This window comes from Ranitomeya imitator, chromosome 2, assembly GCF_032444005.1.
Source record: "Ranitomeya imitator isolate aRanImi1 chromosome 2, aRanImi1.pri, whole genome shotgun sequence".
Classification (NCBI taxonomy): domain Eukaryota; kingdom Metazoa; phylum Chordata; class Amphibia; order Anura; family Dendrobatidae; genus Ranitomeya; species Ranitomeya imitator.
In genome coordinates this window covers 305,420,958-305,565,136 of record NC_091283.1, presented here as the reverse complement: position 1 = coordinate 305,565,136, position 144,179 = coordinate 305,420,958, and the positions used below count along the sequence as shown (strand labels likewise).

General features: G+C 46.5%; 2 protein-coding genes across 2 annotated transcripts in view; one reads left to right on the top strand and one right to left on the bottom strand.

Annotated features, from left to right (window-relative positions):
• LOC138666965 (zinc finger protein OZF-like) overlaps positions 1–15,091 on the bottom strand; it is a 22,949-nt gene extending 7,858 nt beyond the window's left edge. Inside the window, exons 1-5 of the mRNA XM_069755172.1 lie at positions 13,586–15,091; positions 13,277–13,456; positions 13,070–13,193; positions 12,891–12,988; positions 11,989–12,079 (exon numbers count right to left, since the gene is read on the bottom strand). Of these exons, the coding sequence (XP_069611273.1) occupies positions 11,989–12,079; positions 12,891–12,988; positions 13,070–13,193; positions 13,277–13,456; positions 13,586–13,663 (571 nt within the window). The 5' untranslated portion in view covers positions 13,664–15,091. The remainder of the gene's footprint in view (positions 1–11,988; positions 12,080–12,890; positions 12,989–13,069; positions 13,194–13,276; positions 13,457–13,585) is intronic.
• A 23,637-nt stretch (positions 15,092–38,728) lies between these two features.
• LOC138666961 (oocyte zinc finger protein XlCOF22-like) lies at positions 38,729–78,336 on the top strand. The gene is made up of 7 exons (XM_069755168.1): positions 38,729–38,823; positions 65,896–66,012; positions 66,142–66,321; positions 66,404–66,527; positions 66,610–66,698; positions 66,878–66,965; positions 72,603–78,336. The coding sequence occupies exons 1-7, from the start codon at positions 38,797–38,799 to the stop codon at positions 73,700–73,702; spliced, it is 1,725 nt and encodes a 574-aa protein (XP_069611269.1). The 5' UTR covers positions 38,729–38,796; the 3' UTR covers positions 73,703–78,336.
• The last annotated feature ends 65,843 nt before the right edge of the window (positions 78,337–144,179 follow it).

The window sequence follows — 144,179 nt, the reverse complement described above, 5'->3', positions numbered from 1 at the left end:
GGGATCTGTCAAGTCCAAACCTCAGGTTCCAGGAAGATCTGCAGATATAGATACTGAATTCTCGTACTTGAACTCAGTTATTTAAGAGCCTGAGGATCGTATTAATGCAGCAGTTTTTCAAGTTTCCGCAGCAGTGTCCCAGTTGAAGAAAAAGCTGTAAGAAAAACAACTCTCATTGCTCCCTCTCCATTAAGTTCTGGGTTGACACAGTATGGGCGTCTAGCTCTGCCATGATTGACTCAGGGGCCAGCGGCAATTTTATGGACATCTCCTTTGACCAGAAACATGGGGTACGTCCAGAGAACAAGGCTACTCCTGTACAGATGGAGACTGTGGATGGCTCACTATTAAACTCTGGACCAGTGGATCAGGAGACGGAGCCCTTGAATGTCGTCCTCATGGGTAAATATCAAGAAAGACTGTCTTTTATGCTTATCGCTTCTCCCCATTTCCCAGTCATTTTAGGGCTGCCATGGCTGCAGGCTCAGAACCCTACAATTAAATGGGAGACCAAGGAGCTGCTCTTCCCGGAGAAACAGACAGGTCCAGAAGTTGCAGCTTGTCCTGTTCCTGAGGGACCCACAACGGTCTCAGAGCTACCAGCTATGTACTATGAGCATGCTGATGTATGTGACAAATGGAATGCTGATCAGCTTTCCCCTCACTATCCATACGATTGTCCAATTGAAGTCTTGTAGGTATACCCTTTGGTAAGATCTATACTTTGGCAAGGCCCGAGCTACAGGCTTTGAAGGACTATATCGATGAAAATCTATCCAAGAGCTTCATATGCGACTCTTCATTTTCTGCAGGCGCACCCATCTTCTTTGTGACGAAGACAGATCTTTTTGACCCTGCATAGATTAATCGGGAGCTCAATAAGGTTACTATTAGAAACCGCTATCCATTGCCATTGATCACTGAGTTATTGCAGAAAGTATGGCATGCCAAGATTTTTTTCTAAACTGGATCTAAATGGGGCCTATAATTTAGTCCTCATTAGACCCAAGGATAAATGGAAAACCGCATTCAGGTCACGCTACGGACATTTCGAATATTTAGTCATGTATTTAGGAAAGTATAACGCCCCAGCAACTTTCCAACATTTAGTGAATAACATTTTCAGGGATCTCTTGGATACTTTTATCATGATTTATTAAGATGATATTTTTATTTTTTTTCTAACTCCACAGAGGAACATCAGGGACACGTGACGATGGTCTTAGAACACCTACAACAGAATCATCTTTAGATCAAATTTGAAAAAAAAAATGCAAATTCCATCAGACCGAGATTCAATTTTTGGGGTATGTAATGTCTTCAAAAGGAATTTGTATGGATGAAAGTAAGCCCCAAGCTATCAAGAACTGGCTAGTTCATAAAAATGTGAAGGAAGTACAGCGATTCATCGGGTTTGCTAACTTCTACAGGCATTTTATTAGGAATTTTCTGAGGTAGTGTCTAGTGATGAGCGAACATGCTCGCCACTACTCGATACTCACCCGAGTATCACTGTACTCGGCGAGCACCAAGCATTTCCGGGATTATTCGGTGGGAGCTCGGGCCTCCACCTTCAAATTTTGGTGCTTTTTAGAGCGCCAATGAACATGCAGGGATGGTCTGCCAAGCACTGTAATACTGTAGCCATCTTTGTTGTGGTATTACAGTGATTGGCTGGCCGCACAGCGTCATCAGGCCTATAAGAGACCGGACGCCGCCCTGCTCGGCGCATTCTGCTCCAGACTCAGCTAGCATAGGGAGAGCTGCTGTTGAGATAGGGTCAGATTTGTTCTTTTATTAGTTATTGTGGTTCTACTATTGTTCAATCCACAATTCCTGATAAACCAACAGTCCTTTTTAGGGCTAATTCGGGGTACATAGATTGCAGCACTAGGTAGGCAGGGGAGTCTATGTGCACATATCCACATCAGTGCAAGGCATGCAGGCACTATATGTGAGCATATAGATCTCACTGCATACATCAAAAGGCTCCATTACTGTCTGCTGCTATGTATTTTATATATACCTAGCTGCAGGTATCTGTGGCTAGGAATTTTTTTTTTTGGCACCTTATACCTGCTAATTTTATTACAAAGCAATCCATAGCCCCCTTTTTTTCCACATTTATTTGCTTGGTCACACTGCAGAGTACAGCCAGGTCATTTTAACACAGGAGCGTGAAAATCTAACAATTTAAAATGTTTTTTTTTTGTCCCAGGCAACAGATGTGAGTGCACAGAATATTCTGGCCTTTTTTTTTGTACTATAGTATTTTTTGGAACGTGTTACAAAATTTTTGGACACCATTTTGCTGACCAAAAAATCTTTAACTGGTCCAAAAATATGTTACAGTTCTTATATTTATCACTGTGATTTGTATGACACATGTATCGCATATCAGTGCACTAAATATTTTACAATTTTAGTACTCCTATTTTTTGTGTGTCATAGCCTACTTATTGACACGATTTTGTTGGGCCCCCAAGAAATCAAGGCAACATTTTGATCAGTCGGTTATCTCCGTCAGACGCCCGGTCTATCTGTGGTCTACAAATACCGTACTTGCTTTTCAGGCATACATTCCACTATTTTGTCCTGCTACCCCTGGTCTATACAGTATTTTGGGGTAAAAAATTTTTTAAAAACTCCAGGCCACATATTGAAACAGTCTGTTATCTCAGTCAGATGCCCTCTCTATCTGTGCTCTACAAAAACTTGCTTTTCAGGCATACATTCCACTTTTTTGGCATTGTGTTAGCCTACTTCGTGACAGTAATTTTCTTTAAAAAAAAAAAAAAGGCCACATATTGAACATTGTAGTTTCTCTGTCAGATGCCGCCTCTATCTGTGGGTTAAAATTTGTTGCATTTGAGTGCTCCTTTGAACTGGTTTCTGTGTGTCTTACTCTAGTTATTAATACAATTTGTCAAAGAAAATAAAAAAACTACCAATATTCCATTGACTTAAAAGTGTGTTTTTTTTCGGCACAATGATCACAAGTTTTCTCAAAATTAATCCATTTGTATTGAACTTTTTAAATATTTCAGTAGCCCATTTATAATGGGCAACACAAGGGGCAAGGGACGGGGAAGTGGACGTGATGCTGATGGTGCATGCAAAGGACGAGGCCATGGCCAAGCTGAAAGTGGGCCACAATAAAGACCCACAACTTCTCGCTCGACTTTCCTGTTAAAGCCAGTGAAAGCGGTGTGAAACAGTTATTGGTTGGATAGCGGATAATGCTTCCATTTACTTTGCCACCACCACCACCACATCTTCCACACGGTCAAGTCTGAGTAGCCATGAGTCTGGAACACATATTACTCACTCTGATCCTCCTTCCTCCCACCATGCCGAGTGCCCTGAAACAACTGATCCCACACTTGGACACTCAGAAGAGCTGTTCACTTTTCCCTTTAAAGATTTCGGACTCTCGATCTGTCAACTTGAAGCGGGGCAAGATGATATCGCATGTAGCGATGCCCAAAGATTTGAGCACTCACAGTCACACAAAGGCGATAGTGTGAAAGTGTCACAAGAGCTGAACGATGATGAGACACAATTGCCAGAAAGTCAGGCGGAGGAGCAGGGTGTGGATGTGGAAGACGAGGTGGTGGATGACTATGTGACAGACCCAACCTGGCAGGAGGACATGCAGAGCGAGGACAGCAGCACACATGGGGAAGGAGGCATAGCACCCCAATAGGCAGGAAGATACAGTGTGGTGGCCGCAGACAGAAAGTGTGCATCCATTCCCTGTAACACCAACATGACGGAAGTTGCCATTCCAACTGTTAGATCTTCCCGAGTCTGGTTATTTTTTAAAAACTGTGACAATAACCCCAAACAGGTCATTTGCAGCACCTGCCATGCCCGCATCAGCAGGGGTAGCAAAACTACCAGCCTGACCACCACCAGCATGATCAGGCACATGGCAGCAAAGCACCCGACTTTGTGGGCCGAACCTCAGGCTCCAGGAACACTGTCTGCAGGTGACACCACTGTTTCTTCCACTGTTTTCCATACAAGCCAATCCCGAGTCCACGGTGCATGCGAAGATGCCTTGTGCCCTGCACCTGTTGTTGCCCACAGTCAACTAGCACCATCATCAAGCCTGTCCACGTCCTTGTCCCAGTGCAGCATTCAGTTGTCTATACCCCAGTCATTGGAATGCAAGCGGAAATACGCAGCCAATGCCTCACAGGCCACAGTAATAAATTCTCAGACAACTCATAAGGTCCTATGGCTTCCAGTACTATCTATATGCAGATGACACTCAGATCTACCTCTCTGGCCCAGATGTCACCTCTCTGCTCTCTAGAATCCCAGAGCGTCTATCAGTTATATCCTCCTCCTCTCGCTTCCTCAAGCTCAATGTGGACAAATCTGAACTAACTATCTTTCCTCCATCTCGCACATCTTCCCTACCTGATCTATCAAAATAAATGAAATCACACTTTCCCCTGTCCCCAAAATCCGCTGCCTCGGAGTAACCCTTGACTCTCTCCTTCAGACCGCACATCCAAGCTCTGGCCACCTCCTCTCGTCTCCAGCTCAAAAATATTTCCAGAATCCGTCCTTTCCTCAACCCTCACTCTACCAAAATGCTTGTGCATGCCCTAATCATCTCCCGCCTCGACTACTGCAACATCCTCCTTGGTGGCCTACCTTCTAACACTCTCTCAACCCTCTAGTCTATCCTTAACTCTGCTGCCCGACTAATTAATCTCTCTCCTCGCTACACTCCTGGTTCCCTCTTTGCAAATCCTTTCACTGGCTCCCAATTTCCCAGCGTATCCAGTTTAAACTACTAACACTGTCCTACAAAGCCATCCATAACCTTTCTCCTCCGTATATTTCTGAACTAATCTCTCAATATCTTCCCTCACGTAATCTCCGGTCCTCCCAAGACCACCTTCTATCCTCCACGCTTATTCGCTCCTCACCCAATCGCCTCGAAGACTTCTCCCGAATATCCCCCATCCTCTGGAATTCTGTGCCCCAACACATCCGGTTATCCACCACATTTGGATCCTTCAAAAGAAACATAAAAACCCACCTCTTCAAGAAATCTTACAACCTGTAATGACCACATGGCCACCTCAACACCATCAGAGCTGCTGCAACCCTCGACCTACTGTCTCCTTCCCCATAATCCTGTAGAATGTAAGCCCGCAAGGGCAGGGTCCTCTTCCTTCTGTATCAGTCTGTCAATGAAAGTTTGTTTACTGTAAGTGACATTTGTATTTCGATGTAACCCCTTCTCATGTACAGCATCATGTAATTAATGGTGCTATATCAATAAATAATAAAATAATAAATCAGCTATAATATATGATTAAGTGGCAGGGCTACTCAGCTGAAGACAATTCATGGAAACCGGTTAATAACATTAACGCTCCTTGCTTATTTCACCAGTTCCATCACAGGTACCCAGACAAGCCTGATCTGGGGTCATCCGGAGGCTGTCCCTAAGGTGGGAGTAATGTAAGGTTTTCTCTAGTCACCTTCCACGATGGCATACAGAGATTGCCTCTTTTCCCTAATGGGGAACAGGAAATACGGAGAGGTTAAAAGGCCCTCCCACCTCCCCCTCACCAGTGTCTTTCCTGTTCCCCATGGGACAGGAGAGGTTTCCTTTGTGTGCTGTGGTGGCCGGTAATTACTGCACCTACTAAGGCTCTGCCTATATTAAACCGGGCAGCATGGGGTCGTATCTTACCTCCCCCCTTGTGCTGCTCGCTCCCGTCGCACCACGCTGCGGTGTCCTCGGGACCATTTCCTGGCCTTCCCGCGCCCCCGTGAGGGCAAAGCAGGCCAGCGATCCCGACCGGAGTCCTCCTTGAGCTCTCCGGTCTCCTCTCCTCTGCATGCTGCTGGCGACTCGGAAGTGATCGCGCGCGTCACTTCCGGTCTTTTCTGCACTCTCTGGAGGCACTTCCGCCGGCGGCGCCTCGTGCAGGACGCCGTTCCTCCACCCGGGACCATGGAGGGGAGGAGGATTTTCGCAACCGCTGGGGGCAGGGACATGCTGCGGAGCATAAAACCTGCCAGAAAACATTGCAGGTAAGACTGTCCTGTCATGGAGAGCAGTACCTGCCCTGCGCCTGCAGAGCCCAGCGCTGCCCCTGCCACAGTAAGTGCTGCAGGGACAGGGGTCCTTAGCTAGTGATTTAGGGGTATTATTAGTCATGACTCTCTCTCCCCTCTCGTTACAGGGAGAAAAGTCTGCCCCTAAAACTACTACTAAAAAGAAGTGTGCCATCTGTAACATTAAGCTGCCACCATTATGGGAGAAAAAACTCTGCAGGACCTGTATTGACAAGATTGTCAGGGAAGAGCAACCTTCTTTATTAGAAGAAATCCGCTCCTTGGTCAAGCAAGAGGTGCAATCTTCCCTAGCGGCCTTTACCCCTCCACCCTCACCGCCACTTTCTCCAGCTAAGAAAAGAAAAATCCAGGATGAGGATTCTGAATCTGAATTGGACCTCTCCTATGCCTCATCCTCGGGTCGACGGGAGGAACCTACGTCCCCTATATCCTCTGAAGCTAGGAAATATCTTTTTTCTTCAGAATGGGTTGAGGATTTAGTATCTGCCGTGCGCAGTACTATGGGGCTGGAGGAAGAGTCAGAACCACAGTCCATATAGGACCAGATGTTTGGTGGTATAACTAAGGGTAAACGGGTGGGTTTCCCAATTCATTCTAATTTATCTGATATGATTGATCAAGAGTGGGAACTACCTGAAAAACGTCTCAGTAGCCCATCCGAGATGAAGCATAGATTCCCCTTAGAAGGGGATTCGGCCAAATGGGATGTCCCCAAGGTCGATTCCCAAGTGGCAAGAGTGGCCAAGAGAACGGCTCTTCCGTTCGAAGACTCATCACAATTAAAAGATCCAATGGACAGGAAAATAGAAAGTCTGTTGAAAAAATCATGGGAGACCTCCACGGTAGCTCTCAAAGCCAATATTGCATCAACATGTGTGGCTAGAGCACTTTTCCGCTGGTTAGGAGAACTGGAATCCCACATATCCCAGGGCACTTCTAGAGCTGAATTGTTAGACTCTATACCCAGTTTTCTTAGAGCCATGGGTTTCCTAGCGGATGCCTCTATGGAAACTATCAGAATTGCGGCTAGATCATTAGTGCAGACTAATTCAGCTAGAAGGGCGCTTTGGCTAAAAATGTGGTCTGGTGATATCACCTCCAAGGCCAAATTGTGCGCCATACCGTTTAAGGGTAACTATGTCTTCGGGCCTTCCGTAGATGACATCTTGGAAAAGGCAACCGATAAGAAGAAGGCCCTCCCAGAACAAAAAACTCCCAAAAAGAAATGTTTTCATCCCTTTCAGGCCCAAACCTCTCAGAGAGGAAAAGGCAAGTCCGGGAGATGGAGTTATCCAAAGGGAGGGGGGAGAAATATCCTTATCCCTCAACAACAGCAGCAGCAGTCTCAGCAGGAGAAGCGGTGACTTCAACCCGGTGGGGGGGAGACTCTCAAATTTTGTACTCCAGTGGCAAAACATCACCAATTGCCCCTGGGTCCTCAACGTCATCAGAGAGGGTCTTCTAATAGAATTCATTTCCTCCTCCCCACGGGTTCTAAAGATTACCTCCCTTCCCTCCTTAAAAGACCAGTCCATATTAGAGTCGGGTATCAGGACCCTAAAGATGTCAAATGCGATATCTCAGGTTCCGGAATCAGAGAGAGATCGGGGGCATTACTCCCGTCTATTTCTGGTACCTAAACCGTTGGGCGAGTCCCGTATTATTATAAATCTAAAAGGCCTCAACCGGCATGTAAAATACCGAAGATTCAAGATGGAATCAGTGAAGAATGCCATTCCCTTGATAAGCCCGCACTCCTTCATGGCTACTATCGATCTGAAAGATGCATACTTTCACATCCCCATTCACCAGAGACATCGACAGTATCTCAAATTTGCAGTACAGAGGGGACATCTGATAGAGCACTATCAGTTCAACGTCCTTCCGTTTGGGATCTCCTCTGCTCCAAGAGTATTTTCCAAAATAATGGGGGAAGTAGTCTCCTTTATCCGGAGGCAAGGCGTCTGTATAGTGCCGTATCTAGACGACCTTTTGTTAATGGCTCCCACCAAACAAACCTTGTAGTCTCATGTGTCAAAGACTCTCAATATCCTGACATCTCTTGGATGGGTTCTGAATCTGGGAAAAAAAAAATCACACCTACGACCCTCCAAATGCAGGAAATTCCTGGGAGTTCTTCTTTTAGGATCCATGACAGCCTCCATTCAATCGGTACCATGGGCCAAAGCCCATTCCAGAATTCTTCAGGCACATATCCTGCAGAATTGGAACGGTCATCCCAGTTCTTTGAACAAAAGGTTGTACACACTGGGTCGTGTCAAGGCCTCCCTGGCGTGGTGGATAACCCCAAAAAACTTACAAAAGGGAGTCAGTTGGACACAAGTCCCACTGACTACAGTTACAACAGATGCCAGCAAAAGAGGCTGGGGGGCCATGATAAATCACACCCCTTTCCAAGGTCTCTGGGACCAGTCAACAAGCAGGAAGTCATCGAACTACAGAGAACTAAAAGCTGTAGAGGAAGCTCTGCTAGTAGGGGGTCATATTATCAAGGGACATCACGTTCGAGTATATTCGGACAATATGACTGCGGTGGCTCACATCAGACATCAGGGCAGTTCAAAGAACAACAACCTGAAGAACATATCTACCCGACTATGTTCCTGGGCAGAAAGACATCTATTATCCCTGACGGCAGTTCACCTGAAAGGCTCCTCCAACACTCAAGCAGACTATATAAGTCGCCAGGACATACATCCGGGGGAATGGTGTTTGAGCAACCGAAGTTTTGAGATGCTGGTGAACAAATGGGGTCTTCCAGAAATCGACCTCTTTGTATCCCGCCAAAACGCGAAGGTCGAAACCTTCTTCTCCCTAAACCCCAGGGACGGTTCCAGAGGAGTGGATGCACTGGCCCAGAAATGGAATTTTCAGCTGGCCTATGCGTTTCCACCAATTCCGATATCACACCAACTATATTGGTAGCCCCATTGTGGCCAAAGAGGAGCTGGTACAACCTGATAATGGATTTACAGGTGGATGGCCCATTGCAGTTTCCGATGGAAGAAGATCTCCTTTCTCAAGGACCAATCCATCTCCTAGATGTCCACAAATGGAATCTGGCGGCATGGCTACTGAAGCCCAGGTGTTGAGAGCCAAAGGACTATCAGAACCAGTGGTTTCCACACTTCAAAAATCAAGGAAACCAGTAACCAATGCTATATACAATAAGGTCTAGAAGAAATTCTCATCATTTTGTCTTCCTGAAGTACCAGATCCCTTCAATCCGAATTTATCACAAATTTTAGTCTTTCTGCAAAAAGGCTTAGAAATAGGCCTCAGGCCTAGCACCCTAAAAGTCCAAGTTTCCGCCCTAAGTTCAATATTTGATCAGGATCTGGCAAATCATCGCTGGATTAAGAGGTTCATGATATCAGGTTCTAGGATGAATCCTAAAAAACGAATAACAGTACCATTATGGGACCTCAATCTGGTATTACAAGGGCTTACAGGTCCACCCTTTGAACCATTATCCTCCTGCTCTCAGAAAAATCTGATCTATAAAACAATTTTTCTAGTAGCCATTACCTCAGCAAGGAGGGTGGGAGTGTTACAGGACCTCTCAATGAGAGAACCATATTTGTCCATTAGAGATGACTCTATAATACTGCGCCTCGACCCTTCCTTCCTTCCAAAGGTCGTATCAAATTTCCACCGCTCCCAGGAAATTGTTCTACCTTCTTTTTGCCAAAATCCAACAAATACAAAAGAAGAGAGATTTCATACGCTGGATGTCAGACGCATTGTATTATTTTACCTAGAGAAAACCAGCTCTTACAGACTTGATCAAAATCTATTTGTCCATCCATCAGGACAAAATAAAGGAAAGAAAGTAGCAAAAAGTACTATTGCTAACTGGATCAAGAAAGCGATAGCAGAAGCATATCTTGCTCAAGATAAAATCCCTCCAGTGGGAATCAAGGCTCATTCGACTAGATCCACTCCAGTCTCCTGGGCAGAAAGAGCAGGTGCATCAGCAGAACAAATCTGCAGGGCAGCTACATGGTCTTCGTTGCATACTTTCTCCAGACATTACAGATTGGACGTAATGCCCAACAAGGATTTAGCCTTCAGCCGGAAAGTACTCCAGGCCGTTGTCCCTCCCTAGCGCCAAATTAGTTGGTATTCCTCCGTATGCCGTCGTGGAAGGTGACTAGAAAAAATAGAATTATTCTTACCATTAATTCGGTTTCTAGGAACCTTCCACGACGGCACTAGTTCCTTCCCTATACTCCTGGATTTAAATCTGGGATTCAAGGTAAACTGGTGCTATGGTTTTCAGTTATAAGTCACTGGTGAGGGGGAGGTGGGAGGGCCTTTTAACCTCTCCGTATTTCCTGTTCCCCATTAGGGCAAAGAGGCAACCTCCGTATGCCGTCATGGAAGGTTCCTAGAAACCGAATTAATGGTAAGAATAATTCTATTTTTAGACTCTTTGCCATATCTGCTGTTATTTTTAATTGAACCTAATTATCCCTGTTGGCCATTTTTCTTTCTGTCCTACTGCAACTACTTTGCCCTTAACCAGTATGAAGTTTTCAGTTTCTATGTTTCCGCCCTGTTCTCTGCCACTTGCCCCTTTAAGCAGCATCAGTTGTTTAATCAGTGCTTCAGAATCAAGTCTGCAGTTTACCTGTGACCTGCTCCTGGAAGTCTTGGACTTATTATACCAACCACCTTCTACTTCCGATTCTTGGACACGTGTAGACTCGGGAATCCCTCAGCTTACCATCAACATTTGCAAGGGAAGTAAGAGAGAGAGACTACTTGAACCTATATCTGCGACTTTGCTGGACTTAAGGTTTATTCCTGCCTGTCTTGTCTCCTGCCTTTGTACCTGCACCTGTGTTAACACTTACTTATGTGAAGTAATACAAGAACTACTTAAAGGGACACTGTCACCTGAATTTGGAGGGAACAATCTTCAGCCATGGAGGCGGGGTTTTTGGGTGTTTGATTCACCCTTTCCTTACCCGCTGGCTGCATGCTGGCTGCAATATTGGATTGAAGTTCATTCTCTGTCCTCCATAGTACACGCCTGCGCAAGGCAAGATTGCCATGTGCAGGCATGTACTACGGAGGACAGAGAATGAACTTCAATCCAATATTGCAGCCAGCATGCAGCCAGCGGGTAAGGATAGGGTGAATCGAACACCCAAAAACCCCGCTTCCATGGCTGAAGATTGTTCCCTCCAAATTCAGGTGACAGTGTCCCTTTAAACAAGCCTCTGTCTTTGGTGTTTCCTCGCACCCAAGCACAAGACTCTATACAGATTGTATTCTGTAATTGACAGGAAACTCTGTTGTTATTGTACAGATATTCACACTTGACCCTCACTGCACATTTAATGCTGTTGATTATAAAAGTGAAGTTTGACCAGAAAGACTGGACCTGGTCTTGTAGGGACCATATGAGCACATTCAGCAGCACAGAAGGGAGAGAAGGTAGATTCATCCAATAAGATATCAGGGTTCTAGGAAGCCAACAGCATCATTACCCTCCGCTTTCTCTTACAGACCCATCATAATGCTTTCGTCAAGTGATTTTCTAACTTGTCAGCACATTCTACGTACACTGTCATTTGGCTTTGTAGTTTACAGATCTGGACAGGTAAGACTTAGCGTCTTCTAATCTCAGGGGGTAGGTGGATCCTCCAGGTTGTAAGTTCTATAGAAAAGGACTTTCATTGCCCAAAGTCATTTGAACAGTTTTGGATAGAGGAGAATGTTGTGACCCAGAGGCAAAATGGTGAACACACGATTGTGATATGGCCGGACTACACCACCGATGAAGCAGCCATAGTCGGTGACTGAGAAGAATCTGTGACTTCTCCGCATTTAGTAGTTTCTACTCACCTGGGTAGTCATATGTAGGAATCTCCTCTTTATACCGCTCATCCCCCCTCACATATGTCTCTGTAGTATTAATATGGGTCAGATCTTCACCCTGAAACAAATATTGTAAAAGTCACAGACAGATGGAAAAGTCACATCTATGATCAGCTCTAATCCTGCCATCTCCACCGTTCTCATTACACAAGTATAAAACATATAATACTGGTGGATAAAACAAGACTGAGCACAAGACCTTCACAGCCGTCTACACATCATGGGGGAGATCTCATGACATTGTTAATTCTGTCACAATAGGGTGCGACCCATCTTAATTGTCTGCTGCCAATTTGGATGTGAAGTTTAACGGCTGGAGAAATCAGGACACAAATGCAAGCAATTGTCTCTCGATAGATTTCTGATCTTTATTGGTCGAACCGCTCTTTTTATAAGAGAAATCAGGCGGTCTCAGCACATTACATCATAGGTCTTTCCAACTTAATAATTATCACAAGTCACTTTGATCTTACATGTTCTATGTTACTATCTTTATTACTGTAGGACCATTATTCAAATAATTATTGCTTTTAGTCTATTTCTGTACTGTTATCGCCCTAATGGCCTGACATCTGTCTATGCACGTATTTTACTTATCTTTGGTTTATGGGGGATCAATTCACCCACGTGCAGGTACATTTACTCTCGATAAGAACAGGGGAATTACACAGCCTTTTTAAAGTCCATCTGGACATTAGGTGTATCTTGTTACATTCTGGTACAGAGTAATAAACAGAATTAAGTCTACTGACAGAAACCTTTAAAGCTACATGATTCTAATATTCAGCAAAGCGTCCATATAAGTTTGATTTCAGTATATCTTCATATGCCATACATTCTCCCCTTAACAACACCTTCTCTCCATCTACCTGATGATCTTGAGGAACATTGAGATCTTCTTGTTTACAGTCCTGTGGAAGAAGAGGACGGGAACATCTCTCTGGTGTTGTCCTCTTATGGGATAGAACTAGAGGAAACACATACAGGGACTGAATTCATTCTTTACATACAGATAATTATAGGCCGTGAGTATTTAGCTGTCTATTACCTGGTGATGTGAGGGGCTGGGGAACCTCCATCATAACATCCTCGTACAGATCTTTGTGTCTTTCTAAATACTCCCATTCCTCCATGGAGAAATAGATGGAGACATCCTGACACCTTATAGGAACCTGACACATACAATGATACTAATCATCCCCCGATCCCTTCATAGCGTTACTGTATAATGTCCCAGCATTCCCAGCAGTGTCACCTCTCCAGTCAGCAGCTCAATCATCTTGTAGGTGAGTTCTAGGATCTTCTGGTTATTGATGTCCTCATGTATCAGGGGGCGAGGTGGAGGCTCCGTGATTGGGCTCAGGGGTCTTCCCCATCCCTCAGACACAGGGTCCTGACAGCGTTCACTAGAGGTCTTCTTCACTACTGTGTATTCCTGGTTATGGAGAGACGCATTAATAAATCTCACTACAGACATTTCCAGAGTCCTCACCTCTCCAGTTCTGTCCATCTGTTATTCCCATAGATAAGAATGATGTAATGTGACATCATCAGAATCTCTCACCTCTCCAGTAAGCCGGAAGAGGATCTCTAGGGTGAGGTGTAATTTCCTCTCCGCCATCTTGTCTCTGTCCATATCCATCCTTGGCGGGTAAATCAGGAAAATTCTTTTCTTCAGAATATTTTCACTGAGAGGATCCGATATTGTAGAGACCTGAATGAGAAGAAGATGAGCCAATGTAACATCTTAAAATCCTTTGTAATAATACAATTACTGGAGATAATAAGGGAAACATATGAGGAGACAGAACAAAATGTTATATTTTCTAGTCTTGTAAGGACAACAACATAAGTTGAATTGCTGACTAAGACATCTCCTCCATGCTCCCAATCACTGGATATGTTACTGCTTCTGCAACTGATTAGCTGTAGGAATCACAAGCTCGTTGGGACTGATCAGGAAACACAAGACACGAGGAGACCCAAGCAGCAATGGTATTATTATTATTTTACAACATTCTGCTTTCTTCCGACTTCTACAAAAAAAACCATATATATTTTCGGCCACAGACAACAGTTTCCTTCTCAGAGTTGGCAGCTGAATACGTTTCTCATAGACTCATCTTCCATAACGAATTCTCATCTTATTTACCGACACTGGAGTCGGCATTAGCAATACTGCAGGAGATATTCATTACACGTGACAGGAGAAATAACTACTTCATGATGAGGACGACATCTTCATCTTCTACTATGGCTCTAGAAACGCATTTGTCCAGAGTCCATCACTGACTCCATCACCACCGGCCTCTATATGAAGGTTTCCCGACAATACTGTGTGTGGGCCCGGTACTATGAGAGTAATACAGGTTTCCTTGGTTCCCGTCTTTCATAGTTGGGTCGTTTGTATCTATCAGCGGAAAAGGAACAAAACCATTGTGATTCTTATAAAGAGACAACACAAACCCCCTAAATATAACATTTTATAACAACCCCACAATCTGTGACCCTTCAGGGTAAATCGCTCTCTCACCATTGGATTAGAGCTGATATTATGAAGCTAAAGGGACTAAACAGACTTTCTGTCACCTCCATAAAGGGGCACTTTACTGTGTTTGTCAGAACTGTCCGAGGATTATTAGAGGTGATAGTTTCCCCCCAATTAGAAGGGACACCTGTGGATATTGGGGTCTTTACCTGCTACAGTTCTGGGGGGATTTACTCGGTAAAGTGCTGGAATCACTATCTCCTAAAGGGTTAAATGGCGTCTGTAACTTCAATGTCTTTCTATGAAGCTTCTTCTCTGAACTTTCTTCCTCTGTTTTCTGCCGTATTTCTATTACTCTCCGGAATCAGGAATGTATTAAGTCCTATAGAAACTGCGGAGAAAGAATCATTTCTAATTTTACGTTTCCAGGATCCTTCTTGTGGGAACTGGCTGCGATATCCCCTGTGCAATATATTTCTAATATTAATGTGCCAGTAATGGGGAATCTCCACATCCCTCCACCTGCAGAGCCGCACTCCACATATATGGGTAAACCCACAGATATGGCTGCTCTGTGCGCACAGGACCTGTGATGAGGTCACAGGAGGGGAGGAGTCAGGGGTCACATGATCAGGGGCCTCAGTGTATGCAGGACTCTGCTGTGCTGGTTGTCAAGGTGCTGGATGAGCGGAAGTTTATGTGTGGGATCTGGAGGAGTTTACAGTGTGGATGTAGCAGAGCCGTGTGTATGAGGTGTACGGAGCGGAGTCCCATGTGTACGAGGTGGAATTGTTTGTGTGCGAGGTGTACGGAACAGAGCTGATCGTGTATGGAATGGATGTCATGTGTTTACAGGGTGAACAGAGCAGAAATACGCATGTATGGAGCAGAGCTGCGTGTGTACGGGGTGTACAGAGTGGAGTCGTGTGTGCAATGGAAGACCAATCATTTCTGGTAGCGGTAATTATCTGGAGAACACAAGTAAATTCACTGATGCCAAACTACGGCCTCTAGCTGGATGTTTACCATCTTTTATTTGTGATACTGGTGACTCACTCAAAAAAAATTGATGAACTTCACATTGATGCGAACACACTCCTAGTGATGTGTGATGGGGAGTTACTGTGTACTAATATCAGACATATTGATGGCATCAGAGCCACCAAATTCTTTTTACAATCATTCAACATGAGTCCTGAAATGATTGAATTTACATCTCAATTATTAGATTTTAGTTTGACACATAATTTCTTTGTTTTCAAGGGGTCCTTCTACCTGCATCTCTTATACACGACTATGGCAGCGGCCTATGCACCCTCATATGCCAATTTGTTTTTTGGGCTGTGGGAGAGTCCCTCTTCCTGTCAGATCAGTGTGTATGGATGGACCATGTCATTTGTTAGGAGCGATACATTGACGACATCCTCCTGATCTGGCAAGTTTCATTCGTAGAGTTACGCAGCTTTATGTCATTTCATAGCAACAATTGCATAAACATACATACAGTCCTTTGTCAGGGGGACTGTAATCCGAAACGCGCATGGAGGAGTGTGCCGCACTCCCAATCACTATTCAACAGGTAAATAATTATTTCCGATATACCTTTGTGAGCCCCCGCTGTGACTCTGCTGCAGTGTAATATGGATTGATTGTAGTATGATATCTCATATCAGAGCCAGCATTTACAATACTATAGATATTTAGTCCACCTATATATGTATACTAGCTAAAGAGCCCGGCATTGCCTGGGCATAGTAAATATCTGTGGTTAGTTATAGCACCTCACTTCTCTTATTTTCCCATCACGCCTCTCATTTTCCCCCTCACATCTCTCATTTTCTCCCTCACTCCTCTTATTTTCCCCCTCACTCCTCTCATTCCCCCCTAACACTTGTCATTTCGACCTCACATCTGTCATTTTCCGATCACTCCACTATTTTCCCTCACTCCTCTCTTTTTGCATTCACACCTTTTCATTTTCACCTCACACCCCTCAATTTCACCTCACACCTCTCATTTTCCCCTCAGTATATACATGTTTGTCATCTCCCCTATATATAGTATACACCTGTATGTCATCTCCTGTATATAGTATATACCTGTATGTCATCTACTGTTATGACCTGGTGGTTAAGAGGCCACACTGAAATGACCTGGTGGCTAAAACGCAACATGGAACGAGCTCTGAGAAGGTGGTATCTCTACTGACCGCAGTCCCTAATCCTAACAACACAACTAGAAATAGCCGTGGGATGTTCCTGACACTCCCTAGACACCTCGTCACAGCCTCAGATATAACTACCCCTAAAGAAGGAAATAGAAAGCTATCTTGCCTCAGAGAAACCCCCAAAAGGAAAGACAGCCCCCCACAAATATTGACTGTGAAAGGAGAGGGAAATGACGAACACAGAAATGAAATTAGATTTCAGCAAAGGGAGGCCAAAACTAAACTAGATAGACAGATAGCAAAGGATACTGTGCGGTCAGTATAAAAAACTACAAAATCCACGCAGAGTTTACAAAAATGAACTCCACACCGACTCACGGTGTGGAGGGGCAAATCTGCTTTCCCAGAGCTTCCAGCTAGCCTGAATAAGACATAGTGACAAGCTGGACAAAAGAGACAAAATGCAAAGCAATAGAGTCCAAACAAATGGACAAACAAAACTAGCAAACTTATCTTTTGCAGACAAGGACTGGCCATATGAGAAATCCAAGGGAAGAATCAAATCCAACCAAGAACATTGACAGCAGGCAAGGACTAAAGCCCAGAGCAGGTTTAAATAACAAACCCAGGCAAGGTGATTAGTGAAGGCAGCTGCTACAACTACCTAACGGAGCAGCAGTTCCACTTGAAACCACCAGAGGGAGCCCAAGGGCAGAACTCGCAAAAATACCATTAGCAACCACAGGAGGGAGCTCCAGAACGGAACTCACAACAATCTCCCCTGTAAATAGTATATACCTGCTGTATGTCATCTCCTCCTGTATATTGTATATACCTATGTGTCATCTCCTCCTGTATATAGTATATACCTGTATGTCATCTCTTCTGTATATACTATATACCTATGTGTCATCTCCACCTATATATAGTATATACCTGAATGTCATCTCTGTATATAGTATATACCTGTATGTCATCTCTTCTGTATATACTATATACCTATGTGTCATCTCCACCTATATATAGTATATACCTGAATGTCATCTCTGTATATAGTATATACCTGTATGTCATCTCCCTGTATATAGTATATACCTGCTGTATATCATCTCCTCTATATACCTATGTGTCATCTCCTCTTTTATATAGTATATACCTGTATGTCATCTCCTCCTGTATATAGTATATACGTGTGTCATCTCTTCCTGTATATTGTATATACCTATGTGTCATCTCCTCCTGTATATAGTATATACCTGTATGTCATCTTTTCTGTATATACACTGTATACCTGTATGTCATCTCCTCCTATATATAGTATATACCTGTATGTCATCTCATGTATAGTATATACCTGTATGTCATCTCCCCTGTATATACCTGCTGTATGTCATCTCCTCCTCTATATACCTATGTGTCATCTCCTCTTTTATATAGTATATACCTGTATGTCATCTCCTCCTGTATATAGTATATACGTGTGTCATCTCCTCCTGCATATAGTATATACCTGTGTGTCATCTGCTCCTGTATATATAGTGTATACCTGTGTGTCATCTCCTCCTGTATATAGTATGTACCTGTATGTCATCTCCTCCTGTATATAGTATATACCTGTGTGTCATCTGCTCCTGTATATATAGTGTATACCTGTGTGTCATCTCCTCCTGTATATAGTATATACCTGTATGTCATCTCCTCCTGTATATAGTATATACCTGTGTGTCATCTCCTCCTGTATATAGTATATACATGTGTCATCTCCCCTGTATATAGTATATACCTGTGTGTCATCTCCTCCTGTATATAGTATATACCTGTGTGTCATCTCCTCCTGTATATAGTATGTACCTGTATGTCATCTCCTCCTGTATATAGTATATACCTGTGTGTCATCTCCCCTGTATATAGTATGTACCTGTGTGTCATCTCCCCTGTATATAGTATAGACCTGTGTGTCATCTCCTCCTGTATATAGTATATACCTGTGTGTCATCTTGTCCTGTATATAGTATATACCTGCGTATCATCTCCCCTGTATATAGTATATACCTGAGTATCATCTTCTCTGTATATAGTATATACCTGTGTGTCATCTCCCTTGTATATAGTATGTACCTGTATGTCATCTCCCCTGTATATAGTATATACCAGTGTGTCATCTCCTCCTGCATATAGTATATACCTGTATGTCATCTCCTCCTGTATATAGTATATACCTGTGTGTCATCTCCCCTGTATATAGTATATATGTGTGTGTCATCTCCTCCTGTATATAGTATATACCTGTGTGTCATATCCTCCTGTATATAGTATATACCTGTGTGTCATCTCTCCTGTATATAGTATATATCTGTGTGTCATCTTCCCTGTATATAGTATATATCTGTATGTCCTCTCCTCCTGTATTAGACCGCGTTCACACTTTATTTGGTCAGTATTTTTACCTCAGTATTTGTACTACAGTAAGCGCTGTCCCCTGCTTTGGGTGCTGAATCCAGAATTCATTCCTTCTTCCCAGCCTCGTTCGCTGGAGAGAAGGAATGAAAAATCATTGTTTTTTTTATTTTTTTTGTTGTTAAAATAAAGTCCTTGGTCAGCTCCCGCCTCCCTCCCCCTGTGCGCCCACCCGCTGTAAATAAAATAATAACCCAGCTCTCTCGATGCTTCCTCTCAGCGTTGCAGCTTGTCCTGTATGAGCGGTCATGTGGTGCCACTCATTACAGTGATGAATATGCGGCTCCACCCCTATGGGAGGTGGAGCCGCGTATTCACAAAATGTTTATTAATCCATAAAAACAGACACAGTCTAAAAAAGTACAAAAACAGGATGGAAAAGTAGGAGACCCGTGTAGGCAGCGGGCAAAATTGCAACCATGCACAACCTTGGCATGCAGACCAGAAGACATCACATTTCAATTTATTTCTATAGTGTTATTATACAACTTCACAGTGAAGGAAAGACCTATATATCGGTAAATAACCATATCTCATAATACCGCTATCATGAGCCTGACTTATATATAAGGATACTGTCCATGAGACAAAGAATAACTCGGAGAAAAAAAATCTATTTGACTTAAAACAGCCACTAGAGCTAGAAATATGTAGAGGCACTACCAATGTATTACGATATCGTGCGCTGGAAATTCCAGCTGCAGGCAAAGGAATTCATCCTAAAATTACAATGGTACCACAGCCTAATTATGTGCCCATGTGGTTGTCACACATGACAGAAAGTCCCCATAAGGCGTCTCTGATAAAGGTTATTGGCATCCCTCACGTGCCCCAGGCCAAAGATGGTGGTTGCTGCTGTACATGATACCTTATTGGATGGCACTGGCGCAAATGTGACTCCTCGGTCTGCACGTCTGCTCGACGCGCGTCTAGGAGACTGGCTCCTTCGTCAGGGGGCGTGTCGGATGGATGGAATGCCAGTTTTAATACCGCCCTGCCGGAAGTAGCGGTGACATTTACAGTTAGTATTTATTAGGGTGTGTTTGCACGGTCAGGAAACGCTGTGTGTTTGACGCTGCTTAGAGCCGCAGAGTCAAACACGCATCGTCCAGATGTTACAGCATAGTGGAGGGGGTTTCCGAAATCCCGTCTCCACTATGCGTTAAGACACCCAGGCGGCAGACCCGCGTAAACGGACATGCGGAGCGTCTTTTCAGAACGCAGCATGTCTGTAAACAATGTGGCGACGCTCCGTCGCCGCACCATAAATTTCCCATAGATAATCATTAGATGTGATAAAATCGCATCTCATGATTAGTCACATGCGTAGTAAGTGCATAAAGGCAGCTTACTACGCATGCCTCCTAATTTACATACCGACTCACCTGTCCCACATATTGCGCTTAAGGCTGGGATCACTCTTGCGAGAAACTCACATGAGTCTCTCGTCTCAATACCTGGCACTGCTGCCGCCATTCGAGACCAGAGCGTTCAGCTGCATAGAAATACATGCAGCCGCACACTCCAGTCCCGAGCGACAGTGCCGGATACTGAGGTAAGAGACTCGTGTGAGTTTCTCGCAAGTGTGATCCCGGCCTAACGCAGATTTCGTCTGTGTGTGTCTTTATTTAAGGCCGGTATCACACATGCGAGAAACTCGGACGAGTCTCGCATCATAACACCCGGCACTGCCGTAGGAACTCGGGAGCGGAGCGTGCGCCTGCAAAGAAATACATGCAGCTGCACGCTCCGCTCCCGAGTGCCAATTATTAAGATGTGAGACTCGTCCGAGTTTCTCGCATGTGTGATCCCGGCCTAACACTTTATTACCATTTTATTAGATTTATTACTAAACATCTGGCTTGGTATTATCTATCTATATATCTATTATCTACCCATTATCTATCATCTATCTATATATCTATCTATTCTCTATATATCTATCTATTATCTATCTATCTATCTATCTATCTATCTATCTATCTATCTATCTATTATTATTATTATTATTATTATTATTATTTATTTATATAGCACCATTGATTCCATGGTGCTGTACATGAGAAGGGGTTACATACAAGTTACAAATATCACATACAGTAAACAAACTAACAATGACGGACTGATACAGAGGGGCGAGGACCCTGCCCTTGCGGGCTTACATTCTACAGGATTATGGGGAAGGAGACAGTAGCTTGAGGGTTGCAGGAGCTCCGGTGTTGGTGAGGCGGTAGCTCCGGTGTTGGTGAGGCGGTAGCTCCGATGTTGGTGAGGCGGTAGCTCCGGTGTTGGTGAGGCGGTAGCAGCGGTGTCAGTGCAGGCTGTAGGCTTTCCTGAAGAGATGAGTTTTCAGGTTCCGTCTGAAGGATCCGACTGTGGTTGATAGTCGGACGTGTTGGGGCAGAGAGTTCCAGAGGATGGGGGATATTCGGGAGAAGTCTTGGAAGCGATTGGATGAGGAGAGAATAAGTGTGGAGGAGAGAAGGAGGTCTTGGGAGGACCGGAGGTCACGTGAGGGAAGATATCGAGAGATTAGTTCAGAGATATATGGAGGAGACAGGTTGTGGATGGCTTTGTAGGTCAGTATTAGCAATTTGAACTGGATACGCTGAGGGAATGGGAGCCAGTGAAGAGATTTGCAGAGGGGGGAAGCGGAGGAGTAGCGAGGAGAAAGATGGATTAGTCGGGCAGCAGAGTTAAGGATGGACTGGAGAGGTGCAAGGGTGTTAGCAGGGAGGCCACAGAAAAGGATGTTGCAGTAGTCAAGGCGGGAAATGATGAGGGCGTGCACAAGCATTTTAGTAGATTGGGGGTTGAGGAAAGGACGGATCCTATCTATCTATCGTATCTATCTATTATCTATCTATTATGTATCTATCATCGATCTATTATCTATCATATTTATTATCTATCTATTATCTGTCATCTATCTATCTATTATCTATCTCTCATCTATCTATTATCTATCTGTGTGTGTAAACATTATTCTTCAATGGAGTATGTAAATGAAGAGGTTGGACAAGAAATGACATCACAATTCTTTTTTTGGACATCTTTATTTAGCTTACAAAAACACACACAAATCCGCATGAAAAAAATCTAATGAAAAACGCATCAAAAACCGCATGAAAAACGCATCAAAAATGCAGATGACCTGCCAGTGACCTCAGGTGCAGATTTTACCTGCGTCAAATCCTGAACAAATCCTGACCGTGGAAACATACCCTAAGGGTTTAGATAGTTGATAGATACGAAAGATAATAGATACGATAGTTGATAGAAATGATAGAAGAAATGATAGATAATATCAACTCCTATGTTTAGTAATAAACATAATTAAAATGATTATAAAGAGTTAGACCGGGATCACACATGTGAGAAACTCGAACGAGCCTCGCATCTTAATACCCAGCTGTTAGGGGTCGAGTGCCCACTTCTGCAAAGGTAGAATCTCGAGCCATCTCCTGTGTGGTCTCCCATTCCTCTCCAGTCGCAGTGGAGCCTGCTCAGCGGAGACGTCAGTCCCAGTGTCTGGCTCAGCCTGATACTGTGCGGATGGTTGGTGCTGCTTTCCCAGGCTCAGCCATTTTAGCCAGTACTGGTCAGCGGCGAGCAGACGTCTCTGGGACTAAGTCCTGCTTTTTCCCTTCTGAGCATGCCCAAGGTATGACCTCTCATTGGAGGTCAGGGGACACATGCTCAGGTACTGCTGAAGCTCCCATTGGTCCTCTAGGAAGGTCCTGAACTTGCTCTTGTGGCACCCCTAGGGGTATTTGCCACAAAAATAGTTACTGACAGTAAGTACAAATACTAAAATAGCAAGACTGCACTACCACCTCCGGCCAGAAGGGGGAGCTCCAGAGACTCCCCTTGATCCATTCTGGTCTGAGAGAAGAAATGGCAGTTGGGCTAAGGAGCTGATAGTGAGAGGTCATACAGTTGAATCTCTAACAGCCCTGTGACTGTTACCAGGCCTAAATCACCGGCCTGAGGAGAAGAGGGATAGAGAAAAAGGACATTGTGAGAACCGGGTAGCATTAATCACTACCCAGAACAGGCGCAAAGACGGATACCGGATCCGTGGCTGTATTCATTATATATAATACAGCAACCGGAAAAACGTGAGGTGATATCAGCTTCACTAGGGCCGGACGCAGCAACAGACACAGAGTTCAGCGGTACTCCCGGAGGGGGTAAGCCGATAAAAGGACTCGGGTTGCCTGTCGAACCAGGACCCGGAGGGGACAGATTGGGCCGGCAGCCAGTTCACATACAGCAGCAGGGCCACACAGAAATTGCGCACAATAAGAGGCGAAGACCCCGGCAGGGTCAAAGTAACTCAGAGTTCCCATACAGACTCCGGTGACAGGACTGGTTGTAAATCCTTTTATGTTAAAGTAAACTGGTTAAACGTTTCAGTGCCTCAGTCTTTCATTTGGACAATAGCCATCTATCCAGGATCGGGATCGTCACCGCTGGGAGAATCTGCTGCTGATCAAGTAAGTGCCTGTCCCCTCATGATACCCCTTACACTGTGCATTGCCTGAGGCCACAGCACCGGGTCAAGCCACCCGTGACATCCCCCTCAAGAGACAGACTCCATTGGTCCGGTGCTGGGTATCCCGGTCTCCTGGGCGTCACAATCTGGTATTGTAGCAGCTTCCATTGGTCCTCTAGGAAGGTCCTGAAGCTGCTGCAGCTATAAAAGGTTTGCATGGCCGCACAGCCATGCACTAGTATCACTTCTTGTTATGAGCTTGCTATTTGTGGTTGCGCCTTTATGATTGTATTCAGGGACCCGGCTGAAATAAGCCCCTAGAATACCGCCACTTCCATGAGGAGTTTGTATGATTGTATTAAGGGACCCAGCTGAAATAAGCCCCAGAATACCGGCACCTCCGGTGAGGAGCTTTTATGTGCTTCTCTGTGTGCGTGACCACTGACTGCCATCAGCTCAGCTGTTAGCTGTGTTCTCCTGTAACGCTAACAGGGCACAGCGTGTTCTTTTCTGTGTGACTCAGTGAAGTAACTGAGTTCACTTATACCGCTATATAGTGCCGTCATTTTCTAGCAGCAGGTTGTCTCCTGCACGGTGGACCCCAGGCTGCGAACGCACCAATTATAACATCCATATTAACTCGGTGCGTTCCGCCAGCCCTCACACCGGCACTGCCGCCGAGCGTGCCGTTGCATGTATTTCTATGTAGCCGCACGCCCCACTCCCAAGTGCCTACTGCAGTGCTGGGTATTAAGATGTGAGACTAGTTCGAGTTTCTTGCATGTGTGATCCCTTAAATAAAGACACACACATGAAATCTGCGTTAGGCCAGGGTCACACTTGCAAGAAACTCGCACGAGTCTCGCACCTCAATACCCGGTACTGCCGCCGGCACGCAGGAGCGAAGTGTGCGGCTGCATGTATTTCTATGTAGCTGAACGCTCTGGTCCGAGTGACGGCAGCAGTGCTGGGTATTGAGGCGAGAGACTCGGCCTTAAGTGCAATATGTTTAATTTTTTTAAAAATGTGAAAAAAAAAATGGCGTGGCTCCCGCACAATTTTCTGCGCCAGAGAGGGAAAGCCAGCAACTGGGGAACCGATGTTTGTAGCCTGGGAAGGGGTTAATACCCCAATACTCATTTGTTCAGACTGGCCTACCGCCTCAATGCATTAACCTAACGATCCCTGTGTGGCCTATTTATAAAAACAAAACAAAAAAAAACAATCAGGTTCCTCGCATCATGTTCTCATTCACTTTATGCAGTTAATAGCCCTCTGTGTCTGTACTCCTACATACTTAGGCAGTTAATCTGGTTCATGCAGCTTTACATGAACACCCGAGCCTTACACTATGGCCGGTCCGAATAACTAAAGCAATTGTTACCATCCACCTCTCGTGTCTCCCCTTTTCCTCATAGTTTGTAAGCTTGCGAGCAGGGCCCTCATTCCTCCTGGTATCTGTTTTGAACTGTATTTCTGTTATGCTGTAATGTCTATTGTCTGTACAAGTCCCCTCTATAATTTGTAAAGCGCTGCGGAATATGTTGGCGCTATATAAATAAAAATTATTATTATTATTATTATTATTAATACCCACGGACCTTCCCAGGCTATGAATATCAGCCTACAGCTGTATATTTAGCCTTTACTGGCTATTAAAATAGTAGGACCCCCCAAAAAATGACATGGGGTCCCCCTATAATTTATAGCCAGAAAGGCTACGGAGACAGCTACAGGCTGATATTCATAGCCTAGGAAGGGACCATGGATATTGCCCCCTCTGGCTACAAATACCAGCCCTCAGCCACCCTAGAAATGGCGCATCTGTAAGATTCGCCAATTCTGGCACTTAGCCTCTCTCTTCCCGCTCCCGAGTAGCTGTGGGATATGGGGTAATAAGGGGTTAATGTCACCTTTGTAAGGTGACATTAAGCCGACTTAGTAATGGAGAGGCGTCAATAAAATACCTACCATTACTAATCCTATACTTGTGAAAGGGTTAATAAAACACACATATGCAGAATAAAGTTTTTTAATGAAACAAAACACCACACAGTTTTGACCATATTTTTATGGTATGCTCAATCCATGCGATGCCCTCGTCTCCTGGGAAAAAAGAAAAATAATAAACCAACAGTATACTCCCTGAGTCCGACGTAGTCCTTAATAACGAGTGTCCTACGACGAGTCCAGCTCTGCTACATCTGGATGCCTGACATCCAGACATAGCAGAGCCTGTAGATGACCGCAGGAGATAACTCTCCAGCGATCACCTACACTGCAGCATTCTCACAATCAGCTGACTGTGAGAACCAGCCTAGTGTGACCGGAGATAACCCCTGGTCACGTGCACTGGCAGTTCTCGCGGTAAGCTAAGTTATCGCGAGAACTGCAGTGGACACGGACTTCCGGTGGTGGGACAGGTAAGAGATTATTTAACCCCTTAGCGACCGCCGATACGCCTTTTAACGGCGGCCGCTAAGGGTACTTAAACCACAGCGCCGTTAATTAACGGCGCTGTGGAAAAAGTCCATAGCGCCCACCAGAGGCCGATTTTCTCCGGGGTCTCGGCTGCCGAGGGTAGCCGAGACCCCAGAGAACATGATTCAGGGGGTTTTTAACCCACCCCGCATTTGCGATCGCCGGTAATTAACCGTTTACCGGCGATCGCAAAAAAAAAAAAAAAAGCGATCTCTTTTTAATTTCTCTGTCCTCCGATGTGATCGCACATCGGAGGACAGAGAAAAGGGGTCCCAGGAGGCCCCCCAATACTCACCTAGCTCCCCCGATGCTCCTCGTGTCTCCCGGTGGGCGCCGCCATCTTCAAAATGGCGGGCGCATGCGCAGTGCGCCCGCCGGCCGGCACCGGGAGAATCTTTGGGGTCTCGGCTGCCGGGGGTAGCCGAGACCCCAATGAGCACGATCGGGGTCGGTATTACCGACCCCTGTTTTGCGATCGCCGGTAATTAACTGTTTACCGGCGACCGCAAAAAAAAAAAAAAAAGTAAAGTGTAATTCTCTGTCCTCTGATGTGATCGCACATCAGAGGACAGAGAAATAGGGGGATTCGGGGACCCTAGCATACTCACCTAGGTCCCTGGATCCTCTTGCTGCTCCTCCTGGCCGCCGGCAGCAGAACATGGCAGACACATGCCCAGTGCGCCCGCCATCTGTCTCCATCTGCCGGCCGGCAGGAGAACAGCAGTTGGGGCTAAAATTAGGGGTAGGGGTAGGGTTAGGGTTAGGGGTAGGGTTAGGTTAGGGTTAGGTTAGGGGTAGGGTTAGGTTAGGGTTAGGGGTAGAGTTAGGTTAGGGTTAGGGGTAGGGTTAAGGTTAGGGGTAGGGTTAGGGTTAGGTTAGGGGTAGGGTTAGGGGTAGGGTTAGGTTAGGGGTAGGGTTAGGGGTAGGGTTAGGTTAGGGTTAGGGGTAGGGTTAGGGGTAGGGTTAGGGTTAGGTTAGGGTTAGGGTTAGGTTAGGGGTAGGGTTAGGGGTAGGGTTAGGTTAGGGTTAGGGGTAGGGTTAGGGTTAGGGGTAGGGTTAGGGGTAGGGTTAGGTTAGGGTTAGGTTAGGGGTAGGGTTAGGGGTAGGGTTAGGGGTAGGGTTAGGTTAGGGGTAGGGTTAGGTTAGGGGTAGGGCTAGGGTTGGGGCTAAATTTAGGGTTAGGGTTGGGGCTAAATTTAGGGTTAGGGTTGGGGCTAAACTTAGGGTTAGGCTTCTTTCACACTTACGTCGGTACGGGGCCGTCGCAATGCGTCGGCCCGACATACCGACGCACGTTGTGAAAATTGTGCACAACGTGGGCAGCAGCTGTAGTTTTTCAACACATCCGCTGCCCAATCTATGTCCTGGGGAGGAGGGGGCGGAGTTACGGCCACGCATGCGCGGTCAGAAATGGCGGATGCGACGTACAAAAAAACGTTTCATTGAACGTTTTTTTGTGCCGACGCTCCGCCAAAACACAACTGATCCAGTGCACGACGGACGCGACGTGTGGCCATCCGTCACGATCCGTCGGCAATACAAGTCTATGGGCAAAAAACGCATCCTGCGGGCACATTTGCAGGATCCGTTTCTTGTCCAAAACGACGGATTGCGACGGAATGCCAAACGACGCAAGTGTGAAAGTAGCCCTAGGGCTAGGGTTAGGGTTGGGGCTAAAGTTAGTGCTAGGGTTGGGGCTAAAGTTAGGGTTAGAGCTGGGGTTAGGGTTTGGATTAGGGTTCGTATTAGGGTTAGGGTTGGCATTAGGGTTACGCTTGGGATTAGGGTTAGGTTTGGGATTAGGGTTAAGGTTAGGGTTGTGATTAGGGGTGTATTGGGATTAGGGTTAGGTTTGAAGTTAGGGTTGAGATTAGGATTAGGGGTGTGTTGGATTTAGGGTTTTGATTAGGGTTATGGTTAGGGTTGACATTAGGGTTGTTTTGGGGTAAGGGTTGTGATTATGGTTAGGGTTAGTGATTAGGATTATGGATGAGGTTGGGATTAGGGTTAGGGGTGTGTTGGGGTTAGGGTTGGAGCTAGAATTGGGGGGTTTCCACTGTTTAGGTACATCAGGGGGTCTCCAAACACGACAGCCAATTTTGCGCTCAAAAAGTCAAATGGTGCTCCCTCCCTTCTGAGCTCTGCCGTGCGCCCAAACAGTGGGTTACCCCCACATATGGGGCATCAGCGTACTCGGGATAAATTGGACAACAACTTCTGGGGTCCAATTTCTCTTGTTACCCTTGTGAAAATAAAAACTTGGGGGCTACAATATCTTTTTTGTGGAAAAAAAAATATTTTTTATTTTCACGACTCTGCATTCTAAACTTCTGTGAAGCACTTGGGCATTCAAAGTTCTCACCACACATCTAGATAAGTTCCTTGGGGGGTCTAGTTTCCAAAATGGGGTCACTTGTGGAGGGTTTCTACTGGTTAGGTACATCAGGGGCTCTGCAAACGCAACATAATACCCGCAGACCATTCTATCAAAGTCTGCATTCCAAAACGGCGCTCCTTCCTTCCGAGCTCTGCCGTGCGCCCAAACAGTGGTTTACCCCCACATATGGGGTACCGGCATACTCAGGACAAATTGGACAACAACTTTTGGGGTCCAGTTTCTCTTGTTACCCTTGTGAAAATAAAAATTTGGTGGCTAAAATATCTTTTTTGTGGAAAAAAAAAATATTTTTTATTTTCACGGCTCTGCATTCTAAACTTCTGTGAAGCACTTGGGCATTCAAGGTTCTCACCACACATCTAGATAAGTTCCATGGGGGGTCTAGTTTCCAAAATGGGGTCACTTGTGGGGGATTTCTACTGTTTAGGCACATCAGGGGCTCTCCAAACGCGACATGGCGTCCGATCTCAATTCCAGCCAATTCTACATTGAAAAAGTAAAACGGCACTCTTTCTCTTCCAAGCTCTGCGGTGCGCCCAAACAGTGGTTTACCCCTACATATTGGGTATCGACGTACTCAGGAGAAATTGCACAACAACTTTTGTGGTCTAATTTCTCCTGTTACCCTTGTGAAAATAAAAATTTGTGGGCAAAAAGATCATTTTTGTAGAAAAAATGCAATTTTTTTTTTTCACGGCTCTACATTATAAACTTCTGTGAAGCACATGGGGGTTCAAAGTGCTCGCCACACATCTAGATAAGTTCCTTAAGGGGTCTAGTTTCCAAAATGGTGTCACTTGTGGGGGGTTTCCACTGTTTAGGCACATCAGGGGCTCTCCAAACGCGACATGGCGTCCAATCTCAATTCCAGCCAATTCTACATTGAAAAAGTAAAACGGCACTCCTTCTCTTCCAAGCTCTGCGGTGCGCCCTAACAGTTGTTTACCCCCACATATTGGGTATCAGCGTACTCAGGAGAAATTGCACAACAACTTTTGTGGTCTAATTTCTCCTGTTACCCTTGTGAAAATAAGAATTTGTGGGCAAAAAGATCATTTTTGTGTAAACAAAAGCGATTTTTTATTTTCACGGCTCTACGTTATAAACTTCTGTGAAGCACTTGGGGGTTCAAAGTGCTCACCACACATCTAGATAAGTTCCTTAAGGGGTCTAGTTTCCAAAATGGTGTCACTTGTGGGGAGTTTCCACTGTTTAGGTACATCAGGGGCTCTCTAAATGTGACATGGTGTCCGATCTCAATTCCAGCCAATTCTGCATTGAAAAAGTCAAACGGCGCTCCTTCACTTCTAAGTTCTGCGGTGCGCCCTAACAGTGGTTTACCCCCACATATGGGGTATTGGCGTATTCAGGAGAAATTGCATAACAAAATTTATGGTTACATTTCTGTTTTTACACTTGTGAAAATAAAAAAAATGGTTCTGAATTAAGATGTTTGCAAAAAAAAGTTAAATGTTCATTTTTTCCTTCCACATTGTTTCAGTTCCTGTGAAGCACGTAAAGGGTTAATAAACTTCTTGAATGTGGTTTTGAGAACCTTGAGGGGTGTAGTTTTTAGAATGGTGTCACACTTCATTATTTTCTATCATATAGACCCCTCAAAATGACTTCAAATGTGATGTGGTCCCTAAAAAAAAATGGTGTTGTAAAAATGAGAAATTGCTGGTCAACTTTTAACCCTTATAACTCCCTAACAAAAAAAAATGTTGTTTCCAAAATTGTGCTGATGTAAAGTAGACATGTGGGAAATGTTATTTATTAACTATTTTTTATGACATATCTCTCTGATTTAAGGGCATAAAAATACAAAGTTTGAAAATTGCAAAATTTTAAAAATTTTCGCCATATTTCCGTTTTTTTCATAAATAATCGCAAGTAATATCGAAGAAATGTTACCACTAACATGAAGTACAATATGTCACGAAAAAACAATCTCAGAATCAGCGGGATCCGTTGAAGCGTTCCAGAGTTATAACCTCATAAAGTGACAGTGGTCAGAATTGCAAAAATTGGCCTGGTCATTAAGTACCAAATTGGCTCTGTCACTAAGGGGTTAAATTAGGAGACATGCGTAGTAAGCTGCTTTTACGCAGTTATTACGCATGTGACTAATCATTAGATGCGATTTTACCGCATCTAATGATTATGGGAAATTTATCTATTTAAATTTACATCTCGACACTGCATGTTTGAGTGCGGCTCTATGCAGCGTCAAACATGCAGCATTTCCTGACCATGGGAACACAGCCTTATACTTACCCTGTGTACATACGGTGTTCTTACTGAACACCTGTACTCCTTCTCCATGGGCAGAACACTAGTCAGACAACACAGGGTGAAAGTACCACACTGCGGTAAGACTTTATTGGGCCACCAACAGTTAACAGCATACATTGCATTCCCAGCAAGGACACAAGTGACAGAGTCTCACCCTTTCGCTGACTCGCCGGAGATTAGAACCTCCACGTCTTCGCATCAACTATCCCAACCAGCATCACCCCGCTTTTGGCTGGCACCCACAGACAGAAGGTAGCAGCTTACTTAGGAGGCTGACGGAGTAAAGCAAGGTGTGTGGCCAGATGACCAAAGTGTCCCAAATTGGGTTATCCAAACCAATTAGTGGACTTAGTGTCTGGGCTCATTCCCCCTTGCCATGCAATTGGACGAGTGCAATCTGATAAAAAAAATATGATTGCACTCTTCAAATGTTTCTCTATGGTGCAGCTCACATCTGCAATTATTTTCTCATGCCGATTCAGCATGCAAAAACAGTCACAGCATGCTGCAATTGCACTGAGAGTCGGATCACACACACCCATATGTCTATGGGTTCATTTGGGCAGTTTCTTACAGTTCGGTCACAGACGTTGACTCCAGTTTCCTCCCATTCGTTCTGTTTTGCATTTCCTGTTTTGGAGACTTATTGCTTTGTTTCCTGTCTTAACGCTTTGATGTCTTCCTTGGTCTACCAGTATGTTTGCCTCTAACAACCTTCTCATTTTGTTTGTATTTGGTCCAGATTTGAGACACAGCTGACTGTAAACATCCAACATCTTTTAGAACATTGCGGGATGATTTACCCTCTTTTAAGAGTTTGATAATCCTCTCCTTTGTTTCAATTGACATCTCTCGTGTTGGAGCCATGATTCATGTCAGTCCACTTGGTGCAACAGCTCTCCAAAGTGTGATCACTCCTTTTTAGATGCAGAATAACTTGCAGATGTAATTTGATGCAGGTGGTTGTATTTTTGGGAATTGAAATTTAGATAGTGATTCCATAATTTTTTCCCACATAATTGAGTGAGTCCATAATTTTTTCTATCTGCTTGTTCTAAAAAAAGTAACCATTACTGACTACCACATTTTTTGTTCTTGATTTCTTTTAGTGTTTCTTAACCCCTTTCTGACATTAGACGTACTATACTGTCGAGGTGGGGTGGGCCCCTATGACCACCGACGGGATAGTACGTCATACGCGATCGGCCACGCTCACGGGGGGAGCGCGGCCGATCGCGGCCAGGTGTCAGCTGCCTATCGCAGCTGACATCCGGCACTATGTGCCAGGAGCGGTCACGGACTGCTCCCGGCACATTAACCCCAGCACACCGCGATCAAACATGATCGCGATGTGCCGGAGGTACAGGGAAGCATCGCGCAGGGAGGGGGCTCCCTGCGGGCTTCCCTGAGCCCCCCGCAGCAAGGCGATGTGATCACGTTGCTGCGAGGGTCTCACTACCTCCCTCCCTGCTCCAGGCCCGGATCCAAGATGGCCGCGGCATCCATGTCCTGCAGGGAGGGAGGTGGCTCCACAGAGCCTGCTCAGAGCAGGCACTGTGAAGCCTGCAGCACTTTAAGTCAGATCGGTGATCTGACAGAGTGCTGTGCAAACTGTCAGATCATTGATCTGTGATGTCCCCCCCTGGGGCAAAGTAAAAAAGTAAAAAAAAAAAAAAAAATATATATATATATATATATATATATATATATATATATATATATATATATATATATATATATATATATATATATACCTAAATAATGAAAAAAAAATATTATTCCCATAAATACATTTCTTTATCTAAATAAAAAAAAAAACAATAAAAGTACACATATTTAGTATCACCGCGTCTGTAACGGCCCGACCTATAAAACTGGGCCACTAGTTAACCCCTTCAGTAAACACCGTAAGAAAAAAAAAAGAGGCAAAAAACAACGCTTTATTATCATACTGCCGAACAAAAAGTGGAATAACACGCGATAAAAAAGACAGATATAAATAACCATGGTACTGCTAAAAGCGTCATCTTGTCGCGCAAAAAACGAGCCACCATACAGCATCATCAGCAAAAAAATAAAAAAGTTATAGTCCTGAGAATAAAGCGATGCAAAAATAATTATTTTTTCTATAAAATAGTTTTTATCGTATAAAAGCGCCAAAACATAAAAAAATTATATAAATGAGGTATCGCTGTAATCGTACTGACCCGAAGAATAAAACTGCTTCATCGATTTTACCAAACGCGGAACGGTATAAACGCCTCCCCCAAAAGAAATTCATGAATAGCTGGTTTTCGGTCATTCTGCCTCACAAAAATCGGAATAAAAAGCGATCAAAAAATGTCACGTGCCCGAAAATGTTACTAATAAAAACGTCAACTCGTCCCGCAAAAAACAAGACCTTACATGACTCTGTGGACCAAAATATGGAAAAATTATAGCTCTCAAAATGTGATAACGCAAAAAATATTTTTTGCAATAAAAAGCGTCTTTCAGTGTGTGACGGCTGCCAATCATAAAAATCTGCAAAAAAAATGCTATAAAAGTAAATCAAACCCCCCTTCATCACCCCCTTAGTTAGGGAAAAATGAAAAAATATATTTATTTCCATTTTCCCATTAGGGCTAGGGTTAGGGCTAGGGTTAGGGCTAGGGTTAGGGCTAGGGTTAGGACTAGGGTTAGGGTTAAGGCTACAGTTAGGGTTGGGGCTAAAGTTAGGGTTAGGGTTGGGGCTAAAGTTACGGTTAGGGTTTAGATTACATTTACAGTTGGGAATAGGGTTGGGATTAGGGTTAGGGGTGTGTCAGGGTTAGAGGTGTGGTTAGGGTTACTGTTGGGATTAGGGTTAGGGGTGTGTTTGGATTAGGGTTTCAGTTATAATTGGGGGGGTTCCACTGTTTAGGCATATCAGGGGCTCTCCAAACGCGACATGGCGTCCGATCTCAATTCCAGCCAATTCTGCGTTGAAAAAGTAAAACAGTGCTTCTTCCCTTCTGAGCTCTCCCGTGTGCCCAAACAGGGGTTTACCCCAACATATGCAGTATCAGCGTACTCAGGACAAATAGGACAACAACTTTTGGGGTCCAATTTCTCCTGTTACCCTTGGGAAAATACAAAACTGGGGGCTAAAAAATAATTTTTGTGGAAAAAAAAAAAGATTTTTATTTTCACGGCTCTGCGTTATAAACTGTAGTGAAACACTTGGGGGTTCAAAGTTCTCACAACACATCTAGATAAGTTCCCTGGGGGGGTCTAGTTTCCAATATGGGGTCACTTGTGAGGGGTTTCTACTGTTTAGGTACATTAGGGGCTCTGCAAACGCAATGTGATGCCTGCAGACCATTCCATCTAAGTCTGCATTCCAAGCCCTACCATGCGCCCAAACGGTGGTTCCCTCCCACATATGGGGTATCAGCGTACTCAGGACAAATTGGACAACAACTTTTGGGGTCTAATTTCTCATCTTACCCTTGGGAAAATACAAAACTGGGGGCTAAAAAATAATTTTTGGGGGAAAGTTTTTTTTTAAAATTTTCACGGCTCTGCATTACAAACTGTAATGATGAGTTCCTTAGGGGTCTAGTTTCCAAAATGGTGTCACTTGTGGGGTGTTTCTACTGTTTAGGTACATTAGGGGCTCTGCAAACGCAATGTGACACCTGCAGACCATTCCATCTAAGTCTGCATTCCAAATGGAGCTCCTTCCCTTCCGAGCCCTCCCATGCGCCCAAACAGTGGTTCCCCCCCACATATGTGGTATCAGCGCACTCAGGACAAATTGGACAACAAATTTGGGGGTCCAATTTCTCCTGTTACCCTCGGGAAAATACAAAACTGGGGGCTAAAAAATTATTTTTGTGGGAAAAAATGTTTGTTTTATTTTTACGGCTCTGCGTTATAAACTTCTGTGAAGCCCTTGGTGGGTTAAAGCGCTCACCACACATCTAGATAAGTTCCTTAGGGGGTCTACTTTCCAAAATGGTGTCACTTGTGGGGGGTTTCTACTGTTTAGGTACATTAGGGGCTCTGCAAACGCAGTGTGACACCTGCAGACCATTGCATCTAAGTCTGCATTTCAAATGGCGCTCCTTCCCTTCTGAGCTCTCCCATGCGCCCAAACAGTGGTTTACCCCCACATATGGGGTATCAGCGTACTCAGGACAAATTGTACAACAACTTTTGGGGTCCAATTTCTTCTCTTACCCTTGGGAAAATAAAAAATTGGGGGTGAAAAGATAATTTTTGTGAAAAAAAGTTAAATGTTCATTTTTATTTAAACATTCCAAAAATTCCTGTGAAGCACCAGAAGGGTTAATAAACTTCTTGAATATGGTTTTGAGCACCTTGAAGGGTGCAGTTTTTAGAATGGTGTCACACTTGGGTATTTTCTATCATATAGACCCCTCAAAATGACTTCAAATGAGATGTGGTCCCTAAAAAAAAAATGGTGTTGTAAAAATGAGAAATTGCTGGTCAAATTTTAACCCTTATAACTCCCTAACAAAAAAAAATTTTGATTCCAAAATTGTGCTGATATAAAGTAGACATGTGGGAAATGTTACTTATTAAGTATTTTGTGTGACATATCTCTGTGATTTAATTGCATAAAAATTCAAAGTTGGAAAATTGCAAAATTTTCATAATTTTTGCCAAATTTCAGTTTTTTTCACAAATAAACGCAGGTACTATCAAAGAATTTTTACCACTATCAAGAAGTACAATATGTCACGAGAAAACAATGTCAGAATCACTGGGATCCGTTAAAGCGTTCCAGAGTTATAACCTCATAAAGGGACGGTGGTCAGAATTGTAAAAATTGGCCCGGTCATTAACGTGCAAACCACCCTTGGGGGTAAAGGGGTTAAAGCCAGAAAGTTGCCATTTGAAATGACTTTAGTTTTGTGCCATGTCTGTGATCTGCTTTTTTTTCAAAATTAAACAACTGAATGAACATCTTCCAAGGCCAGTGATTCCATAATTTTGCAAGGGGTTGCAAATGAGGGGCTTTGACTAGTTGATGGGGCGTTAGTGTCCCCAAACTAGTAGGCCCACTTAGATGTTATCACACCCCTGTGGGCGCAATGATGTAACTTTCAAGCACCGGCAGCAATGCTAAAGCTATACTGCTTCTTTCCCTCACTGCATTCATCTTCTGAAGTTGTGTGTAGGTGTGCCAGCCTCAGAGAGGCGCACTGCACATGATCAGGAGTCTTCTGCACCTATGTTAGACAGCCAATAAACATTCCGGGATTGCCTGCCATACACAGTAATGTTATAGCTATGTTGGCTACTGGCATTACTGTGACTGGCAGCCCCATCACGTCATCGGATTTTATACTTGATCGAGTAACCTGTGTACCTGAGAATGCTGATGCTGGAGGATCATCTAACATTTATACTTTATGGACAAATATTGCATCTCTTGCCCCCAAAACAAAACCCAAAATGTCCTCCTGTCTCTTTTCCTAATTCCCAATCCCAGAATAGACAAGCACAGACAAAATGGGGGAAAACAAAACACTTATCAGTTATTTTTTATTACAGTTTTATGAAGGGAAATTACAATAAAATGTCCCCAAACAGACAGTCTCATGAATTCAGGCAGTTTCTACTTTACTCCAACCCTCTTTATATGACCGAGATCAGAGTCTGATTATACCAAGTAGCTTCAGGGACAAAGACCCCATCTGGTCCTAACATGCTGGGGACCCGGAGTATCCTTCCACGGGGGCCTGGATTCTCTGATTTGTGGCCCCAGTGTTTTTTGCAGAATAAATCCCTTTCTCATACAGTCCTGTAGTAATGACTTTGTTTTCACGTTTTGTAGGAGGGTTCGTCTGACTCCATCTTATGTTATCAGTGTATGCGTGAGAGATGAGAGGCCGATGTCTGCAGTCTGCCGAAGCTGGGGGCATACAGGTCTATACAGCGTACACATGGGGTCTGTGACCGAAGGTGGTGGTATACAGCATACACAGAGGGGTCTGCGACCAAAGCTGGGGGTATACGGGTGTATACAGTGCACACAGAGAGGTCTGCGAACGAAGCTGGGGGTATATGGGTGTATACAGCGTACACAGAGGGGTCTGTGACCGAAGCTGGGGGTATATGGGTGTATACAGTGTACACAGAGGGGTGTGCGGCTGAAGCTGGGGGTATACGGGTGTATACAGTGTACACAGAGGGGTGTGCGGCCAAAGCTGGGGGTATATGGGTGTATACAGTGTACACAGAGGGGTGTGCGGCCAAAGCTGGGGGTATATGGGTGTATACAGTGTACACAGAGGGGTGTGCGGCTGAAGCTGCGGGTATTCGGGTGAATACAGTGTACACAGAGGGGTGTGCGGCCAAAGCTGGGGGTATATGGGTGTATACAGTGTACACAGAGGGGTGGGCGGCTGAAGCTGGGGTATACGGGTGTATACAGTGTACACAGAGGGGTGTGCGGCGGAAGCTGAGGGTATACGGGTGCTTACAGTGTACACAGAGGGGTCTGCGACCGAAGGTGAGGGTATATGGGTGTATACAGCATACACAGAGGGGTCTGTGGCCGAAGCTGGGGGTATACAGTGTATACAGCTTACAGAGAGAGGGTCTGTGACAGAAGCAGGGGGTATATGGGTTGTGGTGCAGTTGGAGGCATAGTTGTGACGAGACAAAGTCCGGCAGAATTGTAGATGACCAGTATGTGTGTCGCAGAGGAGGACACTCTGCGCTGTCAGTCTAAAGTTATGTTGTGGTCTAATGGGAGATTGGCAGGGCTAGTTATGAGAGAAGGGTGGGACAAACTAGCCACACACACCCACACTCCCACCTAGGGGAGTGGTTACAGGTATGTAATGTGACCAGGGTGTGGGTCACAGGGTTCCTGTGTTTGGATCTGAATGGTCCAAGTGCAAGGTCCTGAAAGCCTGTGTTGAAATTCTGGGAATTCCTGAATAGCACATGGTTGGGCTTTGGCACTGAGTGCCTGTGTGCTGTAGGACCTGGAAGCACCTAGAGACTGTAGACCTGGACAGTCTGTGTTGAGGACCTGGGACTGACGTGAAGTCAGCGTGAGGAGTGGAACTCCTGAAAGGTAACCCCGGACAAGGGGACTATAATATACGGCAGAGAAGCCTGTCTGCTACATGAACTGACTGATGTCCTATAACGTTTCGTGGCTGTAATGAAACGGACTGTACCCTATCTGGTTTATGCGGAGTTTAGATAAACCATATGGGCTGATTTGTGTGAGGTACCGTGCCTGAGTGCTTGAATCCTATGCCAAGCGAGTGTCTCCCAAGACACGTAGTGGGTGAAACGCTACAGGGTGTATACAGCGTACACAGAGGGGTGTGTGACCGAAGCTGGGGGTATACAGGTGTATACAGCATACACAGAGGGGTCTGTGACTGAAGCTGGTGGTATACGGGTGTACACAGCATACACAGAGGGGTCTGTGACTGAAGCTGATGGTATACGGGTGTATACAGTGTACGCAGAGGGGTCTGTGACTGAAGCTGGGGGTATACGGGTGTACACAGCGTACACAGAGGGGTCTGTGACTGAAGCTGGGGGTATACGGGTGTACACAGAGGGGTGTGTGACCGAAGCTGGGGGTATACAGGTGTATACAGCGTACACAGAGGGGTCTGTGACTGAAGCTGGGGGTATATGGGTGTATACACAGGGGTCAGCATGCACACGGCTCGTAAACACATAGGTCTGCTCCGTACACCTCGCACACACACGGCTCCGCTCCGTACACCTCGCACACACGTGGCTCTGCTACATCCACACTATAAACTCTTCCTGAACCCACACATAAACTTCCCCTCATCCAGCACCATGACAACCAGCACAGCAGAGTCCTGCATACACTGAGGCCCCTGATCATGTGACCCCTGACTCCTCCCCTCCTGTGACCTCATCACAGGTCCTGTGCGCACAGAGCAGCCATATATGTGGCGTGCGGGTGGAGGTCGGTGCTGGAGGCTCCATTATTCTCTATGTGGAGTGCGGCTCTGTGGGTGGAGGTAGGTGCTGGAGGCTCCATTATTCTCTATGTAACGGAGTCTACCAAGCTGGGGTACCTCGTTCAGTACCACCCCGTGTTTCAGGAGGTCTGTTGTGAATTCTGTTGTCGAACTCCCTCCTGTGGTCGTGAATGGTACTTCGGCGAGTTCTGTCTATGGGCTCCCTCTGGTGGCTTTGAGTGAAGCTGCTGCTTCTGAGGTTCCTTACACAGGTGACGTGGTTTATCCTTTGGTTGGCTTCTCTATTTAACTCCACTAAGATCGTTACTCCAGGCCAGCTGTCTTATGTTTTAGCATTGGTTCAGTTTGCTCCTGGATCTGCCTGGTGACCTGTCTTCTCCTGCAGAAGCTAAGTTCCTTATTGTTATTTTTGCTCATTGTTTCTTTGTCCAGCTGGTTATCCTGATTTTGTCTTGCTAGCTGGAAGCTCTGGGATGCAGAGTGCCCCCCCCCCCCCCCCGCACCGTGAGTCGGTGCGGAGGTCTTTTTTGCACACTCTGCGTGGTCTTTTGTAGGTTTTTGTGCTGACCGCAAAGATTCCTTTCCTATCCTCTGTCTATTTAGTAAGCCTGGCCTCTCTTTGCTGAAACCTATTTCATTTCTGCGTTTGTGACTTTCATCTTTTCTCACAGTCATTATATGTGGGGGGCTGCCTATTCCTTTGGGGAATTTCTCTGAGGCAAGGTAGGCTTTATTTTCTATCTCTAGGGCTAGCTAACTCTGAGGCTGTGACGAGGCGCCTAGGGAGCGTCAGGAGCGCTCCACGGCTATTTTTAGCGTGTGTGATAGGATTAGGGCTTGCGGTCAGCAGAGCTCTCACATCCCAGAGCTCGTCCTGTATGAGTTTAACTATCAGGTTGGGTGCTCCTAACCACCAGGTCATAACAGAGGTCCACTCTGCTTTGGCTGGAGTCTGAATGAAGGACGCTGGCTGGAATTGCTTGGTTACATGGGCGCATATAAAAGATTACTGCTTCTCCACGTATTTCCAGTCTGACAACACTTTACTCACAGGACACAGAATATATCACACAGATACAGAGGGCAGGCCAATAGAAAAGCGGCAGGCCAGACATACATTACAATAGCCGCAGGTGGCCGGAGCCTGCCGATATTTACTGTGGGAATTACAAAGGTGGGGGGCGGACAAAAGGGGATTATCATGTCCCCTCTGCCCAGGGGCGCAGGCTGTGGGCTGATGCATTAGGGACATGCATCTCACATGGAACCTATTATACATACAGTGCCTACAAGTAGTATTCAACCTCCTGCAGATTTAGCAGGTTTACTCATTTGGAATTATCTTGGCATTGTGACATTTGGACTGTAGATCAGCCTGGAAGTGTGAAATGCACTGCAGCAAAAAAGAATGTTATTTCTTTGTTTATTTTTTTTTTTTAAATTGTGAAAAGTCTTTTCAGAGGGTCATTTATTATTCAACCCCTCAACCCACCAGAAATCTGTTTGGTTCCCCTAAAGTATTAAGAAGTAGTTCAGGCACAAAGAACAATGAGCTTCACATGTTTGGATTAATTATCTCTTTTTCCAGCCTTTTCGGACTATTTAAGACCCTCCCCAAACTTGTGAACAGCACTCATACATGGTCAACATGGGAAAGACAAAGGAGCATTCCAAGGCCATCAGAGACAAGATCGTGGAGGGTCACAAGGCTGGCAAGGGGTACAAAACCCTTTCCAAGGAGTTGGGCCGACCTGTCGCCACTGTTGGGAGCATCATCCGGAAGTGGAAGGCTTATGGAACTACTGTTAGCCTTCCATGGCCTGGACAGCCTTTGAAAGTTTCCTCCTGTGCCGAGGCCAGGCTTGTCCGAAGAGTCAAGGCTAACCCAAGGACAACAAGGAAGGAGCTCCAGGAAGATGTCATGGCAGTGGGGACATTGGTTTCAGTCAATACCATAAGTAACGTACTCCACCGCAATGGTCTCCGTTCCAGACGAGCCCGTAAGGTACCTTTACTTTCAAAGCGTCATGTCAAGGCTCGTCTACAGTTTGCTCATGATCACTTGGAGGACTCTGAGACTGACTGGTTCAAGGTTCTCTGGTCTGATGAGACCAAGATCGAGATCTTTGGTGCCAACCACACACGTGACGTTTGGAGACTGGATGGCACTGCATACGACCCCAAGAATACCATCCCTACAGTCAAGCATGGTGGTGGCAGCATCATGCTGTGGGGCTGTTTCTCAGCCAAGGGGCCTGGCCATCTGGTCCGCATCCATTGGAAGATGGATAGCACGGCCTACCAGGAGATTTTGGCCAAGAACCTCCGCTCCTCCATCAAGGATCTTAAGATGGGTCGTCATTTCATCTTCCAACAAGACAACGACCCAAAGCACACAGCCAAGAAAACCAAGGCCTGGTTCAAGAGGCAAAAAATCAAGGTGTTGCGGTGGCCTAGTCAGTCTCCTGACCTTAACCCAATTGAAAACTTGTGGAAGAAGCTCAAGATTAAAGTCCACATGAGACACCCAAAGAACGTAGATAACTTGGAGAAGATCTGCATGGAGGAGTGGGCCAAGATAACTCCAGAGACCTGTGCCGGCCTGATCAGGTCTTATAAAAGACGATTATTAGCTGTAATTGCAAACAAAGGTTATTCCACAAAATATTAAACCTAGGAGTTGAATAATAATTGACCCACACTTTTATGTTTAAAATTTATAAAAATTTAACTGAGCAAGAAAACTTTTTGGTTTGTAAGATTTATGCATCTGTTAATAAATCCTGCTCTTGTTTGAAGGCTCTAACTTATTTGCATCTTATTAAACCTGCTAAATCTGCAGGGGGTTGAATACTACTTGTAGGCATTGTACATATAACTGCACAACATATTCTGGGTGCTGAGTGGTTCCGTAACACGGCTCCCCTTTTCAGCGACGCGATCGGCATACACAGTCTGATACTTAACGGATCGGTTTGGGGATGACTGAAGTTTATAGGGTTGGTACAAGTTCCGTTTGTCGACTTAGTCCATCGGGGTTACCGTTTTGTTTGCCGGGTCTGTAGTGGATGGTGTAGTCCAGAGGTTGTAGGGCTAAACTCCACCGCAGCAATCTGGCGTTGTCTCCGGAGACCCGACTAAGCCAGACTAGGGGATTATGGTCCGTTAGGAGGGAAAACTGTCGTCCATACAAATATGGTTGCAACTTTTTGAGTGCCCATACTACCGCCACGTACTCCTTCTCGATGGCTGCATAGCTTACTTCACGGGGCAGTAGTTTCCGACTCAGGTAAGCTACCGGGTGTTCTTGGCCGTCCGGCCCGACTTGGCTCAGTACTGCCCCCAATCCAAACATAGAAGCGTCTGTGTCAACAAGGAAACGTTTGGATCGGGTGCGACCAATACAGGGGTATTGGTGAGGGCGTCCTTTAGTTGGCAGAAGGCTTCCTCACACTCTGGGGTTCAGGTTACCTGGCGGGGTTGGTTCTTACGGGTCAGATCAGTGAGGGGCTTGGCTACGCTGCTGTAATTGGGAACAAATTTCCTGTAATACCCCGCTGTCCCTAGAAACACCATGACCTGGGTTTTAGTGCGTGGGGTGGGCCATTGTGGATTCTGTCCAATACTGTCTCTAGGTGATTTGGATGCTCTTCCCATGTCGCACTGTAGATGGCGATGTCGTCCAGGTAGGCACAAGCCTAGTCCTGGAGACCATCCAGAAGCCGGTCAGCCAGCCTCTGGAAGGTCACCAGGGCATTCTTCAACCCGAATGGCATAACTCGAAACTGGAATAAGCCGAACGGGGTGACAAATGCCGACTTGGGAATAGCGTCAGGACTAAGGGGAATCTGCCTGTAGCCTTTGCAAAGATCGATGGTGGTCAAATACTTTGCCCCCGCCCGCCGGTCTAACAACTCATCCACACGCGGCATGGGATATGCATCCGTCACTGTTTTCTCATTGAGCTTACGATAGTCTACACAAAACCGTGTAGTCCCATCCTTCTTGGGGACTAACACTACGGGAGATGCCCAGGGACTATCTGACTCTTCAATGACCCCTAAACGCAACATCTCTTGTATCTCTTGTCGCATCCCCTCTCGTACAGACTCAGGGACGCGGAAGGGTTTTTCTCGCAGGGGGGTCTGATCCTGGGTCTCAACCTTGTGTTGTGCCAGGTAAGTGTACCCTGGTCTCCCCGAAAACATCCTCTGTCGCTGCCTCAACAACCCCTCCGCCTGCTGTCTCTCCCGGGGGCCTAGGTCTTCACCCACGTGTACCTGGTCCCATGTTTTAGTCCTTTCCGCTAAGACATCCGGCAAGGGAAGTCCGGCTAAATCCTCTGCTTCAGGTGCACAGATGGCCACTACCGCTTCAGGGAGCTCCCGTTAGTGCTTCAGCATATTCACGTGGAACATACGGATAACCCTGGGGTGTCACAATCGGCAACATTATAGATTGTGGCGGCTATTTTCCCCACTACCTGGTTGGGCCCCTGCCATGCAGCTTGGAACTTGTTCTGCCTAGTGGGCTCTAACACCAGGACATTCTGTCCTATTTCCAAGGTGCGCTCTCTGGCCCTCTGATCGTACCATACACGCTGGCGCCGCTGGGTCGCCTGCATGTTCTCACGTACAGCCTGGGTCAGCTCCTGTAGGCGGTCCCAGAATTCCAGCACATAGGGTACCCCTTCTATGAGGCCCCCCCCTTCCCAGTGTTCTAGCACTAAGTCTAGTGGTCCCCTTACCCGTCTCCCGTATACCAGCTTGAATGGGGAGAACCCCGTGGATTTTTGGGGCACCTCCCGATAGGCAAACAGGAGGTGTGGCAAGAATTTCTCCCAGTCCCTGTAGGTCCTGGTAAAAGTCCCAATGAGTTGTTTTATCATCCCGTTAAAGCGTTCACACAACCCATTGGTTTGCGGGTGGTACGGGGCGCTTCTAATGGACTTTACGCCGCACAGCTTCCACAGTTGGTTGGTCACCTCTGCTGTAAACTGGGTACCCTGGTCCGAGATAATCTCCCGGGGAAATCCAACCCGTGAGAAAACCTGGAGCAGGGCGGCCGCCACCGTCTCTGCCAGTATGTTAGGTAACGCAACCGCCTCTGGATACCGTGTGGCATAATCTACCACTGTCAATATATATCTTTTCCCTGACGGACTGGGTTTGGCTAACGGCCCTATCAGATCGACCGCTACTCGGCTAAATGGTTCCTCCACAATGGGGAGGGGGCGTAATTTGGCCTTGCATCGATCTCCCCTCTTGCCAATGCACTGGTAACTGTCACAGGTCTGGCAGTACTGATGAACACCATAGGTTATCCCCGGACAAAGAAGTTTTGTGTCAGATGATGCCTGGTGCGACTGACGCCGAAGTGCCTGGCCAAGGGTATGTCATGAGTAGGGTTGAGCGAAATGGATCGGTCATTTTCATAAGTCGCCGACTTTTGGCAAAGTCGGGTTTCATGAAACCCGATCCGATCCCTGTGTGGGGTCGGCCATGCGGTACGTGACTCTCGCGCCAAAGTCGCGTTTCAATGATGCAAAAAGCGCCATTTCTCAGCCAATGAAGGTGGACGCAGAGTGTGGGCAGCGTGATGACATAGGTCTCAGTCCCCACCATCTTAGAGAAGGGCATTACAGTGATTGGCTTGCTTTCTGTGGCGTCACAGGGGCTATAAAGGGGTGTTCCCGCCGACCGCCATCTTACTGCTGCTGATCTGAGCACAGGGAGAGGTTGCTGCCGCTTCGTCAGAAGCAGGGATAGCGTTAGACAGGGTACATTAACCCCCAAACCGCTTGTGCTGTAGTGATTTCTACTGTCCAACACCACCTTTTGTTTGCAGGGACAGTGGAGGCTACATTTTTTTTTCCTCAGCGCTGTAGCTCATTGGGCTGCCCTAGAAGGCTCCCTGATAGCTGCATTGCTGTTTGTACGCCGCTTTGCAAACCAACTGCTTTTTTTCAAAGCACAAATCCTGTTGCTCCTTCCTTTCTGCACAGCTATCTTGTTTGTTTGTCCACACTTTTGACTTTTTTGTGCAGCAGTCCACTCCTTGTTATTGCTGCCTGCCATACTTTGCTGAAATTACTGCAGGGAGATAGTAATTGTAGGACAGTCCCTTTTCTTTTTTTTTTTTCGTTATATCTCTTCAAGCCACTTTCTGCCACAGAAAATATACTCTAATACAGTGGCCCAGATTTATTCACTAGTCTCCCTGAAGAAAAAAAAAAAAAGGTGCAGATTAAAATTGGCAAATCTGCATCAGTGGCAGTCCTGTGTGTGGCATCTGTGTCTCATTTTCTGGCACAGAAAACATACAGTCTAACAGTGGGCCTGATTTCTTGCCAATTCTCCCATAAATAAACAAAAAATAGTGGGAGATTAAGATTGGCAATTCTGCCTCAGTGCCAGTTGTGTGTGTGGCATCTGTCTTTAATTTTGTGCCACAGAAAACCTAGTGTGTAATACTGGGCCAGATTTTTTTGACAATTCTCCCATATATAAAAAAAAAAATAGTGGGAGATTAAGATTGGCATTTCTGCCTCAGTGCCAGTCCAGTGTGTGCCATCTCTCTCATTTTGTGCCACATAAAACCTAGTGTGTAACACGGTGCCAGATTTTTTGACAATTCTCCCAGGAAAAAAAAAATAGTGGGAGATTAAGATTGGCATTTCTGCCTCAGTGCCAGTGCTGTGTGTGACATCTGTCTCTAATTTTGTGCCACAGAAAACACACAGTCTAACAGTGGGCCTGATTTCTTGCCAATTCTCCCTTAACCCCTTAGTGACAGAGCCAATTTGGTACTTAATGACCAGGCCAATTTTTGCAATTCTGACCACTGTCACTTTATGAGGTTATAACTCTGGAACGCTTCAACGGATCCCGCTGATTCTGAGATTGTTTTTTCATGACATATTGTACGTCATGTTAATGGTAACATTTCTTCGATATTACTTGCGATTATTTATGAAAAAAACGGAAATATGGCGAAAATTTTTAAAATTTTGCAATTTTCAAACTTTGTATTTTTATGCCCTTAAATCAGAGAGATATGTCATGAAAAATAGTTAATAAATAAAATTTCCCACATGTCTACTTTACATCAGCACAATTTTGGAAACAAAATTTTTTTTTTTTAGGGAGTTATAAGGGTTAAAAGTTGACCAGCAATTTCTCATTTTTACAACACCATTTTTTTTTAGGGACCACATCACATTTGAAGTCATTTTGAGGGGTCTATATGATAGAAAATAATGAAGTGTGACACCATTCTAAAAACTACACCCCTCAAGGTTCTCAAAACCACATTCAAGAAGTTTATTAACCCTTTACGTGCTTCACAGGAACTGAAACAATGTGGAAGGAAAAAATGAACATTTAACTTTTTTTGCAAACATCTTAATTCAGAACCATTTTTTTTATTTTCACAAGTGTAAAAACAGAAATGTAACCATAAATTTTGTTATGCAATTTCTCCTGAATACGCCAATACCCCATATGTGGGGGTAAACCACTGTTAGGGCGCACCGCAGAGCTTGGAAGAGAAGGAGTGCCGTTTTACTTTTTCAATGTAGAATTGGCTGGAATTGAGATTGTACGCCATGTCGCGTTTGGAGAGCCCCTGATGTGCCTAAACAGTGGAAACCCCCCACAAGTGACACCATTTTGGAAACTAGACCCCTTAAGGAACTTATCTAGATGTGTGGCGAGCACTTTGAACCCCCATGTGCTTCACAGAAGTTTATAACGTAGAGCCGTGAAAAAATAAAATTGCATTTTTTCTACAAAAATGATCTTTTTGCCCACAAATTTTTATTTTCACAAGGGTAACAGGAGAAATTAGACCACTAAAGTTGTTGTGCAATTTCTCCTGAGTACGTCGATACCCAATATGTGGGGGTAAACCACTGTTTGGGCGCACCGCAGAGCTTGGAAGAGAAAGAGTGCCGTTTTACTTTTTCAATGTAGAATTGGCTGGAATTGAGATCGGACGCCATGTCGCGTTTGGAGAGCCCCTGATGTGCCTAAACAGTAGAAATCCCCCACAAGTGACCCCATTTTGGAAACTAGACCCCCCATGGAACTTATCTAGATGTGTGGTGAGAACCTTGAATGCCCAAGTGCTTCACAGAAGTTTATAATGCAGAGCCGTGAAAATAAAAAATATTTTTTTTTTCCACAAAAAAGATTTTTTAGCCACCAAATTTTTATTTTCACAAGGGTAACAAGAGAAATTGGACCCTAAAAGTTGTTGTCCAATTTGTCCTGAGTATGCTGGTACCCCATATGTGGGGGTAAACCACTGTTTGGGCGCACGGCAGAGCTCGGAAGGAAGGAGCGCCGTTTTGGAATGCAGACTTTGATAGAATGGTCTGCGGGTATTATGTTGCGTTTGCAGAGCCCCTGATGTACCTAACCAGTAGAAACCCTCCACAAGTGACCCCATTTTGGAAACTAGACCCCCCAAGGAACTTATCTAGATGTGTGGTGAGAACTTTGAATGCCCAAGTGCTTCACAGAAGTTTAGAATGCAGAGTCGTGAAAATAAAAAATATTTTTTTTCCACAAAAAAGATATTGTAGCCCCCAAGTTTTTATTTTCACAAGTGTAACAGGAGAAATTGGACTGCAATAGTTGTTGTCCAATTTATCCCGAGTACGCTGATGCGCCATATGTGGGGGTAAACCACTGTTTGGGCGCACGGCAGAGCTCGGAAGGGAAGGAGCGCCTTTTTGGAATGCAGACTTTGATAGAATGGTCTGTGGGCATTATGTTGCGATTGCAGAGCCCCTGATGTACCTAAACTGTAGTAACCCCCCACAAGTGACCCCATTTTGGAAACTAGACCCCCCAAGGAACTTATCTAGATGTGTGGTGAGAACTTTGAATGCCCAAGTGCTTCACAGAAGTTTAGAATGCAGAGTCGTGAAAATAAAAAATATTTTTTTTTTCACAAAAAAGATATTGTAGCCCCCAAGTTTTTATTTTCACAAGGGTAACAAGAGAAATTGGACCCCAGAAGTTGTTGTCCAATTTATCCCGAGTACGCTGATGCCCCATATGTGGGGGTAACCCACTGTTTGGGCGCACGGCAGAGCTCAGAAGGGAGGGAGCACCATTTGACTTTTTGAGCGCAAAATTGGCTGTCGTGTTTGGAGACCCCCTGATGTACCTAAACAGTGGAAACCCCCCAATTCTAGCTCCAACCCTAACCCCAACACACCCCTAACCCTAATCCCAACCTCATCCATAATCCTAATCACTAACCCTAACCATAATCACAACCCTTACCCCAAAACAACCCTAATGTCAACCCTAACCATAACCCTAATCAAAACCCTAAATCCAACACACCCCTAATCCTAATCTCAACCCTAACCTCAAACCTAACCCTAATCCCAATACACCCCTAATCACAACCCTAACCTTAACCCTAATCCCAAACCTAACCCTAATCCCAAGCGTAACCCTAATGCCAACTCTAACCCTAATACCAACCCTAATCCAAACCCTAACCCTAATCCCAGCTCTAACCCTAACTTTAGCCCCAACCCTAGGCCTAACTTTAGCCCCAACCCTAACCCTAAGGCTACTTTCACACTTGCGTCGTTTGGCATTCCGTCGCAATCCGTCGTTTTAGACAAGAAACGGATCCTGCAAATGTGCCCGCAGGATGCGTTTTTTGCCCATAGACTTGTATTGCCGACGGATCGTGACGGATGGCCACACGTCGCATCCGTCGTGCACTGGATCAGTTGTGTTTTGGCGGAGCGTCGGCACAAAAAAAGTTCAATGAAACGTTTTTTGTACGTCGCATCCGCCATTTCTGACCGCGCATGCGTGGCCGTAACTCCGCCCCCTCCTCCCCAGGACATAGATTGGGCAGCGGATGTGTTGAAAAACTACAGCTGCTGCCCACGTTGTGCACAATTTTCACAACGTGCGTCGGTATGTCGGGCCGACGCATTGCGACGGCCCCGTACCGACGTAAGTGTGAAAGAAGCCTAACCCTAAGTTTAGCCCTAACCCTAACCCTAAATTTAGCCCCAACCCTAAATTTAGCCCCAACCCTAGCCCTAACCTAACCCTAACCCTACCCCTAACCCTACCCCTACTCCTAACCCTACTCCTAACCCTTCCCCTAACCCTACCCCTAACCCTACCCCTAACCCTACCCCTAACCCTACCCCTAACCCTACCCCTAACCCTAACCCTAACCCTACCCCTAACCCTACCCCTAATTTTAGCCCCAACTGCTGTTCTCCTGCCGGCCGGCAGATGGAGACAGATGGCGGGCGCACTGGGCATGCGTCCGCCATGTTCTGCTGCCGGCGGCCAGGAGGAGCAGCAAGAGGATCCAGGGACCTAGGTGACTATGCTAGGGTCCCCGAATCCCCCTATTTCTCTGTCCTCTGATGTCCGATCACATCAGAGGACAGAGAATTACACTTTACTTTTTTTTTTTTTTTTTGCGGTCGCCGGTAAACAGTTAATTACCGGCGATCGCAAAACAGGGGTCGGTAATACCGACCCCGATCGTGCTCTTTGGGGTCTCGGCTACCCCCGGCAGCCGAGACCCCAAAGATTCTGCCGGTGCCGGCCGGCGGGCGCACTGCGCATGCGCCCGCCATTTTGAAGATGGCGGCGCCCACCGGGAGACACGAGGAGCATCGGGGGAGCTAGGTGAGTATTGGGGGGCCACCTGGGACCCCTTTTCTCTGTCCTCCGATGTGCGATCACATCGGAGGACAGAGAAATTAAAAAGAGATCGCTTTTTTTTTTTTTTTTTTTTTTGCGATCGCCGGTAAACGGTTAATTACCGGCGATCGCAAATGCGGGGTGGGTTAAAACCCCCCTGAATCATGTTCTCTGGGGTCTCGGCTACCCTCGGCAGCCGAGACCCCGGAGAAAATCGGCCTCTGGGGGGCGCTATGGACTTTTTCCACAGCGCCGTTAATTAACGGCGCTGTGGTTTAAGTACCCTTAGCAGCCGCCGTTAAAAGGCGTATCGGCGGTCGCTAAGGGGTTAAATAAAAAAAAAATAGTGGGAGATTAAGATTGGCAATTCTGCCTCAGTGCCAGTCGTGTGTGTGGCATCTGTCTTTCATTTTATGCCACAGAACATATACTGTATAAGAGTGGGCCACATTTCTTCAATATTCTCCCAGAAAAAATAAAAAGGGGGAGATTTTTATTGGTAGTGTCTGCATCTGCGTCAGTCCTGTTAGTGGCATATCTGTCTGCCACAGAAGCTGTGTACTGTTATACATTGGGCCTGATTTTCCCTGCAGTCTCACCCACCTATAAAGGGATATATAAATCCAACAGAAGTTTGAGTTCACCTTGTAACTGGTTTTACAGTAACAAATACCGTTAGTTTGGTTACGTTTTTCAAACAATGAGGAACCCTGGTGGAAGAGTTTCTGGCCATGGGCGGTCATTGCCAGCTGGTAATGATGGTAGTGGTGGTGGAGCATCAGGTGGTCGTGGAAAAAGCAATATAGCACCTAAGTCTCGAGTTGTTGAGCCAGGTTCGTCGTCTGGCTACACAAGGCCCCGAACGCTCCCTTTTCTGGGAGTAGGAAAACCGCTTTTAAAGCCGGAGCAGCAAGAACAAGTTTTGGCTTTCCTTGCTGACTCAGCCTGTAGCTCTTTCGCCTCCTCTTCTGAAACTGCTAAATGTAAAAGCAGCGCGTCGTTAGTGGATGTTCACGGTTAGGGACAAGTCGCTTCCTTGTCTTCTTCACCAAGAACAACAGAGAAGGATGCGTCAGGCGACACAACGGGTTACTCCATGGAGCTCTTTACACATACCGTTCCTGGGTTAGAAAGTGAAATAGTTAACAGGCCATGCCCATTACAAGTTGAATCGGACATGGAGTGCACAGATTCACAGCCACAGCCAGATTACTATGCTGTTCCTTTGACTCAGACCAGAACATTGCCCTCGCAGTGTACTGATCCAGAATCAGACCCTGATGAGACTATGGTGCCCCGTCACGAACGCTATACCACCGGCTTACACGGTGACACAGACGAAGTTGCACATGAGATAGAAGAGGAGGTCATAGATGACCCAGTTGTTGACCCCGATTGGCAGCTGTTGGGGGAACAGGGTGCAGGCGGCAGTAGCTCTGAAGCGGAAGAGGAGGAGCCGCAGCAGGCATCAACCTCGCAACAGGTTCCATCTGCCAGGCCCGTATCTGGCCAAAAACGTGTGGCAAAACCAAAACCAGTTGAAGGACAGCGTGGCCATCCTGTTAAAGAAGCTCAGTCTGCAATGCCTGAAAAGGTATCTGATAGTAGAAAGAGTGCAGTCTGGCATTTTTTTAAACAACATCCAAATGATCAGCTCAAAGTCATCTGTCAAAAATGTTCAACTATCTTAAGCAGAGGTCAGAATCTTAAAAGTCTAAATACAAGTTGCATGCGTAGACATTTAACCACCATGCATTTGCAAGCCTGGACTAACTACCAAACGTCCCTTAAGGTTATAGCACCCTCAGCCAATGAATAAATCAGCAATGCTACATCCCTTCCCTCACTGTAAGCCCACCATTTCCCGCACCACCTGCAGTAAATGTGCAGGTTTCGTCGCCAGGCCAAAGCAGTCAGGGAATCACCAGGTTCGTGGTAGGAAACACTGCATGTAGGGCACCAGCAAGAATACCATCTCCAACCCTCTCTCAGTCTGCCATGTCCACCGGCACCCCCGCTAGTTCCACCATCTGCAGCTCTCCAGTCCAGCTCACCCTACATGAGACTCTCGTTAGGAAAAGGAAGTACTCATCCTCGCATCGCGTACACAGGGTTTGAACGCCCACATTGCTAGACTAATCTCGTTAGAGATTATGCCCTACCGGTTAGTTGAAAGCGAAGCTTTTAAAGCCCTGATGGACTACGCTGTACCACGCTACAAGCTACCCAGTCGACACTTCTTTTCGAGAAAAGCCATCCCATCCCTCCACCAGCATGTAAAAGACCGCATCGTCCATGCACTCAGGCAATCTGTGAGTACAAAGGTGCACCTGACAACAGATGCATGGACCAGTAGGCATGGCCAGGGACGTTACGTGTCCATCACGGCACACTGGGTTAATGTGGTGGATGCAGGGTCCACAGGGGACAGCAATATTGGGACAGTTCTGCCTAGCCCACGGTCTAGGAAACAGTTGGCTTTAGGCGTTCGCCCCCCCTCCTCCTCGTCCTCCTGCAGAAGCGAGAGCTCGTCCACAGACCGCAGTTGCACGACCACTCCATCCGCAGCTGCCACTGTTGCACACGAGATGTCCCATTATGGGACAGCTAGTGGCAAGCGTCAGCAGGCTGTATTGGCAATGAAGTGTTTGGGTGACAACAGACACACCGCGGAAGTTCTGTCCGAGTTCTTGCAGCAAGAAACTCAGTCATGGCTGGGCAGTGTACATCTTGAGGCAGGCAAGGTAGTGAGTGATAACGGAAGGAATTTTATGGCTGCCATAGCCCTTTCACAACTGAAACACATTCCTTGCCTGGCTCACACCTTAAACCTGGTGGTGCAGTGCTTCCTGAAAAGTTATCCGGGGTTACCCGACCTGCTCCTCAAAGTGCACAGACTTTGCTCGCATATCCGCCGTTCGCATGTACACTCCAGCCATATGCAGAACCATCAGCGGTCTTTGAACCTTCCCCAGCATCGCCTAATCATCGACGTTGCAACAAGGTGGAACTCCACACTGCACATGCTTCAGAGACTGTGCGAACAGAGGCGTGCTGTTATGCATTTGTGGGAGGATACACATACACGGGCAGGCAGTTGGATGGCAGACAGGGGCGGACTGGGCCGGGTGGCAGGAATGCATATGCCCCCCGGGCCAATGCCTGAGCAGCTGGACAGGGCCGCTGGAGGAACGGCAGCGATTTTAATACGTAGCGCATTCCGCCAGCCGGCCCTTTAAGTCTTGTAAAGTCAGGTCCTGTGTGTGCACGCGCATTGCCGGCGCTGAGAAGCGCCGCGGCGGCCGTGCTAGTGCACGAGCACGGCCGCATTCCTAGGTCCTGCGCGCGCTCGTCTGCTGCCTGTGCCAGCGTGGGCACGCAGGAGATCAGACCACGCGCGCGCATTGAAAGATTTGAAATGTCCGGCGCCTCCACCTGACTGTGTGTGTGTCTGATGCTGGCCGGCCTGCACCAGCGTCAGAGAAAACTGCTCACCAATGCCTGGGATCCTCTTCACCGCTGACGCTGTCACGCTGGACAGGACCCGTCCCACCTCAGCCCTTCATCCTCCCGACCTCACCAGGGACCTGGGTGAGTCCCAAGATGAATTTTTTTTATGTATATACACAGGGGCTGACTGGCAAATTTTAGCCTGGGGGGCAAGTACACAGCAGTGGCCCATGAGTAGCGGCCCATCCTTAAAGGGGTTGTCGGATCTTAAAGGGCACCTGTCACCCCGAAAATCGCGGGTGAGGTAAGCCCACCGGCATCAGGGGCTTATCTACAGCATTCTGTAATGCTGTAGATAAGCCCCCGATGTTACCTGAAAAAGGAGAAAAAGACGTTATATTATACTCACCCAGGGGCGGTCCCGCTGCTGGTCAGGTCGGATGGGCGTCTCCGGTCCGCTGCGGCGCCTCCCATCTTCTTTCCATGACGTCCTCTTCTGATCTTCAGCCACGGCTCCGGCGCAGGCGTACTTTGCTCTGCCCTGTTGAGGGCAGACAAAGTACTGCAGTGCGCAGGCGCCGGAAAGGTCAGAGGCTCGGCGCCTGCGCACTGCAGTACTTTGTCTGCCCTCAACAGGGCAGAGCAAAGTACGCCTGCGCCGGAGCCGTGGCTGAAGATCAGAAGAGGACGTCATGGAAAGAAGATAGGAGGCGCCGCAGCGGACCGGAGACGCCCATCCAACCTGACCAGCAGCGGGACCGCCCCTGGGTGAGTATAATATAACGTCTTTTTCTCCTTTTTCAGGTAACATCGGGGGCTTATCTACAGCATTACAGAATGCTGTAGATAAGCCCCTGATGCCGGTGGGCTTACCTCACCCGCGATTTTCGGGGTGACAGGTGCCCTTTAAGATCTGACAACCCCTTTAAGGATGGGCCGCTACTCATGGGCCACTGCTGTGTACTTGCCCCCCAGGCTAAAATTTGCCAGTCAGCCCCTGATGGCAGACATGGAGTTGTCAGGTGTGCAGTGGTCGAAGGTACAAGACCTGTGTCAAGTCCTTCAGTGTTTTGAGGAATGTGGAGCGCCCCCAGACACAGGGCCACGTGTTTCGGTACCGGGCCTCTCTGGTTCGGTTCTGAGGCTTTCACGGTGGCTAGACCCGGTCCGCGACCCTGCTAAGAGGCGTCCAATGAAAGTAGTGGAACAGTCTGTCAGGGGTTCGTGACGCCACCTGTGGTGTTCAGTCAGGGTGACCGACGCTGCTATGGGGTCAACTGGGGTGATGGAATGGCAGCTGGATGGTATACCTTCTCACAGGTGAAGTATGTCCCCAGGGCTTCCCAGTAAGGTGGATGGTGATGGTGTGAGGTACAGTCAATAATGAGGACACACGGTTGCAGTCTCTTTACCTCTTTACTGAAGACTTCAGGATCCTCAATCCAGAGTACGTTTAACAGGGTTCTCAGAGACCGGCCGGTCCGATGGGCACATCCAGAGTTTCCTTCGCAGATGGAAATCGTTGCCTACCAATAGCGCCTGTGTGTTGTAGTCCTATCCTGCTGAGCATTCGGAATAGTCCTCACAACTGCTGTTCTCGTTCGTTCGTTCTCTACAGCTCTCTCTCGTTCTTTGGTTCCAGATGTTACTAGTTTCTAACGTCCCCCAGGTATGTTATGGCTAGGACACCACCCGTATGACGGGAAGGCTTGGAGGTCTTCCGGGACCCTAGAGACGCCCCTCTCCCAATGTTGCCCCCTATGTCTTCATAAGTGTAGTAAGGTAGACAGCCAACCTATGATTAACTGTCCAGCGGAGTTTGAAGTAAGGCCTGAAGTCAGTTACTCCTACGGTGTTCCGGCCACCGACTACGCGCCTCAGTAAGATGTTGCCTCTCTCTCTCGGCACGACTCTTACTGGCTCTCCTTTGTGCTTGATCTCGTTTACACTGTTCCACAATATCCTTCCCTTCGTGTCTCTTTCTTAGGATACCGCCGCAAGGTGTGCAGGCGCGGTTCCGTTACGTTCGGTTCTGTTCGCTAGGCTCCTGCCAGGTTCCCACGCCCGACAGGGGCCCCCCTGTGCCTTCTCCCTGCAACACCCCCTGCCATGGGATGTTCCCTGAATTCAACCCAGTCAGCTTCTGACTAACTTCCTCCCCAGCCCCTAGTTTTACCAGTGTGAGGAGTGGCCCAATAAATAAAGCCTTTTTCTCCCCCTAGTGGCCGGAGTGTGAAGTGTAATGTGTTCTGGTGATACCTGGTCAGGAGAACTCCTTAGTGCCATCAGACGTACCGCTGCTCCCCTTAGCGGCAGAGCGCCATACTGCAACGACCAGGTCTCTGGGGCGCTGCAAATGCACACGGCTGGTTAGTGCAGACAACGCCATAATAAGCATGAGCATCCCCCTAATGCGTCTGCTGATGCAAAGTTTGACGCACATAAAGGAGCAGGCGTCTGCAGCTGAGGACGAGGGAAGCCTTGATGACAGTTAGCCATTGTCTGGTCAGGGCAGTCTACAGGACGAGGTAGTGGCGTTGCAAGGCCGGGTTCGGGTTTTTTGAGGGAGACAAGTGACGTAGATTTAGATTTGCCTGAAACTGACCCTCAACCCAGCACAAGAGCAGATTTGACAACTGGAACTTTGGCCCACATGGTGGATTATGCCTTACGTATCCTCAAAAGGGACCCACGCATTATTAAAATGATGACCGATGATGATTACTGGTTGGCCTGCCTCCTTGATCCTCGCTATAAAGGCAAATTGCAAAATATCATGCCACATGAGAATCTCGAACAAATATTAGCAACCAAGCAAGCAACTCTTGTAGACCGTTTGATTCAGGCATTCCCAGCACACAGCGCCGGTGATGGTTCTCACACGAGCTGCAGGGGGCAACAGGGCAGAGGTGTTAGAGGTGCACAAATCAGAAGTGGCGTTGGACAGAGGGGTTTTCTGACCAGGTTGTGGAGTGATTTCGCAATGACCACAGACAGGACAGGTACTGCAGCATCAATTCAAAGTGACAGGAGACAACATTTGTCCAGTATGGTTACTAACTATTTTTCATCCCTTATCGATGTTCTCCCTCAACCGTCATTCCCATTTGATTACTGGGCATCCAAAATAGACACCTGGCCTGAAATGGCAGAATATGCATTGCAGGAGCTTGCTCGCCCAGCAGCTAGTGTGCTATCAGAAAGAGTATTCAGTGCTGCTGGTTCAATATTGACTGAAAAAAGGACTCGTCTGGCTACCCAAAATGTTGATGATCTAACCTTCATTAAAATGAACCACTCATGGATTTCTAATTATTTTGCCCCACCTTTCCCGGCTGACACCTAGCTTTGCTATAAAAAGGTCTTGCTTGTGGACTGGTCTTACTGACTGTTCCAATCTCTTAATTTGCAGCAGCTGTTTGTCCAGCATACGACATGTTTACACCTCCCTAAATGGGCTAACTCCCCCCACGGGGTCGTGGTCTCGCCACTTGGCGCAAGCACCCGTGAGAGTGCCGTTTGTCTGAAGAGGTGGGTGTGCCCACTTTTGGGCGACGGCACTGGCACTGGGTCCCTCATAGTACAATGAAGTGTCTCTGGCGGTGGTGGCGCGCACCCAACGTCAGACACACCGTTGTAACATGAGGGGCCCTGGGCCTGTACCGCCGGCCGCAAGAGAGTTCCCCCCCGCAGCTCAAACAGTGCTCTGCCACTTGCAAAATTATCTCTCACAGCTCCAACAATGTTTAGTCTATGCGCTGACATCCTTCAATGCCTGGCACTGACAATACCAATTTGTTGACATGTATGATGCTAGTTCAAATAGTCAGGGTCAGTGTCCTATATTGACACCAGTAATTACTTAGCGCCAAATTACTATGTCTGAAACTCAGCAGAGGAGCCCACCCCTCTACCTAAGTATGCCACCCTTTGTTTTTTGGTTTTGTTGTTTTGCGAGACATTAACATCTATTTATTTTTTGGAAGTACTTACTTTGTCAGACACTCCTTCCAATCGTCCTCCGCTGACCACACCAATGCTGCCTGTGTACCCCTGCCACATAATCGAAGGTGCTTTGAGCCTATTTTTTTTAATTTTAGGCCTACTAAGTGTGTCTGCGGTCCCTCCTTCCATTTGTCCTCCGCTGAGCACACCAATGCCGACCGTGTACCCATGTAACTTTTTTTCAACCTGCAGTGAGCCTACTTTGTGGTGTAAGTGCAGCGCCCCAGAGATCTGGTCGTTGCAGTAACGTCGCTCTGCCACTAAGGGGAGTGATGGTACGTCTGATGGCACTAAAGGAGTTCTACTGACCAGGTATCACCAAGCACACACTACACTTCACACTCCGGCCACTAGGGGGAGTAAAAGGCTTTATTTATTGGGCCACTCCTCACATTGGTAAAACTAGGGGTTGGACAGGAAGTTAGGCAGAACGAAGCCTGGGAGAGCTCCAGGGAGGACCTGTCAGAACTGGGAAATCTGGCAGGTACCTAGCGAAAGGACAGATTGTTACGGAACCGCGCCTGCATTACCTTGCGGCGGTATCCTAAGAAAGAGACACGAAGCAAAGGATATTGTGGAACAGTGAGAAACGAGATCAGCACAAAGGAGATTCAGTAGGAGTCGTGCCCCGAGAACGGCAACATCCTACTGAGGCGCATAGCCGGTAGCCGGAGCACCGAGGAAGTAACAGTCTCCACGCATTACTTCAAACAGCGGCAGGACAGTTAATTACAGGTTGGCTGTCTACCATACAACACCTAAGAAGGACATAGGAGGCAATCGTGGGAGAGGGACGACACTGGGGTTCCAAAATAACTCCAGGCCTACCTGTCATAAAGGTGCATCCTAGCCTTAAAGGGACACTGTCACCTGAATTTGGAGGGAACAATCTTCAGCCATGGAGGCGGGGTTTTGGGGTTTTTGATTCACCCTTTCCTTACCCGCTGGCTGCATGCTGGCTGCAATATTGGATTGAAGTTCATTCTCTGTCCTCCGTAGTACATGCCTGCACAAGGCAATCTTGGTAAGGAAAGGGTGAATCAAAAACCCTGCCTCCATGGCTGAAGATTGTTCCCTCCAAATTCAGGTGACAGTGTCCCTTTAACATACCTGGGGGACGGAGAAGAGAAAGATCTAGAAAGAACGAGAACAGAAGTTGTGAGGACTATCCTGAATGCTCAGCAGGGAAGCACTACAACACACTAGTGGGTAGACACTGATTTCCACCTGCAAAGGGAACTCTGTATGTGCCTTCGGACCGGCCGGTCTCAGACAGCCCTGTTGACAGTGCCCTGGATTGAGGATCCTGAAACCTTCAGTAAAAGGTAAAGAACTGAACCCTGTGTCCTCGTTATTCCTCGCACTACGCACCATCACCCTTAATTGGATGCCCCTTAGCAGGGTCACGGACCGGGTCCAGCCACCGTGACATCCCCAGAACTGACCCAGCAGAGGACCGGTACCGAGTAACCCATGGCCTTGCGTCTGGGGGTGATCCATAAGGCCTACTAGCAGTGTCTGTCTGCGCCACTTAATACAGATGTCCTCCTCTTAAAAAAAAAAAAAAAAAAAAAAAGCTGGTTTTCAGCCTGTCAGAATTATAAAACTGCATTGGGGCCACAAGTTTCATTGTGGTCTATAAACTGAGTCTTCCGCTCCAAGGTGTTCTCCTGATTGCCTTTACTGAGCTTCTATCTTCAGGCTCTTGTTAAATAGTTTTTTAATCGAACTGCAGTGGGGCTACTAGTTTGGTTGGGGCCTACTAACAGTGTCTGCCGCTCCAAGGTGTACTCCTGGTTGCCTTTCCTGAGCTTCAATCTTCAGGCTCTCGTTAAATAGTTTTTTATTCGAACAACTGCAGTGGGGCTACTAGTTTGGTTGGGTTCTACAAACGGTGTCTTCCGCTCAAAGGTGTTCTCCAGGTTGCCTTTCCCTAGCTTCTATCTTCAGGCTCTCGTTAAATTGTTTTTAATATAACACTGCATTTGGCCTACTTGTTTTGTTGGCCCTACTAACGGTGTCTGCCGCTCATTGATGTTCTCTTACACTGAACAAACCAGTGCCGCCTGTTTACTTCTGTTACCAATCTTGAACTGCATTTAGCCTACTTACTGATTTGGGCCTACTCACTGTGTCAGCCTCTCATTACAGTTGTACTCCACTGAACAAAGCAATGCCCCCTGGTTAGTCCTGTTACCAATTTTGAACTGCATTTAGCCCACTTTATTCTTTGGGCCTATATCTGTGTTTCCTCCTCATCCTGCCCATTGCCCAGCCAGTGATAGATGAGTCTGCTGGTACATTGACCCATAACGCAACATTCCCCGTGCACGCTACACAGCAAGATTGTGACCCTGCTGAAAGTCAGGTTCCCCTTCCCGCATACCATACCACCTTACACGGGGACAAAGAGGAAGGTGCAGATGAAAGTGCAGGTTCCTTCAGCAGGTGGGGGGGGAAACTCGTTGGCGACGTCACTGGCACAGGGCCCCTCATAGTACGCAAAAGTGTCGCTGCCGGTGGGAGGCGCCCCCGCCGTGCAAACACCGCCATACTTTGAGGGGCCCTGTGCCAGTGCCAATGCCAACGAGTGGGCCCCCCCTGCTTGCTCAGGATCACAGCACTTGCAAAGTTGAAATACTTACCTCTCCCTGCTCCACTGCCGTGACGTGGTCCAGATTTCCTGGGCCCACTAAATACTTGAACCAGCCCTACCCCCCACAACTTTAGCCAAATGACCCCCAATTTCCAATGCCTTACTATTATTATAAGGTAAATTAAGATTGACAAGCTTCAGTAACAAGAATGGATGTTTTTGCCATTAAAATGGACACTGTACATGTTTTCCTGGCCTCCACTCACTGCCGACTATGCTTCCCCATTGACTTGCATTGGCTTTCGTGTTTCGGTCGATCCCCGACTTTTTGCGATAATCGGCCGATTCCACTCGACTCGACTTTTGAGATAGTCGGGTTTCGCGAAACCCGACTCGACCCTAAAAAACTAAAAGTCGCTCAACCCTAGTCTTGAGAGATTCGCAGTAACTTCTGCCTATACTTCTTGGGAACTACCAGCTGTCGTTTTATAGTGGGGCTCGTCCCTGTGTGGTGCTGATCTGTGATCCGGTAGAGGAGTCCCTGCTTCCATACAAACTGTTCCCCTTCCACTACCCCTCTCCCCTCCTGTGCCTTCCCACGATAGCCCTCCAATGAAGGATCCTCAAGTAACTCCCTCTTAAATTCATCTGGGATGGCCCAAGAAATGTATCTGGCTATGGGAATACGTGTAGGGCTGGGATGTCTTACCTGGGCCTCCTCTGAATGTGATTCAACCTCCGCAGCTCGAGCTTGTCTCCAGGTGGTCAAAGGATATGTCTCAGCCAGAGGGGCAACCAAGAAGGCAGACAACATGTGCCCCAAGTCATTTCCCAGCAAGACGTCTGCAGGCAAATCCTCCATCAAGCCGACCTCAACAAGGCCATCCCCGACTCCCCAGTTCAGGTGAATCCTGGCAGTGGGCAGTCGATGTATAGCTCCCCCTGCTACACGGACTGCCACTGTCCGGTCCATCTTCTCTTGGTCCCGGACGAGGTGAGGCTTCACAAGGGACAAAGTTGCCACGGAATCTTAGTCCCTGCATACGTTTCCCATTAACCCACATGACCTGTCGATGCTGTTGTCGATTATCTGCCCGGGCTGCCTGCACGAGGTCTACTTCATGCAGCACTTCCTCCATCTCTTCCACCCCTTGGTTAGTCATAGCCCCCAATGCTGGGTCAGCTTCACCTTGGTAGCAGTGTACAGCAGCCCGGCTGAAGGTAGCTGTTCCCGCCTTTGGCCACTGGGTAGGCTGAGTCTGGTTGGGACATTGTCTTTGCAGGTGGCCCAGCTGACAACAGGTGTGGCATCGTGCCCCAGGGGGACTGTGGTAGGCCGGGTTTCTAGCTGGTCCCCCTACAATCTTCGGTGGTTTGGGGCCTTCCAGGTCCATGGGCGGACCCCTAGTGACCATCTGTGATCCGGACAACAGAGGCCTCCTGGCATCATGATGTTCATCGGCCAGACGAGCGACTTCCTCAAGAGTCGTTGGCCGCCTGTCCCGAAGCCATTCCTGTGTCTCAGGGGTTAGTCCATTAAAGAATTGTTCTAACAAGAAGAGCTGGAGGACGTCCTCCTTAGTGGTTGCTTGGCTCCCTTGTACCCACTGTAGCAGTGACCGCCGTAATTTACAGGCCCATTCAGCGTGGGTATTGGTTACGCATTTATAAGTCCGTGGAACTTTTGGCGGTATGCCTCTGGTGTCAGTGCATACCGGGCCAAGATCACTTCTTTGATCCACTCATAGTCCATACTGTCCTCATCAGGTACCGTGCGATAGGTGTCCGCTGCCCGGCCTGTCAGCTTGCTGGCCAGAATCTGAACACGTTACTCCGGATTCACTTGATGAAGGACACACTGCCGCTCAAAGTCCTGCAGAAAGCCATCAATGTCTTCCTCTGCCTCCTCCAACTGTCGGAAGGCATTATACTGGATCTTTTTGTGGCTTACTGTTAAAGGTACCTGGTCGAAGGCCAGAGCTCCCCCTGCTCGCTGACTCTCCTCTCTCCGCTCTGCCATCTCCATCTTGGCTAGCTCCACTTTGGTCTGCTCTGCCATCTCCATCTTGGCTAGCTCTATCCTGGTCCGCTCGGCCATCTTTTCCTTCAGATCAGTACGCACATCAGCCATCACCTCTCGTATGATCTCTACTGCAGGGTTTGGGCCATAGAACGCCAGTCTGTTCTTTACCTCTCTCTGGAATTCAGTCTCCTCCACGATCACATTGGGGGGCGCTGCACTGTTGTGTTCCATGATGGCTGCTATCAAATCCGCTTTTGTTTTGTTGCTGGCGATCAACCCTCGGGCTTTGACCCGATCTTTTAATGTAGTCCTCTTTAACTTCTGGTAGTTGTTTTCCATTCATTCCTTTCCTCCTGTAGAAGGTATCATATCCCGCTGTCTGCCACCAGTGTAACGGGGTCTACCAAGCTGGGGTACCTCTTTCAGTACCACCCCGTGTTTCCGGAGGTCCACTCTGCTGTGGCTGGAGTCTGAATGAAGGACGCTGGCTGGAATTCCTTGATTACATGGGCGCATATAAAAGATCACTGCTTCTCCACGTATTTCCAATCTGACAACACTTTACTCACAGGACACAGAATATATCACACAGATACAGAGGGCAGGCCAAAAGAAAAGCGACAGGCCAGACATACATTACAATAGCCGCAGGTGGCTGGAGCCTGCCGATATTTACTGTGGGAATTACAAAGGTGGGGGGCGGACAAAAGGGGAATATCGTGTCCCCTCTGCCCAGGGGCGCAGGCTGTGGGCTGATGCATTAGGGACATGCATCTCACATGGAACCTATTATACATACATATAACTGCACAACATATGCTGAGTGGTTCAGTAACACGTAATACTCTATCTGGAGTGCGGCTCTGTGGGTGGAGGTCAGTGCTGGAGGCTCCATTACTTAATACATTCCTGATTCTGGAGAGTAATAGAAATACGGCAGAAAACAGAGGAAGAAAGTTCAAAGAAGCTTCATAGAAAGACATTGAAGTTACAGACGCCATTTAACCCTTTGGAGAAATTGATTCCAGCACTTTACCGAGTAAATCCCACCAGAACTGTAGCAGGTAAAGACCCCAATATCCACAGGTGTCCCTTCTAATTGGGGGGAAACTATGACCTCTAATAATCGGATAGTTCTGACAAACACGGAAAGTGCCCCTTTATGGAGGTGACAGAAAGTCTGTTTAGTCACTTTAGCTTCATAGTATCAGCTCTAATCCAATGGTGAGAGAGCGATTTACCCTGAAGAGTCACAGATTGTGGGGTTGTTATAAAATGTTATATTTAGGGGGTTTTGTGAAGGAAACGTGTGTTAGTCTAATAGTACAGTGCCCCTCTCTTGGCCCCCACACAGTGTAATGTTCCCCCAGTATCGATATCCTCCACACACATTATAGTAATACAAGATGCCCCACAATCTGCTACTACCGACACCACTAGATAATACATTCTCACTTATCTTCATTCTTGATACCGTTCAGTGCATTTTTCTTGGTTCCCACACAGTATATTGTTTCCACAGTTCCTCTATCCCCAATTTCCTTCCTGGTGGTGTTTTTCATGTAATATATGGAATCCTACAAGAAAATGATGAAAACCCATCATATCTTGAGACAAAAAAAACCCTGTACCTCATATATCTCCTGTCTTGGTTCTTACAAACCATCTTTTCTAAAAGCCTCAAACTTCTGTGTGAGAATCAGACCTGAGATCTAACATGATAGAAGATTCCAGTGAGGGGAAGACAGGAAACCTTCATATAGACGGCCGGTGGTGATGGAGTCAGTGACGGACTCTGGCCAAATATGTTTCTAGAGCCGTAGTAGAAGATGAAGATGTCGTCCTCATCATGAAGTAGTTATTTCTCCTGTCCCGTGTAATGAATATCTCCTGCAGTATTGCTAATGCCGATTCCAGTGTCGGTAAATGAGACGAGAATTAGCGTTATGGAAGATGAGTCTATGAGGAAAGTATTCAGCTGCCGACTCCGAGGAAGAAACTGCTTGTTGTCTGTGGCCTAAATATATAGGTTTTATTAGTAGATGGAAAGAAGAAAACTAAATACTGTAAAATAATGAAAACACCATTACTGCTTGGGTCCCCGCCAGTCTCTGTATTTTCTCGTCTTTCTAAACAAACTTGTGATTCTTACAGCCAATCAGTTTCTGAAGCAGTGAGTAACCTATCCAGAGATTGGGAGCTTGGAGGAGATGTCCTAGTCAGCAATTCAGTTATGTTCCAGTCCATACAAGACTAGAGAATACAACTAGAGTAGAGCGAATTAGTTTAGGTTCCAGCTTATTCGGCGAGCTACAGTGGGGCAATAAAGTATTTAGTCAGTCAGCAATAGTGCAAGTTCCACCACTTAAAAAGATGAGAGGCGTCTGTAATTTACATCATAGGTAGACCTCAACTATGGGAGACAAACTGAGAAAAAAAAATCCAGAAAATCACATTGTCTGTTTTTTTAACATATTATTTGCATATTATGGTGGAAAATAAGTATTTGGTCAGAAACAAAATTTCATCTCAATACTTTGTAATATATCCTTTGTTGGCAATGACAGAGGTCAAACGTTTTCTGTAAGTCTTCACAAGGTTGCCACACACTGTTGTTGGTATGTTGGCCCATTCCTCCATGCAGATCTCCTCTAGAGCAGTGATGTTTTTGGCTTTTCGCTTGGCAACACAGACTTTCAACTCCCTCCAAAGGTTTTCTATAGGGTTGAGATCTAGAGACTGGCTAGGCCACTCCAGGACCTTGAAATGCTTCTTACGAAGCCACTCCTTCATTGCCCTGGCGGTGTGCTTTGGATCATTGTCATGTTGAAAGACCCAGCCACGTTTCATCTTCAATGCCCTTGCTGATGGAAGGAGGTTTGCACTCAAAATCTCACGATACATGGCCCCATTCATTCTTTCATGTACCCGGATCAGTCGTCCTGGCCCCTTTGCAGAGAAACAGCCCCAAAGCATGATGTTTCCACCACCATGCTTTACAGTAGGTATGGTGTTTGATGGATGCAACTCAGTATTCTTTTTCCTCCAAACACGACAAGTTGTGTTTCTACCAAACAGTTCCAGTTTGGTTTCATCAGACCATAGGACATTCTCCCAAAACTCCTCTGGATCATCCAAATGCTCTCTAGCAAACTTCAGACGGGCCCGGACATGTACTGGCTTAAGCAGTGGGACACGTCTGGCACTGCAGGATCTGAGTCCATGGTGGCGTAGTGTGTTACTTATGGTAGGCCTTGTTACATTGGTCCCAGCTCTCTGCAGTTCATTCACTAGGTCCCCCCGCGTGGTTCTGGGATTTTTGCTCACCGTTCTTGTGATCATTCTGACCCCACGGGGTGGGATTTTGCGTGGAGCCCCAGATCGAGGGAGATTATCAGTGGTCTTGTATGTCTTCCATTTTCTAATTATTGCTCCCACTGTTGATTTCTTCACTCCAAGCTGGTTGGCTATTGCAGATTCAGTCTTCCCAGCCTGGTGCAGGGCTACAATTTTGTTTCTGGTGTCCTTTGACAGCTCTTTGGTCTTCACCATAGTGGAGTTTGGAGTCAGACTGTTTGAGGGTGTGCACAGGTGTCTTTTTATACTGATAACAAGTTTAAACAGGTGCCATTACTACAGGTAATGAGTGGAGGAAAGAGGAGGCTCTTAAAGATGAAGTTACAGGTCTGTGAGAGCCAGAAATCTTGATTGTTTGTTTCTGACCAAATACTTATTTTCCACCATAAAATGCAAAAAAAATGATAAAAAAACAGACAATGTGATTTTCTGGATTTTTTTTTCTCAGTTTGTCTCCCATAGTTGAGGTCTACCTATGATGTAAATTACAGACGCCTCTCATCTTTTTAAGTGGTGGAACTTGCACTATTGCTGACTGACTAAATAATTTTTTGCCCCACTGTATATCACTATCCGATTAAGCTGCAGAGGGAACCCGGATATATGGAGAGCGCCGGCTGATCGGTGCTGCAGCTGCATGTGTCGCAGCTGTGTCACTGTCACAACACATGCATGGAGAGCACAGCCTGTGTGTCAAGCTCTCCATGGATTTGTTGTAATAGTGACACAGCTGCAACACATGCAACTGCATCGCCAATCATCTGATCAACCGGTGCGCTCCATATATCCTGGTTCCCTCTGCAGCTTATTCGTTTAGTGCTATAGCTTGCCGACTAAGCAGGGACCAGGACAAACGTGCTCAACTCTAAATACAACATCTACACGGTCTATCTCCTGATATGTTTACTTTATTATCTCCAGCAATTTGCTAATTACAGAGAATTTTTATGATGTTACATCTGCTCATCCTCTCGCAGGTCTCTACAATATCTGACCCTTTCATAGGAGATCTAAGGATGGATATGGACAGAGACAAGATGGCGGAGAGGATATTACACCTCACCCTAGAGATCCTTTTCCAGCTTACTGGAGAGGTGAGAGATTCTGATGACGTCACATTACATCATTCTTATCTATGGGAATAACAGATGGACAGAACTGGAGAGGTGAGGACTCTGGAAATGTCTGCAGTGAGATTTATTAATGTGTCTCTCCATAACCAGGATTACACAGTAGTGAAGAAGACCTCTAGTGAACACTGTTGGGACCCTGCGTCTGAGGGATGGGAAAGACTCCTGAGCCCAATTACAGGGCCTCCACCTCATCCCCTGATGCATGAGAACATCAATGACCAGAAGATCCTAGAACTCATCTACAAGATGACTGAGCTGCTGACTGGAGAGGTGACACTACTGGGAATGCTGGGACATTATACAGTAACCCTATGAAGGGATCGGGGGATGACGGTATCATTGTATGTGTCAGGTTCCTATGAGGTATCAGGATGTCGCTGTCTATTTCTCCATGGAGGAGTGGGAGTATTTAGAAGGACACAAAGATCTGTACAAGGATGTCACGATGGAGGTTCCCCAGCCCCTCACATCACCAGGTAATAGACAGGACTAAATACACAGGCTTATAATTATCTGTATGTAAAGAATGAATTTAGTCCCTGTATGTGTTTCCTCCAGATCTATCCAGTATGAGGACAACACCTGAGAGATGTCCCCATCCTCTTCTTCTACTGGACTGTACACAAGAAGATCCCAAAGTTCCTCAGGTAGATGGAGAGAAGGTGTCATCAGATCTCCCATAAGATGTGTAGATGGCTGTGAAGATCTTCTGCTCAGTCTTGTTTTATCCATCAGTATTATATGTTTTATATTTCTGTAATAAGAACAGTGGGGATGACAGGATTAGAGCTGGTCATAGATGTGACTTTTACAATATTTGTTTCAGGGTGAAGATCTGACCCATATTAATACTACAGAGATATTCGTGAGGGATGATGAGCAGTGTGAAGAGGAGATTCCTACATACTACCCAGGTGAGTAGTGACCACTAAATGCAGAGAAGTCACAGATTCTTCTCAGTCACCGGCTGTGTCTGCTTTATCGGTGGTGTAGTCCGGCTGTGCCACAGTCACCATTTTGCCAATGGACTACAACATTCTCCATCTGAAAATGTTGAAATTACTTTGTGAAATTTTGACATCCTTTTCTACAGAACGTACAACCTGGAGGATCCACCTACCCCCTCGAATTAGAAGAGGCTGACACTTACCTACCCATATCTGTAAACTTCAAAGTCAAATGACAGCGTACGTAGTGTGACAATCACTGGTGAAGTGATGGAAGGGAGATATGTCTCACTGCGCATGGCGTCAGTGAGGTAAAACTGCAAGTTATTTTATGGGCTGATTTTAGTGGACATTCATAGAGCGGGAGAGAGAATGTCCACGTAACTCCCCTGTAGTGTCCTTACAGGAAAATGTGTGATGTCCGAATCATCACTGAAACATGGCTGACCTCCTCTGACACAGTCTCCCCCGCTGCACTATGTTACGGTGGCCTCCACTTCACCCACACTCCTCGCCCTGGCAATAAGCATTGTGGAGGAGTGAGTCTTTTCCTTTCTTCCAACTGTACCTTTAATCCAATCCCACCTCTACCCTCCCTTATCCTCCCTTCTTTTGAAGTCCACACTGTCCTCATCTACTCCCCCCTACAACTTCCAAATGGCCGTCATATACCGACCTCCGGGCCCGACCACTGCTTTTATTGACCGATTCTCCACCTGGCTCCTTCACTTTCTCTTTGCTGATGTTCCCACCATCATCATGGGTGATTTCAACATCCCCATTGTCACCCACCAGTCAGCAGGCTCCAAACTCTTGTCCCTTACTTCATCCTTTGGAATTACTCAGTGGTCGTCCTCAGCCACCCACACAGACGGACACACATTAGACCTGGTCTTCACCCGTTTCTGCTCCCTATCTAACTTCACAACCTCCCCTCTCCCTCTATCTGACCACCATCTACTCACTTTCTCATCCCTGTCCTCCTCACCTGTCACCCATGTCCAGCCACATGCGCACCCACGCAGGAACCTCGCACACCTAGACACCCACACACTCTGACTCTATCCTACCACTGGCATCCATATCCTCACTCCACGACACAGACAGTGCCACTGCTTTCTACAATGCCACTCTTGCATCAGCTATTGACACGGTCGCCCCTGTCATGCATGGCAGGGTGCAACGAACCAATAGACAACCCTGGCACAATAACCTCACTAAAAAGCTTCTGCAAGTATTCAGAATTGCAGAACGGCGTTGGAAGAAAACACATTCGCAAGACGATTTCACTGCACTCAAACAAGCAACACTCGCATTCAAATCATCTCTCACCTCTGCTAAACAGGCCTACTTCACAACCCTCGTATCTTCCTTATCCCACAACCCTAAACAGTTGTTCAACACTTTTAACTCCCTCTTCCGCCCACCACTGCCCCCTCCGAGTTCCCTAATCGTTGTCGAGGACTTTGCCACGCACTTCAAAAATAAGATCGACCAAGCAAGGCAAATCTTTGTCGTCAAACCACCACAACCCCTTTGTATACCAGACCATTGCCCAAACCCCATAATAAATAAGTAACATTTCCCGCATGACTACTTTACATCAACACAATTTTGGAACCAAAATTTTTTTTGTTAGGGAGTTATAAGGGATAAAAGTTGACCAGCAATTTCTCATTTTTACAACACCATTTTTTTTAGGGACCACATCACATTTGAAGTCACTTTGAGGGGTCTATATGATAGAAAATACCCAAGTGTGACACCATTCTAAAAACTGCACATCTCAAGGTACTCAAAACGACATTCAAGAAGTTTATTAACCCTTCAGGTGTTTCACAGGAATTTTTGGAATGTTTAAAAAAAAAAAATGAACATTTAACTTTTTGTCACACAAAATTTACTTTAACTCCAATTTGTTTTATTTTACCAAGGGTAACAGGAGAAATTGGACCCCAAAAGTTGTTGTACAATTTGTCCTGAGTATGCTGATACCCCATATGTGGGGGGGGAACTACCGTTTGGGTGCATGGCAGAGCTCGGAAGGGAAGGCGCGCCGTTTGGAATGCAGACTTAGATGGATTAGTCTGCAGGCGTCACGTTGCATTTGCAGAGCCCCTGATGTACCTGAACAGTAGAAACCCCCACAAGTAACGACATATTGGAAACTAGACCCCCCAAGGAACTTATCTAGATGTGTTGTGAGAACTTTGCACCCCAAGTGTTTCACTACAGTTTATAATGCAGAGCCGTGAAAATAAAAATTATTTTTTTTTCCACAAATTATTTTTTAGCCCCCAGTTTTGTATTTTCCCAAGGGTAACAGGAGAAATTGGACCTCAAAAGTTGTTTTCCAATTTCTTCTGAGTGCGCTGATACCCCATATGTTGGGGTAAACCCCTGTTTGGGCGCACGGGAGAGCTCGGAAGGGAAGGAGCACTGTTTAACTCTTTCAACGCAGAATTGGCTGGAATTGCCAATGTCGCGTTTGGAGAGCCCCTGATGTGCCTAAACAGTGGAAACCCCCCCAATTCTAACTGAAACCCTAACCCTAGGCCTAACCCTAATCCCAACCATAACCCTATCCACACCCCTAACCCTAATCCAAACCGTAAATGTAATCCAAACCCTATCTTTAGCCCCAACCCTAACTTTAGCCCCAGCCCTAACCCTAATGGGGAAAATGGAAATAAATACATTTTTTTAAATGTTATTATTTTTTCTTAACTAAGGGGGTGATGAAGGGGGGTTTGATTTACTTTTATAGCGTTTTTTTTGGCGTATTTTTATGATTGGCAGCCGTCACACACTAAAAGACGCTTTTTGTTGCAAAAAATATTTTTTGCATCTCCACATTTGGAGAGCTGTAATTTTTCCATATTTTGTTTCAGGGTCATGTGAGGTCTTGTTTTTTGCTTGACGAGTTGACATTTTTATTGGTATCATTGGTATGTCGGGCACGTGACATTTTTTGATCGCTTTTTATTCTGATTTTTGTGAGGTAGAACGAACAAAAAACAACTATTTATGAATTTCGTTTGGGGGGGCGCTTATACCGTTCCACGTTTGGTAAAATTGATAAAGCAATTTTATTCTTTGGGTCAGTACAATTACAGTGATACCTCATTTATATTATTTTTTTATGTTTTGGCGCTTTTATATGATAAAAACTTTTATAGAAAAAATAATTATTTTTGCATCGCTTTATTCTGAGGACTATAACTTTTTTATTTTTTCGTTGATGCTGTGTGGCGGCTCATTTTTTGCGGGACAAGATGTTTTCAGCGGTACCATGGTTATTTATAGCCATCTTTTTGATCGCATGTTATTCCACTTTTTGTTTGGCGGTATGATAATAAAGCGTCGTTTTTTGCCTTAGGTTTTTTTTTAACGGTGTTCACTGAATGGGTTAACTAGTGGGACAGTTTTATAGGTCGGGTTGTTACGGACGCGGCGATGCTAAATATGTGTACTTTTATTGTTTATATTTAGATAAAGAAATGTATTTATTGGAACTTTTTTTTTTTTACACATGTAAATATATATTTTTTTTACCTTGTCCCAGGGAGAAACATGACTATATAGGATCAGATCGCTATAAGGATAATAGATGTCTAAACAGTGTCCAAAAGAAACAAGAGACCCCAGATCCTAATCATAGGTGGCCCTACTTATAGCCAAATGTGCACCACAGAATGAAGTTATACTTGAATTCCGATGGTCATAAATTGAAGTGAGTGGTTCGGTAGTTCCCTTTCGCTCCGATGCACGTTTTGCCCGTAGCTTCTTCCGGGGGCGTGCAGTAGAGGAGTAGGGAGTGGTGATGAGTGAGTGCACTCATTGCTCTGGTTTTCCCGAGCACGCTCAGGTGGTCTCCGAGAATTTGTTAGTGTTCAGAGATTTAGTTTTCATCCCCCCAGCTGCATGATTTGCGACTATTAGCTTGATTATATGTGGGGATTCCCTAGCAACCCCCACATGTACTCAGGCTGGCTAGGAGCTGTAAATCATGCAGTTGCGTCAACAAAAACCAAATCTCTGAACACTAACAAATACTCGGAGATCACCCAAGCATGCTCGGGTAAACCTGAGCAATGAGCATACTCGCTTATCACTAGTAGGGAGGGCTTTTTAAAGGACAAAGTGGCCAATGGTAGTGCCGTATAGAAATGCCAAGTGCCGTTTATTGGTGAGAGTATTAAAACCTAGCGGTGCATGTCTAGTTTGGAGGTACGGGCATCACAGTGAGGTAACGGAGACCCCGGCGGGGACCCCGTGCGGGCACAGGTGTTACACATACTGCCAGACTGGATGGTACTACTGGTCACAGGCACCCTAATCTTAGTGGTTGGATCAAGCCTGCATCATCCAGAGCTTCTTGTTCCAATGTCTCCTCCATTACTAGCGCCGCCTACAAAGATGCGTCTGGTGACAGAAGCAAACGTTGTTGGAGCAGATCCCAGATAAGATGTGACACACCATCTGCAGAAGCCCTAATGTGACAAAATTTCAGAAAACCAGAGCTGTATAAGGCTATGTACACACGTTGCTGATTTGGGTGCAGAATTCTCTGCACAAAATCTGCATCTCCTGGCAGAAAACACAGGTGCAGATTTGATGTGTTTTTCTTGCGGATTTGCTGCGGATTTTATGCGTTTTTTACCCCTGTGGATTTCTATAATGTAATGGGTGCAGAAACGCTGCAAAACTGCACAAAAGTGACATGGTCCTTTTTTTGAAGCTGCTGCGTTTTCAGTGCAGATTTTTCCCCACCATTAGCACAACATTTTTTTTTGCCATTGATTTACATTGTACTGTAAATCACTTGCAAGTCTGCAGCGTTTCTGCGTGGAAAAAACGCTGCAGTTCTGCAGGAAATCTGCAATGTGTGCACATAGGCTTAATCTCCATAAGGTGACTCCATTTTGGAAAATATAACCCTCAGAGAATGTCTATTGGAGTAGTAACTATTTTTGATTCCACATGCGTTTTCCGGAAATTAGCATGCAGAAGAAAGAAAATTGCAAATATGTCCTTTTATTGCCCACCGCATAGTGCCCAGATTGTGCTCCAGGAGACACACAACGTAAATTAAGTGGGTTCTTCTCACTATAGTAATGCCAAATACATGGATGCTAAATGTGGTTTGGGCACACGGCAAAGCTCAGAAGCGAGGGGGAAATTTTCACTTTGCGAGGGATGTTATTGGTGGATTGGTTTATGGAATCCATGATGCTTGTCAAGAACTTTTGAGCTTCTAATAATGTTCAAACCTCTGTTTTTCTACTGACAGATGATGGACGTGAGTGGGGACTTGTTTTTTGTGAGATGAATAGAAGTTTTTATTGGTTTTGTTTTCATTTACATAATATTTCTTTCTGGCTTTTTATTCCATATTTAGGAGGCAGAATGAACAAACAGTTGAACACCATGCTTCACTTATTCATTCTATGAGATTTTCTATTAGACTGTGAACTGTCATTGTCTTCGTGAATAATTTAATATTTCTCTATAGCTTGCAATTTTTACAGATAGTTTAAATACAAATGTTAAATAACATTTAAGGATATTTTATTCAGAATTAATTTTTTTTTATCTTGGCAGATTACTGTACCAGGATGTCAGAGAGACAGCTGACCTCTTCAGTTTCTAATTCAGATGATCTTGAGATCCTACAGGATACAATTAAAGTGAATGCCATTACTGCAGATATAACATCATCCGTTCACAGCAAACATCTGTCATCTGATCCTTTGAAACAGGTCCTGTCTTCTGACTTATTAGCGACTACTCAGGGTCACAAAATATGCAATAAAAAACTAAATACTCCTAAATCAAAGAAGCCATTTTCATGTTCAGAACATGGAAACCGTTTTCCCATTGAAAAGTGTTTTCTTAAACATCCAAAAATTCACACAGCGGAGAAAATATTTTCTTGTTCCAAGTGTGGGAAAAGTTTTAAGCAGAAATCAGATCTTGTTAGACACCAAAGAAGTCACACAGGGGAGAAGCCTTTTTCATGTTCAGAATGCGGGAAATGTTTTAATCAGAAAGGGAATCTTGTTATACACCAAAGAACCCACACAGGGGTGAAACCTTTTTCATGTTCAGAATGTGGGAAATGTTTTAATCATCAATCAAATTTTGTTAAGCACCGAGGAACCCACACAGGTGAAAAGCCATTTTCCTGTTCAGAATGTGGGAAATATTTTAAACGGAAATCAGATTTGGTTAAGCACCAGAGAACTCACAAAGGGGAGAAGCCTTTTTCATGTTCAGAATGCGGGAAATGTTTTAATCAGAAAGGGGATCTTGCTAAGCACCAAAGAACTCACACAGGGGAGAAGCCGTTTTCCTGTTCAAAATGTGGGAAATGTTTTAGCTGTCAATCAAATTTGGTGAAGCACCAGAAAACCCACACAGGGGAGAAGCCTTTTTCCTGTTCAGAATGTGGGAAATATTTTAACCAGAAAAGCAGTCTAGTTATACACCAGAGAACCCACACAGGGGTGAAGCCTTTTTCTTGTTCAGAATGTGGGAAATATTTTAACCAGAAAAGCAGTCTTGTTATACACGAAAGAACCCACACAGGGGAGAAGCCGTTTTCATGTTCTGAATGTACCAAATGTTTTAACAATAAATCGCATCTTGATGGGCACCAGAGAACCCACACAGGGAAGAAGCCTTTTTCATGTTCAGAATGAATAAAATATTTTACACAGAAATCAAATTTCATCAAGCACCAGATAACTCACACAGGGATGCAGCCTTTTTCCTGTTTGGAATGTGGGAAATGTTTTGTAAAGAAATCATTTCTTCTAAGGGTACCGTCACACTATACGATTTACCTACGATCACGACCAGCGATATGACCTGGCCGTGATCGTAGGTAAATCGTAGTGTGGTCGCTGGGGAGCTGTCACACAGACAGCTCTCCAGCGACCAACGATGCCGAGGTCCCCGGGTAACCAGGGTAAACATCGGGTAACTAAGCGCAGGACCGCGCTTAGTAACCCGATGTTTACCCTGGTTACAAGCGTAAAACTAAAAAAAAAACAAACAGCACATACTTACATTCTGGTGTCCGTCAGGTCCCTTGCCGTCTGCTTCCCGCACTCACTGACTGCCGGCCGTAAAGTGAAAGTGAAAGCACAGCCGCTGTGCTCTGCTTTCACTTTACGGCCGGCAGTCACAGTGCGGGAAGCAGACGGCAAGGGACCTGACGGACACCAGAATGTAAGTATGTGCTGTTTGTTTTTTTTTAGTTTTACGCTTGTAACCAGGGTAAACATCGGGTTACTAAGCGCGGCCCTGCGCTTAGTAACCCGATGTTTACCCTGGTTACTAGCGAACGCATCGCTGGATCGCATCGCTAGATCGGTGTCACACACACCGATCTAGCGATGACAGCGGGAGATCCAGCGATGAAAGAAAGTTCTAAACGATCTGCTACGACGTACGATTCTCAGCAGGATCCCTGATCGCTGCTGCGTGTCAGACACAGCGATATCGTAACGATATCGCTGGAACGTCACGAATCGTACCGTCGTAGCGATCGAAATGGTATAGTGTGACGGTACCCTTAGTCACCAAAGAATTCACACAGGGGAGAAGCCTTTTTCATGTCATTAATGTAGGAAATGTTTTACACTAAAATCAACTTTTAAACATCAGAGAAGTCACACAAGGGAGAACCCTTTTTTTATGTTCAGAATGTTGGAAATATTTTAAACAAGCCTTGTATTTCTTAAATGGATTGTCCATTACTAGGACTGCCCTTTGTCATTCCTAATGTTTGGCCTATTTCAAATAAAACCACTCATTCACTTTCCGTGCCGCCACCGTTACAGTGGTCTTGGGATTCACGTTTTCGGAGCTCATGTGAGGCTGTTCACTGTTCCCACCTTCGGATGTATTGAACATCAATAGGGAGCCAGGGCTGCGGCTGCTCTCTGACTTTGTTCGATATGTCCAAAGGTGGAGATAGTGAACCAAGTTTAAGAATGTACTTGCTTTTGAAATGTGTTTGGTACTCTATTAGTCTTTTTCATATGTTTCCCCCATCCTTAAATACATTTGTCCTGCATGTATCAACCAAGAAAGAAAAATACTTTTTGATATGACTATATTTCAACTTTAAAAAAAAAATAAAGAATTCATCATTGTAAACATCTTGGAATTGTGGAATAGAGGCTGGATAAATCCCCTTTAAACATCAAAATTCCCACACAGAAAGAAGCCATTATCAAACCTAGAGTGTGAAAAATAAATGACTGGAAATCTGATTTTGATCTCCATCAAAAATAAATCAGACAGTGAGAAACTAAATATGTTATTGACAAGTTGTACAAAAAATAACATAGTCATAATTAAATGAGAAAGTGTAATTACTAGGGATGAGCGAACGTGCTCGGTGATACTTTGATATCACTTGAGTACCTGAGTGCTTGGAAATACTCGGTGAGCATTAGCCGTTGCTCGGATGTGAAGTTCGAATCGCCGCTCCGCATGTTTGGTGTCTGTTACACAGCAAGTAAACATGCATGGGATTCCCTGCCAGTCACTGTAATGCCTTAACCATCTCCGTAGAGGCATTACTGTGATTGGCTGGCCGTATTATATGATCAGGGGTTATAAAAGAACGGGTGTCGCCATGCTCAGCACACTGCTGCGAAGCTCAGGGACAGTTCTTATTGGAGGAAGAGAGTGGTTGTACAGGCCTGTGTGTGCACAGTATAACGAATCAGAGTCCTGTAGTGTTGATACTGGTGCTGAAGCTGAGCCATCATATTAACAGTCCTTGTAAGGGCTAATCTTGTGCTTTGTTGTTTGTATCAGATACATTCTGCATTTAGCCTAGTGAGGTGCAGTTGCAGGAGCAGGGTGGCTGAATACAGTCTCAGGGCAGGGCTTAGTTCTTTGCAGTCTGTTGCTAAATATATAGCAGTGGCAGTTGACCACATTCTTTTTTTTGGGCGGGGGGTTGGGGGAAATAGACTATAGTGTTATCCATAGAGTATTACATGCTCTGAGGTGCATTTTGGTGGTATTTAACACTCCAAATAGCCTTTTTTTTATTTTAATTTGTCACCCATACACTTTTACTGGATTTAAGTTATATTATAGTTGATAGGCTCCGGGATTCTCCCACTGCAAGGGGTAGATCCCAAGCCTTGTCTGCCTCGGCTGTCTCCCATTCGGGCTTGGCCGCGGCAGGTGCTGCTCAGCATAGACATCAGTCCAAGCATCTATCTCAGGCTCATGGTATACGGTTGGTTACTGCAGACTCTCCAGCAAGGCCTTTGTAACCAGTGTTATACAATAGCAACCTGCCTCTCTGGAGTCTAAGTCCTGAAATCATCTTACTGAGCATTATTATTATTATTTATATAGCACCATTAATTCCATGGTGCTGTACATGAGAAGGGGTTACATCAAAATACAAATATCACTTACAGTAAACAAACTAACAATGACAGACTGGTACAGAGGGAAGAGGACCCTCTGTACCAGGATCTACAGGATTATGGGGAAAGAGACAGTAGGTCGGGGGTTGCAGTAGCTCCAATGGTGTTGAGATGGCTCTTGTGGTCATTACAGGTTGTAAGCTTTTTTGAAGAGGTGGGTTTTCAGGTTCCGTTTGAAGGACCCAAATGTGGTGGATAACCAGACGTGTTGGGGCGAGAGGAGGAGAGAAGGAGGTCTTGGTAGGACCGGAAATTACGTGAGGGAAGATAGTGAGAGATTAGTTTGGAAATATATGGAGGATAAAGGTTATGGATGGCTTTGTAGGTCAGTGTTAGTAGTTTAAACTGGACACGCTGGGAAATTGGGAGCCAGTGAAGTGATTTGAAAAGCAGTAGTGTAGTGAGGAGAGAGATTAATTAGTCAAGCAGCAGCGTTAAGGATGGACTGGATAGGTGCGAGTGTGTTAGGCTGCCGTCACACTAGCAGTATTTGGTCAGTATTTTACATCAGTATTTGTAAGCCAAAACCAGGAGTGGCACAATTAGAGGAAAAGTATAATAGAAACATATGAACCACTTCTGCATTTATAACCCACTCCTGGTTTTGGCTTACAAATACTGATGTAAAATACTGACCAAATACTGCTAGTGTGACGGCAACCTTAGAAAGTAGGCCACAGAGGAGGATGTTGCAGTAGTCGAGGTGGGAGATGATTAGGGCACGCACAAGCATTTTGGTAGAGTGATGGTTGAGGAAAGGACGGATTCTGGAAATATTTTTGAACTGGAAGTGGTGAGAGCTTGGATGTACAGTTTGAAGGACAGGGCCGAGTCAAGTGTTACTCCGAGGCAGCTGATTTTGGGGACAGGGAAAAGTGTGATTTCATTTATTTTGATAGATAGATCAGGTAGGAAAGATATGCGAAATGGTGGAAAGATATTAGGACAGTCCGCAATTTACATAGTTTTAGTAGCTCCCTCAAAACACATTTGTTCAGAGCTGCCTATCACGTTCACTAATCAGTCATTTTATATTTGTGTGTTTGTGTGTAGCCCATTCACTACTTCCATCTATACCCCACCCCTACCCCCTGAAGAAGGTTGGACCATCGTTGTAAATACACACCTGTACTTTCTATCTCCCCCACCTCATTGTAGATTGTAAGCTCTCACGAGCAGGGTCATTTTATTTTGCTTTAATTATTGTATTGTTAATGTTGTTACTTATGACTGTTGTGTTTGAAACTGTTAAACTGTAAAGCGCTGCTGATCATGTTGGCGCTATATAAATAAAGATTATTATTATTATACAAGAGACAAGGCGAAAGCTGGTTGAAGTGAAGGCGGCCCAGCGAGCCTTGGTAGACTTTGTTAGGAGGACTTATGGCCTAATGGGAAAAGGCGGAGACCCCGCCATGGCAGGTGTTCGCAGAGTGTTGTCGACTATATTTGTCAGGAAAATCACCCTTTTCAGTAGCTAAAGTACAGTTAGAGGTTGCTATTACAGTGAGAGTGAGGCGGAGAATTCATTGTATATCTGATATTGTATATTTCACCTCGTAATCACCCTGTTTTGCATTATTCACTGTTGCCATAGTGATCACAATTCCCATTATCAGGGAAATAAATAATTATATCGGTTACTTCCACATTGTGTTTGTCTGTGTGTTGTATCCGGTCACCTGCTTATAGGGGCATTAAACTGTGTGGGCGGCATCATATACCCTTTGTGCAGAATTATTAGACAAGTTATATTTTAGAGGATTATTTTTATTATAGATCAACAACTATGTTCCCAATCAACACAAGACTCATAAATATCAAAGCTTAATATTTTTGGAAGTTGGAGTGTTTTTTTTTAGATTTGGCTATTTTAGGAGGATATTTGTTTGTGCAGGTAACTATTACTGTGCAGAATTATTAGGCAACTTAATAAAAACCAAATATATTCCCATCTCACTTGTTTATTTTCACCAGGTAAACCAGTATATCTGCACAAAATTTAGAATAAACATTTCTGATATGCAAAAACAAAACCCCCCAAAAATTAGTGACCAATATAGCCACCTTTCTTTATGATGACACTCAACAGCCTTCCATCCATAGATTCTGTCAGTTGCTTGATCTGTTTACGATCAACATTGCGTGCAGCAGCCACCACAGCCTCCCAGACACTGTTCCGAGATGTGGACTGTTTTTCCTCCCTGTAAATCTCACATTTTATGAGGGACCACAGGTTCTCTATGGGGTTCAGATCAGGTGAACGAGGAGGCCATGTCATGTCATAATTTTTTCTTCTTTGAGACCTTTAATGGCCAGCCACGCTGTGGAGTAGTTGGAGGCATGTGATGGAGCATTGTCCTGCATGAAAATCATGTTTTTCTTGAACGATACCGACTTGTTCCTGTACCACTGCTTGAAGAAGTTGTCTTCCAGAAACTGCCAGTAGGTCTTGGAGTTAAGCTTCACTCCATCCTCAACCCGAAAAGGTCCCACAAGTTCATCTTTGATGATATCAGCCATCAGGGGCTTATCTACAGACCACACCGGACCGCCAGGTGAGTAGAATATAACCTCTTTTTCTCATCTTTCAGGATACATACAGAATGCTGTAGATAAGCCCCTGATGCCGGTGGGCTTACCTCATATACGATTTTGGGGGTGACAGATTCCCTTTAACCCTTTTCTGCCATTGGACGTACTATTCCGTCCATGTGGGGAGGGCCCTAATTCCCAAGGACGGAATAGTACGTCCAGTGCGATCGGCCGCTCTCAAGGGGGGAGCGCGACCGATCGCGGCCGGGTGTCAGCTGCCTATCGCAGCTGACATCCGGCACTATGTGCCAGGAGCGGTCATGGACCGCCCCCGACACATTAACCCCCGGCACACCGCGATCAAACATGATCACGGTGTGCTGGCGGTACAGGGAAGCATCGCGCAGGGAGGGGGCTCCCTGCGGGCTTCCCTGAGCCCCCCGCAGCAACGCGATGTGATCGCGTTGCTGCGAGGGTCTCCTACCTCCTTCCTCGCTGCAGGCCCCGGATCCAAGATGGCCATGGCATCCGGATCCTGCAGGGAGGGAGGTGGCTTCACAGAGCCTGCTCAGAGCAGGCACTGTGAAGGCTGCACTGCTCTAAGTGAGATCAGTGATCTGACAGAGTGCTGTGCACACTGTCAGATCACCGATCTGTAATGTCCCCACCTGGGACAAAGTAAAAAAAGTTAAAAAAAACATTTCCACGCGTTTAAAAAAAAAAAAAATTCCTAAATAATGAAAAAAGAAATATTATTCCCATAAATTCATTTCTTTATCTAAATAAAAAGAACAAACAATAAAACACATATTTAGTATCGCCGCGTCCGTAACGACCCCACCTATAAAACTATATCACTAGTTAACCCCTTCAGTAAACACCGTAAGAAAAAAAAAAAGAGGCAAAAAACAACGCTTTATTAACATACCGCCGAACAAAAAGTGGAATAACACGCGATCAAAAAGACAGATGTAAATAACCATGGTACCGCTGAAAACGTCATCTTGACCCGCAAAAAACGAGCCACCATACAGCATCATCAGCAAAGAAATAAAAAAGTTATAGTCCTCAGAATAAAGCGATGCAAAAATATTTATTTTTTCTATAAAATAGTTTTTATCGTATAAAAGCGCCAAAACATAAAAAAATGATATAAATGAGGTATCGCTGTAATCGTACTGACCCGAAGAATAAAACTGATTTATCAATTTCACCAAACGCGGAACAGTATAAACGCCTCCCCCAAAAGAAATTCATGAATAGCTGGTTTTTGGTCATTCTGCCTCACAAAAATCAGAATAAAAAGCGATCAAAAAATGTCACGTGCCCGAAAATGTTACCAATAAAAACGTCAACTCGTCCCGCAAAAAGCAAGACCTAACATGACTCTGTGGACCAAAATATGGAAAAATTATAGCTCTCAAAATGTGGTAACGCAAAAAATAATTTTTGCAATAAAAAGCGTCTTTTAGTGTGTGACGGCTGCCAATCATAAAAATCCGCTAAAAAACCCGCTATAAAAGTAAATCAAACCCCCCTTCATCACCCCCTTAGTTAGGGAAAAATGAAAAAATTTAAAAAATGTATTTATTTCCATTCTTCCATTAGGGCTAGGGTTAGGGCTAGAGTTAGGGTTAGGGCTAGGATTAGGGTTAGGGTTAGGGCTAGAGTTAGGGTTAGGGCTAGGGTTAGGGCTAGGTTTAAGGCTACAGTTAAGGTTGGGGCTAAAGTTAGGGTTAGGGTGTGGATTACGGTTGGGAATAGGGTTGGGATTAGGGGTGTGTCTGGGTTAGAGGTGTGGTTAGGGGTACCGTTGGGATTAGGGTTAGGGGTGTGTTTGGATTAGGGTTTCAGTTATAATTGGGGGGTTTCCACTGTTTAGGCACATCAGGGGCTCTCCTAGCGCGACATGGCGTCCGATCTCAATTCCAGCCAATTCTGCGTTGAAAAAGTAAAACAGTGCTCCTTCCCTTCCGAGCCCTCCCGTGTGCCCATACAGGAGTTTACCCCAACATATGGGGTATTAGCGCACTCAGGACAAATTGGACAACAACTTTTGGTGTCCAATTTCTCCTGTTACCCTCGGGAAAATACAAAACTGGGGGTAAAAAATAATTTTTGTGGGAAAAATTTTTTGTTTTATTTATTTACGGCTCTGCTTTATAAACTTCTGTGAAGCCCTTGGTGGGTCAAAGTGCTCATCACACATCTAGATAAGTTCCTTAGTGGGTCTACTTTCCAAAATGGTGTCACTTGTGGGGGGTTTCAATTTTTAGGCACATCAGTGGCTCTCCAAACGCAACATGGCGTCCCATCTCAATTCCTGTCAATTTTGCATTGAAAAGTCAAACGGCGCTCCTTCCCTTCCGAGCTCTCCCATGCGCCCAAACAGTGGTTTACTCCCACATATGGGGTATCAGCGTACTCAGGACAAATTGTACAACAACTTTTGGGGTCCAATTTCTTCTCTTACCCTTGGGAAAATAAAAAATTGGGGGCGAAAAGATAATTTTTGTGAAAAAAAAATGATTTTTTATTTTTACGGTTCTGCATTATAAACTTCTGTGAAGCACTTGGTGGGTCAAAGTGCTCACCACACCTCTAGATAAGTTCCTTAGGGGGTCTATTTTCCAAAATGGTGTCACTTGTGGGGGTTTCAATGTTTAGGCATATCAGTGGCTCTCCAAATGCAACATGGCGTCCTATCTCAATTCCAGTCAATTTTGCATTGAAAAGTTAAATGGCGCTCCTTCGCTTCCGAGCTCTGTCATGCGCCCAAACAGTGGTTTACCCCCACATGTGGGGTATCGGCGTACTCAGGACAAATTGTGCAACAATGTTTGGGGTCCATTTTCTCCTGTTACCCTTGGTAAAATAAAACAAATTGGAGCTGAAGTAAATTTTTTGTGAAAAAAAGTTAAATGTTTATTTTTGTAGTTAAACATTCCAAAAATTCCTGTGAAACACCTGAAGGGTTAATAAACTTCTTGAATGTGGTTTTGAGCACCTTGAGGCGTGCAGTTTTTAGAATGGTGTCACACTTGGGTATTTTCTATCATATAGACCCCTCAAAATGACTTCAAATGAGATGTGGTCCCTAAAAAAAAAATGGTGTTGTAAAAATGGAAATTGCTGGTCAACTTTTAACCCTTATAACTCCCTAACAAAAAAAAATTTTGGTTCCAAAATTGTGCTGATGTAAAGTAGACATGTGGGAAATGTTACTTATTAAGTATTTTGTGTGACATATCTCTGTGATTTAATTGCATAAAAATTCAAAGTTGGAAAATTGCAAAATTTTCAAAATTTTCGCCAAATTTTAGTTATTTTAAAAATAAATGCAGGTAATATCAAAGAAATTTTACCACTATCATGAAGTACAATATGTCTCGAGAAAACAATGTCAGAATCTCCGGGATCCGTTGAAGCTTTCCAGAGTTATAACCTCATAAAGGGACAGTGGTCAGAATTGTAAAAATTGTCCCGATCCATAACGTGCAAACCACCCTTGGGGGTAAAGGGGCTAAATATGGTCAAGCAATACCTAGGTGACCAAGCCAGAATGCTCCCCAATTCCTCAGTGATCTTCAACTACTGGGCCTCCAAAGCTGGACGCCTTAGAGGTGTTGTGCTGCCTTGCCACTAGCGTCTTGTCTGAGGGGGGTTTTAGTGGCGCCTGGAAGGGTCATAACAGACAGGAGGTTTCGCTTGTCAGAGAATGCCCACAGGTTCACTCTCAAAAATGAACAAAAAATGGTGTATGATTGTTATTTTTTTCCTGACTTTGCACTTTGTGAAATTTGTGCACAGCCTTTAGGGGTGTAGCATTGTAACATTACGTCAATTATACCAGGAGGCATTGACTGATATATATATTCCCAAAGGGGTGGAGCCGCATATTCATTACTGTAATGAGCGGTGACGGTGACAGCTCAGTACAGGAAGAAGCTGCAACGCTGGTGAAGCAGGGACTGCACAGCGCCAGGAGCAGGTGAGTATAACGGGGAGGGGAGTGCTGCACAATATTCACCTGCTCCCCGTTCCGGCGCCGCTCCGTCTTCAGCGTCTTCTGTAGTGACGCTCAGGTCAGACGGTGCGATGACGAGGTTAGTGCGCACCCTCTGCCTGAACGTCCGTGCAGAAGACGCTGAAGATGGAACGGTGCCGGAATGAGGAGCAGGGGAATATTGGAAGTGCCTGGGGCCTGAGCGACGAGAAGTGAGTATGTGATTTATTTATTTTTTTAATCTCAGCAACAGCAAATGGGGCATGTTTCTGTATGAAGCACCTTATGGGGCCATAACGTTTGTGCAGCACTATAATGGGGCAAATGTCTGTATGGAGCATCTTATGGGGCCATAACATTTGTGCAGCACTATATGAGGCAAGTGTCTGTATGGAGCATCTTATGGGGCCATAATTAACGTTTGTGGAGCATTATATGGGGCAAGTGTCTGTATGGGGCCATAATCCTCTTTTGTGCAGCACTATATGGGGCAAGTGTCTGTATGGAGCATCTTATGGGGCCATAATTAACATTTCTGCAGCATTATATGAGGCAAATGTCTGTATGGAGTATCTTATGAGGCCATAATCAACATTTGTGCAGCACTATATGGGGCAAGTGTCTGTAATTAATTTTACTTTTATTGGTATCTATTTTTACTTTTGACATTTACCGGTAGCTGCTGCATTTCCCACCCTAGGCTTATACTCGAGTCATTAAGTTTTCCCAGTTTTTTGTGGCAAAATTAGAGGGGTCGGCGTATACTCGAGTATATACTTTTGAATTTGTGTTTTTCTGGTTGGTCAAGAAAACAGACTTTTGTTCATATAAGCCTGTAATATTGACTTTGTAAGATGACATTTGTGTTGTTATCCTGGATGACTAGAGATGAAGCATAATTGAAAAATTATGTTTGCTGAGATGTTGAATACACATTGGCCAGACCAGCTAGCTTTCAAAACAGAGGAGGAAAAACTATGCAAATAGATTAAAATATCAAATAATTATAGTTTATCTCATTACCATTCTTCCCTTTTACCTCTGGATGGTGGCTTAAAGGACAGTTGTAAACTATAAAAAGAGGATATATGCGCCTCTGTAACATATACAATGGGTACGGAAAGTGTTCATACCCCTTTAAATGGTTCACTCTTTGTTTAATTGCAGCCATTTTGTAAATTCAAAAAAGTTCATTTTTCTCATTAATGTACACTCTGCACCCAATCTTGACTAAAAAAAAACAGAAATGTAGTTTTTGCAAATTTATTAAAAAAGAAAAATTTAATTATCACATGGTCATAAGTATTCAGACCCTTTGCTCAGTATTGAGTAGATGCATCCTTTTGAGCTAGAACAGCTGTGAGTCTTCTTGGAAATGATGCAGCAAGTTTTTCACACCTGGATTTGGGGATCCTCTGCCATTCTTCCTTGCAGATCCTCTCCAGTTCCGTCAGGTTCGATGGTGAAAGTTGGTGGACAGCCATTTTTAGGTCTTTCCAGAGATGCCCAATAGGGTTTAGGTCAGGGCTCTGGCTGGGCCAATCAAGGATGGTCATAGAGATGTTCTGAAGCCACTCCTTTGTTATTTTAGCTGTTTGCTTAGGGTCATTGTCTTGTTGGAAGTTGAACCTTCGGCCCAGTCTGAGGACCAGAGCACTCTGGAAGAGTTTTTCATCCAGGATATCTCTGTACTTCACCGCATTCATGTTTCGTTCAATGACAACCAGTAATCCTGTCCCTGCAGCTGAAAAACACCCCCATAGCATGATGCTGCCAACATCACATTTCACTGTTGGGATTGTATTGGGCAGGTCATGAGCAGTGCCTGGCTTTCTCCACACATACCACTTAGAATTATCACCAAAAAGGTCTATCTTCATCTCATCAGACCAGAGAATCTTATTTATCATAGTCTGGGAGTCCTTCATGTTTTGGTTTTTTTTTAGCAAACTCGGGCTTTCATATGTCTTGCACTGATGAGAGGCTTCAGTCAGGCCACTCTGCCATAAAGGCCCAACTGGTGGAGGGCTGCAGTGATAGTTTACTTTGTGGAACTTTCTCCCATCTCCCTACTGCATCTCTGGAGCTCAGCCACAGTGATCTTGGGGTTCTTCTTTACCTCTCTCACCAAGGCTCTTCTCCCATGATTGCTCAGTTTGGCTGGATGGCCAGGTGTAGGAAGACTTCTGGTGATACCAAACTTCTTCCTTTTAAGGATTATGGAGGCTACTGTGCTCTTAGGAACCTTGAGTACTGCAGAAATTCTGTTGTAACCTTGGCCAGATCTGTGCCTTGCCACAATTGTCTCTGAGCTGCTTGGCCAGTTCCTTTGACCTCATGATTCTCATTTGGTCTGACATGCACTGTGACCTGTGAGGTCTTATATAGACAGGTGTGGGCCTTTCCAAATCAAACGCTATCAGTTTAATTAAACACAGCTGGACACCAGTGAAGGAGTCGAACCATCTCAAGAAGGATCACAAGGAAATGGACAGCATGTGACTTAAATATGAGTGTCTGAGCAAAGGGTCTGAATACTTATGACCATGTGATATTTTGTTTTTTTCTTTCTTAATAAATTTGCAAAAATTTCTACATTTCTGTTTTTTTCAGTCATGATGGGGTGCAGAGTGTACATTAATGAGAAAAAAATGAACTTTTTTGAATTTACCAAATGGCTGCAATGAAACAGAGTGAAAAATTTAAAGGGGTCTGAATACTTTCCGTACCCACTGTACCTCCATATACAGATATACATCCAAACATCCAAAAGAACCAGAGACTCTCTACAGGACAACATAGCTCCATAACGAGTAACACAGATTTGTCATTCTAATGGATGCCAGCTTAGAGGTCCATGGCCCCGGCCAAAAAAATACAAGTAGTGTAACTTACATATTATTCCTCAAACTTAATGTGATATGCGCCTATCAAAAGTGTATCAAAAAGTGTGTTCTGTCCCTCCCCCTCCAAGCATACTTCCCCCTCCCTTATGAGACCATCTGTTGTGCTGTCCCCTGTATCTGCAGCGCCCCAGAGATCTGGTTGTTGCAGTATGACACTCTGCCACTAAGGGGAGTGATGGTACGTCTGATGGAACTGAAGGAATTCTACTGACCAGGTATCACCAGCACACATTACACTTCACACTCCGGCCACTAGGGGGAGCAAAAGGCTTTATTTATTGGGCCACTCCTCACACTGGTAAAACTAGGGGTTGGATAGGAAGTTAGTCAGAAGCTGACTGGGTTGGATTCAGGCAACATCCCGTGGCAGGGGGTGTTGCAGGGAGAAGACACAGGGGGGTCCCTGTCAGGCGTGGGAACCTGGCAGGTGCCTAGCGAACAGAGCAGAACGTAACGGAACCGCGCCTGCACACCCCGCGGCGGTATCCAAGAGAGAGACACGAAGGGAAGGATATTGTGGAACAGTGAGAAACGAGATCAAGCACAAAGGAGAACCAGTAGGAGTCGTGCCGTGAGACCGAGGCAACATTCTACTGAGGCGCGCAGCCGGTTGCCGGAACACCGCGGGAGTAACTGACTCTCGGCCTTTCTTCGAGCTCCGCAGGACAGTTAATTATAGATTGGCTGTCTACCTTAAATTTCCTACAAAGACATAGGGGGCAACGCGTGGCGAGGGGCGTCTCTAGGCTCCCGGAAGAGCTCCGAGCCTTCCCGTCATACGGGTGCGTCCTAGCCATAACATACCTGGGGGACGAGAAACTAGTAACATCTGGAACTAAAGAGAGAGAGAGCTGTAGAGAACGAACGAACGAGAACAGCAGTTGTGAGGACTATTCTGAATGCTCAGCAGGGTAGCACTACAACACACAGGCGCTAGTGGTAGGCACTGATTTCCACCTGCAAAGTGTTAAATATTAATTATTACCGTAATTGAATTATTCTTGTTCTGTACTGAGCACATTGCTTCTTGCAGACTCTACCAAAAGCTATTTCTGTGTATGTAGCTCAGAGCATAAGTTATCACCATATACAGGGAACACGTGATCTGTGTTGGCCATATAAATAACGTCTCTAAGGAGGGTGAGGGGCCTTTTGGTCACGTGGGACTGTCACCCCTGCCTTCACCATGGACATCGGACAAAGAAGGAACAACAGCTGATAGCCATAATTCTACTCCATGCTGTGATGATTTCGGACTTCACACAGACAGACGGTTTTACCATTCAGGACCTTGGGAAAGATGAGTAACAAGACAAGCGCTGATATTTACACATGGACAATCTGTTCGTAACTATTTCATCTACTTTTATGTTATTGCTGCAATGTGGTTTTCCTATGGACAATTCAATAAAGCACTATATTTTTCATGAGAATACCGTGACATTTTTCTTTTATGAGTAAGCACCTGGTGAATAGTCCTGATTAAATTAATGTGTGAAATAATCATTTTTAACATTGGCCAAGCCAGCCAGTTTTGATTTTTTGTGCTATTTTTTGCGTGAATTTCATTCAATCTTGCACACGGGGGAAGAGAGAAGAGCTCCGCTAGATGTTATGCAAGTTTTCAGAAATTTCACTTCAAAACTTCAAGTCACAAAGATCTCAGAGAACCTACGAATTACAGAGACTTTAGCAGGTGTCAGACGGATTGACAATCACTAGCATCGAAAGTGCTGAGACAGACATGCTGAAAATAGCCGTGCTGATGACCAGAGCCTAGCGTTGTGCAGCAAAGGGACTACAAGCTGAGATTTTAAGGTAAGACAAATGGATTTGATTAAATCATATGCTAAATCAAGTCAGATAGAATTTGTAAGTTTGTACAGATCTAGCTTAGAAATATTTTGGCTTTCTTTATTTGCAGAATGCAAAATAGCCAATCTAAAGTTAGATTCTAAGCTAGTATCTAAGAAAAAAGAAAAAGAGCAACTGAAAAATATTTTACATATGGTTTATGTATTTAACGAGTTTGTTACAGAGAAGTCCAAAAAAGATTGTGTAGAAAGAATTTCTAAGGAAATGGAAATTATTGATGTTCCCAAGATTGACTGTAATTTGAAGGGTGAGCAAGAGGTGACGCACGTGTCTGTGATGACGATGACCACCCAAGGTGACCTTGACTTTGTGACACATGATGAAAAACAAGATGGAGGAAGCGTAGGAGACATGACAACTGACAAAGATGATCTACAAGGGACAGATGTACCATTGCCATTAAAAATAGACGACTCAGAGGCCCAACTCCAACCTAAATCTAGGAAAATCTTGCTAAAGTTATGCAAAATCATTCCTGCATATGATGACAAAATCCATGTGTGCAGAAATTCAGAGATATTTGAGAGTTTTGCTGATAAGTTTGATTTGACTAATGTGCAGAGAAATCAATTGTTTAAAATTTGGCTTCCGGTAACTTTTATCAGAACTTTCTCATTAAAAATGCAGAATGATGAGTTCAATGAAGACATGACTGATGTAGAAAGATTAAAAATTTTGATTTTCTGTGGATTAAAAGAAAATTATCCAGATCTTGATATTCTTCTAAAATTGAAGATTGGCCGGAAAGAATGTACGTTTTCTTTTATGTCCATTTTTGAAAGGGTTTACAAATTGGTCTGTACGAATTTGAATCAATAATCCATGATAAATTGTTTTGTAATCAAGTTTAAATTCCTAAATCCTGCATCTCGTGTTATTGCGTCACAGAAAGATTCTTTATATGAATGTGCGCAATCCCTTGATTTTTCTAGAAAACACGAGAATTTTGAAAGGAAAATAAATCATGCTAAGTTTTTTAAAACAGGCACAATTATATCTTATCAGAAACCAAAATCAAAATCTCCAAAACTGACCCAAAATCAAATCTATGAAGTACGAAGAAAATTACATATTTGCTACAAACCCTATGAAACGATTCAGGAGTCTATTAAAGAAGTTGCTCTGAAAGGGTTAAAAGCTGAAGGCTCAGATCTCTCTGTAAAGATGGCGGAAATTGACAAATGGAAGCAGGTGAGTATCTCAGGGGGTGCTCAGCTGAACACTCCATTATCACAGCTCTTCAAAGAGTCCATAGGTGTTATGGCTGGCAATCAGGCAACACAGCATGCAGTAATCAGCGCACATACAGAGATCTGGCAATAACCCAAAACAATAGGACGAGCTCTGAGACGTGGAATCTCTGTAGACTGCAGTACCTGATCTATCCTCACACAACTGGAAGCAGCAGTGGATTGCGCCTATCAACTACCTATGCAACTCGGCACTGCCTGAGGAGCTGACTAGCCTGAAGATAGAAATACAAGCCTGACTTACCTCAGAGAAATACCCCAAAGGAATAGGCAGCCCCCACATATAATGACTGTTAGCAAGATGAAAAGACAAACGTAGGAATGAAATAGATTCAGCAAAGTGAGGCCCGATATTCTAGACAGAGCGAGGATAGCAAAGAGAACTATGCAGTCTACAAAAAACCCTAAAACGAAAACCACGCAAAGGGGCAAAAAGACCCACCGTGCCGAACTAACAGCACGGCGGTGCACCCCTTTGCTTCTCAGAGCTTCCAGCAAAAGATAATAACAAGCTGGACAGAAAAAACAGAAAACAAACTAGAAGCACTTATCTAGCAGAGCAGCAGGCCCAAGGAAAGATGCAGTAGCTCAGATCCAACACTGGAACATTGACAAGGAGCAAGGAAGACAGACTCAGGTGGAGCTAAATAGCAAGGCAGCCAACGAGCTCACCAAAACACCTGAGGGAGGAAGCCCAGAGACTGCAATACCACTTGTGACCACAGAAGTGAACTCAGCCACAGAATTCACAACAGTACCCCCCCCTTGAGGAGGGGTCACCGAACCCTCACCAGAACCCCCAGGCCGACCAGGATGAGCCACATGAAAGGCACGAACAAGATCTGGGGCATGGACATCAGAGGCAAAAACCCAGGAATTATCTTCCTGAGCATAACCCTTCCATTTGACCAGATACTGGAGTTTCCGTCTAGAGACACGAGAATCCAAAATCTTCTCCACAATATACTCCAATTCCCCCTCCACCAAAACAGGGGCAGGAGGCTCCACAGATGGAACCATAGGTGCCACGTATCTCCTCAACAACGACCTATGGAATACATTATGTATGGAAAAGGAGTCTGGGAGGGTCAGACGAAAAGACACCGGATTGAGAATCTCAGAAATCCTATACGGACCAATAAAACGAGGTTTAAATTTAGGAGAGGAAACCTTCATAGGTATATGACGAGAAGATAACCAAACCAGATCCCCAACACGAAGTCGGGGTCCCACACGGCGTCTGCGATTAGCGAAAAGCTGAGCCTTCTCCTGGGACAAGGTCAAATTGTCCACTACCTGAGTCCAGATCTGCTGCAACCTGTCCACCACACAATCCACACCAGGACAGTCCGAAGACTCAACCTGTCCTGAAGAGAAACGAGGATGGAACCCAGAATTGCAGAAAAATGGAGAGACCAAGGTAGCCGAGCTGGCCCGATTATTAAGGGCGAACTCAGCCAACGGCAAAAATGACACCCAATCATCCTGGTCAGCGGAAACAAAACATCTCAGATATGTTTCCAAGGTCTGATTGGTTCGTTCGGTCTGGCCATTAGTCTGAGGATGGAAGGCCGAGGAAAAAGATAGGTCAATGCCCATCCTACCACAAAAGGCTCGCCAGAACCTCGAGACAAACTGGGAACCTCTGTCAGAAACAATATTCTCAGGAATGCCATGTAAACGAACCACATGCTGGAAGAACAAAGGCACCAAATCAGAGGAGGAAGGCAATTTAACCAAGGGCACCAGATGGACCATTTTAGAAAAGCGATCACAGACCACCCAAATGACAGACATCTTTTGAGAAACGGGAAGGTCAGAAATGAAATCCATCGAAATATGTGTCCAAGGCCTCTTCGGGACCGGCAAGGGCAAAAGCAACCCACTGGCACGTGAACAGCAGGGCTTAGCCCTAGCACAAATTCCACAGGACTGCACAAAAGCACGCACATCCCGTGACAGAGATGGCCACCAGAAGGATCTAGCAACCAACTCCCTGGTACCAAAGATTCCTGGATGACCGGCCAGCACCGAACAATGAAGTTCAGAGATAACTTTACTAGTCCACCTATCAGGGACGAACAGTTTCTCGGCCGGACAACGATCAGGTTTATTAGCCTGAAATTTCTGCAACACTCTCCGCAAATCAGGGGAGATGGCAGACACAATGACTCCTTCCTTGAGGATACTCGCCGGCTCAGATAACCCCGGAGAGTCGGGCACAAAACTCCTAGACAGAGCATCCGCCTTCACATTTTTAGAGCCCGGAAGGTATGAAATCACAAAATCAAAACGAGCAAAAAATAACGACCAACGGGCCTGTCTAGGATTCAAGCGCTTGGCAGACTCAAGATAAGTAAGGTTCTTATGATCAGTCAAAACCACCACGCGATGCTTAGCACCCTCAAGCCAATGACGCCACTCCTCGAATGCCCACTTCATGGCCAGCAACTCTCGGTTGCCCACATCATAATTACGCTCAGCAGCAGAAAATTTCCTGGAAAAGAAAGCACATGGTTTGAACACTGAGCAACCAGAACCTCTCTGTGACAAAACCGCCCCTGCACCAATCTCAGAAGCATCAACCTCGACCTGGAACGGAAGAGAAACATCAGGTTGACACAACACAGGGGCACAGCAAAAACGACGCTTCAACTCCTGAAAAGCTTCCACGGCAGCAGAAGACCAATTAACCAAATCAGCACCCTTCTTGGTCAAATCGGTCAATGGTCTGGCAATGCTAGAAAAATTACAGATGAAGCGACGATAAAAATTAGCAAAGCCCAGGAATTTCTGCAAACTTTTTAGAGATGTCGGCTGAGTCCAATCCTGGATGGCCTGAACCTTAACCGGATCCATCTCGATAGTAGAAGGGGAAAAGATGAACCCCAAAAATGAAACTTTCTGCACACCGAAGAGACACTTTGATCCCTTCACGAACAAGGAATTAGCACGCAGTACCTGGAAAACCATTCTGACTTGCTTCACATGAGACTCCCAATCATCTGAGAAGATCAAAATGTCATCCAAGTAAACAATCAAGAATTTATCCAGATACTCACGGAAAATGTCATGCATAAAAGACTGAAAAACAGATGGAGCATTGGCAAGTCCGAACGGCATCACCAGATACTCAAAATGACCCTCGGGCGTATTAAATGCCGTTTTCCATTCATCTCCCTGCCTGATTCTCACCAGATTATACGCACCACGAAGATCAATCTTAGTAAACCAACTAGCCCCCTTAATCCGAGCAAACAAGTCAGAAATCAATGGCAAGGGATACTGAAACTTAACAGTGATCTTATTAAGAAGGCGGTAATCAATACACGGTCTTAGCGAACCATCCTTCTTGGCTACAAAAAAGAACCCTGCTCCCAATGGTGACGACGATGGGCGAATATGTCCCTTCTCCAGGGACTCCTTCACATAACTGCGCATAGCGGTGTGTTCAGGTACGGACAAATTAAATAAACGACCCTTAGGGAATTTACTACCAGGAATCAAATCGATAGCACAATCACAATTCCTATGCGGAGGAAGGGCATCAGACTTGGACTCTTCAAATACATCCTGAAAGTCCGACAAGAACTCTGGGATGTCAGAAGGAATGGATGACGAAATAGACAAAAATGGAACATCACCATGTACTCCCTGACAACCCCAGCTGGTTACCGACATAGAGTTCCAATCCAATACTGGATTATGGGTTTGTAGCCATGGCAATCCCAACACGACCACATCATGCAAATTATGCAGTACCAAAAAGCGAATAACTTCCTGATGTGCAGGAGCCATGCACATGGTCAGCTGGGCCCAGTACTGAGGCTTATTCTTGGCCAGAGGTGTAGCATCAATTCCTCTCAACGGAATAGGACACCGCAAAGGCTCCAAGAAAAATCCACAACGTTTAGCATAATCCAAATCCATCAGATTCAGGGCAGCGCCTGAATCCACAAACGCCATGACAGAATATGATGACAAAGAGCACATTAAGGTAATGGACAAAAGGAATTTGGACTGTACAGTACCAATAACGGCAGAGCTATCGAACCGCCTAGTGCGTTTAGGACAATTAGAAATAGCATGAGTAGAATCACCACAATAGAAACACAGTCTGTTCAGACGTCTGTGTTCGTGCCGTTCTACTTTAGTCATAGTCCTGTCGCACTGCATAGGCTCAGGCTTACTCTCAGACAATACCGCCAGATGGTGCACAGATTTACGCTCGCGCAAGCGACGACCGATCTGAATGGCCAAGGACATAGACTCATTCAAACCAGCAGGCATAGGAAATCCCACCATTACATCCTTAAGAGCTTCAGAGAGACCCTTTCTGAACAAAGCCGCTAGTGCAGATTCATTCCACAGAGTGAGTAGTGACCATTTTCTAAATTTCTGACAATATACTTCTACATCATCCTGACCCTGGCATAAAGCCAGCAGATTTTTCTCAGCTTGATCCACTGAATTAGGCTCATCGTAAAGCAATCCCAGCGCCTGGAAAAATGCATCAACATTACTCAATGCAGAATCTCCTGGTGCAAGAGAAAACGCCCAGTCCTGTGGGTCGCCGCGCAAAAAAGAAATAATAATCAAAACCTGTTGAATAGGATTACCAGAAGAATGAGGTTTCAAGGCCAAAAATAGCTTACAATTATTTCTGAAGCTCAGGAACTTAGTTCTGTCACCAAAAAACAAATCAGGAATCGGAATTCTTGGTTCTAGCATCGATTTCTGATCAATAGTATCTTGAATCTTTTGTACATTTACAACGAGATTATCCATTGAGGAGCACAGAGCCTGAATATCCATGTCCACAGCTGTGTCCTGAAGCACTCTAATGTCTAGGGGAAAAAAAAGACTGAAGACAGAGCTAAGAAAAAAAAAAATAATGTCAGGATTTCTTTTTTCCCTCTATTGGAAATCATTGAAGGGCTCCTTGTACTGTTATGGCTGGCAATCAGGCAACACAGCATGCAGTAATCAGCGCACATACAGAGATCTGGCAATAACCCAAAACAATAGGACGAGCTCTGAGACGTGGAATCTCTGTAGACTGCAGTACCTGATCTATCCTCACACAACTGGAAGCAGCAGTGGATTGCGCCTATCAACTACCTATGCAACTCGGCACTGCCTGAGGAGCTGACTAGCCTGAAGATAGAAATACAAGCCTGACTTACCTCAGAGAAATACCCCAAAGGAATAGGCAGCCCCCACATATAATGACTGTTAGCAAGATGAAAAGACAAACGTAGGAATGAAATAGATTCAGCAAAGTGAGGCCCGATATTCTAGACAGAGCGAGGATAGCAAAGAGAACTATGCAGTCTACAAAAAACCCTAAAATGAAAACCACGCAAAGGGGCAAAAAGACCCACCGTGCCGAACTAACAGCACGGCGGTGCACCCCTTTGCTTCTCAGAGCTTCCAGCAAAAGATAATAACAAGCTGGACAGAAAAAACAGAAAACAAACTAGAAGCACTTATCTAGCAGAGCAGCAGGCCCAAGGAAAGATGCAGTAGCTCAGATCCAACACTGGAACATTGACAAGGAGCAAGGAAGACAGACTCAGGTGGAGCTAAATAGCAAGGCAGCCAACGAGCTCACCAAAACACCTGAGGGAGGAAGCCCAGAGACTGCAATACCACTTGTGACCACAGAAGTGAACTCAGCCACAGAATTCACAACACATAGGGTTAAAAATGACCCTATTAAATAAAGCATTCCAACAGATTATCGACAGAGAGTTACATTTTGGGATAGGAATTGGCTAAAAATGTAATTATATTATATGATGAGTTATACAATGTATTATTTATTAATGTAGTTATTTTATTCATTATAATTCTGCAGTTAAATATATTAATATAATATACAGTAAATATTGTAGCATATTTGTATAAGTAGAGATTATATTAACTGTATTTTTATATGTATAGTGAAACAATTAAAATTTACTCCAGTAATAATATTTAGAATTACATTAAAAACATTTATTAAATATATACATATGTATAAGATATTTAAATTATTTTGTTTTTAAATAAATATGAAATTAACCTTTATCTTTCATTTTCCCTTAGAATTTTACTTTCAAAGCAAGGATTGAACAAAAAAATACCTGTTATGTCTTATTCACACAGGAAGTTATATTAACTGCATGATTTTTATATATTTAACACTTAAAATAAATAATATATAACTAACAACCTAAAATTTCTGTTATTGTAAGTTTTTCTGTAACATTATGGGTTTTTCCACTGCATGGTGCATGACATGTCACACCCCTGTTTCAATTTAGACTGTAAGAAGAAGCTTTAGGAATTTCCTCAGCCTTTACATTCAAGTGGATCCAGTTGCAGCCCTGTCCTATCTATAGGTTAGAACATTCAACTCAAGTTTCTTATCAATGAGTCCTTTCTATAGGTTAAAACATAGCGTTACTGTTAGATAATATTTGGGGATATTCAAAGGAATATTAGAATACCAAATTTAATAGATTACAATGCGCATTCATTGATAATTAGGATACAATATTTTTGGGTTAATATACATGTTTCTTATTCTGTGTATGTGAAATATGTATTGTGAACTTCTATGTGAGTCACAGTTTGGGTGACAGATGATAGATGAGCGTATGAGCAGCTGCTGAGAGTGAACTTGACATAAGAGAGATGAACGTGGAATGTGGAATGTATGTGCGGTATGAAACAGGCCTCTTTCAGTCTCATGATTATGGTGTATATTGGGAAAAAGAAAAAAAAACTTGTGTTTATGAGAAAATAAGATTTAGTTAATAGTGAATAAGTGCAATCACACATCAATATGGTTTATCAAGAAAATCTACATTTAGAACATTTTTCCTAATGATAATTTTATGATATTCAGTGTTTTTTTAATAGTTACATAGATGAGTACACATCTTCAAACAAATATAAGTCATAAAGCTGATATGACAGTTATAAAAATAATTATTTTTCACTTGGGTTTTTACAAATTAATTTTTTCATAAAATAATATTTTTGATATTAAGGGGGAAATGTGTTTTTGATCCTGATCACATTATCACATTTCATCAATATCTCTTCTTCACACATTTTAATAATGAAGAAATATTAATAAGGTATTATTGGGTATAATAACATTAAGTATTATAAAAGTCATTTTTTCCTCTAATGAAGGGTATTTTATGCAAAGCTGCATAATTTCAATATTTTGGTAATCCAAGGTTATGACAACATCTACATGAGGAAATATTAAAGGGAATGTGTTATTGAGACATAACCTCTGCATTTGTCATCAACATATAAAGGCCTTATTCTTATTCTTATTTTTTATTCTCATTTTTATTTTTCATTTTAATTTTTTTCATCAAAATATAAAGGCCTTTTTTTTATTTTTATTTTTCATTTTAAATTTTTTCCTCATTTTTATTTTTCATTTTTTATCTCAAGAAAAAAATCAATATTTCATAAAGTAATGTCTAATACAAAAATATTGCTTTATCAAATATAGTGATCATATGGTTTCATTATATAAGAAATGTTTCAATTCTTTCACTCATTCATTCATTCATTTATTCATATATATATTCTTATTTTGGTTCATGGCTATACATACTTACATATTATTGGTATACTGAACATAAATTAATAAAGTTTTAATAATAAATATCAGCACTTGTTACATAAAAGACACACTGACATCTATGGGTTCAAAAAGAAATTACACCTACGACATAAAAATGTCCAATCACATGAAGAATATGGTTAATAATATATCATTTATTATTATTTTTTTCCAAATATAAATTACATATTAATATCATTTAATAATTATATGGATATTATTGATTGCTATGGTACGCTGTGATGTTATAAGTTAGGAAAATTACCAGATTTGGTATATAATAGGGAATGAAGACTTCAATCAAGATACGTTAATAAAGACATTTCATTTTTCTAAATTCAATTGATTCTTAAAAGTTGCAAGAAGAAAAGCCGTTATCGAGAAGTTCCACAAGGTAACAATGCTATGATTTCTGAGTAATAATAGACTGTGTCAAATACAATTCATGTCACCACACACAACTACAGCATCCATCACTGACAACTGAGTACAGTATCAAAGATGAACTGTGTTATTACGTTCCAGTGGTTTCCTATCACCTATAAGACTTCCATGAAAGCTGGTGAACAATCAGCTAATTGTCAGGAGTCAGGACGCTACAACAACCCTGAAATGTGTCCTGTGCACTAAGGACTGGTTATGGTGCTATGTTTAGCAAGGAAGAGTCAATGTAACCCTTGCTGTGCTGACCAAAGACGTCACACCTGTCCCAAGACCAGTGCGGATGATATGAGGATTCCAGATGATTTCCAAGGCGAGCCAATGTAAGTCCAGGTCTCTAAAGGTGACACTGCACAGATATTAAAGCTACATTTCATCTATGAACTTTGTTTTCTTATCAACATTTGAATTTATGGACTTTGATTGACACATGACACACAGTCTCTACATATCTACATGCTATCATCTATTTCAAATGATTTATATTAAAGATTGTTTTAAAAGAACCAAGAAGATATCAATATGAAGACAAGATGACATCAGATGATGATCAGACCTGAGATGCTTCAAGTAGATATAGGGAAGTATAATTATATATTTTATATGAATATTAGTCACGGCTTACCATAACATTAATTTACATATTATTATATTATTGAGAACATATAACAATATTATTATAGATATTATTTAGTAAATTATTTTGCCAATGAAGAAAGTAGATCTTATTAATATTTTTAATTTGAGGGTTCCAATCAATGCCTGTCACCCTCAAAAGGGGGAATTGTTAAATATTAATTATTACCGTAATTGAATTATTCTTGTTCTGTACTGAGCACATTGCTTCTTGCAGACTCTACCAAAAGCTATTTCTGTGTATGTAGCTCAGAGCATAAGTGGGTGGGCCCCGTCGCGGCACCACCTGCGGCCCTGACTAAGACTACCTCTGAACTGACGAGTCCCAACACTACTACCACTGTGTGCATCATTTCTACATTTCTACTACTGTACCTACTACCAAAACTGACATTCGAACACCAATCCCTAACGACTTGACTATACCGGAGAAACCGATTGGTGACATTGATACCGCATCGCATGAGAAAGGAGATATGCAAAGCCATAAGACCCCCTTCTGGAGTGAGGGAGCCCCTTATGTGGCACCTGGTAGCCGCCAGTATCCAGCTGGGCTACTCCGACCGGTGCTACCCTCTGAGTTACAGCACTAAACCTCGAAGAACCGAGTATGTAAATAGTTAACTGTTTCCTGTCTTTGCTTTAAACCCGTCCAGGGTTAACTCTTAAAGGGGTCCCTTTGTTTACCCGGGATCCCTCTTCTTTTTGTTTGTTCATCATTGTTTCCAAAGACTGCCGGATCATGAACAGTGAATGATTCCAAAACTGTTTTGTACATAGTTTGCACCTTCTTAAAGGTGCTCCCTACTGGTTTTACAAAAGAAAGAAGACTTTGCGAAGAGATTGCTTTTGGACATGACGCAGAAGGTCTTGCTTTCATTGGACTTGCAGACAGAGAGAATCTGCACTACCTCATAGAGACTTGGTTCCCTCTTAAAGGGAATGTTCACATGTTGCCTTAAGAAAAGTTGAAATGTTGATAATGTTGTGATTTAGGAAAGTTTGATAATGTTAATAGAGCTTGAGGACAGGAAAGATTGAAAGTGAACCCGTAGGAGTTAGAGAGAGAGTCCTCCTGAGAACCGTAGAACGACAGTTGGTTGCTGAAAGAGAGACAATGACAGTAGGCCCAGCCCGGGAGCTAGGCGGTCCTGCATTGGTGAAGCTAGAAAGGAAAGACAAGTTGAGTTATTTATAGTATTTTATAGTAGGCCTTTAGTGGGTTCAGTGTATACGCCCTTAAAGGAAAAGTTTACTTATTGTTCAGAGTTTGCACTTAGTAGAATACCCGGCTGGGTGAAAAGAGTTATTTATAGTCATAATGTTATTTAAAAATATTTCATCCTGTTTTTGTTTGTAACGTTCAAGTGTCCTCACGTCCCATAAAGGGAAGCATTGTTCTATTTACTTGTTTTAAGCATTTCAAAAATTTTGTATGTCTTTTGCTGAAATGTATTGTTGTTCTTCTTCCCAGTCCAGGAGTACTGGATTTAACCGGGGGGGAGTGCAGCGCCCCAGAGATCTGGTCGTTGCAGTATGACACTCTGCCACTAAGGGGAGTGATGGTACGTCTGATGGCACTGAAGGAATTCTACTGACCAGGTATCACCAGCACACATTACACTTCACACTCCGGCCACTAGGGGAGCAAAAGGCTTTATTTATTGGGCCACTCCTCACACTGGTAAAACTAGGGGTTGGATAGGAAGTTAGTCAGAAGCTGACTGGGTTGGATTCAGGCAACATCCCGTGGCAGGGGGTGTTGCGGGGAGAAGACACAGGGGGTCCCTGTCAGGCGTGGAAACCTGGCAGGTGCCTAGCGAACAGAGCAGAATGTAACGGAACCGCGCCTGCACACCCCACGGCGGTATCCAAGAGAGAGACACGAAGGGAAGGATATTGTGGAACAGTGAGAAATAAGATCAAGCACAAAGGAGAACCAGTAGGAGTCGTGCCGTGAGACCGAGGCAACATCCTACTGAGGCGCGTAGCCAGTGGCCGGAACACTGCGGGAATAACTGACTCTAGGCCTTACTTCGAACTCCGCAGGACAGTTAATTATAGGTTGGCTGTCTACCCTAAATTTCCTACGAAGACAGAGGGGGCAACACGTGGCGAGGGGCGTCTCTAGGCTCCCGGAAGAGCTCCGAGCCTTCATACGGGTGCGTCCTATCCATAACATACCTGGGGGACGAGAAACTAGTAACATCTGGAACTAAAGAGAGAGAGAGCTGTAGAGAACGAACGAATGAGAACAGCAGTTGTTAGGACTATTCCGAATGCTGAGCAGGGTAGCACTACAACACACAGGCGCTAGCGGTAGGCACTGATTTCCACCTGCAAAGAGAACTCTGGAAGTGCCCATCGGACCGGCCGGTCTCAGATAGCCCTGTTAAGTGTGCTCTGGATCGAGGATCCTGAAGTCTTCAGTAAAGAGGTAAAGAGACTGCAACCTTGTGTCCTCGTTATTGACTGCACCTCACACCATCACCATCCACCTTACTGGGAAGCCCTGGGGACATACTTCACCTGTGGGAAGGTATACCATCCAGCTGCCATTCCACCACCCCAGCGGACCCCACAGCAGCGTCGGTCACCCTGACCGAACACCACAGGTGGCGTCACGAAACCTTGACAGACTCCTATCACCTTTTATTGGACGCCCCTTAGCAGGGTCACGGACCGGGTCTAGCCACCGTGACAGCCTCAGAACTGAACCAGAGAGGCCCGGTACCGAGAACTCGTGGCCCTGCGTCTGGGGGCGCTCCATATCTCTCCCTATATTTTTTGAGTTTGGTATCCCCATCAGATCATTTATTTGTCATTCTTATTTGATAGTGTGTTTTTCACTGATTGGGCATATTATTTATATGGCCCATATATCTATTATTCAGCTCTTCCAAATCACCTTCCCAAGTATAAAGTGTGTGTTTTGTACTTTTGTAAAAAAAGGAGAGACACAATATTGTAAAAAGTTTTAAAAGATTTTATTATTCTGAAAATAATTACATCTCAGAATGATTCAGTCACAGATTTTATGTAGACACAAGACAATTCAATAATATAAAAAGCATTACAACTGCAATTAATAATATACATCATTACAATTCTTACAGAATAATATAAAACGTATTATATTCACTTGCACCAAATTGCATTTAATAATACACATTTGTTGCAGAATAATATAGAGCGTTACAATCCCGCTAAATGATTTATCCTACACATCACTTACATCATGAGCCACATGGACTGTAGGATCGGAAGAGACCTTTTTAAGTAGCAGAGATCCTTGTGTGATACCTAATGATGGGGAGTGTAATGATTGAATTGCACAGTGCGGTGTGGATAGCGTTTGGGGTGTAGATACAGCAATGGCTTCTTTGATGAAGATTTTTAATCTGTCTAAAATCTGTTTAGCAGTGAATTACCCACAATTGTAGATGGAATATTCAACACGGCCATTGCCTGCATAAATGAATCCCAACCCGAGGTAAATTCCTGCTGGTCAGGGCACTGTGTTGTGTACTACAAGTGCTTCTCCCAAAATTAGAATATCATCAAAAAGTTAATTTATTTCAGTTCTTCAATACAAAAAGTGAAACTCGTATTACATAGTCATTACAAATAGAGTGATCTATTTCAAGTGTTTATTTCTGTTAATTTTGATGATTATGGCTTACAGCCAATGAAAACCCAAAAGTCATTAAATCAGTAAATTAGAAAAATTCACAAAAGACATCTGCAAAAGCTTCCTAAGCATTTAAAATGTGCCTTAGTCTGTTTCAGTAGGCTCCACAATCATGGGGAAGACTGATGACATGACAGATGTCCAGAAGGCAGTCATTGACACACTCTACAAGGATACAAGGAGGGTAATACACAATAGCATATTAATGGAAAGTTGAGTGGAAGGAAAAAGTGTGGTAGAAAAAGGTGCACAAGCAACCGGGATAACCGCAGCCTTGAAAAGGATTGTTAAGAAGACCATTTAAAAATTTGGGGTTGATTCACAAGGAGTGGACTGCTGCTGGAGTCATTGCTTCAAGAGCCAACACACACAGACGTATCCAGGACATGGGCTACAAGTGTCGCATTCCTTGTGTCAGGCCACTCATGACCAATAGACAATGCCAGAAGCGTATTACTTGGGCCATGGAGCAAAATAACTGGACTGTTGTTCAGTGGTCCAAGGTGTTGTTTTAAGATGAAAGTAAATTTTGCATTTCATTTGGAAATAAAGGTCCCAGAGTCTGGAGGAAGAGTGGAGAGGCCATAATCCAAGCTGCTTGAGGTCTAGTGTGAATTATTCACAATCCGTGATGGTTTGGGGAGCCATGTCATCTGCTGGTGTAGGTCCACTGTGTTTTAACAAGACCAATGTCAGCGCAGCCATCTACTAGGACATTTTAGAGAACTTCATGCTTCCTTCTTCCGACAAGCTTTTTAGAGACGGAAATTTCATTCTCCAGCAGGACTTGGCACCTGTCGACACTGCCAAAAGTGCCAATATCTGGTTTAAAAACAATAATATCACTGTGCTTGATTGGCCAGCAAACTGGCCTGAGCTTAACCCCATAGAGAATCTATGGGCTATTATGAAGAGGAAGATGAGACACCAGACCCAACAATGCAGATGAGCTGAAGGCTGCTATCAAAGCAATCTGCACTTCCATAATACCTCAGCAGTGCCACAGACTGATTGTTTCCATGCCACGGTGCATTGAATCAGTAATTAATGCAAAAGGTGCTCCGACAAAGTATTGAAGGCATTTAAACTGAACATACATTTCATTTTGGGATTTTAAAATCATTTTTTTCCAGCTGGGGTTATAATGTATTCTAATTTACTGGGATAATGACTTTTCATTTCATGAGTTTTCATTGGCTGTAAGCGATAATCATTAACATTAACAGAAATAAACGCTCGAAATAGATCACTCTGTTTGTAAGGACTCTATATAATATATGTGTTTCATTTTTTGTATTGAAGAACTAAAATAAATTAACTTTTTAATGATATTCTAACTTGTACGTACCAAAATCCAGCAAGTTAGATTCTGGTCTTACAGATCTTTTGAAAATAAATTTGCTTTTATCCTTCCAAGCTGTAACATTTTTTTCCTGCAGTAACCTGTTTAGTAAAAATTCATCCTTCTTTTTACATCGCTGGTTTACATGGCTGACAATTCCAGTGACCTCTTGATTTTTATCAGGGTCTGAATTTGACAGTTGTTGTTGATCAGATTCAGGGGCTGACGAGATGTAAAGTTGCTGGTTCCTTTGCATCGTGTTTAGCATGAACCAAGTATTTCTGCAGTACGACATTATACATCTTAATTATCACGTCATCGTGCATGTCTTGGCATTGTAAAATCTCTCTAATCTCATCACCAAGGTGACAAATAACACCCCGTCATATGTTATCTGTAAGAGGGGGTCTTAGTATGGTTAGATCCATTTTTAGGTTAGGCCATTTTTCTGTCAGTATGGCCATGTAAGGGCTTATTTTTTGCAGGACGAGTTGTAGTTTTGAACGACACCATTGATTTTACCATGTCGCTTACTCAAAAACGGGAAAAAAATTCCAAGTGTGGTGAAAAAAAAAGTGCAATCCCACACTTGTTTTTTGTTTTGGCTTTTATGTTAGGTTTACTAAATGCTAAAACTGACCTGCCATTATGATTCTCCAGGTCATTACGAGTTTATAGACACCAAACATTTCTAGGTTATTTTTTATCTAAGTGGTGAAAAAAAAATTCCAATGTTTGCTAAAAAAAATCGCGCAAATTTCCGATACCCGTAGCGTCTTCATTTTTCGTGATCTGGGGTCAGGTGAGAGCTTATTTTTTGTGTGCCAAGCTGACGTTTTTGGCTAGTTTCACACCAGCGTTTACCTGACCTGCGGCGGGCTGCGGACTTCCTCCGTGAAGCCCCGCCCTCCGCCGCACCTCTGCTGCTAGCTCCGCCTACATTTGCATGCGGCCAACGTACCTATATTTAACATTAGGTACGCAGGTCGTGCGGCTGTATGCGGATGGTGCCACATGCGTCGTTTTGATACCAATTGATACCACTTTTGTGCAGATACGTTCTTTTGATCGCCCGTTATTGCATTTTAATGCAATGTCACGGCGACCAAAAAAAAAAAGGTAATTCTGGTGTTTTGATTTTTTTTCCCGCTACGCTGTTTAGTAATCAGGTTAATCCTTTTTTCTATTGATGGATCGTGCGATTCTGAACGTGGCGATACCAAACGTGTAGGTTTGGTTTATTTTTATTTTATTTTTTTAGTTTTTAATTTATTTTTTTAATTCTTTAAGAAGTTTTTCATAACACAGCATAACAAAAACAAGGTTGGTGGCCCACAACGGCCACTCACAAGGTAAACCATGAAAAGTTGGATTACACTGTTGATCCAGAAAATGACAAGTGTGACACTGTAAGGCCGGGATCACACATGCGAGAAATATGTCCGAGTCTCGCATGGTAATACCCGGCATTGCCACCGTCTCTCTGGAGCGGAGCGTGAGGCTGCATAGCAATACATGCTGCCGCACGCTCCGCTCCAGAGAGATGGTGGCAGTGCCGGGTATTACCATGCGAGACTCAGACGTATTTCTCGCATGTGTGATCCCGGCCTTAAGGCCCCTTCACATTAAGCGACGCTGCAGCGATACCGACAACGATCCGGATCGCTGCAGCGTCGCTGTTTGGTCGCTGGAGAGCTGTCACACAGACCGCTCTCCAGCGACCAACGATGCCGGTAACCAGGGTAAACATCGGGTAACTAAGCACAGGGCCGCGCTTAGTAACCCGATGTTTACCCTGGATACCATGCTAAAAGTTAAAAAAAACAAACACTAGATACTTACCTACCGCTGTCTGTCCTCCAGCGCTGCGCTCTGCTTCTCTGCTCTCCTCCTGTACTGTCTGTGAGCCGGAAAGCAGAGCGGTGACGTCACCGCTCTGCTTTCCGGCTCACAGCCAGTACAGGAGGAGTGCAGAGCACAGCGCTGGAGGACAGACAGCGTTAGGTAAGTATCTAGTGTTTGTTTTTTTTTACTTTTAGCATGGTAACCAGGGTAAACATCGGGTTACTAAGCGCGGCCCTGCGCTTAGTTACCCGATGTTTACCCTGGTTACCAGTGAAGACATCGCTGGATCGGTGTCACACACGCCGATCCAGCGATGTCTCCAGGGAGTCCAGCGACGAAATAAAGTTCTGGACTTTATTCAGCGACCAACGATCTCCCAGCAGGGGCCTGATCGTTGGTCGCTGTCACACAGAACGATTTCATTAACGATATCGTTGCTACGTCACAAATAGCAACGATATCGTTAACAATATCGTTATGTGTGAAGGTACCTTTACAAAGAGGAAAAACAACCAGATCAGCATCTTGTAAACGGCTTGGGGATAAACTATAGAACTGCATAAACAAGAGTGAGAACAGTTTTCAGGTATTAAAATCCAAGTGCTTATAGTAGCGGCTCCAAAAGACCGAAACCGTATCTTCTGGAAACCTGTAAAAGTGAGTCAGCAGGACACTAAAGACAATTAAAGGCAGAGAGAAAGCAGGCGAGAAGACAAACGAGTAGACAATGAACTGTAACTGAATTAGAATAATTATTCTAAAGGTACCGTCACACTTAGCGACGCTGCAGCGATACCGACAACGATCCGGATCGCTGCAGTGTCGCTGTTTGGTCGCTGGAGAGCTGTCACACAGACCGCTCTCCAGCGACCAACGATGCCGGTAACCAGGGTAAACATCGGGTAACTAAGCGCAGGGCCGCGCTTAGTAACCCGATGTTTACCCTGGTTACCATCCTAAAAGTAAAAAAAAACAAACACTACATACTTACCTACCGCTGTCTGTCCTCGGCGCTCTGCTCTCCTCCTGTACTGTCTGTGTGAGCACAGCGGCCGGAAAGCAGAGCGGTGACGTCACCTCTCTGCTTTCCGGCTGACCGACGCTCACAGCCAGTACAGGAGGAGTGCAGAGCACAGCGCCGGGGACAGACAGCGGTAGGTAAGTATGTAGTGTTTGGTTTTTTTACTTTTAGGATGGTAACCAAGGTAAACATCGGGTTACTAATCGCGGCCCTGCGCTTAGTTACCCGATGTTTACCCTGGTTACCAGTGAAGACATCGCTGCATCAGTGTCACACACGCCGATTCAGCGATGTCTGCGGGGAGTCCAGCGACGAAATAAAGTTCTGGGCTTTCTTCCCCGACCAGCGACATCACAGCAGGGGCCTGATCGCTGCTGCCTGTCACACTGGACGATATCGCTAGCGAGGACACTGCAACGTCACGGATCGCTAGCGATATCGTCTAGTGTGACGGTACCTTAAGTTGAGGTCGGGCTCCGCACTCTGGCTCTAGTGGTAAACCAGGATCTCTGCAACAGAGGCAGGCTCCGGAAATGGGTGACCAATAGATAGGTGTATGGAACAATCATGGGAGGGGGTGGTAGTTTTTTACCCAAGGCTGCCGAGTGCGTAGAAATTTTCCTTGTGCGGGAATCCCAGCTTGACAGTTCTTCCATTCTATAAATATCTTGTACTTTGTTTATCCACTCATTCAAAGAAGGAAGGGACGATTGTCTCCAATGAGTTGAAACCAAGTGATTTGCCCCTGCTAACAAAGGAGGGAGTAAATCATGTTTTTTTGGGTTTAAACACGTTTGTAGGGAGCGAAAGCAAAACTTCGGGGGTTCTTTACCAACATGTGAGGATTTTAAAGGAATTTTCTTGTAGCAAGATACATCTTGAGAAGCCGTGGGAGTTACACAGAATTTGGTTCGATTCTTGGGGAGACAAAGACAGATTTAATTCCGATTCCCATGAAGATAAGTGGAGCGGCTTGAACAGGGTGGGTGGATTGATGAGATTAGCATACAGTTTAGAAATGAGTTTGAGAGGTGGGGATCTAAGGCCTACCAGAAATTCTAGCCAAAGCCAATCAGAGTTATGCTTTAGTCCTGACTTAAATTTGGATATAATAAAATTTACATGGTGCTTTTGTAAAAGGTTGTGGGGTCGTTTCCTGGCTTCCCTTGGCCAAGCATCTATGCAGGGGATTTGGTTAGAAAGAAGGTGTGAAATTGGTAAGTTAAGGTACCGTCACATTTAGCGACGCTGCAGCGATCCAGACAACGATCCCGATCGCTGCAGCGTTGCTGTGTGGTCGCTGGAGAGCTGTCACACAGCTCTCCAGCGACCAACGATGCCGGTCCCCTGGTAACCAGGGTAAACATCGGGTTACTAAGCGCAGGGCTGCGCTTAGTAACCCGATGTTTACCCTGGTTACCAGCGTAAACGTAAAAAAAAAACCAAACACTACATACTTACCTTCCAGTGTCTGTCCCCCGGCGCTGTGCTTCTCTGCACTGACTGTGAGCGCCAGCCGGAAAGCACAGCGGTGACGTCACCGCTGTGCTCTGCTTTCCGGCTGGCCGGCGCTCACAGTGCAGAGAAGCACAGTGCCGGGGGACAGACAGCGGAAGGTAAGTATGTAGTGTTTTTTTTTTTTTACGTTTATGCTGGTAACCAGGGTAAACATCGGGTTACTAAGCGCGGTCCTGTGCTTAGTAACCCGATGTTTACCCTGGTTACCAGTGAAGACATCGCTGAATCGGCGTCACACACGCCGATTCAGGGATGTCTGCGGGAGTCCAGCGACGAAATAAAGCTCTGGACTTTCTGCTCCGACCAACAATGGCACAGCAGGATCCTGATCGCTGCTGCCTGTCAAACTGAACAATATCGCTAGCCAGGACGCTGCAACATCACGGATCGCTAGCGACATCGTTCAGTGTGACGGTACCTTTAGGTAAGGAATCCCACAGACCAAAAGCATCAACATAATTGGGATCAATAAGCCAAGGGATGATTTTCAATGGGCTATTGTCTAAGAAAAAAACAATGAGGTAATTTATTAGGAACCAGAAAGCGCTGAATAGCTAGAGTGTTGTAAGTTATTACATCGAGTGAGTGAGTGGGGGAGCACAGGAGGATCAGAGAAAGATCTCTGCCTTAGGGTACCGTCACACAGTGGCATTTTGATCGCTACGACGGCACGATTCGTGACGCTCCAGCATCGTAACAATATCGCTCCAGCGTCGTAGACTGCTGTCACACTTTGCAATGTACGACGCTGGAGCGATAATTTCATGACGTATGTGCGATGTAGAAGCCGTTGGTTACTATGCGCACATCGTATACAATATCGTGCACACCTTTGTTACACCATGCGATCATGCCGCCACAGCGGGACACTAGACGACGAAAGAAAGTTTCAAACGCTCTGCTACGATGTACGATTCTCAGCGGGGTCCCTGATCGCAGGAGCGTGTCAGACACAGCGAGATCGCTGGAACGTCACGGATATATCGCTCGAACGTCACGAATCGTGCCGTCGAAGCGATCAAAATGCCACTGTGTGACGGTACCCTTATTTCCCATCAGGTTAATTTCGAGATTAGAAGTTTTAAGATCTGGATTAGTCTTAACCAAACGCAACCATCTAGTGAGATGAATTGCGTGGTAGTAAGTCTTGCAGTTGGGAAGGCCAAGTCCACCTTTATTTTTTGGTAAAGAAAGGATTTTAGGGTGGAGTCTGGCTCTTTTAGTTCTCCATACAAAATTTGCAAATAATTTATTAAGCCGAAGTAAAGAAAGAACTAGGGAGAGGAATGGGGACCATGTTCATTAAATAACATTTTTTGGGAGGAATATAGGATTTAATAACATTAATCCTGCCTATCCAGGAGAGATAAGGTAGATTATAAGATCTGAGCAAAGTTTGTATCTTGGCCAATAAAGGGAGAAAGTTAAATTTGTAGAGTGCAGTGGAAACTGCAAACCGATAAATCCCTAGGAACTTTAACCCCTTCCCACCGCGGCCCTTTTTCTTTTTTTGTGTTTTCATTTTTCGCTCCCCTCCTTCCCAGAGCCATAACTTTTTACATTTTCTGTCAATATGGTCATGTGAGGGCTTATTTTGTTGTACTTTTGAACAACACCGTTGGTTTTACCATGTCTTGTACTAGAAAACGGGAAGAAAATTCCAAGTGCGGTGAAATTGCAAAAACAGTGCAATCCCACTCTTGTTTTTTGCTTGGCTTTTTTGCTAGCTTCACTGAGTGCTAAAACTGACCTGATATTATGATTCTCCAGGTCATTATGAGTTCATAGACACCTAACATGTCTAGGTTAATTTTTATCTAAGTGGTGAAAACAAAATTCAAAACTTTGCTAAAAAAAAAAATGCGCCATTTTCCGATACCCGTAGCGTCTCCATTTTTCGTGATCTGGGGTCGGGTGAGGGCTTATTTTTTGCGTTCCGAGCTGACATTTTTAATGATACCACTTTTGTGCAGATCCTTTCTTTTGATCGCCCGTTATTGCATTTTAAGGCAATGTCACGGCGACCAAAAAAATGTAATTCTGACATTTCAAATTTTTTTCTCGCTACGCCGTTTAGCGATCAGGTGAATGCTTTTTTTTATTGATAGATCGGGCAATTCTGAACCCAGCGAGACGAAATCTGTGTAGGTTTGATTTTTTTTTTTATTTTGGATGGGGCGAAAGGGGGGTGATTTATACTTTTTTATATTTTTTTAAATTTTTTTCATATTTTTAAAAACCTTTTTTTAACTTTTGCCATGCTTCAATAGCCTCCATGGGAGGCTAGAAGCTGGCACCACTGGATCGGCTCAGCTACATAGCAGCGATCATCAGATCGCTGCTATGTAGCTGAATTGCAGGCTTGCTGTGAGTGCCGACCACAGGGTGGCGCTCAAAGCGGGCCTGCATCAGTAACCATAGAGGTCTCAAGGACCTCTATGGTTACCATCCTGATACATTGCCGACCCCCGATCATGTGACGGGGTTGGCGAAGAGCTCATTTCCGGCCGCTCGGCCGGAAGCGGTAGTTAAATGCCACTGTCAGCGTTTGACAGTGGCATTTAACAGGTTAATAGCGGCGGGTAAATCGTGATTTCACCTGCCGCTATTGCGCGCACATGTCAGCTGTACAAAACAGCTGACATGTCGCAACTTTGATGTGGGCTCAGTGACGGAGCCCACATCAAAGGGGGAGACACGACATGCGCCATACTAGTACGGCGCATGTCGTGAAGGGGTTAATTTCTCAGGAGGCCAATTAAAAGGGGTAGTTTGTTTGAGTATCGTGGCCTCTGGTACCGAGATGTTCAGAACTTCAGATTTGCTAATATTGATTTTAAAGTTTGAGACAATACCAAACTCATTAAGTAAGTCTAAGAGATTAGAGAAAGCTGTTTTGGGGTTCGAGATCAAGAGTAAAAGATCGTCAGCAAAAGCAGCTGTCTTGAATTCAGTCTGGCCCACCATTAAGCCTCTAATATCGGGGTCCTGACTAATTTTCTGAATCAAGTCTCCATCACCAACACGAAATGGGAAAGGGAGAGAAGGCAGCCCTGTCTAGTGCCGTTTCTAATCATGAAGGAATTCGAAAATAACCCATTTACTCTGACCTTAGCAGTTGGAATCGTATAGAGGGTCATAATAGCCTCTATAAAGGGAGGGGGAAATTCAAACTTTTGTAAGGTGCAAATCAAATAGTGCCAGCTGACTCTATCGAAGGCCTTCTCGGCATCTGTTAATAGAATGGTAAGGGGGATACCAGAGCGCCTAGCGTGAGAAATAGCCAGGATGGTTTTAATAGAATTATCCTTGCCGTTCCTTCCCTTAACGAAGCCAACTTGGTCAGGATGGATTAGTGTATCTAAAACACTATTAATTCTGGCAGCTAGGATCTTTGCCCATAATTTTAGGTCGGTATTGAGCAAAGAGATAGGCCAATAATTACTGCAAGGCTGCCATCCCTGCCCTTCCTGGGAATAAAGGTACCTTTACACTTAACGATTTACCAACAATCACGACCAGCGATACGACCTGTGTGGTCGCTGGGGAGCTGTCACACAGACAGCTCTCTCCAGGGACCAACGACTTCGGCATCGTTGAAACTGTCTTCAACGATGCTGAAGTCCTCGGGTAACCAGGGCAAACATCGGGTTACTAAGCGCAGGGCCGGGCTTAGTAACCCGATATTTACCCTGGTTACCATTGTAAAAGTAAAAAAAAAAACCAGTACATACTCACATTCCGTTGTCTGTCACGTCCCCCGGCGTCAGCTTCCCGCACTGACTGTGTCAGCGCCGGCCGGCCGTAAAGCAGAGCACAGCGGTGACATCATGACGTCACCGCTGTACTCTGCTTTACGGCCGGCCGGCGCTGACACAGTCAGTGCGGGAAGCTGACGCCGGGGGACGTGACAGACAACGGAATGTGAGTATGTACTGTTTTTTTTTTTACTTTTACAATGGTAACCAGGGTAAATATTGGGTTACTAAGCGCGGCCCTGTGCTTAGTAACCCGATATTTACCCTGGTTACCAGTGAGCACATTGCTGGATCAGCGTCACACACGCCGATTCAGCAATGACAGCGGGTGATCAGCAACCAAAAAAAGGTCCTGATCACTCCCAGCGACCAACGATCTCCCAGCAGGGGCCTGATCATTGGTCGCTGTCACGCTTAACGATTTCATTATCGATATCGTTGCTACGTCACAAAAAGCAATGATATCGTTAACGAAATCGTTATGTGTGAAGGTACCTTAACAGTTTCAAACGCCTCTAGGGTTTGACTGGGTGGAGCCTTCCCTTCCAGAAATGAGTTGAAGAGGTCAACTAGGTGGGGTAGGAGAATATCTGAAAACTTCTTGTAATAACCCACAGGGGAACCATCTGGGCCTGGAGTTTTGTTGTTTGGAATGGTTTGAAGAGTATCTTTAATTTCTTGGAGAGTAATTTTAGAAAGAAGAGCTAAGTGGTCATTGGGTAGGACTTTAGGGAGGGAGAGGGGGGCCAAATAACTATGAATCCTGACCGCAGCAGCAGGACACTCTCTCATAGGTTCAGGTGTGTCTAAGTTATAAAGTGCTTTGTAGTATTGTCTAAAAGCTTCAGCAATCTCATCGAACCCAACCACCTTCCTATTAGCCTTGGTATAGATATGCTTTATAAATGTTCTCTCTTTTTGATTTTTGAGCAATTGGGAAGTAAGCTTACTGCATTTGTTCTCATGCATATAAAACCTATGTCTACAATGTAAAAACAATTTAGCAGATTTGGCGTTTACCAAATTTTCAGTTTGTTGCAGAGAGAGGCGAGGTCCTGACGAGAGTCCCGGGAACCTGATTTTTTTATGGCGACGCTCTGCAATACTGATTTGATGTAGAAGTGACATGATCTCCTTATCTCTTTGTTTCTTAGAGTAGGAAGCAATAGAAATAAGTTCCCCTCTGAGGACCGCTTTATGGGCCTCCCAAATATTAGGAGTAAGTTTGTTCTCAGTGATATTTTCAGCAAAATACTGCGAGAGGATGGTTTTTATTTTGGTTTTTACAATATTATTTGGGATATCTAGGAGAGATTTGTTTAATCTCCAAGACAAGGCAGGGCGGAGTAGTGAGTTGTTAATAAGATCAATAAAAGTAGGTGCATGGTTAGAGATAGTGATAACTCCTATTTTGACGTCTTTTATTAATTGTAAGGCCTGAGCTTGGACTAGGAGAAAGTCAATTTGGTGGTATGAGGAATGGGGAGGGGAGAAGAACGTGTAGTCTTTTGTGGTAGGATGAAGAAGGCGCCAAGGGTCTATGAGCTGGAGAACATCTAGTTTATTCAAGAGTTTGCGTCTTAATACATGTGAGATGGGAGAGGTACCGCTTGAGGCGTCTATATCAGGCTGGAGTGTTTGGTTGAAATCTCCCCCCACAATAAGAAGCCCCTCTTTAAAGAGTTGTAGAGTATCTAATGTATTTGTAATCCATTGCACTTGGTGAATGTCGGGGGCATATAGGTTCGCAAAGGTGACCATAGTATTAGCTAGCCATCCTTTGACGAAAATATAGCGGCCCTCGTGATCACTTAAACTGTCTTTTTATGAGAATGGGAGTCCTTTTCTAAGTGCTATACTCACTCCTTTAGAGGAAGAGGAGCTACAACTGTTGAACCACATGAGATAGGAAGAAAATGATGTATTGGGGACCCTGCCGACTTTAAAGTGGATTTCCTGAAAGAAAACAATTTGCAAATTCTGTTTTTTTAAGAGGGCAAGAATTTGGCTACGTTTAGCTGGGGAGTTTAATCCCTTGACTTTAAATGAAGCCACAGTGACAGAGCCAGGACCACCTGACTACTCATAGCATATTTCGAGAAGAATTCTGACGGATCTGAAAACCTGAAAAAGGAAGAGAACAAAATAAACAATAAACTTTTTACAAACATTAGCTCGCCTAACGCGGTGGGGCGGGGGGATATAGGAACCCAAACATAGGCGAGGCAGTCCAAGTTGCAAACTAGAGTGTGAAAGAAGGAGAAAGAAAAGAAAGAGGAAGGAGGATTTAAATTGCAGACTGAGTGAAACAGTAGGAATTGAATCCTAGGGTAAAGACAAATTACTCATAAAACTTTAGTAGACAAATGAAAAGCAGAAACAGTGTTTAAAGTATTGCCGAATCAAGGTGGGTGTTTCTTGGGATCCTGCTTCTAGGAGAAGTATGTTTCTTCTTCAGGGACCAATCTTACGATCTAGTTAGTGGAGGAAGGCTCCTGTTGGTGTCAATCGGCAACCAAGAAGGCAAGTCAATCGGAGGAATGCCTAAGGAGTCCCAAGCATTAAGTAGCTCTTCCGGGGAGCGAATAGAAACTTGTCGGCCTCCTATGTTAATAGCAAGACCAACAGGATACAGCCATTTATAGTTCAGATTATTAGCTCTTAAAGCTGAGAGAAAGGGTCTGAAAATCCTTCATTTTGCAAGAGTAGATGGAGCCAAGTCCTGGAAGAGTTGAAGTTGTGAATTGTCGTACAAGATTTTGTCCTGTTCTCTAGCGCTTGCTAAGATGGCACCTGTATCCACATAGCTGAGGAGGCCACAGATAACATCCCTTAAAAAATCTAACTCTTTTGATAATTTAGACGATTCTGACCTTAGCGGAGACCACTCGGATAGCAACTCCATGATGGAAGATGCAGCTCCATCTCCAGAGCTTTTATGAAAAGATGAATGGCCCAAAATATGAAGCGCATCCTGGATGAGTTAGCGGGTATGCGCTCGGATCTCCAACAATAGAGTCATAGAGTTGAAGCTTTAGAATCTGCCAATACAGATACTGTCGATGCTTTAAGCTGCCTTAATGAGGAAATCCTTAAACAACAACATCACCTTAATGCCGTTTTACTAGCAGCAGAGGACCAGGAGAACAGGAGCAGAAGAAAAAACATCCGTATAAGAGGATTCCCTGAGTCTTTCGCACATGAAGCTCTGGAAAAGGTAACCTGAGAATTTTTTGCCAACCTCATCGGCCAAGACAGAGCTGTCGCAATCACTATCGAGAGAGTACATCGATTTCTGAGACCTAAACCAAGGCAAGAAGAACCCCCCAGGGATTTAGAGCTTAGTACCTAGCATGTACACTAGGTGTCGCTGGAAGAGAATGGAAAAAAAAAAGAAAAAAAAAATGAGATGGCAGCGTTGGTTTCAGAGGTAAAAATAAATAAATAAAAAGAATCAAAAAGGCAGAGGTAAGCTCCTTATAATGTGGCTAACAAGGAGTCCTGAGGATAATAAGCCCCAGGTTCCAGAAAGCCAAATATCAACATGATTATTATGATTATTTACTGGAGATATAGGTTAGCCACAATAGGCAGTCGTTCAGCACATATAAGGTAGATGGTGTGGCTATTATTGTTGGGTATGGGGCAGCAGGAGGTAAACACGCTCAGGGGAGGAAACAAGCATCCCTCTCTCGGAAATCGCAAGTCCTGCAACCCCCAGCCGCTGGAGCAAGTCCAAAATGGCAACAATTGGTGGAAAAAAAGGACGGGACCACCAATTCTCCACAAAGACACTCCAGGCCGGGACTCAGCATCGGGAAAGAAGAGGCGCCAAGCACCGCAGCAAGACAGCAGCCGGACCTGCACCCCGACCGTCCGTGAGCCACAGACCCCGCCGGAATCACCAGCACAGGAAACTGAGGTGGGTGATGGGAGAGACCGTAGGTGGTGGCGGTGGATGTACCCGCGAGGTCCGGGTCTCGGTCTTATGTGGTGGGCTCAGGCACCGACGTGTCGAAAGCCGGGGTGGGGGTAGCGAGGTCAGCTTGCTGTGGTTGATAACTCTGGGAAGCGGCTCTCCTTGCAGCGCGGCAGGTCCCAAGATGGCACTCCATTTCCCCTCTGTCCTCCAACGGCCAAGTCGCCGGTCGCTGAGAGCTTTGAGAGCCACTTACAATGCACAAAAGTCCTCCCTGCGGGAAGTATTTTGGGGTTTGCTGCGCAGGGGAAAGAATTGGCTGAAAATAGTGCTGAAAAACTTGAATAGATTCGCTTCAATGCAGGAGCTCCTGGTATGTGCGACTGTTCAGCAGTGCAGTCAGGCCACGCCCCATTATTGTTTTATTTTGAATGGGATAAAAGGGGGTGATTGAACTTTTTTTTTTTTTTTTATATTTTAAAAAACATTTTTATTTAACTTTTGGCATGATTCAATAGCTTCTATGGGAAGCTAGAAGTTGACATAGCTTGATCGTCTCTGCTACATAGACGCGATGCTGGAAAGAGCTATTTTGTAAAACAGCTGATACATAATACTGAAAGTAATTTTTTGCACAAACCTGATAATATTGTTTGGTTTTATTCCGGCTGGCAAAATCTACATGATGAAATCTATCTCTGCTTTCCCAACACCAGATTTGTGGAGGGTCTGCCGCATATGTTCGTAGATGATGATTTATTCCCATCTGACAAGGTAAATTTAACTATTGCTGATAATCTAATTGAGAGACAGCAAAAGCATTTACCAAGTATGGACACCACCAAAATCTGGGCATTTTCTATCTGGTATATAATATATTTTATCAAGGTAAGAAAAGCAGGAAAATAAATTTTAAACACAAAGTATATGGTTCTTTTTAATAATCCACAAGCTAAATTACAAATTGTGACGCTAGCCCGTCAGATGTATCCCAGATAAACACAATTTTTCTTAGAACCTTTGAAGATGCCACACGGGAGCCTTATGGGTATTTTCTGCTAGGCTTGAGAGACAATACCCCTGAGGATCTTCACTTAAAGGGAACCTGTCACCTGAATTTGGTGGGACCAGTTTTTGGTCATATGGGCGGAGTTTCCGGGTGTTTGATTCACCCTTTCCTTACCCGCTGGCTGCATGCTGGCCGCAATATTGGATTGAAGTTCGTTCTATGTCCTCCATAGTACACGCCTGTGCAAGGCATTGCATTGCTTTAAAGGGAGCCTGTCACACCCAAAATCGATAGTGAGGTAAGCTCACCGTCATCAGGGGCTTATCTACAGCATTCTGTAATGCTGTAGATAAGCCCCTGATGTAACCTGAAAGAGGAGAAAGAAGTTAGATTATACTCACGCAGGGGCGGTCCCGCCGCGGTCTGGTCAAATGGGTGTCTCAAGTCCGGTCCAGCGCCTCCTATCTTCATTCCATGATGTCCTCTTCTGGTCTTCACGCCGCGGCTCCGGCGCAGGCGTACTTTGTCTGCCCTGTTGAGGGCGCCGGGCCTCTCTGACCTTTCCGGCGCCTCAACAGGGCAGACAAAGTACACCTGCGCCAGAGCCGTGGCATGAAGACAAGAAGAGGACATCATCGTAAGAAGATGGGAGGCGCTGTTCCGGCCCTGAGACACACATCGGAGCAGGACCACCCCTGGGTGAGTATAATCTAACCTCTTTTTCTCATCTTTCAGGTTACATCGGCGGCTTATCTACAGCATTACAGAATGCTGTAGATAAGCCCCTGATGACAGTGAGCTTACCTCACCATCGATTTTGGGGATGACAGGTTCCCTTTAAACATCCTAAAAAGATGAAAGAGCAACAAAAAAGTATACTAAAGAAGTATTGTAGAGCTATAAGAACCCTGAGTGATAAATCACAGCCTATAAAGAAAAAGAAGCATCTACTAAAGCAGACCGGAGGATTTATAGGGCCTCTTTTAGGTTTTGCAATACCGATAATAACAAGTCTCCTAACAGGCTAATAATTGTGCATACAGAGTGTAGAGGGTAAGTGCCCCAAAATGTACATATTTATATAGAGATATGTATAATGAATGTTTATGTATAGAATCCCATCCGCATGTATACTACATAAATAATGCCCTCACTATTGTCCCAAATATAGGTGTAGAGCCATGGATTTCATGTGTGTGTCTCAACTGCCTTAAGACAAAGAAAGGTCCAGAGACATATATATATATGAACTGAACTGTCCTCCCATCTATCTTGAACTGTCCTCCCATCTATCTTCCTGCTCCTTCTTCGACCGCTTTCAATCAGGCTTCCGGTCACACCACTCCACTGAAACTGCCCTAACTAAGGTCACCAATGACTAGTGTTGAGCGATACCTTCCGATATCGGAAAGTATCGGTATCGGTTTGGATCGGCCGATATTCAAAAAATATCGGATATCGCCGATACCGATACCCGATCCCAATGCAAGTCAATGGGACCAAAATATCGGAATTAAAATAAACCCTTTCTTTCCTTGTAGGTTCATTCTACATGAAGGAAAACAACTAAGAATAATGTAGGATGTATGGGGGAGGTGGCGGAGACATTAAAGGCAATGAGGATTAGTCCAATCAAATAGAATAGCATGTTTTTGTTTTTTTTTAAAGACGTTCGGATTGAAAAAGATATTGACTATGTAAATTTTTTTTATTTTGTCAGATATTGATGTTTCACTATTCCACGCCCTTCCCCTTCTTTTTTTTCTTTTTTTTTTTTTCTTTTCCCACACTTTCATCTTCATCATCATCAGCATCTTTGACATCAACTTCTTCACCTTATTCATCTTCTTCTTCATCTTCTACCTATTTTTTTTTTTTTATTACATTCTTCATATTCATTTTCTTCAACTATTATTATTCTTCCTATTCTACATATTCTTTTTATTCCACTGTTATTATTCTTCCTATTCTACTTCTTCATCATATTCTCATTTGTGACAGGCATTCCCGTAGTTGTTATCTATAAAAGTTGGAAGATTACACCTTCCGTTCTGCCAGTCACAAAAGTTACATTTGTCCGCGTTCAGTTTGGCCTGCAGCATCAGGCTTTATCCAGGGGCACCACGAGGAGGAACGGACTCACCCCCATACACTGCTTAGTCTTCTTCTGCATATAATTTAGATAATATCTTTTGCTCTGATATTAAGTCTTATGCTTAATGTTCTTCTGCTCTTTGTTCTGCAGCCTCTTGTTCTTCTGCTTCTCGGTCTTCCATGTTGTCGTCTCCAGGGTCGTCGTCTCCAGTGTCGTCATCTCCGCCGTCGTCGTCTCAGCCGTCGTCGTCTCCGCCGTCGTCGTCTCCGCCGTCGTCGTCGTCGTCATCGGGGTGGTCTTCCGGGTCGTCGTCATCGGGGTGGTCTTCCGGGTTGTCGACGTTAGGGTCTTCAACTTGGAAATGTAGCAGAAGGTACAAGAAGGCTGAGAAAATGCCAAGAACCAGCTGATGGAACTGGAACTCGGATGGCTACCCGAAGGTTCAAGAGCCTATGGAACTACCGAGGACCAGCTGACGTTACTGGAACCCGGTTACTAAGCAGGAGGTACCCGTGCTAAAAAGCACTACCAAGGACCGCCTGACGTTGGCGGAACTCGGATACCCAGAAGGAGGCACCTAAGCCAAAGGCTCTGCCCGGAACCAGCTGACGTTACTGGAACCAGGATGGGGAGCAGAAGGTACAAGAGCAAAAGACACTGCCGAGAACCAGCTGACGGTACTGGAACCCGGATGGGTAGCCGAATGTCCAAGAGCCAATGGAACTACCAAGGACCAGCTGACGTTACTGGAACCCGGTTACTAAGCAGGAGGTACCCGTGCCTGAAAGCACTACCAAGGACCACCTGACATTGGTGGAACTTGGATACCCAGAAGGAGGCACCTAAGCCAAAGGCTCTGCCTGGAACCAGCTGACGGTACTGGAACCAGGATGGGGAGCAGAAGGTACAAGAGCAAAAGACACTGCCGAGAACCAGCTGACGGTGCTGGAACCAGGTGGTGGACCCGAAGGCCCACAGGAGAGGAGAGAACAGCTAGGCCGCGAGGCAGCCGCAGTTACCGAACCCCAACAGTCCTACAGGGGGAGCTGGGCCTACTGGCACTACAGAACCAGCCTTGACTACCAGTTCACGCAGCCCACATAGGAAGCTCCTAAACTGGAGGCACCCTGGAGTTGGCTAACTCGACCGCCCCACGACGGGGCAAGCATAGGCATCTCAGTGAAGTTGACACAACCCGGAAACAGCTGACGGTGCTGAAACCAGGCTTGGCACGAGGGAGTACCTGTGACAAGAACACTGCCGAGAACCAGCTGGCGGTGCTGGAACCCGGATGCGTTGCCCCAGTGTGCAAGAGCCAATGGCACGACCGAGGACCAGCTGACGGTGCTGGAACCCGGTTACTAAGCTGTAGGTGCCCGCGCTTAAAAGCACTACCAAGGACCGCCTGGCGTTGGCGGAACTCGGATACCCAGGAGGAGGCACCTAAGCCAAAGGCTCGGCCCGGAACCAGCTGACGGTGCTGGAACCAGGTGGTGGACCCGAAGGCCCACAGGAGAGGAGAGAACAGCTAGGCCGCGAGGCAGCCGCAGTTACCGAACCCCAACAGTCCTACATGGGGAGCTGGGCCTACTGGCACTACAGAACCAGCCTTGACTACCAGTTCACGCAGCCCACATAGGAAGCTCCTAAACTGGAGGCACCCTGGAGTTGGCTAACTCGACCGCCCCACGACGGGGCAAGCATAGGCATCTCAGTGAAGTTGACACAACCCGGAAACAGCTGACGGTGCTGAAACCAGGCTTGGCACGAGGGAGTACCTGTGACAAGAACACTGCCGAGAACCAGCTGGCGGTGCTGGAACCCGGATGCGTTGCCCCAGTGTGCAAGAGCCAATGGCACGACCGAGGACCAGCTGACGGTGCTGGAACCCGGTTACTAAGCTGTAGGTGCCCGCGCTTAAAAGCACTACCAAGGACCGCCTGGCGTTGGCGGAACTCGGATACCCAGGAGGAGGCACCTAAGCCAAAGGCTCGGCCCGGAACCAGCTGACGGTGCTGGAACCAGGTGGTGGACCCGAAGGCCCACAGGAGAGGAGAGAACAGCTAGGCCGCGAGGCAGCCGCAGTTACCGAACCCCAACAGTCCTACAGGGGGAGCTGGGCCTACTGGCACTACAGAACCAGCCTTGACTACCAGTTCACGCAGCCCACATAGGAAGCTCCTAAACTGGAGGCACCCTGGAGTTGGCTAACTCGACCGCCCCACGACGGGGCAAGCATAGGCGTCTCAGTGAAGTTGACACAACCCGGAAACAGCTGACGGTGCTGAAACCAGGCTTGGCACGAGGGAGTACCTGTGACAAGAACACTGCCGAGAACCAGCTGGCGGTGCTGGAACCCGGATGCGTTGCCCCAGTGTGCAAGAGCCAATGGCACGACCGAGGACCAGCTGACGGTGCTGGAACCCGGTTACTAAGCTGTAGGTGCCCGCGCTTAAAAGCACTACCAAGGACCGCCTGGCGTTGGCGGAACTCGGATACCCAGGAGGAGGCACCTAAGCCAAAGGCTCGGCCCGGAACCAGCTGACGGTGCTGGAACCAGGTGGTGGACCCGAAGGCCCACAGGAGAGGAGAGAACAGCTAGGCCGCGAGGCAGCCGCAGTTACCGAACCCCAACAGTCCTACAGGGGGAGCTGGGCCTACTGGCACTACAGAACCAGCCTTGACTACCAGTTCACGCAGCCCACATAGGAAGCTCCTAAACTGGAGGCACCCTGGAGTTGGCTAACTCGACCGCCCCACGACGGGGCAAGCATAGGCGTCTCAGTGAAGTTGACACAACCCGGAAACAGCTGACGGTGCTGAAACCAGGCTTGGCACGAGGGAGTACCTGTGACAAGAACACTGCCGAGAACCAGCTGGCGGTGCTGGAACCCGGATGCGTTGCCCCAGTGTGCAAGAGCCAATGGCACGACCGAGGACCAGCTGACGGTGCTGGAACCCGGTTACTAAGCTGTAGGTGCCCGCGCTTAAAAGCACTACCAAGGACCGCCTGGCGTTGGCGGAACTCGGATACCCAGGAGGAGGCACCTAAGCCAAAGGCTCGGCCCGGAACCAGCTGACGGTGCTGGAACCAGGTGGTGGACCCGAAGGCCCACAGGAGAGGAGAGAACAGCTAGGCCGCGAGGCAGCCGCAGTTACCGAACCCCAACAGTCCTACAGGGGGAGCTGGGCCTACTGGCACTACAGAACCAGCCTTGACTACCAGTTCACGCAGCCCACATAGGAAGCTCCTAAACTGGAGGCACCCTGGAGTTGGCTAACTCGACCGCCCCACGACGGGGCAAGCATAGGCATCTCAGTGAAGTTGACACAACCCGGAAACAGCTGACGGTGCTGAAACCAGGCTTGGCACGAGGGAGTACCTGTGACAAGAACACTGCCGAGAACCAGCTGGCGGTGCTGGAACCCGGATGCGTTGCCCCAGTGTGCAAGAGCCAATGGCACGACCGAGGACCAGCTGACGGTGCTGGAACCCGGTTACTAAGCTGTAGGTGCCCGCGCTTAAAAGCACTACCAAGGACCGCCTGGCGTTGGCGGAACTCGGATACCCAGGAGGAGGCACCTAAGCCAAAGGCTCGGCCCGGAACCAGCTGACGGTGCTGGAACCAGGTGGTGGACCCCAAGGCCCACAGGAGAGGAGAGAACAGCTAGGCCGCGAGGCAGCCGCAGTTACCGAACCCCAACAGTCCTACAGGGGGAGCTGGGCCTACTGGCACTACAGAACCAGCCTTGACTACCAGTTCACGCAGCCCACATAGGAAGCTCCTAAACTGGAGGCACCCTGGAGTTGGCTAACTCGACCGCCCCACGACGGGGCAAGCATAGGCATCTCAGTGAAGTTGACACAACCCGGAAACAGCTGACGGTGCTGAAACCAGGCTTGGCACGAGGGAGTACCTGTGACAAGAACACTGCCGAGAACCAGCTGGCGGTGCTGGAACCCGGATGCGTTGCCCCAGTGTGCAAGAGCCAATGGCACGACCGAGGACCAGCTGACGGTGCTGGAACCCGGTTACTAAGCTGTAGGTGCCCGCGCTTAAAAGCACTACCAAGGACCGCCTGGCGTTGGCAGAACTCGGATGCCCAGGAGGAGGCACCTAAGCCAAAGGCTCGGCCCGGAACCAGCTGACGGTGCTGGAACCAGGTGGTGGACCCGAAGGCCCACAGGAGAGGAGAGAACAGCTAGGCCGCGAGGCAGCCGCAGTTACCGAACCCCAACAGTCCTACAGGGGGAGCTGGGCCTACTGGCACTACAGAACCAGCCTTGACTACCAGTTCACGCAGCCCACATAGGAAGCTCCTAAACTGGAGGCACCCTGGAGTTGGCTAACTCGACCGCCCCACGACGGGGCAAGCATAGGCGTCTCAGTGAAGTTGACACAACCCGGAAACAGCTGACGGTGCTGAAACCAGGCTTGGCACGAGGGAGTACCTGTGACAAGAACACTGCCGAGAACCAGCTGGCGGTGCTGGAACCCGGATGCGTTGCCCCAGTGTGCAAGAGCCAATGGCACGACCGAGGACCAGCTGACGGTGCTGGAACCCGGTTACTAAGCTGTAGGTGCCCGCGCTTAAAAGCACTACCAAGGACCGCCTGGCGTTGGCGGAACTCGGATACCCAGGAGGAGGCACCTAAGCCAAAGGCTCGGCCCGGAACCAGCTGACGGTGCTGGAACCAGGTGGTGGACCCGAAGGCCCACAGGAGAGGAGAGAACAGCTAGGCCGCGAGGCAGCCGCAGTTACCGAACCCCAACAGTCCTACAGGGGGAGCTGGGCCTACTGGCACTACAGAACCAGCCTTGACTACCAGTTCACGCAGCCCACATAGGAAGCTCCTAAACTGGAGGCACCCTGGAGTTGGCTAACTCGACCGCCCCACGACGGGGCAAGCATAGGCGTCTCAGTGAAGTTGACACAACCCGGAAACAGCTGACGGTGCTGAAACCAGGCTTGGCACGAGGGAGTACCTGTGACAAGAACACTGCCGAGAACCAGCTGGCGGTGCTGGAACCCGGATGCGTTGCCCCAGTGTGCAAGAGCCAATGGCACGACCGAGGACCAGCTGACGGTGCTGGAACCCGGTTACTAAGCTGTAGGTGCCCGCGCTTAAAAGCACTACCAAGGACCGCCTGGCGTTGGCGGAACTCGGATACCCAGGAGGAGGCACCTAAGCCAAAGGCTCGGCCCGGAACCAGCTGACGGTGCTGGAACCAGGTGGTGGACCCGAAGGCCCACAGGAGAGGAGAGAACAGCTAGGCCGCGAGGCAGCCGCAGTTACCGAACCCCAACAGTCCTACAGGGGGAGCTGGGCCTACTGGCACTACAGAACCAGCCTTGACTACCAGTTCACGCAGCCCACATAGGAAGCTCCTAAACTGGAGGCACCCTGGAGTTGGCTAACTCGACCGCCCCACGACGGGGCAAGCATAGGCGTCTCAGTGAAGTTGACACAACCCGGAAACAGCTGACGGTGCTGAAACCAGGCTTGGCACGAGGGAGTACCTGTGACAAGAACACTGCCGAGAACCAGCTGGCGGTGCTGGAACCCGGATGCGTTGCCCCAGTGTGCAAGAGCCAATGGCACGACCGAGGACCAGCTGACGGTGCTGGAACCCGGTTACTAAGCTGTAGGTGCCCGCGCTTAAAAGCACTACCAAGGACCGCCTGGCGTTGGCGGAACTCGGATACCCAGGAGGAGGCACCTAAGCCAAAGGCTCGGCCCGGAACCAGCTGACGGTGCTGGAACCAGGTGGTGGACCCGAAGGCCCACAGGAGAGGAGAGAACAGCTAGGCCGCGAGGCAGCCGCAGTTACCGAACCCCAACAGTCCTACAGGGGGAGCTGGGCCTACTGGCACTACAGAACCAGCCTTGACTACCAGTTCACGCAGCCCACATAGGAAGCTCCTAAACTGGAGGCACCCTGGAGTTGGCTAACTCGACCGCCCCACGACGGGGCAAGCATAGGCGTCTCAGTGAAGTTGACACAACCCGGAAACAGCTGACGGTGCTGAAACCAGGCTTGGCACGAGGGAGTACCTGTGACAAGAACACTGCCGAGAACCAGCTGGCGGTGCTGGAACCCGGATGCGTTGCCCCAGTGTGCAAGAGCCAATGGCACGACCGAGGACCAGCTGACGGTGCTGGAACCCGGTTACTAAGCTGTAGGTGCCCGCGCTTAAAAGCACTACCAAGGACCGCCTGGCGTTGGCGGAACTCGGATACCCAGGAGGAGGCACCTAAGCCAAAGGCTCGGCCCGGAACCAGCTGACGGTGCTGGAACCAGGTGGTGGACCCGAAGGCCCACAGGAGAGGAGAGAACAGCTAGGCCGCGAGGCAGCCGCAGTTACCGAACCCCAACAGTCCTACAGGGGGAGCTGGGCCTACTGGCACTACAGAACCAGCCTTGACTACCAGTTCACGCAGCCCACATAGGAAGCTCCTAAACTGGAGGCACCCTGGAGTTGGCTAACTTGACCGCCCCACGACGGGGCAAGCATAGGCGTCTCAGTGAAGTTGACACAACCCGGAAACAGCTGACGGTGCTGAAACCAGGCTTGGCACGAGGGAGTACCTGTGACAAGAACACTGCCGAGAACCAGCTGGCGGTGCTGGAACCCGGATGCGTTGCCCCAGTGTGCAAGAGCCAATGGCACGACCGAGGACCAGCTGACGGTGCTGGAACCCGGTTACTAAGCTGTAGGTGCCCGCGCTTAAAAGCACTACCAAGGACCGCCTGGCGTTGGCGGAACTCGGATACCCAGGAGGAGGCACCTAAGCCAAAGGCTCGGCCCGGAACCAGCTGACGGTGCTGGAACCAGGTGGTGGACCCCAAGGCCCACAGGAGAGGAGAGAACAGCTAGGCCGCGAGGCAGCCGCAGTTACCGAACCCCAACAGTCCTACAGGGGGAGCTGGGCCTACTGGCACTACAGAACCAGCCTTGACTACCAGTTCACGCAGCCCACATAGGAAGCTCCTAAACTGGAGGCACCCTGGAGTTGGCTAACTCGACCGCCCCATGACGGGGCAAGCATAGGCATCTCAGTGAAGTTGACACAACCCGGAAACAGCTGACGGTGCTGAAACCAGGCTTGGCACGAGGGAGTACCTGTGACAAGAACACTGCCGAGAACCAGCTGGCGGTGCTGGAACCCGGATGCGTTGCCCCAGTGTGCAAGAGCCAATGGCACGACCGAGGACCAGCTGACGGTGCTGGAACCCGGTTACTAAGCTGTAGGTGCCCGCGCTTAAAAGCACTACCAAGGACCGCCTGGCGTTGGCGGAACTCGGATACCCAGGAGGAGGCACCTAAGCCAAAGGCTCGGCCCGGAACCAGCTGACGGTGCTGGAACCAGGTGGTGGACCCGAAGGCCCACAGGAGAGGAGAGAACAGCTAGGCCGCGAGGCAGCCGCAGTTACCGAACCCCAACAGTCCTACAGGGGGAGCTGGGCCTACTGGCACTACAGAACCAGCCTTGACTACCAGTTCACGCAGCCCACATAGGAAGCTCCTAAACTGGAGGCACCCTGGAGTTGGCTAACTCGACCGCCCCACGACGGGGCAAGCATAGGCGTCTCAGTGAAGTTGACACAACCCGGAAACAGCTGACGGTGCTGAAACCAGGCTTGGCACGAGGGAGTACCTGTGACAAGAACACTGCCGAGAACCAGCTGGCGGTGCTGGAACCCGGATGCGTTGCCCCAGTGTGCAAGAGCCAATGGCACGACCGAGGACCAGCTGACGGTGCTGGAACCCGGTTACTAAGCTGTAGGTGCCCGCGCTTAAAAGCACTACCAAGGACCGCCTGGCGTTGGCGGAACTCGGATACCCAGGAGGAGGCACCTAAGCCAAAGGCTCGGCCCGGAACCAGCTGACGGTGCTGGAACCAGGTGGTGGACCCGAAGGCCCACAGGAGAGGAGAGAACAGCTAGGCCGCGAGGCAGCCGCAGTTACCGAACCCCAACAGTCCTACAGGGGGAGCTGGGCCTACTGGCACTACAGAACCAGCCTTGACTACCAGTTCACGCAGCCCACATAGGAAGCTCCTAAACTGGAGGCACCCTGGAGTTGGCTAACTCGACCGCCCCACGACGGGGCAAGCATAGGCGTCTCAGTGAAGTTGACACAACCCGGAAACAGCTGACGGTGCTGAAACCAGGCTTGGCACGAGGGAGTACCTGTGACAAGAACACTGCCGAGAACCAGCTGGCGGTGCTGGAACCCGGATGCGTTGCCTTGCCTATTAAAGATTGTCTTCCTAGAGCCCCAACTAGCGGTGTTGGAGCAAAGGGTAAGCAGGGGGAGATGAGTGTAGGCCGAAGCCTGCACTGGAGGCAGCTTTGTGTCTGCGTTGCGTTTGCAGGACACTTTGCCGGCTACACACTGGGGGAACAGCTGGCGTTGCTGAACCCCACTAACACAATGGCGTGTGTTTTTATCTGTGCAGCTAGCACTTGCGGGCAAAAACTAGCGATGTTAGAGCCCGTGTTGAAGCAGGAGGAGGAGGAGAGGAGCAGAGTGTAGGCCGAAGCCTAGTTGAACCAATTTCAAAGGAAACCTTTAACCCCCCCCTCAGGTGTTACAAAGTACAAGAGACACACCTTGTGCAGTATTAATGCTGCACAAGTGAAAGGTTGCTCTATTAATTTGTCTACTTGCACACGCTGAATGAAAGACATACACAATTTACCCCATTCTACAGTCAAACTGTAGTGGATGCGTGACTTGGTTTTTTGATGAGACGCAGCACAGGTGTCCAAAATAACGCCTTGGTGCTTGGCGCAGCTTCCTGAGCGTTGTTATTTGCTGTACAGGAGTCTGCGCTCTTGTGTTATCCCTTGGCAATGCCCTGTTAGCGCTGCCCATCTTATGACATCATTTCATGTTGGCCGGTGCGGTTAACGATGGCCATAAATCCCAGACCCACAGTGTCTTTTCATAAAGCCACACTGCGGTGCTGGGATTCGTGGCCTTGAGCAGTAAATATTTTGGCCGCTCACACACGTCCTTACACCTGCTTCAGACTGGGCGGCCTCTGCTGATCCCTTCTCGCATGCCGCGGCCATGAGGCTGCACAGTCTGAAGAAGGCGGAAGGAGATGAGTTAAGACAGGCGAAGATATGCACTGCTCGTGCCCATCAATCACACCCTCGCAGTCAAAATAATTAAGACAACGAGGAGCATTTTATTCAGGCAGGGCGGACGAACAGGCGCAAGTAGCCAACCAATGATGTCAGAAGACGGGAAGCGCTACCAAGGGGGGTGCTGCGTATCATTAGAAAGGAAAGTCACACCTCAGGGACAGTGGAATGGTCTCAAAGAGACACATTTTGTACTTGTTGAGTTCCACGTGGGCAAGGAGAAAACATCAGCCACCTTGTACAAATGCAGCAGTACTGCTGTACAAGGTGGCTGTTATACATAGAAACACCTGGGGGTGGGGGCCAGGCTCCCTTCAATTTCAGTTCATGTGCCTGCGTGGCGTTTGCAGGTCACGTTGCAAGCTGCACAGCAGGGGAACAGCTGGCGGTGCTGAACCCCACTAACACATTGGCTGGTGTTTTTCTCTGTGCAGCTAGCATTTCCGGGCAAAAACTAGCGGTGTTTGAGCCCAAGGTCAGCAGGAGGAGGAGGAGAGGAGCAAAGTGTAGGCCGAAGCCTGCACTGGTGGCAGCTTTTGGTCGGTTGTGCCAGCGTGGCTTGTGCTGGACACGATGCCGGCTACACAGCGGGGGAACAGCTGGCGGTGCTGAACCCCACTAACACATTGGCTGGTGTTTTTCTCTGTGCAGCTAGCATTTCCGGGCAAAAACTAGCGTTGTTAGAGCCCAGGGTCAGCAGGAGGAGGAGAGGAGCAGAGTGTAGGCCGAAGCCTAGTTGAACCAATTTCAAAGGTTACCTTTAACCCCCCCTCAGGTGTTACAAAGTACAAGAGCCACTCCTTCTGCAGCATTAATGCTGCACAAGTAAAAGGTTGCTCTATTAATTTTTCTACTTGCACAAGCTGAATGCAACACGTAGACTATTTAGCTCATTATACTGTTAATCAGTAGTGGAGGCGTGACTTGTCTTTTTAAAGAAAAGCAGCACAGGTGTCGAAAACAACACCTTTTTGCATGGGCGCAGCTTCCTGAGCGTTGTTAGTTGCTGTACAGGAGTCTGCGCTCTTGTGATCCTTTGGCCATGCGCTGTGAGCGCTTCCTGTCTTATGACCTCATTTCATGTTGGCCGTTGCGGTTAGCGATAGACATGAATCCCAGACCCACAGTGTGTTTTTAAAAAATCACACTGCGGTGCTGGGATTCGTGCCCTGGTGCACTAAATATGTTTGCCGCTCACACATGTCCTTACACCTGCTTCAGACTGGGCGGCCTCATCTGATCCCTTATCGCCTGCCGCGGCCATGAGGACACCCAGTCTGAAGAAGGCGGAAGGAGATGAGTGAACACAGGCAAACATATCCACTGCACATGCCCATCAATCACACCCTCGCTGTCCAAAAAAATAAGTCACCGTGGGGCGTTGTTTCGAGCAGGGGAGATGCACAGGCGCAGCCAGCTAACCAATGATGTCAAAAGACGGGCAGCGCTAACAAGGGTGGTGCTGCGTGTCATTACAAAGGAAAGTCACACCTCAGGGACATTGTAATGGTCTCTAATGAGACACATTTTGTACGTGTTGAGTTCCACGTGGGCAAGGAGAAAAAGTCAGCCACCTTGTACAAATGCAGCAGTACTGCTGTACAAGGTGGCTGTTATACATAGAAACACCTGTGGGTGGGGGGCAGGCTCCCTTCAATTTCAGTTCATGTGCCTGCGTGGCGTTTGCAGGTCACGTTGCAAGCTACACAGCAGGGGAACAGCTGGCGTTGCTGAACCCCACTGACACATTGACTGGTGTTTTTCTCTGTGCAGATTGCATGTCCGGGCAAAAACTAGCGGTGTTAGAGCCCAGGGTCAGCAGGAGGAGGAGGAGAGGAGCAAAGTGTAGGCCGAAGCCTGCACTGGTGGCAGCTTTTGGTCGGTTGTGCCAGCGTGGCTTGTGCTGGACACGATGCCGGCTACACAGCGGGGGAACAGCTGGCGGTGCTGAACCCCACTAACACATTGGCTGGTGTTTTTCTCTGTGCAGCTAGCATTTCCGGGCAAAAACTAGCGGTGTTTGAGCCCAGGGTCAGCAGGAGGAGTAGAGGAGCAGAGTGTAGGCCGAAGCCTAGTTGAACCAATTTCAAAGGTTACCTTTAACCCCCCCCTCAGGTGTTGCAAGGTACAAGAGCCACACCTTGAACAGCATTAATGATGCACAAGTCAAAGGTTGCTCTATTTAATTTTGCTCCTTGCACACGCTGAATTAAACACGTACACTATTTAGCCCATTATACTGTCAAACAGTAGTGGAGGCGTGACTACTAGTCTTTTTAAGGAGACGCAGCACAGGTGTACAAATTTACACCTAGGTGCTGTGCGCAGATTCCTTACCGTTGTTATTTGCAGTACAGGAAACTGCGCTCTTGTGTTATCCCTTGGCAATACCCTGTTAGTGCAGGCCGTCTCATGACCTCATTTCATGTTGGCCGGTGCGGTTAACGATGGCCATAAATCCCAGACCCACAGTGGCTTTTCCTAAAGTCACACTGCGGTGCTGGGATTCGTGGCCTTGTGCAGTAAATATGTTCGCCGCTCACACATGTCCTTACACCTGCTTCAGACTGGGCGGCCTCAGCTGATCCCTTATCGCATGCCGCGGCCATGAGGCTGCACAGTCTGAAGAAGGCGGAAGGAGATGAGTTAAGACAGGCGAAGATATGCACTGCTCGTGCCCATCAATCACACCCTCGCAGTCAAAATAATTAAGACAACGAGGAGCATTTTATTCAGGCAGGGCGGACGAACAGGCGCAAGTAGCCAACCAATGATGTCAGAAGACGGGAAGCGCTACCAAGGGGGGTGCTGCGTATCATTAGAAAGGAAAGTCACACCTCAGGGACAGTGGAATGGTCTCAAAGAGACACATTTTGTACGTGTTGAGTTCCACGTGGGCAAGGAGAAAACATCAGCCACCTTGTACAAATGCAGCAGTACTGCTGTACAAGGTGGCTGTTATACATAGAAACACCTGGGGGTGGGGGCCAGGCTCCCTTCAATTTCAGTTCATGTGCCTGCGTGGCGTTTGCAGGTCACGTTGCAAGCTGCACAGCAGGGGAACAGCTGGCGGTGCTGAACCCCACTAACACATTGGCTGGTGTTTTTCTCTGTGCAGCTAGCATTTCCGGGCAAAAACTAGCGGTGTTTGAGCCCAAGGTCAGCAGGAGGAGGAGGAGAGGAGCAAAGTGTAGGCCGAAGCCTGCACTGGTGGCAGCTTTTGGTCGGTTGTGCCAGCGTGGCTTGTGCTGGACACGATGCCGGCTACACAGCGGGGGAACAGCTGGCGGTGCTGAACCCCACTAACACATTGGCTGGTGTTTTTCTCTGTGCAGCTAGCATTTCCGGGCAAAAACTAGCGTTGTTAGAGCCCAGGGTCAGCAGGAGGAGGAGAGGAGCAGAGTGTAGGCCGAAGCCTAGTTGAACCAATTTCAAAGGTTACCTTTAACCCCCCCTCAGGTGTTACAAAGTACAAGAGCCACTCCTTCTGCAGCATTAATGCTGCACAAGTAAAAGGTTGCTCTATTAATTTTTCTACTTGCACAAGCTGAATGCAACACGTAGACTATTTAGCCCATTATACTGTTAATCAGTAGTGGAGGCGTGACTTGTCTTTTTAAAGAAAAGCAGCACAGGTGTCGAAAACAACACCTTTTTGCATGGGCGCAGCTTCCTGAGCGTTGTTAGTTGCTGTACAGGAGTCTGCGCTCTTGTGATCCTTTGGCCATGCGCTGTGAGCGCTTCCTGTCTTATGACCTCATTTCATGTTGGCCGTTGCGGTTAGCGATAGACATGAATCCCAGACCCACAGTGTGTTTTTAAAAAATCACACTGCGGTGCTGGGATTCGTGCCCTGGTGCACTAAATATGTTTGCCGCTCACACATGTCCTTACACCTGCTTCAGACTGGGCGGCCTCATCTGATCCCTTATCGCCTGCCGCGGCCATGAGGACACCCAGTCTGAAGAAGGCGGAAGGAGATGAGTGAACACAGGCAAACATATCTACTGCACATGCCCATCAATCACACCCTCGCTGTCCAAAAAAATAAGACACCGTGGGGCGTTGTTTCGAGCAGGGGAGATGCACAGGCGCAGCCAGCTAACCAATGATGTCAAAAGACGGGCAGCGCTAACAAGGGTGGTGCTGCGTGTCATTACAAAGGAAAGTCACACCTCAGGGACATTGTAATGGTCTCTAATGAGACACATTTTGTACGTGTTGAGTTCCACGTGGGCAAGGAGAAAAAGTCAGCCACCTTGTACAAATGCAGCAGTACTGCTGTACAAGGTGGCTGTTATACATAGAAACACCTGTGGGTGGGGGGCAGGCTCCCTTCAATTTCAGTTCATGTGCCTGCGTGGCGTTTGCAGGTCACGTTGCAAGCTACACAGCAGGGGAACAGCTGGCGTTGCTGAACCCCACTGACACATTGACTGGTGTTTTTCTCTGTGCAGATTGCATGTCCGGGCAAAAACTAGCGGTGTTAGAGCCCAGGGTCAGCAGGAGGAGGAGGAGAGGAGCAAATTGTAGGCCGAAGCCTGCACTGGTGGCAGCTTTTGGTCGGTTGTGCCAGCGTGGCTTGTGCTGGACACGATGCCGGCTACACAGCGGGGGAACAGCTGGCGGTGCTGAACCCCACTAACACATTGGCTGGTGTTTTTCTCTGTGCAGCTAGCATTTCCGGGCAAAAACTAGCGGTGTTTGAGCCCAGGGTCAGCAGGAGGAGTAGAGGAGCAGAGTGTAGGCCGAAGCCTAGTTGAACCAATTTCAAAGGTTACCTTTAACCCCCCCCTCAGGTGTTGCAAGGTACAAGAGCCACACCTTGAACAGCATTAATGATGCACAAGTCAAAGGTTGCTCTATTTAATTTTGCTCCTTGCACACGCTGAATTAAACACGTACACTATTTAGCCCATTATACTGTCAAACAGTAGTGGAGGCGTGACTACTAGTCTTTTTAAGGAGACGCAGCACAGGTGTACAAATTTACACCTAGGTGCTGTGCGCAGATTCCTTACCGTTGTTATTTGCAGTACAGGAAACTGCGCTCTTGTGTTATCCCTTGGCAATACCCTGTTAGTGCAGGCCGTCTCATGACCTCATTTCATGTTGGCCGGTGCGGTTAACGATGGCCATAAATCCCAGACCCACAGTGGCTTTTCCTAAAGTCACACTGCGGTGCTGGGATTCGTGGCCTTGTGCAGTAAATATGTTCGCCGCTCACACATGTCCTTACACCTGCTTCAGACTGGGCGGCCTCAGCTGATCCCTTATCGCATGCCGCGGCCATGAGGCCGCACAGTCAGAAGAAGGCGGAAGGAGGGGAGTGAAAACAGGGGAACATATGCACTGCTCGTGCCCATCAATCACACCCTCGCAGTCAAAATATATGAGACAACGGGGGGCGTTGTGTCGGGCAGGGGGGACGCACAGGCACAGCCAGCCAACCAATGATGTCAGGAGACGGGCAGCGCTAACAATGGGGGTGCTGCGTGTCATTAAAAAGGAAAGTCACACCTCAGGGACATTGTAATGGTCTGTAATGAGACACATTTTGTACTTGTTGAGTTCCACGTGTGCAAGGAGAAAAAGTCAGCCACCTTGTACAAATGCAGCAGTACTGCTGTACAAGGTGGCTGATATACATAGAAACACCTGGGGGGGTGGGGGGCAGGCTCCCTTCAATTTCAGTTCATGTTCCTGCGTGGCGTTTGCAGGAAACGTTGCAAGCTACACAGCAGGGGAACAGCTGGCGGTGCTGAACCCCACTAACACATTGGCTGGTGTTTTTCTCTGTGCAGCTAGCATTTCCGGGCAAAAACTAGCGGTGTTTGAGCCCAGGGTCAGCAGGAGGAGGAGAGGAGCAAAGTGTAGGCCGAAGCCTGCACTGGTGGCAGCTTTTGGTCGGTTGTGCCAGCGTGGCTTGTGCTGGACACGTTGCCGACTACACAGCAGGGGAACAGCTGGCGGTGCTGAACCCCACTAACACATTGGCTGGTGTTTTTCTCTGTGCAGCTAGCATTTCCGGGCAAAAACTAGCGGTGTTTGAGCCCAGGGTCAGCAGGAGGAGTAGAGGAGCAGAGTGTTGGCCAAAGCCTAGTTGAACCAATTTCAAAGGTTACCTTTAACCCCCCCCTCAGGTGTTGCAAGGTACAAGAGCCACACCTTGAACAGCATTATTGATGCACAAGTCAAAGGTTGCTCTATTTAATTTTGCTCCTTGCACACGCTGAATTAAACACGTACACTATTTAGCCCATTATACTGTCAAACAGTAGTGGAGGCGTGACTACTAGTCTTTTTAAGGAGACGCAGCACAGGTGTACAAATTTACACCTAGGTGCTGTGCGCAGATTCCTTACCGTTGTTATTTGCAGTACAGGAAACTGCGCTCTTGTGTTATCCCTTGGCAATACCCTGTTAGTGCAGGCCGTCTCATGACCTCATTTCATGTTGGCCGGTGCGGTTAACGATGGCCATAAATCCCAGACCCACAGTGGCTTTTCCTAAAGTCACACTGCGGTGCTGGGATTCGTGGCCTTGTGCAGTAAATATGTTCGCCGCTCACACATGTCCTTACACCTGCTTCAGACTGGGCGGCCTCAGCTGATCCCTTATCGCATGCCGCGGCCATGAGGCTGCACAGTCTGAAGAAGGCGGAAGGAGATGAGTTAAGACAGGCGAAGATATGCACTGCTCGTGCCCATCAATCACACCCTCGCAGTCAAAATAATTAAGACAACGAGGAGCATTTTATTCAGGCAGGGCGGACGAACAGGCGCAAGTAGCCAACCAATGATGTCAGAAGACGGGAAGCGCTACCAAGGGGGGTGCTGCGTATCATTAGAAAGGAAAGTCACACCTCAGGGACAGTGGAATGGTCTCAAAGAGACACATTTTGTACGTGTTGAGTTCCACGTGGGCAAGGAGAAAACATCAGCCACCTTGTACAAATGCAGCAGTACTGCTGTACAAGGTGGCTGTTATACATAGAAACACCTGGGGGTGGGGGCCAGGCTCCCTTCAATTTCAGTTCATGTGCCTGCGTGGCGTTTGCAGGTCACGTTGCAAGCTGCACAGCAGGGGAACAGCTGGCGGTGCTGAACCCCACTAACACATTGGCTGGTGTTTTTCTCTGTGCAGCTAGCATTTCCGGGCAAAAACTAGCGGTGTTTGAGCCCAAGGTCAGCAGGAGGAGGAGGAGAGGAGCAAAGTGTAGGCCGAAGCCTGCACTGGTGGCAGCTTTTGGTCGGTTGTGCCAGCGTGGCTTGTGCTGGACACGATGCCGGCTACACAGCGGGGGAACAGCTGGCGGTGCTGAACCCCACTAACACATTGGCTGGTGTTTTTCTCTGTGCAGCTAGCATTTCCGGGCAAAAACTAGCGTTGTTAGAGCCCAGGGTCAGCAGGAGGAGGAGAGGAGCAGAGTGTAGGCCGAAGCCTAGTTGAACCAATTTCAAAGGTTACCTTTAACCCCCCCTCAGGTGTTACAAAGTACAAGAGCCACTCCTTCTGCAGCATTAATGCTGCACAAGTAAAAGGTTGCTCTATTAATTTTTCTACTTGCACAAGCTGAATGCAACACGTAGACTATTTAGCCCATTATACTGTTAATCAGTAGTGGAGGCGTGACTTGTCTTTTTAAAGAAAAGCAGCACAGGTGTCGAAAACAACACCTTTTTGCATGGGCGCAGCTTCCTGAGCGTTGTTAGTTGCTGTACAGGAGTCTGCGCTCTTGTGATCCTTTGGCCATGCGCTGTGAGCGCTTCCTGTCTTATGACCTCATTTCATGTTGGCCGTTGCGGTTAGCGATAGACATGAATCCCAGACCCACAGTGTGTTTTTAAAAAATCACACTGCGGTGCTGGGATTCGTGCCCTGGTGCACTAAATATGTTTGCCGCTCACACATGTCCTTACACCTGCTTCAGACTGGGCGGCCTCATCTGATCCCTTATCGCCTGCCGCGGCCATGAGGACACCCAGTCTGAAGAAGGCGGAAGGAGATGAGTGAACACAGGCAAACATATCTACTGCACATGCCCATCAATCACACCCTCGCTGTCCAAAAAAATAAGACACCGTGGGGCGTTGTTTCGAGCAGGGGAGATGCACAGGCGCAGCCAGCTAACCAATGATGTCAAAAGACGGGCAGCGCTAACAAGGGTGGTGCTGCGTGTCATTACAAAGGAAAGTCACACCTCAGGGACATTGTAATGGTCTCTAATGAGACACATTTTGTACGTGTTGAGTTCCACGTGGGCAAGGAGAAAAAGTCAGCCACCTTGTACAAATGCAGCAGTACTGCTGTACAAGGTGGCTGTTATACATAGAAACACCTGTGGGTGGGGGGCAGGCTCCCTTCAATTTCAGTTCATGTGCCTGCGTGGCGTTTGCAGGTCACGTTGCAAGCTACACAGCAGGGGAACAGCTGGCGTTGCTGAACCCCACTGACACATTGACTGGTGTTTTTCTCTGTGCAGATTGCATGTCCGGGCAAAAACTAGCGGTGTTAGAGCCCAGGGTCAGCAGGAGGAGGAGGAGAGGAGCAAATTGTAGGCCGAAGCCTGCACTGGTGGCAGCTTTTGGTCGGTTGTGCCAGCGTGGCTTGTGCTGGACACGATGCCGGCTACACAGCGGGGGAACAGCTGGCGGTGCTGAACCCCACTAACACATTGGCTGGTGTTTTTCTCTGTGCAGCTAGCATTTCCGGGCAAAAACTAGCGGTGTTTGAGCCCAGGGTCAGCAGGAGGAGTAGAGGAGCAGAGTGTAGGCCGAAGCCTAGTTGAACCAATTTCAAAGGTTACCTTTAACCCCCCCCTCAGGTGTTGCAAGGTACAAGAGCCACACCTTGAACAGCATTAATGATGCACAAGTCAAAGGTTGCTCTATTTAATTTTGCTCCTTGCACACGCTGAATTAAACACGTACACTATTTAGCCCATTATACTGTCAAACAGTAGTGGAGGCGTGACTACTAGTCTTTTTAAGGAGACGCAGCACAGGTGTACAAATTTACACCTAGGTGCTGTGCGCAGATTCCTTACCGTTGTTATTTGCAGTACAGGAAACTGCGCTCTTGTGTTATCCCTTGGCAATACCCTGTTAGTGCAGGCCGTCTCATGACCTCATTTCATGTTGGCCGGTGCGGTTAACGATGGCCATAAATCCCAGACCCACAGTGGCTTTTCCTAAAGTCACACTGCGGTGCTGGGATTCGTGGCCTTGTGCAGTAAATATGTTCGCCGCTCACACATGTCCTTACACCTGCTTCAGACTGGGCGGCCTCAGCTGATCCCTTATCGCATGCCGCGGCCATGAGGCCGCACAGTCAGAAGAAGGCGGAAGGAGGGGAGTGAAAACAGGGGAACATATGCACTGCTCGTGCCCATCAATCACACCCTCGCAGTCAAAATATATGAGACAACGGGGGGCGTTGTGTCGGGCAGGGGGGACGCACAGGCACAGCCAGCCAACCAATGATGTCAGGAGACGGGCAGCGCTAACAATGGGGGTGCTGCGTGTCATTAAAAAGGAAAGTCACACCTCAGGGACATTGTAATGGTCTGTAATGAGACACATTTTGTACTTGTTGAGTTCCACGTGTGCAAGGAGAAAAAGTCAGCCACCTTGTACAAATGCAGCAGTACTGCTGTACAAGGTGGCTGATATACATAGAAACACCTGGGGGGGTGGGGGGCAGGCTCCCTTCAATTTCAGTTCATGTTCCTGCGTGGCGTTTGCAGGAAACGTTGCAAGCTACACAGCAGGGGAACAGCTGGCGGTGCTGAACCCCACTAACACATTGGCTGGTGTTTTTCTCTGTGCAGCTAGCATTTCCGGGCAAAAACTAGCGGTGTTTGAGCCCAGGGTCAGCAGGAGGAGGAGAGGAGCAAAGTGTAGGCCGAAGCCTGCACTGGTGGCAGCTTTTGGTCGGTTGTGCCAGCGTGGCTTGTGCTGGACACGTTGCCGACTACACAGCAGGGGAACAGCTGGCGGTGCTGAACCCCACTAACACATTGGCTGGTGTTTTTCTCTGTGCAGCTAGCATTTCCGGGCAAAAACTAGCGGTGTTTGAGCCCAGGGTCAGCAGGAGGAGTAGAGGAGCAGAGTGTTGGCCAAAGCCTAGTTGAACCAATTTCAAAGGTTACCTTTAACCCCCCCCTCAGGTGTTGCAAGGTACAAGAGCCACACCTTGAACAGCATTATTGATGCACAAGTCAAAGGTTGCTCTATTTAATTTTGCTCCTTGCACACGCTGAATTAAACACGTACACTATTTAGCCCATTATACTGTCAAACAGTAGTGGAGGCGTGACTACTAGTCTTTTTAAGGAGACGCAGCACAGGTGTACAAATTTACACCTAGGTGCTGTGCGCAGATTCCTTACCGTTGTTATTTGCAGTACAGGAAACTGCGCTCTTGTGTTATCCCTTGGCAATACCCTGTTAGTGCAGGCCGTCTCATGACCTCATTTCATGTTGGCCGGTGCGGTTAACGATGGCCATAAATCCCAGACCCACAGTGGCTTTTCCTAAAGTCACACTGCGGTGCTGGGATTCGTGGCCTTGTGCAGTAAATATGTTCGCCGCTCACACATGTCCTTACACCTGCTTCAGACTGGGCGGCCTCAGCTGATCCCTTATCGCATGCCGCGGCCATGAGGCTGCACAGTCTGAAGAAGGCGGAAGGAGATGAGTTAAGACAGGCGAAGATATGCACTGCTCGTGCCCATCAATCACACCCTCGCAGTCAAAATAATTAAGACAACGAGGAGCATTTTATTCAGGCAGGGCGGACGAACAGGCGCAAGTAGCCAACCAATGATGTCAGAAGACGGGAAGCGCTACCAAGGGGGGTGCTGCGTATCATTAGAAAGGAAAGTCACACCTCAGGGACAGTGGAATGGTCTCAAAGAGACACATTTTGTACGTGTTGAGTTCCACGTGGGCAAGGAGAAAACATCAGCCACCTTGTACAAATGCAGCAGTACTGCTGTACAAGGTGGCTGTTATACATAGAAACACCTGGGGGTGGGGGCCAGGCTCCCTTCAATTTCAGTTCATGTGCCTGCGTGGCGTTTGCAGGTCACGTTGCAAGCTGCACAGCAGGGGAACAGCTGGCGGTGCTGAACCCCACTAACACATTGGCTGGTGTTTTTCTCTGTGCAGCTAGCATTTCCGGGCAAAAACTAGCGGTGTTTGAGCCCAAGGTCAGCAGGAGGAGGAGGAGAGGAGCAAAGTGTAGGCCGAAGCCTGCACTGGTGGCAGCTTTTGGTCGGTTGTGCCAGCGTGGCTTGTGCTGGACACGATGCCGGCTACACAGCGGGGGAACAGCTGGCGGTGCTGAACCCCACTAACACATTGGCTGGTGTTTTTCTCTGTGCAGCTAGCATTTCCGGGCAAAAACTAGCGTTGTTAGAGCCCAGGGTCAGCAGGAGGAGGAGAGGAGCAGAGTGTAGGCCGAAGCCTAGTTGAACCAATTTCAAAGGTTACCTTTAACCCCCCCTCAGGTGTTACAAAGTACAAGAGCCACTCCTTCTGCAGCATTAATGCTGCACAAGTAAAAGGTTGCTCTATTAATTTTTCTACTTGCACAAGCTGAATGCAACACGTAGACTATTTAGCCCATTATACTGTTAATCAGTAGTGGAGGCGTGACTTGTCTTTTTAAAGAAAAGCAGCACAGGTGTCGAAAACAACACCTTTTTGCATGGGCGCAGCTTCCTGAGCGTTGTTAGTTGCTGTACAGGAGTCTGCGCTCTTGTGATCCTTTGGCCATGCGCTGTGAGCGCTTCCTGTCTTATGACCTCATTTCATGTTGGCCGTTGCGGTTAGCGATAGACATGAATCCCAGACCCACAGTGTGTTTTTAAAAAATCACACTGCGGTGCTGGGATTCGTGCCCTGGTGCACTAAATATGTTTGCCGCTCACACATGTCCTTACACCTGCTTCAGACTGGGCGGCCTCATCTGATCCCTTATCGCCTGCCGCGGCCATGAGGACACCCAGTCTGAAGAAGGCGGAAGGAGATGAGTGAACACAGGCAAACATATCTACTGCACATGCCCATCAATCACACCCTCGCTGTCCAAAAAAATAAGACACCGTGGGGCGTTGTTTCGAGCAGGGGAGATGCACAGGCGCAGCCAGCTAACCAATGATGTCAAAAGACGGGCAGCGCTAACAAGGGTGGTGCTGCGTGTCATTACAAAGGAAAGTCACACCTCAGGGACATTGTAATGGTCTCTAATGAGACACATTTTGTACGTGTTGAGTTCCACGTGGGCAAGGAGAAAAAGTCAGCCACCTTGTACAAATGCAGCAGTACTGCTGTACAAGGTGGCTGTTATACATAGAAACACCTGTGGGTGGGGGGCAGGCTCCCTTCAATTTCAGTTCATGTGCCTGCGTGGCGTTTGCAGCTCACGTTGCAAGCTACACAGCAGGGGAACAGCTGGCGTTGCTGAACCCCACTGACACATTGACTGGTGTTTTTCTCTGTGCAGATTGCATGTCCGGGCAAAAACTAGCGGTGTTAGAGCCCAGGGTCAGCAGGAGGAGGAGGAGAGGAGCAAATTGTAGGCCGAAGCCTGCACTGGTGGCAGCTTTTGGTCGGTTGTGCCAGCGTGGCTTGTGCTGGACACGATGCCGGCTACACAGCGGGGGAACAGCTGGCGGTGCTGAACCCCACTAACACATTGGCTGGTGTTTTTCTCTGTGCAGCTAGCATTTCCGGGCAAAAACTAGCGGTGTTTGAGCCCAGGGTCAGCAGGAGGAGTAGAGGAGCAGAGTGTAGGCCGAAGCCTAGTTGAACCAATTTCAAAGGTTACCTTTAACCCCCCCCTCAGGTGTTGCAAGGTACAAGAGCCACACCTTGAACAGCATTAATGATGCACAAGTCAAAGGTTGCTCTATTTAATTTTGCTCCTTGCACACGCTGAATTAAACACGTACACTATTTAGCCCATTATACTGTCAAACAGTAGTGGAGGCGTGACTACTAGTCTTTTTAAGGAGACGCAGCACAGGTGTACAAATTTACACCTAGGTGCTGTGCGCAGATTCCTTACCGTTGTTATTTGCAGTACAGGAAACTGCGCTCTTGTGTTATCCCTTGGCAATACCCTGTTAGTGCAGGCCGTCTCATGACCTCATTTCATGTTGGCCGGTGCGGTTAACGATGGCCATAAATCCCAGACCCACAGTGGCTTTTCCTAAAGTCACACTGCGGTGCTGGGATTCGTGGCCTTGTGCAGTAAATATGTTCGCCGCTCACACATGTCCTTACACCTGCTTCAGACTGGGCGGCCTCAGCTGATCCCTTATCGCATGCCGCGGCCATGAGGCCGCACAGTCAGAAGAAGGCGGAAGGAGGGGAGTGAAAACAGGGGAACATATGCACTGCTCGTGCCCATCAATCACACCCTCGCAGTCAAAATATATGAGACAACGGGGGGCGTTGTGTCGGGCAGGGGGGACGCACAGGCACAGCCAGCCAACCAATGATGTCAGGAGACGGGCAGCGCTAACAATGGGGGTGCTGCGTGTCATTAAAAAGGAAAGTCACACCTCAGGGACATTGTAATGGTCTGTAATGAGACACATTTTGTACTTGTTGAGTTCCACGTGTGCAAGGAGAAAAAGTCAGCCACCTTGTACAAATGCAGCAGTACTGCTGTACAAGGTGGCTGATATACATAGAAACACCTGGGGGGGTGGGGGGCAGGCTCCCTTCAATTTCAGTTCATGTTCCTGCGTGGCGTTTGCAGGAAACGTTGCAAGCTACACAGCAGGGGAACAGCTGGCGGTGCTGAACCCCACTAACACATTGGCTGGTGTTTTTCTCTGTGCAGCTAGCATTTCCGGGCAAAAACTAGCGGTGTTTGAGCCCAGGGTCAGCAGGAGGAGGAGAGGAGCAAAGTGTAGGCCGAAGCCTGCACTGGTGGCAGCTTTTGGTCGGTTGTGCCAGCGTGGCTTGTGCTGGACACGTTGCCGACTACACAGCAGGGGAACAGCTGGCGGTGCTGAACCCCACTAACACATTGGCTGGTGTTTTTCTCTGTGCAGCTAGCATTTCCGGGCAAAAACTAGCGGTGTTTGAGCCCAGGGTCAGCAGGAGGAGTAGAGGAGCAGAGTGTTGGCCAAAGCCTAGTTGAACCAATTTCAAAGGTTACCTTTAACCCCCCCCTCAGGTGTTGCAAGGTACAAGAGCCACACCTTGAACAGCATTATTGATGCACAAGTCAAAGGTTGCTCTATTTAATTTTGCTCCTTGCACACGCTGAATTAAACACGTACACTATTTAGCCCATTATACTGTCAAACAGTAGTGGAGGCGTGACTACTAGTCTTTTTAAGGAGACGCAGCACAGGTGTACAAATTTACACCTAGGTGCTGTGCGCAGATTCCTTACCGTTGTTATTTGCAGTACAGGAAACTGCGCTCTTGTGTTATCCCTTGGCAATACCCTGTTAGTGCAGGCCGTCTCATGACCTCATTTCATGTTGGCCGGTGCGGTTAACGATGGCCATAAATCCCAGACCCACAGTGGCTTTTCCTAAAGTCACACTGCGGTGCTGGGATTCGTGGCCTTGTGCAGTAAATATGTTCGCCGCTCACACATGTCCTTACACCTGCTTCAGACTGGGCGGCCTCAGCTGATCCCTTATCGCATGCCGCGGCCATGAGGCCGCACAGTCAGAAGAAGGCGGAAGGAGGGGAGTGAAAACAGGGGAACATATGCACTGCTCGTGCCCATCAATCACACCCTCGCAGTCAAAATATATGAGACAACGGGGGGCGTTGTGTCGGGCAGGGGGGACGCACAGGCACAGCCAGCCAACCAATGATGTCAGGAGACGGGCAGCGCTAACAATGGGGGTGCTGCGTGTCATTAAAAAGGAAAGTCACACCTCAGGGACATTGTAATGGTCTGTAATGAGACACATTTTGTACTTGTTGAGTTCCACGTGTGCAAGGAGAAAAAGTCAGCCACCTTGTACAAATGCAGCAGTACTGCTGTACAAGGTGGCTGTTATACATAGAAACACCTGGGGGGGTGGGGGGCAGGCTCCCTTCAATTTCAGTTCATGTTCCTGCGTGGCGTTTGCAGGAAACGTTGCAAGCTACACAGCAGGGGAACAGCTGGCGGTGCTGAACCCCACTAACACATTGGCTGGTGTTTTTCTCTGTGCAGCTAGCATTTCCGGGCAAAAACTAGCGGTGTTTGAGCCCAGGGTCAGCAGGAGGAGGAGAGGAGCAAAGTGTAGGCCGAAGCCTGCACTGGTGGCAGCTTTTGTTCTGTTGTGCCAGCGTGGCTTGTGCTGGACACGTTGCCGACTACACAGCAGGGGAACAGCTGGCGGTGCTGAACCCCACTGACACATCACCTAGTGTTTTTTCTGTGTAGACAACACTTCCAGGTGGCAACTGACAGTGTTGAAACCCAGGGAATCAAAGAGGAGCAGAGTGTAGGCCGAAGCCTGCAGTGGAGCAAGTTGAAAGGGAACCTTTAACCCCCCCCCCCCCCCAGGCATTTGTTGCTGAAAGAGCCATCTTGTACAGCAGTAATACTGCACATGGAAAATGGTGGCTCCGAAAATTATGCTCCTTGCAAACGCTGAAGTACACACTCATATAATGTGTCCCCTCACACCATCAAACCATCCCGGAAGTGGGACTTTCCTTTGTAATGTGACACAGCACAGCCGTCATTCCAACCCCCTTGGTGCCGGGCACCACCTCCTCAACGTTGTTTGGTTCTGTCACGGAGCCCGCACTGTAATGTTATCCCTTGGCCATGCACAGTTAGCGGTGCCCGTCTTCTGACATCATGTAGGTGTCAGGCTGGCAGTGCCTGTGCGTCCAAGCTGCCCGAGATCCAACCTTGCAGTGTCATCTAATGTAGTCCCACTGCGGGCCAGGGATCCATGGGCATGCGCAGTGCATATCATCGCCTCTCACTCACCTCCTTCCTGCTTTTTCAGACTGTGCGGCGTCACGGCCGTGGCATGCTATTAGGGATCAGCTGACGCCGCCTAGTCTGAAGAAGCGTGAAGAAGGGGAGTGAGAGGCTAGTATATGCACTGCGCATGGCCATGGATACCAGGCCCACTGTGGGATCACATTAGACGACACTGCGAGGTGTGATTTCGGGCAGCGTGGACGCACAGGCGCAGCCAGGACGACAACAAATGATGTCAGAGGACGGGCAGCGCAAACTGTGCATGGCCAAGGGATAACATAACAGCGCAGGGTCCATGACGGAATCAAACAACGCTAAGGAGGCAGCGCACGGTGCCAAGGGGGTAGCAATGACGGCTGTGCTGCGTCACATTACAAAGGAAAGTCCCACCTCCGGGACGGTTGGACGGTGTGAGGGGACACATTACATGAGTGTGTAGTTCAGCGTTTGCAAGGAGCATAATTTCAAGAGCGACCTTTCCCTTGTGCAGTATTAGTGCTGCACATGGTGGCTCTTTCAGTAACAAACGCCTGGGGGGGGGGGACAGGTCCCCTTACATTTTAGTTGTGCCAGCGTGGCGGTCGCATGACACGTTGCCGGATACACAGCTGGGGATCAGCTGACGTTACTGAACCCCAATAACAGAGGAGCGACTGTTGACTGTGCACACAGCACTTCCAGGCACCAACTGGCGGTGTTAGAGCCCAGGGACAGCAGGAGGAGCAGATTGGAGGTATTGCCGCACACACAGCTGGGGATCAGCTGACGTTACTGAACCCCAATAACAGAGGAGCGACTGTTGACTGTGCACACAGCACTTCCAGGCACCAACTGGCGGTGTTAGAGCCCAGGGACAGCAGGAGGAGCAGATTGGAGGTATTGCCGCACACACAGCTGGGGATCAGCTGACGTTACTGAACCCCAATAACAGAGGAGCGACTGTTGACTGTGCACACAGCACTTCCAGGCACCAACTGGCGGTGTTAGAGCCCAGGGACAGCAGGAGGAGCAGAGGAACAGAGTGTAGGCCGAAGCCTGATTGGAGCAAGTTGAAAGGAAACCTTTAACCCCCCCCCCCAAGACGTTTGTAGCTGAAAG

What these genes read in the sequence shown, in the direction of transcription:
- LOC138666961 (XM_069755168.1), top strand. Translation starts at nt 38,797, where the DNA reads ATGTGGAGTGCGGCTCTGTGGGTGGAG. An exon ending in GTGCGGCTCTGTGGGTGGAG is followed by an intron (nt 38,824 to 65,895) that starts GTAGGTGCTGGA and finishes ATCCTCTCGCAG; the next exon opens with GTCTCTACAATATCTGACCC. An exon ending in TTTTCCAGCTTACTGGAGAG is followed by an intron (nt 66,013 to 66,141) that starts GTGAGAGATTCT and finishes CTCCATAACCAG; the next exon opens with GATTACACAGTAGTGAAGAA.